At 36.3% G+C, this 144,179-nt stretch overlaps 1 protein-coding gene across 2 annotated transcripts; it reads left to right on the top strand.

The window, feature by feature from the left end:
- The first annotated feature begins 22,782 nt into the window (after positions 1-22,782).
- On the top strand, positions 22,783-119,708 carry LOC131074508 (U2 small nuclear ribonucleoprotein A'). 2 transcript variants are annotated; one of them, XM_058011142.2, is made up of 8 exons: positions 22,783-23,210; positions 54,747-54,787; positions 108,012-108,141; positions 108,277-108,482; positions 114,081-114,254; positions 114,957-115,007; positions 115,242-115,520; positions 119,302-119,708. In XM_058011142.2, exons 1-8 carry the CDS (start codon positions 23,129-23,131, stop codon positions 119,305-119,307), a joined length of 969 nt encoding a protein of 322 aa, XP_057867125.2. In that variant the 5' UTR covers positions 22,783-23,128; the 3' UTR covers positions 119,308-119,708. The 2 variants fall into 2 exon arrangements, with proteins under 2 accessions (XP_057867125.2, XP_057867124.2); XM_058011141.2 differs by lacking the exon at positions 119,302-119,708 and adding an exon at positions 117,035-117,772.
- Positions 119,709-144,179: the final 24,471 nt, after the last annotated feature.

The raw sequence follows: 144,179 nt of genomic DNA, 5'->3' as shown, positions 1-144,179 counted from the left end.
CCTCCTACCCCAACAAATAGAAGGTTTATAGTGGTTCGAAAGAGGTGGGTTTTTCTCACTACCACTTGGGTCTTTCTCTCCTCACTAGTAGTCCTGATGACCACACATGGAGACAAACCCTCTAGAGATTAAACAAAAAGAGCCTATTGCCCAAGACATAAAAGACACTGGTTCAATTTTAGTGCACCAATTGAAGTGTTTGGTAATCTATGAAAACAAGACACACAATGAAGATCAAAAACCCTTGCCAAAATTTTTCAACAAATTTTTGTTAGTAGTTTTTCAATAATACCCCTCCTGCAAGCACACTAGTTAGGTAAATTTTAGATCCAAAAGACTTTGTGAAATAGGGGCCTTCAACAATGCGTTTTTTGACAAATTCAAAGATCTGATTTTCCATGAGTTCTTTCGCATCATAAAAAAATAGAGAACTTGTAAAATTTCAAGACATTTCCAGAAATGTAAGAAAATCCAAAAAAATTTGCTAATTTGCTCCAAAAATTAATTTTTTATAAAAATTCATAAAAAAATCATATAAAATGCCCAATCGATCCAAAAAATCTGAAATTTTTACTGGACACTCCTGATAGCCTTCCAAACCTCATAATTTTTTTTTTGTAAACATTCAAAGCAGTTTGTGAGATATGAGCAAAATAATGCAAAACCCTAATTTTCAAAGATCTGACTTTATAGGAATGATTTTGCATCAAATTTAAAATCACAAAGAACAGATCATTGTATAATTTTGAGAGATTTCAAAAAATGTAATAAAATCCGAAAAATTCGCTCATTTGCTCTCAAAATTATTTTTTTATGAAAATAAATAAAAAAATTCATAGATAATCCAAATATGCTCCAAAAAATTAGAATTTTTTACTAAGCACCACTGATAATTTTGTGGACCTGCAAAAAAAATTGGATGCCAAAATGAAAAGCCATTTGTGAGATCTGATCGAAATAATTAAAAACCCTAATTTTTAGAGATTCAATTTTTTAGGAAATATTTTGCATCAAAATTAAAATCACAAAGAACAAATCCTGTGTATAATTCTAAAAGATTTCCAAAAATGTAAGAAAATCCGAAAAATTCTCTCATTTGCTCTCAAAATTATTTTTTTTAATGAAAATTCATAAAATATTCATGGAAAATGCAAATCTGCTCCAAAAATTCTGAATTTTTTATTGAGAGCTCTTGATACTATCTTCAACTTGCCAACAAAATTTGGTACAAAAATTCCAAGCCATTTGTGAGATCGGATCAAATCTCTCCAAGATCTTGATTTTGTATCCAAAACCCTAGCTGCACAAGGTTATTCTCCAAATTGTTTTACAAAACTGCAATATAGGGTTAGAAAAATCTGCAAAAAACATAGATCTAACAAAAATCCATGTCCCATCGGGCATGCCAAAATTTTTATGGTGAAAATGGAAACAATCAATATTGAAAGACTAAATGAATTCAACCACAAAACCCTAGCCTAACAATAACAAAGATCCACCATAACATATGAATATTACCTAAGACAATGCAAATCAAATGAAATGACAAATATTATACCATCACATGTCCAATAGGGTTTGAATCTCCATTCTTCCTATCTCCATTGATCTTGCTTGATATATTTGCTCTCGAATTTTATGTGTGCACAAGAGCTCAACAAAGAATGGAAATGTGGTTGCAAGTAGGCTTGATCGCATATGAAAGTTCGAATGTTCGAATATTTGATTAGGTGATTTAGAATGATTAGGGTTGATAATGAAGGAAGTATCTCCTTATATAGAAGACACTATAAGAAATGGAGGGATAAGATTGAGAGGTGTAAAAGAAAAATGGTCGGCTATGATTAGAGGGTAGGTAGAAGAAATAATAAAATAATGAGAAGGTATGTAGTGCAAGAATTAAGAGATGAATGAGATGTGTCATAGGTAGAAAAGGTTAATGAATTAATTAATTAAATAAATATTTATTTAATTAACAGAAGAAGGATCAATTAAATAAATAAAATATTTATTTAATTTAGGAAATGGAGAATTTAAATAAATAAATGTATTTATTTAAATGAGAAATAAGGCTAGAAGAGGATAAATGAATTAATTAATTAAATAAAGATTTATTTAATTAATAGAAAAATTAGGCTAAAATAATTAAATAAATAAAGATATTTGTTTAATTAGACAAGACAATTTTAGGTGTCTACAATATCCACCTGGCAAAATCATTAAACCAGGAAGAAAAGGACAAATTCATACATTTTTTCAAACAACATCCTATCAACTTCGCTTGGTCCTATGCGGATATTCCAAGCTTAGATCCTGAGTTGGTGTTACATCATTTACCTTTTCTACCAAGAGTTAAACCATACAAACAAAATTTAAGAAAAATGCATCCACAGATTGCATTACTGGTCAAAATAGAACTCCAAAAGTTGTTGGATGTAGGTTTCATTCGACCTATCGACTATGCGAAATGGATATCCAACCTGGTACCTGTGATTAAGCCCGCATGAGGCATAAAGAATATGTATTGACTTTCGAGATCTAAACAAATCTTGTCCTAAGGATGATTTCCCATTACCCAACATCGATATGATAGTTGACTTAACTGGTGGGAATGAGATGCTTTCATTAATGGATGGTTTCTCGGGATACAACCAGATCTAAATTGCATCGGAAGATCAACATAAAAAAACATTTACCTATCCATGGGGGACATACTACTAGAATGTGATGTTGTTTGGTCTTAAGAACGCAGGAGCAACATACCAAAGGGCCATGCCAACGCTATTTCATGACATGATCCATAACACAATGGAATATTATGTGGATGATCTACTGGCTAAATCATAGACAAGAGAAGGTCACCTTGAAATCCTTGCAAAGATATTCGATTGGTTAGAGCAGTACAATGTTAGGCTAAACCCAAAAAAGTGTTTGTTTGGTGTAACAACAGGCAAACTGTTAGGGTTTATTGTGTCTAACAGAGGAATTGAAGTAGACCCTGTGAAGGTCGAAGCAATCATAGATATGCAACCTCCATAAACACTTAAGCAATTAAGAGGGTTACAAGGAAGACTACAATCCATAAGGAGATTCATAGCACAACTAGCAGATAAATGTCATCCATTCCAGCATTTACTCAGGAAAGGAGTTACTTTTAAATGGACAGAACAATGCCAAGAAGCTTTCCAAGCTCTAAAAGATTATCTTCTGAACACTCTAGTGTTAGTTCCACCTACTCCAGGAAAAACCTCTATTACTATATATATCAATGACAAACTCATCTTTGGGAGCTTTGTTGGCACAACATGATGAAAAAGGAAAAGAAAGAGATATCTACTATATAAGTAGAACCTTGATCGGATATAAGCTTAATTACACTCCTATAGAACGAGCATGTCTAGCAATAATCTTCGCATCTCAAAAACTTAGACATTACATGCTGAGTCACAAGGTACAAGTCATAGCATGCTTTGATCCACTCAAATATCTGTTAAGTAGAGCAACATTGACTGGGAGATTGGCTAAGTGGGTCATGATTTTGAGTGAGTTTGATATAGAGTATGTGGACAAAAAGGCCATCAAAGGACAAATTATAGCAGATCAGTTAGCAGAGGCTCCTTTACAAGACAGTTACCCATTGCTCATAGATTTTTCAGACGAATCAATATTTAAATTGACAACATCTATAATGTGGAAATTATACTTTGATGGGTCATATACAAATCATGGATCTAGAGCTGAGATTCTTTTCATCACCCCTCCGGGTGATTATATCCCTAAGTCATTTAGGATAAATTTTCCCTGTACAAACAATATAGCCGAATATGAAGCTCTCCTCATAGGACTTCTTACAACTGTGCAATGGAGAATAAAAGAATTACAAGTCTATGGTGACTCACAACAAATTGTAAACCAAGTCAACGATGACTACAACACTAAAGATGATAAGATGCTACCTTATAAACAAATGGTAAAAGATTACAAAGAACATTTCAGTAAAATCACTTTTGAACAAATTCCAAGGATACAGAACAAGGCTGCTGACGCAATGGCTACAGTAGGGTCTCTTATAAATATGCCTAATAATGAAACTCAGTTTGAGTTTATTATAAAACAATTGATGATGTCGGCATATGAGATTCCCTCAACAGAATATGTATGTGCAATTATGGTTCCAGAATCCCCGTGGTACAATGAGATATACGCATATTTGCATACTCAGTAGATGTCTCTGGATTTGTCTAGAAATCAAAAGAAAACTCTTATTCATCAGGCATCCAGACACACTACTATTGCAGATACATTGTATAGAAAGGTCTTTGATGGAACACTTCTTCGATGTCTTGATGAAAAGGAAGCACAACTTTCCCTAAAGGAAGTCCATGATTAAATTTGTGGGGCGCATGTGGTCTGCCACTGTCAAAGAAATTGCTAAGAACTAGATATTGTTGGCCAACTAAGGAAAAGGGTGCCTATAAATATGTAAAAAAATGTAAACAATGTCAAATGCATGGAGACCTCATTCATGCACCTACACAAGACCTTCAACCTATTACATCACCATGGCCATTTTCATAATGGGGTTTAGATCTAGTTGGCAAAATCAACCCTACTTCTTCCAACGGGCACAAATTCATCTTAACAACTACTGAGTATTTTACTAAATGGGTCGAGGCACTTCCCCTTACATACACCACTGGAAAGCAAATAGCAAAGTTCATGCTTAATTACATTATCTGCCGATACGAGATTCCAATGTGCATAGTGATAGACAATAGATGTCCATTCAAAAATCAAGAAATGAAAGAATTGTGTGACAAATTTCAAATACAATAGAGATTTGCAACACCATATTATCCGCAAGGCAATGGACAAGCAAAGGCAACAAACAAGACAATATTGAAGATCCTTAAGAAAGTTACTGACATAGGACAAGACTGGCATCTCCAGTTAAATCCCACTCTTTGGGCTTACAAAATAGGAGTACGCACCCCTACAGGAGCAACACCATATTCCTTGGTCTATGGCATAGAAGCAATATTACCTATTGAAATAGAACTACAGTCTTTAAGAGTCTCCTTAAAAAACATCATATCAGAGGAAGACTATCGGGTTGCAAGGTTACAAGAGCTAGAAACACTCGAAGAAAAGAGACAAACTACTTTCAATCATCTGCAAGCTTATCAGAATAGATTGAGACAGAGTTACAATAAACAAGTACACCCAAGGAATTTTGAAGTGGGAGATCTATTTCTCAAAAAGAACCAAAGGAATCTAGCGAAACGAGAAAAGCTAGGGAAGTTTGAACCTAACTGGCTAGGTTCTTTTATCATAACAACGGTTATAGGCAATGGAGCATACAATTTGGCTACCATGGAGGGAGATCCACTCTCTGACCCTATGAACAACATGCACCTTAAAGGATATTATGTACCTAAGGGTTGGGTTAGTTTAGGTTTTACTTTCTGCATTGCATATCATTTTATTCAAAGCATTACATCGCATATAGTTTCTTTCCAAGCACCATCATATTCAAAAATCGCATTCGCAAAATTTCTGCATTTGGCATATAACAACATCAATGAAACAAGGCAACTATCCAAGTTTATCATTTGTTTGCATTCAAGAAAAACAAGGGTCATCTCCTTTCTTAGATATTTGGACATGAAATCTTTGAGGTCCTAAGGTCATTCATTTTCAACATTACCCTGTGACGACGCTTTACTTATGGTTGGGTAGTGATTTCACTATTTGAGACTTGTTAACCTAAAATCTATCAAATGCTATATCTCGAACATATTAAGAAAACCTTTAATTCATTCTAGACACCTAGATGATCATATGACTAGTGAAAAATCTAAAATTCCACTTCAGCGTCATTGTAATTTTCACACCCAAGTAGGTTTCATTACTTACAAGTCAAGGCAAGAAAATAATAAGAAAAAAAAAAGGAAAAAAAGTGTTATGCCAAATATTCATCTCAAGGCAAAAGAGCAATGATATATAACTGAAATATCATGCATACAAAGTGCGATAAAAATATTGACTATGGGAACATGCAAGTAACTCCATCAGGGCTACGAACGCCTGCTAGCAATGGAGCAATATTTGAGAAATTACAGTCTATAACCTCGTCGGAGCTCTAAAATCTTGTTGCCAGCGAGGCTCTATTCGGGATGCTTTTGAAGTTAGGATAATCCACGTAGCTAGTCATATAGGATGCTAAGGATATTTAGTGAACACAAGAGCAAGAATTAACTCATTTGCACCCACATGGGCAAAAGAAGATCAAAGATTCAAGAACTAATGGGGAAGTTTTTTCGCGTCTCCATTTGTAAATCTTAGTCACTAAATGTGATAATTTGGATGTTCCAAAGGACCTTAAAGATGGATTGATTGCTTATCTACTAAATGTTTTGTATCTCCAATTCAATGGGCGTATTACAAAATGCTAAACAAAAAAAAGTTATCCTTGTTCAAATAGGAAATGCATCTTCATCATGCATATTGCATTAACATAGGTCATATCGAAAATTCATTATCTCGACATGCATTCTGCAAATCATCATGTCATACAGGTCTACACACTAGGGGCATAACTGAAAAAACCTTATAACATCCTTCAAAAAACAACCAAAAACATTTGGAAAATGTCCTTCAAAAATCAACCAAAAACATTTGGAAAACGTCCTAAAAAAAATCTAAAAATCATATAAAGTCCTGAAAAAATCTAAAAATCGCAAAAAATCCTGAAAAAATCAATCTAAAACATTCAAATATGTGAAAAACTTAAAATCCAAAAACATTAAAAAATCCTTCAAAAAATAAAAAACATCTGGAAAATGTCCTTAAAAAATCAGTCAAAAACATTAAAATATTGATCCACATAATCCATAAACATTGAAAAAGCTCTTGGAAATGAACTAAAAATCGAAAATTAATCAATCAAAAAACTTGCAATAAAATGTCTCACAAGAATCAAACACCCTAGTAGATATCCGACAAACGTTTCGTACGAAGTTAACAAAGGCTACGACTATCCAGTCAAACATCTGCAATCAACTGATCAAATTGTCTTATCAATTGTATCATATCCATATCAAGTGATCATTATCTTGTCTTAAACATAAGAGGATACACTCAAAATCAGGCAGGTCAGTCTTAAACGGGGTCCACAACTTTACGAGATCAGACATTATCAACCATCACATCAAGCAACTGAGAACGAAGGCACGAGGTCAGTATAGCTGTTGAATTTTGTCTGGGTCAGTCTTTATCTTTTATCATTTGGCGATAGATCTTGTTCCTATGCTACTCAAGGATGTCCACAAGTGACTAGAGGAGCCATGATGGGCATTATCTTTTTCTTTGTTTGTTGTTTGTGGTGTGAATCGATGAAGTTTTAGCGAAATTGCTCTAGTGGGTGTCTGTGATAGGAGCATTCAGCTATTGAATGCCACACATACCTCGACCCCTAGTGTATTTCCCAGAATGGAGGGGTTCACTCCTTGTCTGCTACGTGTTTGTTTCTTCAATGAGATATCTTTACATCTTGGTTCCTTATACCCTAATGTGCTAAGCTTCATTGTTCAATAATAAGGCTCGGTGATGAATATATATTGTGTAATAAAATAAAGGACACAGGTTCGTGATTTATTCAATTTCATTCTTACCTCATCTGTTTATTGATAGTTTGTTCATTTCCCATCTTCTTTCTAAATCATATTCTTTTCTAACATTATTCTTTCAGCAATCTCTTCTTTCCTTTCATCTTACTAACATTTCTTCAAGGTATATCTGAGTTAAAATAATATTCTGGCATTAGCATACAAACAACAAAATGCATCCATATAGTTTCAAAGTGCATCCATATAATTCAAAATGCATCCATGTAATTTTAAATTGCATTAAACTATTGCATTCATAACATCATTCATAAATCATATAGAAACATATAGAAAACAATAAATCATTGCATTCACAACATCATTCATAAATCATATAGACATGCATCGCATAACTCATAGCATCATTCAACATACATGGAAAACAAAACATAAATCGTTGCCAAAAAACTGCATATCATATATATATAACTCAAAAATGATAATGTATACGAATATAATAATCATAAACAAGCACGAAGGCTCAGATAACATGATCAAAATGTCTCAACCAACACTGCCTTTGTTAGCAGGTGGATCCTGCCCCAGGATGTCGAGGTGGACCCATAACACCACCACTGTTGGTCCTCCGTGTAGAAGTCCTACTGGAACCGGAATGACCTCTAACCACACTAAAGCTAGGAGCTCTTTGTCCCTCAGGTACAGTGTCATAGTAAAGCTGTTGATAATAAAAAGCCTCCTGTGTAGCGTAATAAAGTTTGTCAGAATGACTCCATGCATCAGTACCTAGAGCAAAGTGTTGATCATAGGCAACCTGAATCATTTGCGACTATCTCACGACCTCATCTCTCTCCCTCTGGAGACGATCCCTCTCGATCTCTAGTGCACCGTAGTCTCTGCGGTATGCCTCTCGCTCTACGTCTCGTCTAGCAACCTCATCCTCTAGACTCTGAATCTGCGCTCTGACAATCTGCAGATCATTATCATCCCTATCACCCATCTGTCCTCCACCCTCTGCAGCAGGAACGTCCTCTAGCTTTGGCATATCATCATCATCGTCGTCCTCAGTGCTCGATGACTCTGAAGAATCATTGTCATCTCCGCTGCTCATAGACTCGGTGTCTCCACCAATGTTTACGTCCTCGTCTCCCCCCTCAACTCCTCCACCCCCTCATCTCCCCCCTCATCTCCTCCTCTCCCCTCAACTCCTCCACCCTCCTCTCCTCCTCCAACTCTCTCCCCCATGTCAATCCCCAGTCGTTGTCTAGGATGTCGTATCTGTTGTGCTGTAATTAGAACAGTAGGATCAGTCAGTGGAATAGGCCTATGTCTAGCCCACCATGCATCATACTTCGGAGTAGACCCTGGATTTGTTGGACCTGCACTCCAACCCCAAGTTAATGGCTTAAGAGAATCAAACTTGACAACAACAACATGTGGTTGTATGCATACACCCCAATCGGAAACCTCACAAGAAACACGAACAAAATGCGCGGTAATAATAGGTGTCACCTATACCTCCCCAAACTATCGGAGTACCCATCCTAGAAGAGACATCTCAATGATCCTCTGAGTCTCAACTATCCTGCCAATAAGATATCTCCGTTGTCTGCAGAAAGGCAAGTGTTGTGCATCATCTGCCCAATTGGGGCAATCTAAATATGCTCTCCAAATGAAATGCTGCAAAATATCAAACTGATGTCGCCAGTATAAGGTGTTACCTGAACCCTTGTGTCTAATACCAGTTGTGTACCTACAAGCATAAGGCTCACCAGGCTGAAAGTCAAAATGAATAACAGGTCTAGCGATAGATATGTGCTCCCATGCCCAATTCAGGAGCAATGTCACACCATAACTCATAGATCGGTATCCAAGGTAAACAATGTCGTGCATTTGATAATAAACCATGGCTAAGAGACACGGACCCCAAGCATATACTCGATGATGAACAATCATATCATGGAGCACTCTGCCCCACCCAACTGGAAATCCATGACCTCGTCTATTAGGAATCAACAAACCACCTACGATACTGCATAAAATGATAGTCAGATCATCATAGTCCAAGCGAGCCCAAGGGATATCATAAGGTCCACTAATCTGTAAGTCCTGCACCTCACACTCAAAAAGGGCACACAATCCTGCAACGCCATCGTCATGATTGTGGACAACTCTCTCACCATGAATAGGAATGCGTAGTATACACCATACATCCTCTAAGGTAATAGATGCTTCACCAGTAGGAAGATGGAAGGAACACGTCTCTGAATGTCATCTCTCTATCAACATTGTAATCAAGGCCCTGTTGGTCGTAACCTCTGGCAAATGTAAAACATAATATAATCCAAGATGTCGAATATGTTCGACCTCCTCCTCAAGTAAATCGACACGAAGATCAAGTCCGCTAGGTCTACTTTATTGGCAACATAACACTCCAATATTCTCCTGCACAGAGAAAATGTTGAAAATATCAGATATCAGATAATGAGAACCCAAGAAATTATCAAACACATGACAAAAAACTTCAATATACAACGAATGTGTAATGTTTTACACCTATGTGTGACGTTTAACACTTATGCAGTACAATAAAGGCTTATGCGTGACATTTACCATGAATGTGTCATATAATGAGCTAATGTGTAACAATTCCAGCAAATGCGTGACATTTAGCATGAATGTGGTACATTTAAAGCTAATGCGTAACAGTTTACATGCCTGAGTAATAGTTAAAGCAAATGCATAAAAAATGACATGCGAATGCGCAAGGGTTGCAGATTAGGTCTCTGGATTTTTTTTTGAAAAAATAGCAAAAATAGACAAAAAATAAAGCAAAAATTTAGAAAAATACCATGTCGCCAGTCCTTGGAGGTCTCTGATAAGAACGTACTCGGTCAGACAAATGCAATCGAGCTCTATAGCCAGCCATGATGATCAAATACTCAAAGGAAAGCACAAAATATTCAAAGAAAACCAAGAACTTACCACAATGCAAATGAGTAAATGAAAACCTAAAATCTCTATTTATAGCTCAAATTAGGGTTTTTTGACACATCGACGCCCATGGTCCCCGCCAACTTCAAACAACTCGTAGGCAACTCAAATGATCTCGAAATTGCACGAAACTTCACACGATTGCTCATTATACTGATATCGAAAATATGGTCTCAATTTTTGAATTTTTCGACCACCTTTTCTGAGGGGGCATATTTACACTATACAGTGGTACCAAGGCATACTAGGGCATAATTTTTCATTTCTTCGAAACAATATCGTTCCGACCTTGTCTCGAAGAGCGGCAAATGTAGACACCTAAAAATGTCTCATTGATCATGTACTGATTATTCGTCTAATTAGTTAAATAATTCTTTAATTATTTAATTAAGTTAATTAATCTTATTCTTCTAATTTCATATTTCCTCATCATCTTAATAATTATTCTTTTATTTTATTTTATCATTATTTAATCGTTTTAACCATTTTCTAATATTAATTAAATATTTATTATTTAATTAATTCTGATTAATTCCCCTATTTAAATAATCTTTATTATTTAATTAAATTCCATTTCTAAAATAATTAAATAGTTTCTTTAAATTATTTAATTAGCTAATCAATTCTTCTAATTCCATTTCCAAATCCCCAAATTCTAATTTCATTTAATTTCAAATTCTTCTAATTTCTTCTAAATTCAATCACATGTGCATGATTTCAAAAATCAAATTGAAAATCAAAGTCAAGTTCTAAATATATTCAAATACTAAATTGAATTTAAAATAAATTCAATCATTTGAATAAATCTCATGCAGAGATTAAAATTGAAAATCTAAGTTAAAGTGCAAGCACATGCTAAATTAATTAATTCAATCAATCTATTAATTAAATCATTTATCTATCCAATCTCTATTTTCATCTTCAAGTTAGCTTTTTCTAAATAAATCTTCCTTTGTTATCAATTAATTATCCTCCAATCATTCTTTTTCTTCCTTGAATTAGCTTTTTCTCAATCAGTTAACTCATTTAATCCATTCTGTTTCACCTCCAAATCAACAGTTCAACTATCAATCAACATGTGAGCTCACCTGAGTTCCACCTCTTGATCAATATGTTCTACCTTTCAATCAATCCTCTCCAATTATCTATAAATTGAGCATTCAATCTCCATTTTCAACAATCACGAACTTTGAATTTTTGTGTCATTTGCAGGTTGCCAGCGCGATATCTGAGAGTCACCATACCTGTAGTACCCCTGCCCTAATCAATCTCTAACCTTGGTTTAATCTTGATTAGTTATCTTAATATAATGATTATAGTCAGATGTTTGATTTACACATAGCTAATGATGTGGTTTTCACACTAGTTGTATGCAAGTTATTTAGTGTTCCTATTTCGTGATATTAGTATCGGACTAACGCTTTCATTAAATTTTATATATGTATCCATGTATGATCTTTGGTTGCAGGAGATTTCAGGTACGAAGTCGCATGAGTGCGAGGTTCATCTTCACCTGGATGTGCAGGTTTGAATGTACCTTTGTTAATCCTTAGAGTTGGATTAGGTGGTCGTAAGACCCTAGTTGACCTTAGTCATGCTCAAGTGAGCATCGTCAGTCGTCGTCGGTAATCCCTTGTTGGTTTGGGTTGCGAGTCGTCTGTTTGGTTGACTTTCTCGATTTGCATGCCTGGTGTGTTTGGTTAATTGATTAATTAGTCCTTGGTAATTATCTTGTTTAAATATGCGTTTGTGCAGTGAAGATTAATGGGTTAAATTAATCTGGTTTCCGTTATGCGATTTCCATTGTTATTGGATTGCTTATTTTATATTGGGAGTGAATTCGATTTAATGACTGATGTGGAATAGTAAATGCATTTTATATATGCTGTTGAAAAAAAAAGAAAGTTTTGTATTTAATTGCGATAGATTTAATTGCATTTTGTTGGATTATTGAATCAGAAAGGTTAAATCGTATTAATTGAGGAAATTGATTTTTAATCGAAAAACAAGTTATTTGTTGTTGTAATTAGAAAAGGGTTTAATTTTGTGTATTAGTTTTGGAAGATTATTTTTAAATAAAAAGTTTTAATTCCCAAAAATGGAATTTTTGGGTCAACTCTTCCATATAACCCAAATTTGGGGAAATTTGGAGAGGATGGACATATTTGGGAAATTTTGGATGGAGAAGGAGGATTTGGGGAGCTGGAGATTTGGACTCTTCAACCGATCTTGCCAGGAACGTGAGATCAGGTAGGAACTAATTCTCAAGTTTAGTTGTTGTATGAAATGGAAATGGGAGTTTGGATGTCTTCATGTTATTTGGTTTCAGATTCTTTTGGCTGGAAATGTTTTTGAGTTGGTGTTATTCCTTATTCCCTTTTGGGTGTTTGTAACCCCCCTGTTGTTTTGGAATGGATGAATACCTTCAAGAATCTTGATACCAAATCAAATTTCGTTGAAAACGGATTTCATTTTAAACCGAAATTTATAAACAATTTCGTTGTTGTTTCAAAAAAAAAAAAATAATAAAAATAAGAGAATTTCGAGCTGTGTTTTAATGTTTTCTTTTAGCAGCTGTGTTAAACGCTTTTTAACCAAACTGGGCATTTGTGTTATTTCGGACTGTGTTTTAAGAAAAAATTTTATTTATGTTCAAGCCGAACTGGGCGTTTTAATTTAATTCGGACTGGGCGTTTGGGGATTGGAGGCGGGGAGCGGAGCTCCACCCGCTCCCCCCTTCCCCCCCCGCGCGTCCCCCGCTTGCTCCCCGCACGCCCTTCCCTTTTGCTTGCAAACCGCGTGGCCTGCTGCTCACGGCGGTGGCCGCAGGGCGCCGCGGCACCTGCGGGCACCACCGCGAGCGCCGCCGCCCCTCTCCCTCGGCTAGGGTTAGGGCACGGCCGCCTCGCTTTCATTGTTTTGAACGCGTTTTTTTTTTAAAAGCAAATAACATAGTTTTGTTAAATGCGTTTTGTTTAAACGTAGATTATTAAATCGTTTTTTTTAATGTATTTTTTTTAGTATTTAAAAAAAAATGCATATGATAATATATCATTTTAATGAGAGTATTTTTAATGTTAAGTTTAATTAGTTTTTAATCTGGATTAAGGTGGCATATAGTGGTAAATGCTAATTAGATATGGATTAATCTTATAATGGGTTTATAAGTGAATTAATTATTCAATCCCATTTCTCGACCTATGCTCCTTTCCTGATTAAGTTCTAAAACTGTTGATTTTCGCAATTGAATATTGTTACTTATATTCTGACTGATCTTGGATTAATAAATCTAGATCCCACATTCTAGCTGATTAGAGCATTTGGCTAATTAAGGTAGTTTTGTTTAAAAATAATAGAGAATAATATGTTATTGGAAATCGTTGGAATACGATGTAAATTCTACTTAATGATGTTTTGTTGGAGATTAAATATCTTATTTATTTGATTCATGGTTGTCTGAATTTTATTAATATAAATTGGTTTAAAAACTCTTTATGGCTTTATATGTCTGTTCGATGCTTGAATCGTCAAGAGTTAGAAAACCAAGAACAACCTATCCCTAGGTGAGGTAGATATTGTAGAAAACTTGATTGACTTGTAATGATTAAATCAATTTGAGGAAATATTGTCTTTCCGGTTTACTGCCTTGTGAGTTTAATTTTTGTATTCGCCTTTAATTATGAGATGGCATGTTTTGCTTTGTTTAGTAGGACCCTGTCGTATGGATTGACTTGGGGTGCCTGTTTTAGTCCTCGATTCGGATTTGACTGTTGTATTGTGGTAGTGTCGTTTTGATCATATCCTCCTTGTGTGTGAGTCGAATGATGATTGTGGTTGACCGTTGTTGGTCGGGTCTCTAGTTAGAGTACCGTCAGTAAGTGATTACCCTTGAGTCGTGTTTGACCAGATGATTGTTTCTCTCTTCTTGAACTCCGTTCGTCTGACCATGTGTATTCCCTGGTTTTGAGTTCGTCTGAGTTAGTCTAGTGTCGTATGGGAAAGTGGCTTTCGATTGGGGGCCGCGCCCAAAGTGGCTGCTGGGTAACCCGTCGAAAGTGAGTCTAATAAGTGATAACCTAAGTAGATTAGGATGTAATCTCTAAGTAAGATATTGTGCCTCACACATGGGACGAGTGCTATCATAGGTTCGACATGTTGTGAGAAGGCCTAAAATGGCAAACCATCTTCCTTGTCTCCACGAGAGGATGTGTGGGTCCACATGAGGCTTGGATGGGCCGGAAGCTTTGATTAGGTTGCCAGGGTGACCCAGTGTATGGGGCCGGAACCTATGAAGACTTGCCATGGTATCCATACCAGGTTGTGTGATGACACTTGTCCCTACGTTTGCTAGTGTGTTGTCGTTTTATCCTGTTAAGAGTACCTTTGTGAGTCGTCCTTTTGTCTCTGCCCTTGTGAGTGTTGGTTTCATGTTAGACCTTGGGTGGTGATGGCTCAGTTTTATGGATGCTCTCATGGACCTCTTGTATTAGCTTTGATTTGTTCAGCTGGATCCTGTGCTTTTTAAGGATCGTTTTTGTATTAATTGATCGATGCGGTCGTTTGTATATTGTTTATATTTCGCCTTGATGGCTGGATCGTAATGGTGTAACCTCTTGTACTCTTAACTTTATTAATTATCAGAGGGGTCTTGCAGTTGCGCAAACCCGGAGATGTAGCCCTTTAGGGGTGAACTCCGAGATCATTATGGTGTTATGTGATGTATTCTCGTATGTTTCCTTTATTCAGCTTTATCATGTATGATTGGCTTATGTTAGAATGGTTAAGTGGATAAATGGAATTAACTTTAAATGCTTATATTCAGTTCTTTCTTGAATGCCATGTTGATCGAATGCGTAAGTGGTTTAGATGAGATTTATAGTAGATGCATGTTTGTAATCGTCTTTTGAAATGCAATAAGTTGGAATATGAAAGAAGGTAATTTAGAGTAATGAATTATACTCAGTTGTTGTTAAGAAATTTAAATATGCTTGGAAAGATCTCTTATGTTATGATGAAATCCTAGTGTATTAGAATGTTAGATGTATGATTTGTAATTTAAAATGAAAAGCTTGAATGAAGATTATGAATATATCTTAATGATGAATCTTTGCTTGTGGTTTATATTTCCATCTTTTAAAGAAATTATCCTGATTATGAATTATCTCGTTATTAAGATAGTTAGCTTATTGGATTAATTGTGTGAGTTAAGTGAATTGTGAAATTTAAGTAATCTCGTTGGGAAACTCTTTAGGTTTTAGTTGATGTCTTCCGCTATGTAATCTGAATCTTCGATATCTTGTTGCATCTTATGTGTTGTAACTAGAAAAAAAAAATAAATAAATAAAATTGCACTCTATTCTTGTAATTTTGGCTTATCCCTTCGGGGTTTCCTGGCAGGGCATTACAATACCACAAAGAGGAGAAGAACGATGGAAGCCATGATGCACAATATGGAGTTTTACATTGTTTAATTTTAGTCTATTTTGCATCTATTTCATTGGTTTGCGTTCGAATTGCTTAGATAGTTAAGGGATTCATGATTTTCCTTATTTCCTACTTAGCAATGATGAACTTGAGCATAGCACACTTATGACAAGAACCTCTTCTAGCATAGATTCTACAAGTAAAACCGAGTTTAACAATATTATCCATTTGATCTCCACAAATGAAAATGTTCATAATTGTAATAAGAAAATGTTATATTCATTGAAGCATCCTGTTGCACGTAGTGTTGCAACAAAAGTAGCAAGTGCACATCCAACGAAACATTACTTCAAATGATGAACTTGATCTAGAGATATTAATCGGTAAGAATTCAAGGGTCATGTTTACTTCAAATATTTGGATAAAAGCAAGAGTTGTAAATGGAGCTCTCAGATATATTCAAAATATTGTCTACAAACCAGGAAGTTCCCCACCCGAACCACCCATAAATGTGATGGTTGAGTTTGACAATTATTCAAGAATACCATTTGAAGATAACCATCCAAATACAATTCCAATAACAACCATGCAAAGGGGAAGAACATATCAATTACCATTAAGAATGGCATGGGCATTGACAATACATAAATCTCAATGATTGACTTTTTCAAAAGACACAATTGATATGACTCAGAGAAAGAACGAGATTGACATTTGTTGCAGTATCTCGCGTAAAATCTTTAGAAAGTTTGAGAATAATGTTGGAATTTGCATATGACCGTTATTAAAAAATAGAAAAGGGTAGACAACTTGCCAAGCACAAAGTTGAAGAAAACATATTGAAATGTTTAGAACATAATTTTTTTTTGGGTCAGTAAAAAAGTATATTTTATTAATATTATTTCAAAAGTGCAATAATGTGATTTCATCTTGACACCATACCTTTGTAAGACCAAAAAATACAGAGCCATAGTTTCCCAACTACCCTGTCAACCTAACATATGCAGTACCATGTCGATGTTGAGCAGAAGATCCCCGAACACCACCAATAATGGCAATCAACCATTATCAATTGTACACCCTTAACCCTTTATCCATTACACAAAAAAAATATTAATTACATGGCGACTTTGTGAAAGAAAAATTCAGAGCAATCACTAAATTACTATCCCTACTAACCCAAGAACCTTATACAAAGCATGCATTTGAATACCACATCAAAAAATCTCGGTTCAGACACCAACAATCATCCACCGTTACTCTCGAAACAAGTCTAAGCCCACAACAAAAATGTCACAAATGTGACCCTTGTAGCAACAAACCCTATACATCATCAAGAAAAAAGAAAAGCATAAGAAATTACATGCCCCATATTGTAAACAAAAAGGAAAATCTCATATGCCAGATGGAGAAAAACAAAAAAAAGGTACATTGTCATGTCCTCCCCCACCCATCTTGTTTCTCACTTCTTCCTTATCTTCCTTCATCATCGCTTCCTCTTCTGCCTCCTGCCATTACCACTAGTTGCTTAGTCCACAGCCACCAACTGACCACCTCCTAGTTCCTCCCTCTACCTGAGGAGATTCTTCAATGAATCTTGTGCTATGAGGGCCTCTAGACACCGTTCGTCATAGTTGAAACCAGTCAACCACCTCATGAAAAGGGACGAGCTTTTGCAATTCCGCCATCACAAGGTCCTCAAAACCCTATCTAACATCAAAGACCACACCAGGAACTGTCCATTCGAGCATAAAGTTTAAACCCACCAAGCAATCATCACCAATGATCGACCACACTACCCATAACACGTAGCTTGTAGTATCCCCCAATTCCAACCCCAAGCAACCACCATGGTGACAATATCCATGTTTGTTCGATACTTGTTCTTTGCATCTAGAAAAACCTCCCCTAGTAACATCTCCATCAACCTTATGAATTCGCCATCTCCTAATTTAAAGAGCCGCTTCATTCTTTGTGGCGTCACCAACCCGAAGAAAGTAGCTTGGGGTTTGAAAGTAATTAGGGGGAAATTTGGCTGCATAATGGCATCACCACCCAAGATTGTTGCAAAGAACTCTAAGAATGACATGGCCGCTTTCAGACCATTGATTTATTGCCAAGCTCCCACATGTCAAGTCACATCAAACAATCACCATCCTTACTACTCATTAATATTGTTATTATTGAACCGAGTGTCATCACAATTAATCATCAAAGGGAATGTTATGAAAATCTTTGAATCATACTTCCTCGATCACTGCAAAACTAACTGCCCATTTTGATAGGGTGTCTACAACATCATTCATTGAGTGCCTTACATGGCTGCTTTGATAACACCGTACCGATGCCAACTCATTTCTAATAGTCAATACCACTTTCTATAAATGTCACGCCTGAGTTGCACTCGAAATAATAGCATTCACAATGATTAATGAATCCCCTTCCGAGTACATTTTGGAAATACCTAGTCCCTTGCCAAATCAGATTGCATTTAATGTCGCCAATGCCTCCGCTACAATGTTCATCCCATCTTCAATCTGCTGAGCTCCAATAGCCAACACATTTCCTCCCCAATCTTGTGCTACGAACACTATTTTTGAAGGCCCAGAGTTTCCCTTCGAAGTCCCATCAAAATTTATTTTAACCCAACCTTCCTCTAGATTACACTAAACATCCTTTTCCAATCTATCAACATTTGGAAAATGTTTAGAACATAATTGATGTAATATATTTTTCTCCAAATTTCCTCCAATGAATTTTAAGTTCTTTGATATAAACATCATAGCTAATAACACTTTCTCAAAATATTATATATAAAAAAATCATCCATTACATTGTGTATAAAGAAAATGACAATTAAAAAATCTCAAAGATTAATGCAATATTCAAATGTGCTTCCATGACTTTTATGTTTTTTAATATCAACAAAATTAAAACTGATATGAAACAAATTATCATTAATAAATGTCTTATTTTTATCACAATAACAATTGAACTAACATTTAATATATAGTCATATGCTTTCACAATGTCTATGAAAGAAATTTTAACTGAAAATGGTTTAAAATTTGATTATCATTTCACAACTTGCTTCGTTTTTTTGGTTATGAAAGAGATAAATGCTACATATATGTTGTTCTATTCTATTTCCTATTTAATTGCATACATTTACTTCAAATGAAAATGTCTATAAATTTATCTTTTATATTAAGTTTAAAATATTTATCTTCTACTATTCAATATTGATTTAAAGTTAAAAAGATTTCCAAATATGTAGTATTTTCTAAAGATACTTATGTAACCTTGCATCATTTTTTTTGTTATGATAAAGAGAAATGCTACATACATGTTGCTCTATTCTATTTCCTATTTAACAACATATATTTAATTCAAATGAAGAAAAATTCTATAAATTTATCTAATTAACTCACCTTAACATATGTTGCGTTTAAGTTTAAAATACTCATATTCTACTATTCAATATTGATTCAAAAGCTAAAAATAATTTCCATGCAAGTGAGCAAGATGTCACCTAATGCATGTGCATGGGTGTCCAATTGGTTAACAAAGTACCATTACCATCTTCTATTCACAGTCATCCTTCGTATAGAGGAATTAAGTGTTCGCTATTGGTTGAGACAAAACATGGTCAATAGAATTGACAAAAATAGGCCAAAGAATAGTCAAATAAAATATAAAAATTATGCTTTATACTTTAACTTCCTCTATGGTTCCAAGGTCAAAATGAACTTAGATGTAAAATTTTATAATCTACAAATTGACATTATAGATTTATGTGATTGGTCAATTTCTCAATACCACGAGCTTCGAGACCTTTACCTTGCTAGATGTATCTAGAAGGTCATTCTTAGGCCAACAGTGACAATCAAAAAACACAACCTATTTGAACAACTTAGTTTGAAGTTCATGAGATTTCTTAAGGGACAATCACAGATAAGTTATCACACAGGACCACTTGAAGAATGGTTGCTTGCTACTCTTAAGTTTAATATTCAATCAGATTCACAGTGCATCAAGTCATGCCATCATTCAAGTTGTTACATGCACAATATGAGATACCTACATTATATGCCATGAAGTGCAACGTAACAATCAAAATTCAGGTTCTTCTTGACGATATTGAAACAAAGAGATATTGCAAGTGCATAAATGGTTAACAAAGTGAAAAATTCTTACAATTTTTTAAAAACAATTTACACATTGTATCTATGACTAAATTCAATGCTTATGATATAGTATAGATGTTGTTTAACATTTATTACCACTACCTGAATGATTAACCAACTAATTTTTACTCCCTTTTTAAAATATAATTTTGATAAATGATTCCAAATTTTTAATCTACATAATATTTTACAAATGTTGTTATCATAGCTCTAAAAAGTATGACATTGCTTTATCTCATTTTGATTATCACTAATTCAAATATTGTTGTCATAGCTCTAAAAAGTATTTTATTATGATTATCAATAATTCAAATGTAACCAAAATTAAATTAAAAAAATTATGTATCATTGAATTTATTTGCACCTCACACTTTATCATTTAATATATAAATATTGCATATTTCCAAATTTGATATCTCGCATACTTTACTTAGATATTTTAAAATATAGAAATGCTAGTAAATAATTACATAACTCTTTTTAACCAATTAAATGTAAAAAATAATAAAAATACAAATTAGAATGAAACAAATCTATATTAAGTTTTAATAAATATTTAAAATATCAAATAAATTATAATATAAGATTTTTATTTTTATCGGTAATATTTTTGTTTTATTGAGTAAAATTAAAACAATACATCATCCAAGATATATCTCTCAAATCACCCAAAAAGTCCCCACAAAAACCTCCAAACCACCCAAAAAAACACATCCATAAACCAGTGATCTGCACAAACCCTACCCCACAAAACAAGTACGAGAATGACGTATACATATTGCCAGACAAAAATTAGCATAAGCTATTCAAACTATTTTAACTGTAACTTAAGATTTTCAAGCAAATAAACAAAAAAGAGAAATGACACCAAGAGGTACATTGTCCTGCAAAATCTTTATTGACGTTTCTCCGCCTCTGCATTCGATGAGCTCGCACCACCCCCAACCATGTTCCCTTCGTCATTCGCTCTGTTAGCTCGCGACAGGCTCTGCTTAGCCATTTATGCCGAAAGGCGCCTGGTTATCGGTCGCCTCCTCTGCACCTCCTCCACCACCCTAGCTTCCTCCTTTGCTTGCCTAATAGTCTCCTCCAACTCCATGATTTGAATATATATTGTTAGGCCCTCCCAACCTCTCCTTGCATCATCCCAAAATCTAGCTTTTACCTCTTCACGACGTCTTAGAAAGGGAATTCGCAAATGTCAGCCTCTGAGCTTAGCGTGCTCCTCTGGGATGCCCTCTGAAATGTTAAATCCCCATCTCGGGACTACCCATTCTAGCAAAGGTTCCATGTTGAGCAAATAATCTCTTGGCACTATTGTCGTCATCACTTTTCTCACCTCTTCACAGGGATAACCAAAATTGAGCCCCCACGCTATAATTAACGCGTATATGTCCACCCTTGTTCTATATCTATGTCCAATAACAACCACCTCCTCACCAAGGACCAGTTGAACAACCCTCAAGAACAGGGGGTCGTTCAGAATGAACATATTTTGTAGCCGTTTTGCAGGAACTGGCCCCAAAAAAGCAGGCATGAGTTTATTTGTTTTAAGTGTGAAGTTGGCTTCCATATCGCACCCCCACAAAAACTGCCTAACTCTGCACCAAAAACCACAGTAACTACCACCAAATCCACTCGACTGCCTCAATGAATAAGTGAAAATTCCCATTCTCGCAATAAATGGAGCTCTCTCAACTCCCGCCGCCAATGAAGAGTAATTCAACATTAATTGCCTGTTATGCTCAAGCCAACCTAGGCACGAACAAAGAGAAAAGAAATGCATTTCGCACATTTCAAGTATGACAAGGTACTGTACTGGCAGAACATCTTAACTCCATTGAATGGTACTGTCGTTACCATCCCACCACCTCACTTCTCCCTTAGCAAGATCACATACCACGTTAGACAATTTTCGTCAGCATTGACATTTCCACTTCTCCTTACATGCGAGATGTAAAAATCTTGAAAAGATTTTAATTTTGAACAAATTTATTAGGATAAATTTATTTAGTCTCCAACTCGGGGTTACTCTTTTCACGATTGCATTAACCACAACTTGAGAATCTCCCTCAAAATGGACTTTCGAAATCTTCATATTTGCTGCAAAATCAGTTGCTAACAAAGCCGCTTGCACCTTTGCCTCATTATTAGTTCCATCTTGCAACTTTTTTGCTCCTTTAAAAAGAATCTTCCTTTCATCATCACAAGCCACACATCCTGCTCCAGAAGTGCATGGATTACCTCTTGAGACCCTGTCAAATTTGATCTTAACCCATCCTCTTTCAGATTTTGACCAAATCACCTCCTTATCTCCCAAGTTCTTACCAACACGATTAACCCTTTGAAACCCATGAACGAGTAATATAAGATTATTTTAGATACCATACAATTATAATAAAAATTAATATAAATAAAAAAATTAAAATATATGAAAAGAAATTATAATTACACTTTTCATCACTACAATATCTTTTTTGTATTAATTTGGTAGTTACTGTAGTGCCTTCTCTAATTCCCACCAACAAGTTGGGAGTTAAAAATGTTGTAGGACTCTTTGTATGGGTGGAAATGGGCTTAAAATATCTTGTGAACAAATAAGGGTTTAGGGGTTCCAATGTATTAATTTCTGAGGCGGCAAAAAACAGCGAGGCCCTGGATATTTTAACTCGAATAAAAACATTTCCCTCTTTCAAGCCTCTCAATATACATACACTGAAAACCTCATTTTACAGGCTCTTAGCCATTTTTGTGGGATTATCGTTCAGAGGCTTTGATAAGAAAGCAAGAAAATCTTGGATACAATGTGTTTAGGTTTTCGGGCGATTTGTTGATGGGATTACCCTGTTGAAAGCGAAGTTCCTTTCTTTTCGCTTGCAATAAGTAGGAGTTTAAAGAATGGTGAGGTTAACGGCAGATTTAATATCGAAGTGCCCTCAGTATTTCAATGCCGTTCGTGAACGAGAGCTTGACCTACGTGGTATGCAAATTTTCTTGTCACTTTATGAGAAAACTGTTTGTTTTCTATAATTTACAGAGCAATTATCAAACAATGATTATATTTTAAAACGAGTTAAAATTAAGTTGGTGTGGAGGTAACTAGAAAATTGAAGATACAATGGCATAACTGTTAAAGAGTAAGTTTTTGTTGCCGGGTACTTCAATATTTTTCTTTGACAATGTTGGGGAAGCTTGGGCCATATTTTTAAAGTCTGAACAACAAAAAGTCCCTTAAGCTGAACCGAAACTACGCTTTCTCAGTATTTGGTCAGTAAGGTTTCCCTTTTAAAGACTGTGACCTTAAGGTGCTAGGAAAGGAATGAAAGAGTCTTAAGAATGTACACGAATGAGAGTATGATGAATCGAGAAGGCCATGCTGGGTTTGGGTAGAGTTTTAAAATTCATTCAACTTATGTCCAGTAGCTTTCTTACGCCCAGACTTGTTGCCATAAGTCATGCTTTTCTATATGGTGGGAATTATTTATTGACAGTAGGCTTTGGCATATTTCTTGCAAAAAAATTCTATATGTCAACCTTTTTCTTGTTCTTCCTGATTTTTTTTTGTTTCTTTTTTGGTGCTCACGTGTTATCTATGTTTTTTTTGAAATTCTCGTATTTTGCAATTTTATAAACATGGCTGCAATGCACGTGCCTTATGGTTCTCTCCCATTACACTTACACCACAATCCCTTGATTAATGTTAAATTAAATCAGTAAACCCATAATAATAACCTTTGAATACTTTTGTTTGGCTCTTTGAGTGGGTCTCACCGTGTTCTCCTTTTCTGTGGCATCTTGATGCAAAATTTATGATATTATTTATCGCTGACACTTAAGGTAACATGTTATCTTTTGGTTAATTTTGAAATTCTTGAAGACCTTTGGTGAAAAACAAGAAGAAATTTAGCATTTCCTTTGCCCTAAGGCTAGATGCCCTTATGATTTGTTTCTTTCATTTGCCTTAAGGCTAAGGACCTTCATTAGGTCTTGTTTCATATGCATGTTAGTTGATGCTATTTTATGATAGGATTCTTTCAAGTGTTCCATAGAGTCTCAAAATGGGTTCGATGCAAGGGCAGCTTTTGGGGATGGCAATATTTTTCCTAAAAGTCGAGGGCAATGACTAAAATTCCGAATATACACAATTTCATGATTTAATCAAGTTTTTAATATCAATACCAATTGACAAGTACAATGGGCCAATGGCAATTCTAACTCATTCTCTGATGTAAATGTCATGGCATACACTTCATTTCTAGAATTTAGAATTGCTACACTTATCTAGCTTTTCCAATTGGACAGCAACTAGCCTTGTATTTGTAGCTTGATACTTATTAATTTGTTTCATCTTCACCGTGTCAACATCCCATCATGTTCTGTACTCTTCTTGTACTCAATTGTGTTGCTATTCATGAGATGCAAGGTACAATTTAGCCATGTACTACCACAAGCTTCTTTGTTCTGTTAGAGGTAAGAATGTTTCTCTTGATAGAGTGGATGAAGCTCTATGTAGACTAGGTCTTCTCAACAAAAAGGGAACTACAAATTTATTATAAGAGACGTATGCGTAGTGTACTTATCTGTGATATGTTTCTCTTGACAGAGTGGATGAAACTCTATGTTCGACTAGTTCCTCTCAACAAAAAATGAACTACAAACTTGTGATAAGAGATGGATGCATGATGTACTTATTGGTGATGGAGGCTCATGCTATTGCCATGTATTGGGTTGTTGTGTGCCAAAGTCTTCTTATCTAACTATGCCAAACTCACTTAGCCCTTGATTTTGACAGATGTAGTTCACTTATGTTAGACGAATGAAAGATGCTGAGTGCTGATTGGAGCAAACTGATCTAATTTTCTGATTCTGATTTCTTTGGCCAGCGGTTTGAAATTTGAATTTTTTGTGTGTTTTTGGAAGTTTTATGCTTTTTATTTTTTATTTTTGGAGATATGTGCTTCGAGAAATTGACAATGCAAATGAATAACAATGAAAATACATAAACAATTGACTGGAAACTAATTTTTCAGATTTTCTGATTTATTGACAACAACTATCAAATGACAAGAAATAATGAAATTCAACATTAACTTGCCAAATTGGCCTACTAGGAGTCCAACGCTTTGCCTAGAAGGCTTCCTTATTGACTTAATTGAATGCAGATGCTGCTACAGGATTTTCCAAGGTGTTCTAACTGCTCCCTGAAGTTTTATTCTCCTCAATAATAATTACCAAGAACAATTCTTGCACTAATGGACAAAACTGCTGCTGTTTCCCTCAGGCCTCTAGGAGACTTCACTGAAATTAGTCAACTTTTCCCACTGATTTGCTCATATCTCTCTCCAAAGTTGTCATAAGCCTGAAAGAATGATTAATTTCTTTATTCCTAATGCTGACAATGAATTTTGTACAAAACAATCAACTTCAGACCCTCTAATTTATTTTCTATGAATTCTCAGGCAAGCTAGGAGTGTACGGCCAGGCTGGGAGAAGCATGGCTGGCCATAAACTGCAATATTTTCTCCAAATTATGCCCTCTAACTGCTCAGATCTGATATTCGAACCCTTATGATGCTGCTGCTATCCTTCAAATGTCTGATTCAAACCCTTGAAGACCAAAATTAACCTTCTGTGCTAAAATCGGGTGATGAATGATGAAGGGGTTTCATCCTGTCATCAAGAGATTGAAGGATTTTGTCTCCAATCTTGCTCCAGCACTCTGCAAAAATTGTTGCAGACCTGCATTGTATATTTCCTTCAAATTTTCCAAAACAAATGATGCCCAAAATGAACGTACTATACCTTCTTAACTCTCCAAACCCCAATTCGAACCTCTTAAAGGTATCTTTTGAAGATTCTTTGGAATCTTTCTCCTCCAAAAAGTGGCGCCATCTTGAGGGGGTCTTCTTCATGAACATTTCACCGCTTTTTAAGTTATAGTCTCCTAGGGAAAAGTGCAAGGTGACATTTTAAAAATGAAGTTATGGATATAAGTTACTTTTTAATAACTTATATCCAAAATTAGAAAAGGTTACTTTATAACTTAACATTATAAAGTTTATTATAAATAGTTCACCAAAGCCAAAATTGATTAAGTGTTGGTCCTGTTTGGCTAACCAATCATCTCCATACTCTTGAACTTTACGTGTGGAGATGGGTGACAGGTGAATTTACACATCTGGATAGCAACTAGAGAAGTGGGGACATTACAATGAATGAGGCCTCCTCTCAATACGCATCTTCTCGATGGCCTTCATGAAGCCTGACTTCACCTCAATATAATTGATAGGGAGAACCCTATCAAGTCTATGCACATGCTACTTAGAGTTAAATGCATAGGCGGCCATGTTCAAATGTGTGTTGAGCTTCTGCCTTCTCTGGTGAAGTGTAGGTTGAATGTACTAATTGTAGAACAGCAAGGTGGGGTCTCTCTATCATGCAATGATTGCTTTTTAGACAAGATTGTCATAAATGCATTTATACATCTCCTCAAGGCTTGGAGTTTTAGAATCCCATATCTAATCAACAGAAAAATTGAGAATATAATGGAAGTGATGAATTTGGTACCTAAGTAAAAGGTGGCTCTCTTCATACCTTCCTTTAGTCTTATTCCCTTCTATGTCTTGGACTGAGCTCAACGATTCCAGCCTTTTGTCATGATCATTAGTTGTGGCTCTTGCAATTCAATCATCCTCTCCAAGAGAATGAAGTACAATGCATGTTTGGTCTCAACAGCCTTGCTAATTTTTTATTGGAGAACTGAAACAGGACATGCGATGGTGGTGATTGATGCAGATAAACATCTGCACATCTCTCGCATCAGCTAGACTTGTTTGATCTAGTCAATTTTGCTGATGTATTTAAGTGTATTCTTTATGTGTGCACACAAAAAGGGTCCAACATATATGTTTGTAGGTAGCTTCAACCAACTTCCCTGCTGCCCTGCATAGACATGCTTTAGCTAGCAGCCTAGCACCACCTATTCCTCATTCTCAGGGCCAGCTATCTAAATAGCATCTGTAAGGATGTGAAATTGAACTCGGCATCTTTCTGGTGTATCTTTGCCGTTTAATTTTCCCAGTACAGGTCTTGATTGTCAGTTTCTTTTTAATGACTGGAATAATGGATAGTTCACGGATGTCATGTCCCCATCTTTGACCCAAAAAGATAACAAACAAAGAACAATTGTGGGATCAAGACTGGCAGCCTTGATAACTAAAGTTGAGTAGGCCATGATAACTAAAGTTGAGTAGTTAAGAGTAGAAAATAATGAAGTGTACATAATATCAATAGTAGGTTATATAGTTGACAAGAATGATAAGGCATAAAGACTTGCAAGCATCCAAGTAAAGCATAGAGAAAAAGATAAAGTAGTTTGATATGCTATCTTAAACAAGGAGTGAAGGTATTAAGAGCATACGACATACTGAAGCTATAATCATCTCTTATGCATCAATCTAGCAAGGTATATGAAGAGACATGATATTGATAGACAATCAGCAAGGAAAAGGATTGAACAATTATCGATCACATAAGCATCAACAGTAAGCATCCGTTCATCCCATACATATTTTTGATGATGGTTTGAAAATATCAATCACGATGTGTTCAACAGATTGATAAAGGTAAGATCATTGAGAAAAGGTGACATGGTTGAGATTATCAAATGAGTAGTAGTATATGAGCGATTTGGGTAATATGGGAGCAATCTATATTACATCGGGTACATATTTCCATATTAAAATATCAAGCCATTGATAATATAAACAAAAAGAGTACAAGACGCTAAGCGATCAAGGTCAGACGTTTGGCAATAAGGAAGCTGTGATAAAAGATTATAAGAACGATTAATTACCCAGATCGACTAAGGCAAATGATGGAGGTGATTGATAAATAAGCATCGATTAATGACGTAAAGTGATTACACACATTCAGCCTATAGCATGAAGAGAGGAATAGTGGCAACTAGTCAAAGGCTAAGATTTGTCTCCAAAGGAATGCTTTAACCAAGACCAAGTATAATGATTAAGGGATATCGGTGTCCACTAAATCTTCTATTCACCGCCTATGAAGATAAAGATAACTAAGGCATTGATTAGACCTGAATAAAGATTACAAATAATAATAATTATTGTTAATTTTCAGATCAGAGATGTAAGCAAACATAAATGTTAACTGGGTGCTCGTTTAACCACAGGCAACAACTCAGATCTGTTGCCTTCCCAACCGTAGACGATATCTTGTTATCATCTCCCCTGAGCACATTTCCTATGTAAAGACCTACTTGTCTTGGTATGCTAACGGCTCTTCTATTATTCGATCTGCTCAGCTATTTACTTGGACTGCTCTTGTATTCAATGAATAATCGAATCGTAGAGTGAATGAGGTCGCACCTCATATATATACATGAGTTGTACCCTTTCACAAAGGGTTGGCCCTTAAGAACATGACTCATGCATTAATTAATTAAATACATTTCATATTTAATATATTAATTGCTTCATCAAGGTCGGCTCATCTAGCAAATATAAAACATAGTGTATTAATAGCTTTGGGATATCTCCCGCTGCTAACCACATACATCAACACTCCCTCTTTAGCTAGGGAGATATCCTTCTTGATATCTACAAGTCACATCACCTCATCGTAATGACTAACACAATGACTACACTCATCTGTATGAAAGAAGCTTATCATCTCATCGTGATGTTGTCATCTCATCATGACATTCACCATGGCTACTCCCAGAGGGTGAATAAACACAATTGCTAAGTCATGGAGTCTCTCACATGACATCCACCATGCCTACTCGCAGAGGGTGGAACAAGGGCTGGAACCTCAAACTTCTCTCACAGAGAAGAATGCACAACAAGGGTTGATATCTCAAACTTCTCTCATAGAGAAGAATGTACAACAAGGGCTGATACCTCAAACTTCTCTCACAGAGAAGAATGCATAACAAGGGTTGATACCTCAAACTTCTCTCACAGAGAAGAATGCATAACAAGGGCTAATACCTCAAATTTCTCCATCACAGAGAAAAATGCATTAACCAAAAGATGTGGCTCCCTTTGAAGCTGAAAAGTCAAGCTCCCTTTGAAGCTGAAATGTCAAGCTTCCTCTGAAGCAGATATCAACCTTCTGACCTCTTCGTCCAAGGTTACTTTTGATGAAGTGTTAGACTCCCTTTGAATCTGATATCAACCTTCTGACCTCCTCATCCAAGGTTGCCTCTGATGGATTGTCAAACTTTCTCTGAATGTTGATTTCTCCTCTTCGAAGAAACATCTTCAGCCACCAACTCAGTCTCATGGCAGCAAACATCAAGTTCTTCCTTCCTTGAATGCAATCTCTTATGCTTCTTGGTCCGTCCTGAAAGCATTTCAAAGAGATTAATAATAGTTCATCTATTAAGGCATACATGATTCATTATCAAAGTTATAGCATGAAATACTTATCTCATTTAAATCATAATCTCTTCAAGTGTTGTATTTAAGCGCTTTTCAGGTATGCACCAGACCCAGCGAACCTTCACTAGAGATGAATTGAAATGCTCGATACAGTATGAGCCAAGTCCCCGACTATGGCGAATGAGAGTTGACATTGTAATTGCATAATTACTATCACTTCCCCTTTTCCATGGTTCCTCTTAAGATCTCCCTTGCTCTTTTGTGGTTGTTCAATTTTCAACACAGAGATTCTTTGATTATTAAAGAAAAGATTCTGCTAAGCTTCCAAACCTGAGTTTAAGTTTGCAGGGAGTATATGTACAGTATATATATTCCACGAACAACCACACGTAAATGCACAACAGATCATTCACATGTATCGCATGTATAAGAACAACATATCATGCACCGATCGTATCATCCTTCTTCCTTTGGAACATTGAATAATTAACAAGAACTTATGTATCCTGCCACTGGAAGTGCTAATCTTAGCACCAAAAAAAATAAAAAAATCTGCTCAACTTAAATTTCTTAGACACATTATGCAGCCAGCATATTCAATATAGGACCAGGCCTCTCAAGGCACCATCACAATCCATGCACATAGAGAATGAAATCGATGTGACCAACCAATCACAATCGAGTTGTAGTTCTCCTTTCATTTTGAGACACTCTTGGAAATCTTCACAACTAGCATGAAACAATTCGTAATGACTCTTTATTGCAATGTAGCATGGATGTTTTCCATACACATGGTGCACTTGCATTGTATATCATTCTTGCAATGTGGATAGTAGCTGCCCCTACTTAGATACATCTCCATAGTTGTACTACCTTTACCCATACTCAACACCAGTTTCTTCATCGCAAAAATTATAGTGATCTTAGATTATTAGTTCCGTCACTACTACAGATGATCTCAGAAACCTTTGTAAACCGATGTTGATAAAGTGCCAAACCGAAAAATTGACACTTTCAATACCAATTGCTACAGTGATCTGCTTCCAAGATCAAGACACAAGCAATATACCAACCAGGGACACGGTTTAAGATCAATGTTCATAGCGAGTGTCACTTATTGATGGCCTAGAAGACCTATACTAGATGCCCAGATACCATGAATGTATATATCCCCTAAGCGAGTACAAAAATTTATGCGTCAATGCTCCCGGACAACTAATCTCATGCAGGTGGAAATCACTTTCAATGGATAAAACCAACATCTACACCATAAGCTGCATACTTAAATGCCCTAAGGATGTGCCCTAATGCACCAGGCACTTGTCAATAAATGAGTATCACAATATTCGGTTTTTGCACCTTTAAATGTAAATGCAGAGAAAACTGAGTGTTGTTCGGGCCAATCCTTTCTCTATTTTCAAATCCTTGAGAGGGTCTCCCGTGATGCCAACATCCTTGGCAAACCTATTGATGTTTTTCATCTCCTCAGATTGTAAATATGAGTGGATCTCTCTATCCACTTGGTTATTTCACATATCTTCAAAAATGTTGTTCGAAACCTTACACACAATTTTTCTGCATCAAATATGATTTCAAGCATACCATTTATGACTTTTGTACCAGCATTCGGATAAGCTTCTAAGAGTTAAGATCGTATGATACTTCCAAGACCTCATTAAGTGTGGTGGTTCCTTCTCCTTGCGCACCCACGAATGATGGGTTGGGTAAGGATGAATGCTATGTTTGAAGAAATGATCCTATTGTCACTTGGCCACGCCGTATAGACACTTTTGCAACTCACCTCAACTCGTCACCTCTATTCACGCCTTCCCTTTTCAAAGCATATTTATGGAGGATTGCAAGTCTATTACACTATGTGCGTCGTCCTGCATTCGTAGCTGCAAATTTCTTGAAGATTGGAGGGTGGTCATTCTTCCTTTATGGCATCGTCGCCCCTTCTTCCTTGTCGTAATTTAAGAGCAACTTTTTTTTTTCGCAGTCTTTCGAATTTCCGTCTGTGCTCTTTCGCGCTGCTTGTGGTGCACAATGATAGTTTTCCGCTTCAAAGCGGGCATTCTGCCATCAAACACAAACATGGGCTTAACGCACAAAAACAAAAGCTTGCAAATTCGTCTAAAGAATTCGTTTGAGCATTTCTTATTATTTCTCCCTTGTCGTCTTGCATTGCCTTCATAAATTGCACCATCCAAATGCTCGCATCTACTACCAGTTTTCTTCCAGCCAAGGTTTCGACGGATACACGCCTGCCAACAGGAGATAATAGCTCCCACAAACCCTGCACTCCCATGGCTTCTGTTTTGTTTGCTCTCTGCCGTTACTGTGAAGGAAACTTACAAATCTGATCAAATTTCGGAACCTGGCTTTGATACCATGTTAATTTTCAGATCAGAGATGTAAGCAAACATAAATGTTAACTGGGTGCTCGTTTAACCACAAGCGACTGTTGCCTTCCCAACCGTAGACGATATCTTGTTATCGTCTCCCCTGAGCATATTTCCTATGTAAAGACCTACTTGTCTTGGTATGCTAACGACTCTTCTATTATTCGATCTGCTCAGCTATTTACTTAGACTGCTCTTGTATTCAATGAATAATCGAATCGTAGAGTGAATGAGGTCGCACCTCATATATATACATGAGTGGTACCCTTTCACAAAGGGTTGGCCCTTAAGAACATGACTCATGCATTAATTAATTAAATTCATTTCATATTTAATATATGAATTGCTTCATCAAGGTCGGCTCATCTAGCAAATATAAATCATAGTGTATTAATAGCTTGGGGATATCTCCCGCTGCTAACCACATACATCAACAATTACGGAAGGGTGTGGTTTGAGTAATAAACCGATTTGTTTAAGTTGAAGAGAGGTGTCTCTTAACATCAAAATAATGTAACTATTCATTCAACAAGATATAAGATGGCAATCAAATCCCTTCCATCACATCATCAGGGATTAGGACGGGAAGATAGGATATATTAATAGTTAGCAAGATCGTCCAGATCAGATCAGAACTGTTATTAAGTTACAGGCAGAATGTTTTTTTTGGTGGCAGGCACGGTGATGTGCTCAATATGATGATTTAGATTTGAAGCCCGATAATGATTGTTTGCAGAATTTAATAATAATATAAATAATAGATATTAATGTAATTGTTATACTTATTATAATATCTTTTAGAAGCTGCTGTGCAGTAATACACAATAATTTATATAACTAGTAATTAATAAATATGTAAATAATTTAATAGAATAAGACTAATTATTTAGTACGGCAAATTAGCAAGTACTTGATAGACAAAAGAAAGATAGAATATCATAGATTTGATTCATGTTAAGATAAACTTGTCTCTTAATCAAGTTAGTTTAAGTCATAAGTACATAGAAATAGATTAATTATGGTTAAAACAGGTCTAAACCTAGTAGGGGACATTACAAGTGGTTTTAGACTTCAGAGCAACTTTCCTGCCATCCTGTGGAATATAAATTAATGCAGAGAAGGGGAGTAAGGAGAAGAGAATTTAAAAAAAAAAGAAGAGGCGAAGACTATATTCAGCCATCCAAAAAACAAAACCGCCACAGTCAACTTGTATACACGTCAGCACTCTATTCACCACGGACAGGGGTGTAATAGGGAAGTGGATACGCAGCCAAAGTGATCAGAAGGAATTCAGAAAGGAATAGGCCAGGTACGCCTCATCGAACTCTAAGAAAATAGAGTAATACTGGCACAATAGTATAATGAAATCTAAATATAGTAACAATCATATAAAGTAATAAGGCAATGAATTACATTATAATTCAGCATATAATTCTAATGAATCTGCATTCTGTATATCTGGTATGGCAGTCATAAATTACATATAATTATAATGAAATCTACGAACTGTTAATGATACAATAAGATGATAATACTACATATCCTTAATACATGTAATGTTATCAACTAATATAATGGATATTGAAATAAATGAATGAATGGCAATACAACCAATGGTATCAATTCTGTATAATTAATGTCTGATCCAATGTAACAAACTGCTAAAAAACGGATAGAAGGGTGGCTTAGATGGGTAAGAGGGTTAAGTTTTACCTCCTAAGTAGACCATCTATTGATGACAAAGTCTGCAATAGGCCAGGAGGACTAAGATACGCTCCTGGGCTTAGATTGGTGAAACTGATAACTCCACTATGCTACCCATACCGTTCCTACAGTAATATTAATTGGGGTAAGAGTATGATCAGGAGGATAAGACCCACACCATGTGAAGTAGGCCGAGAGGGGCTTAGCATAGGTTGGCTGGGCAACCCAATCATAACTCCATTTCCAAATCAATAATCTGCAATCAATTATTTATAATAAAATCAAACTATAAATACACAAACTCGATATGCAAATAAATTTTGTATACTTATTTGTTTCTGCAGGAAATCTTAAAGATAACGTGCATTAATCCTAATCTAACAATATAGTTCTCCAAATGTATGCTCGGTTTTTGTACAAGTGTATACTTTGTGTATGCTCGGTGTCTTCATGCATTCATATATGCTTCGTGTTTTCACATGCATGCTTCATGTTTTCATATGCATGCTTCGTGTTTTCACATGCATGCTAAATACTATCTGTAATCCTCTTATGGGAGAGGGTTTGAAGAGTAAGAGATATTAGAATATTTAATTATATTTTAGTCACCTATATTTAGTTCCTTGTTTAATGGTCATTTAGCTTTTAAGCTTTATTTAGCATTTAAGCTTTTTCTTTTTAGTTAATTAGCTTTTAGCTTTTTAGTAGTTCATTCATTCAATTTATTTTTCATGGTATCAATAGATTATCCGATTATTGAATCATTCATTCAATTTATTTTTCATGGTATCAGAGTGGAAATTAAATTTTTTGAAAGTTTTTGTTATTAAAATTTTTTCAAAGTTTTACTGAGCAAATTTTTTTTTTTCGAAGTTTTTATTGAAGAGATTTAAAAAAAAAAAACAGGTTCTTTTTCTCTTCTTGGGCAGATTTTTTTTTGTAGGTTGAAATTTTTCCTAGGGTTTCTGCAATTTTCAACTAGGGTTTTGACTCTTCAGTTCAAGTCGAAATTTTATTTTGGATGCAGATTCTTGGTGGGTTTTTCGAGACCTCAACTGGGTCGTCGTCAGATTTTTTTGGGTGCATCGATTTTTGTGCCTCGATTTTTGAGCCGTCGAATCTGCATTCTGATTTCATATTCTTGGTAGGTTTTTCGAGAGCTTTTTTGGGTTGGTCTCAGATTTTTTTGTGTGCCTCATTTTCCGTGCCTCTTTTTTTGTGCCAGTGAATTTGCCTTGGAATTTAAAAATAGTCCGTGATTTCTGCTAATTCTGTGGACGTTGGGAATTTTGGTGTCTTCTGGGCACTGTTTATGCTAAACATTTGACCTTGGGTTTTTGCCCCTATTTTTTTTTTTGCATTTTTTTTGAAACAAAAATCGTCTATATCTTTCTGTTTTTTTTACAAAAATAAATCAGAGGTATTTTTTTATTTTTTGCAAATTATTATTTTTTCTGATTATTTTCAAGAAAAATTTCAAGTTTTAAGTTTGCAGAAATTATTTAATTTCTGGGTTTCTTCCAAACCTCGAAATTGCACCCTATAATTCGTGCCAGAATTCTCCTCCAGGGTTTCAGATTTTTTGTGCAGCTGCTTCTATTCTGATTTTTGAATCAGATTCTTCTGTCTCATGCTTTCACTGGTTGACCTCGTTCAACCTCCATTTTTGTGATGGCATCTTTGACCAACATCATGTTTGAACACAGTCAAAAGTTCAACAGCTTCCACAACACCTGGAAACAGTGCATGTTCACGATATTTGAATATCGTTACCTTTATCAAATTGATTTAGGCTAGACCTCGTCTTACAGGTTCCAGGGTTTTCACGATTTTTTCCTAAAAAATTGTCTGTCGGTTTTCTGATTTTTTGTGGCCACAAAAAATCATGGGAGGGTTTTCACGATTTTTTCCTCAAAAATTGTTCACAGAGTTTATAATTTTCCCTTAAAAATTATCTCATTTGTAATTTGCGATATTCGCATAAGATTTTAATTATCTGGGTTTTACCTTTTTTTCCACAAAAACGATGATTTGTAACCTTCGATTTCTTGGTTTTTTGGTTTTCTCCTGAAAATCGTAAATTCTCTTTTCGAGGGTTCCTATTTCAGGGTTTGACGGTTTTTTCCTCCAAATCGTGCTTTGTTGTAGTTAGTTTGCGTCGCACTTGCCAGGGCGAACATCTGCAATCGTGGTATCTTGCAGTCAGTTTGGGAGTTGGTACTCTTCTGCAAAAGGGTTTGCCAATTTTTCCTCAAAATCATGGTTTTAGGTTTCAGGTTTCAGTTTGGTTACCCAACGTCAGGTTGGATGGATTTTGGTATTCTTGGTCATTAACACTTTTCAGATTTAGGGAGGGTCTCCACCGCAGCATAGTGTTCTTTTCATTTGTGATCAAAAGACCTGTAGTGTCTTCTGTAGGGTAGTTAGTAGATAGAATGACCATTAAGGGAGGGTATTAGAATATTTAATTATATTGTAGTCACCTATATTTAGTTCTTTGTTTAATGGTCATTTAGCTTTTTAGTTAATTAGCTTTTAAGCTTTATTTAGTGTTTAGCTTTTTAGTAGTTCACTTTAAACGACTTGTTCTTAATTTAGAATGTCGTCCTTGTAATCTCTTTATATACGTTTGTATATTGTTGAATAGATTATCCGATTATTGAATCATTCATTCAATTTATTTTTCAAGAGGGGTCACGAGGGGCTCGTAAGTAACCTAAAAGCAGGTACCGACAATTGAGGAGTCAAGTCACCCCTTACATCTTTCCCCCGATCCTGCAAGAGGGAATGCATAAAGATTGATTGTATAAAACTCATCTTGTGTGGTGGGCTTGAGATGCAGCAAGGAGGTTGTGAGGAGCTCATAAGTGGCCTTGAAGTGAGTCCTTACAATTGAAGAGTCAAGTAACCTGGTTACATTCTCCCCCCAACTTCACAAGATGGCAAGTGCTTTTAGGGAGATGAGGCCTTGATGGGACAGTGAGTAGGAGCCTCCAAATTGAGCAAGGGGGTTAGAAGCAACCTCCCTTGGTCTTAGTGTAGAAATGGCTCCAAGCAATCCCATCCAGTCTCTTCCTCCCAAAACTCTAACATGTTTGTGTGCTTTTCACCTTACCTATTACAAAGCAGAAAATGACATGACTCTATCCTATTCATTTGTATGGGTGAACTATTTAGTTTATTATGTCTTCGATTGGTTAGTCTCTCTTCTTGCCCTGTTTTCTGCCAATCTTTCTGTACTCAGATGATTGGCTTCCAGATCTCATGATTTGCCCCATTGGTTCATTTTACCCCAGTTGAATATTATTTGTTATTCACAATCAAAGGTATGTTCCAGTTCGAAGAGTGACCTGTCCACTAGATTCATATCTATGTTTCCGGCCTGTAGAGGTTTTGGATTAATTCATCTGCCCCAAACACTACATGATAACTTTGAATAATGAAAATCATCATGGCACATGTTTTAGCCACCTATAATGACAGTTTTGAGTTCTTGTTGGGCCATTTTTCTCCAATATTGTTGTCGTTTGCAACTCCCCAGCTACTCTTTTCGATGCCAGTTGAAAATATGATGAAGCTTTAATTATTACAAAGTGTTTGATGTCATGTCTATGAGAGAATAAACCAAGAAAAACCATGCAAAACCCACTCATAGCTGAAGGCTTGAAAGAGGTTGATTTGCGTAGAAGATGATCCCAAGTGTCCTTTGAGATCTCATATTACCAAACTCATCTTCGTCAACAGTCATCTGTGCCTTGCTGCTGAAGTCATTCCAGCTGGTTTCAAAGTATCTTGCCATTGGAGTCACACATAGGCTTGTTGCTTAAGATGACAGTTACTGTTGAACTTTGAAGTGACTTGTTATTGGAGTTACAGGCTTGTTGTCAAACATGTAATTGTGCTCTTAGATGCTGTTGAAGTCAGTTAGAAGTTGGAACATTCTTCTGATTTTCCAATTTATTTAAACATTCTAGTCTATTAAAACTCTCACGCACAAAATTAAAAAATCATCTTTAGCTTACTTCATTTTGTTTTTGCATGTTGCAAGATTGCTCATGACCCTAGATCCTTGGACATCAAGAAGTAGCTAATGGAAAATATGCCCAGGACATTTATTAGTTATGACACCAAAGTAAACATAATCCCAAGCTCTTTCATCACACCACATCTTGATAGATTGGTGAAATCCACCATTATGTAATCAATTGCACCAAAACTAAACACAAAGGCAAAGCAAACACCCTAGGCACCAATCTCTATGAATGCCTTCACTCATATTTCACCCTTCTGCTTCATACTGGGAGCGCATGTAACAAGAACACAACATGTGAGAGATAATTAGTGAACAAATGGTGGCCAATGAACATAATGCTTTCTTAAGGCAGATGATAAAATCACCATGAAGGTGTACGAAAGTAGGGGGAAGGCTTCCGAAAATAGTGAAAATCATCAACTTTGAGAAGATCTTCAATCAGCCATTCACTTGAAATTTCACTAAATGTGGCTGAGAAGGTATATTGCATAATCCTTGCATTGGCTAAATGGTCTGCTATGCCATTGTACTTTCTATAACATTGCCAATAATTTTCTCTTCGAAGCTGGCACCAATCAACTTAACTTCCTCCATTAAGCTCTTTAATTTCAATCTCTTAGGCACTCCTTAAGGCTCCTCTGAATTATAACAAAAGAATTTAATTTGACTTCCAAATGCTGGCAGCCCATGGATTTTGTGATTTTTGGACCTTTGTGAAGAGCTGAAGCTTCTGCCTCAGTGTTAGTCTTAGTGTTGAGAAAAAATAAAACCCTTCTTTGAAGGAACTTGAAGGAGAACAGATAACCACACGTTCACCTTCAGGTCCTAGATTGTCTTTGGCAGTCCATCAAAATTCAGCTTTAAACAACTATCATTAGGGATAACGAGGGCTTAGCAATATGATTATTATTCATCAAAATTACCCCACTGAGATGAGAAATGTCTTGGTGTTTTTTATTGTATCCGTACCTGTAATCTTATTACGATAGATTGATTTATCTATCCTTTGTCAAAATATATATTAATATATCTTAGAAACATAAGAGGAACACACTGATTAAAAGGAAAGGAATAAGGATGAAGTGCAGCTTGGGAATGTTTTGGTTGTTGCTAGATTTGCCTAGTTTAATTGAAACTATCCAAATTATACTAATTTTGAAGGTTGCTACTTGATGTTTACTCATATTTTTGAATAAATTCACCATAACTCTTTTGAGGTTCTTCCTCGTGGGATGAGGCGTTGAATATGTTTCAAATTGTTGAGGTACACAGTAAATGAACTGTCTTTAAATAAGTTCCTCAATTCACTTTTGATCTGCACATTGTTGGCATCGTGGGATGAAACAACGAATAATATTTTCATTTCTGTGTCCAGTTAGACAGCTTAGTTTCCTCTGAACCTTATTTTAGGTTTTGCTTGTGAATGGCCTGTGCGTTCATGAACATGTGTGTCCTGCGTTTCAGCTTTCCATCATCACGTGATGTGCAAAATTTTATTATTAATATTGTACAACGAGCATGTGGGGCATTGTGGGACGTCACTACCAATAATATATTCATTTGGGTCCTGTTAGTCAGCTTAGTTTGCCCTGAACTTTCTTTTAGCTTCCTAGTCATGAATGGCTTGTGTATTTGGTCCTGCATTTCAGCTTTCCATTATCAGATGGTGTGCAAAATTTTATTATTAATATCGTACAATGAGCATTTGGTGTCTTGAAATTTACTGAAGGGAAAGAGGTTGTATTTTTGTGAGCTATCTTGGACAAATGGGATCTTATTACAATCGAATCATGCATTCCATTTTGAGCTGAAATTGTGTGTGGAAGAAATGAAGTGGGAACAGTGTGAATATTAATAAAGGGGTTCTTAGCCACTGTCTGCCATTCCCATGAGGTTTTATGCCCAGAAAATGAATGTTATGAGTGATCGTCTCAAATTCAATTTGTAATATTCTGTAGGAGGCTGATAAGTGGGCCAAAAATATTGAACAAAACCTCCAATAGGATCTTATTAATTCTGATGAAAAATCAATCAAAATTCTGCAATAGGCAAGAATCACACATAAATGGTACTCAAATTTTTGTGGATAAACAAAGGGATTCATAGCAACCCTTAACTGATTACTATAATTAAATGAATTATGTACACCAAACTGGAGATCTTTAGCAGCTTTTGCATCCAATAATCCGTAAAGAGGGTGGATATTCCACTACTTGAGTTGTCAACTTGAATATTACTAGTGCTAATCGACAAATGAGAGATATAGCTGTTGATTTCTATGCAAAACTAGCATAAATTGGTCATCAAATCTTCTTTATTGTTAATTAAGTGTATACACATAAAGGAAGACTATAGCAGTTAAAAGAGAGCATAACCAAGCTTGAAAAGAGAACATCAAAGCTTTTGAATTGGAAAAACCCAATGTGGGAGAAAACTCTAGAGGCCTTAATAGACTCATATAATGTATGAATGGATGTCCAAACACCTGCATAGCAATGTGAAGTCTCTGAAACCACTTAAATTACACTCCAACAAAGCCCATTTGACTGATGTAACTATGCAGAATTACAGTGAATTACAACATGGAAGGAATCCTTTCTCATACAAACTAGGGAACTATAGCTCAACAGTACCGAAAGATGCTCATAGGGAAGTTCAAAAGCTTCTGATATCAAAAGATGGCACTTCAAATACTCTATCTCCTTCTTTGCTTGCAGGTACTGTGTTTGTTGTATCTGTGATGGTTTCAACTGTGGGCAAAATTGTCTGTAGCACCCTGAAGTTATCAGTAACAAGTTCAGCCATGGCCAAACTTGTATATGTGTTTGACCCTGGTCAAGAATGTCATTAATGCTCTTTTCTCATCATTATTGAAGCCTCCTGGATGTTTGGATCATCCAGGTAACTTCTGTTTCTGTTTTGAACTTTTTGGGGATCTCCAAAACTTTCTGTTTGAGTTTGGCACAGGGGAATCAGGTTTCATGTCTTATTTTAGTGCTTGGAAGTCTAAAAAATGAGACATAATGGCTAAGTTAGCCAATTCCTAACTTCACTAATCCAATTTTGGATCTGTCAAATGTTCAAGAGTACAACTGAATTATTTTAATTCAATGTTGTGTGTTAGAAGCTAGATATGAAATGGGTTGCATAACATTTCAATGATTCGAGATGTGTTTCTTATAAGAGCACAATGTATTAATATATCATTATATGCATATAATGATACACTGGAATTCTATGTACATCTTGAGTTACTCTTGTCATAAGGTTTTGAAACTGAATTTACCCTATTAGCAGTGATATCACTTCAAAGTTTTGAGCACCATTTGTGACCTAAGTAATATGAACTTTTGGTGGAGGATTAAATTGAATACGTGTGTATTTATTTGCTACCCTTCCCAAAATATGTTGCCATACCCTCCTTTAACTCCCCATTCAATGTGCACTATAGATGTTGTAGAATGATTGATAGTAGCATTCTATTTACATGATATTGACACGACATAAAAAAGTGTAAATGGAATTCAATGGGTTAAAAATAGGAAGAACTTGAGTAACTAAACAATGAATATTATATTTCCAAAACAGAGATAAGTTTGATTTTGTTATTTCATGTTAAATATATTCCTAGAGATTATAAATAAACATAATACATTAGGAAAATTCCAATCATAGAGAAACAACTAGCAATTCGAAAGCAATTATTTTACTTTCACCTAAGAGGGTTTATGTCAAAAATATATACTTGGTCCTATATGGCAGCCAATCTCTATAATCATTGAACATGGCCTACTCTTTTAGGGGTGACCTGATGTTTTATACCAAATGCTCATTTTGATATAACTAAAAGGAAAACCCTCATCAGCGTTTAAAATCTGAACTAAAAAAAAGTTAGAATGTCCTTTAGCTTTAACCCCAAACGAAACATTTCCAATTTTCGAATGCTTTTTTTTTTTTCTTCTCCCAAGTGTAAAAGTGAGAGAGAAAGGGAAGGAATGCATTGAAAAAACTTTTAGAACAACTTTTCGAAAAACTTGGGAAATGAAGCAACAAACAAGGCATGTTGTAATTACCTGGATATTGTGAGTATGCTACCATGGATATTTTTATGTTATCTGATTTTTATCATTGTTTTCTTTCCATTGATTTTATGTGCATTTTTACAATGGTTTATCTTGGGTTGTAAGGACCATTTTTAAATTCAGTCAAAATTCCTATATGAGCAACCTGTGGTTCCTTTTTGCATTTGACTACTGATTCTCCCGTGATTGTCTTTTCCTAAATTTTATTGCAGTTGTTATCCAGTTCACTAATTTCAAAAGAAGGTACGGTATGAATTTTGAAAGCTTGCCCCTCAAAAAACTTAAATTGTGAGAAAGAAATTTCATATTACGTTGATAACTCAGCTTAAAGATAATCCAAGATGAAATCTAATGCTATTTTGTTCTTTAGGGTACTCTTTTAGCCTTTTATAATTTCCAGGGCTTGCTTTGTTTGTCTTGCAGCATGGTGGGTCTCAAAATAAAAGATAAAGCAAAAACGGACAAAAAGCTATTTTTTAAGTGCCCTCCCATACATCCGGCATTTTGCAGTGTATGTCTAGCTTTGGATGCCATGTCATAAAAAGATGTGTTTGGCGTGACTCTTGTCTTATATAAAATTCTTGGTAATATGACAGCCATGTCTTTTTGTCACCACAATACAAACTTCATCGGAATAACTGTTAAATACACTTGCGAAAACTGAAAACTGGTTAAACAAACAATGGCCTAGTATCTCAGTCTAATAGAAACTTGACATTAAGGTCTGAAAGTAATACTCTAAACTGATATAAGACAAAAAATAACAAATGATGATAAGTAGGATTTATGATAGTTGCATATTAGGAATAGTTAAGTGTTTAAACTTTAAAACAAAACAAGATTCATAATACTTGAAAGCAATGCATAAAGTTGTCAGATTTTCTAGTGAAGAAAATCCTCATGGGTTGAAAACTTCATTGGTTATAGGAAAACCGCCAAAGCTTCAGGTTACAAGAAAGTGCCTGTACAATGAACAAAAATTCTTACAAAGGACGAACAGATCTAGGTATATTCATAATAATTGTTACCCAAGCCAGAGGAAGCAATATCAGAATGAAGCTGAAAGGAGCTGCGGTGCCAAGTGATAATATGAAATGGGTGGAAGGGAAGATCTCTCACAGATCAAAGGAAAAGATAAGAAGAAATCGGGTGTGTGAATGTTCCCTATTGTTAAAACTTGAACCAGAAAATCTGAGAATAGAAAATAAATGATGAAACACAAATGAACAAGCCCTTATCCTGGGAAAACCCTCCATCTGAGGGTGCAAAACCCAGCCCACTCAAAATTAACTTTATTATATCTCAGAAAAGAATACAACTGATTATAGTCTCAGAATACTATCAATCATAATAATAAGAGTTCGATTCTCTATGAATCAATCATAAAATGAACTCAGCTGATACAACTCGAATACATTTTAAAACCTACAAATATCTGAAACTCTGTATGCAGAAGAAATACACAATATTTCTGATCTGACAGACACAATTACAAGGAAGAAGAAGCCGATATATAAAACTGCCAAAGAAGAAGAAGAAATGGATACGAGACAAGGAAGAATAATAATATAGCACATCGGAATTCCTAGTGAAGAGTCACATGAAGGGAGAGGGAAAGGCATGGACAGTTACACCTGCACCGACAGCCTCATCATCTTCACCAACAGCCACATCACCTCCACCGTCAGCCCTAGCAACATGAAGGGTCAGCGATAACAACCAAGACAAGACGAGAACGGAAGCTAAAGAGTCAAAACTTAGACGAAATAAATCAGGACACTGCATAGATGATCTCTATCGCTGCTATATCTTCAACACTCCCTCTTAGCAAGAGAGAGATCTTTATTATATCAACATATGACTAGTGCACATACTTGCAACTCAGAAGATGTCAACAAAAAAACATCACAGTTTTTATTTCAATAAAGTTGTTATCTTAGTATAACAATATTCATCATAGCTACTCCTAGAGGATGAATAAAACCCAAAAAATAAAAATCATAAAGTCATACACATGACTTCCTCCATAGCTATTCCCAGAGGGTGGATTAAGGGATTTCACTTCGAACTTCTCTCGCAGAGAAGAACTCATTAATCAAGGGATTTCACCTCAAACTTCTCTCGTAGTGAAGGACTTATTAAACAAGGGATTTCACCTCGAACTTCTCGTAAGTGCATCATTCTCCATCATACCAAGCTTTTTTCGGAAGTAACAAAACTTCACTCTCGGAAGTGGCTTGGTGAGAATGTGTGCAGTCTGCTCCTCTGTAGAAATGTACTTGAGTTCAACTGCTTTTCGCTGAACCATGTCTCTCAAGTAATGATATTTAATTTCCACATGTTTGCTTCTATCATGAAATATTGGATTAACTGAAAGTTTCACACAACTCTGATTATCACACATAATCACAGTAGGTTCCAAAGGCTGCCAAACAAGCCTGCAAGTAATTTCCGAAGCCACACAGCTTCTCTTGCAGCCACACACACTGCAACATATTCTGTACTTTGTGCAACACAATATTGTTTCTTGCTGCACTAGGAAATCATAGCTAAACCTAGACTAAAACAACAACTTGAAGTGCTTTTTCTGTCATGTACACAGCCTGCCCAGTCTGAGTCAGAAAACCCTTGCAAGTTCAGTTCTACACACGAAGAAAATTTTAAGCTAAATCCAATTGTACCACGTACATATCTCAATATATGTTTGGCTGCCACGAGGTAAATATGTCTTGGTTCACACATGAACTGACTCAAGGTATTAACTGCATAGCATATATCAGGTCTTGTGTTAACCAAGTACATTAAGGAGCCAATTAGTTGTCTATACATAGTAGGCTCAACAAAATCTGAAGTAGCTGCACCTCATGAAATTTTTTCAGATTTACTTCCATAAGATTGACCATAGACTTACACTCTAACATGTCAAATCTTTTCAAAATATCAACTGCATATTTACCTTGAGTCAATATGATTTCATTTGGTCTTTGCCATACCTCAAGTCCAAGGAAATAATGTAACAAACCAAGATCCTTCATTTCAAATTTTGAAGCTAAATCCTTCTTACATTTGTCAATGAGATCATCATTACCAGTGAGGAATAAATCATCAACATATAGTACTAAAATCAGCACCTTATCATCACATACCTTGAAGTATAAGTTTGAACAGCATCATTCTTTAGAAAACCCAATCTCAAAAGATAGTGGTCTATCCTTTCATACCAAGCACGAGGAACTTGTTTAAGACCATATAAGGCCTTTTTCAGCCTGCATACATGAGAGTTTCTATTGTGAATAATAAAGCCCTCTGGCTTCTCAATGTAAACCTCCTCTTCAATTTTACCATTCAAGAAGGCTGTTTTCACATCCATTTGATGAGGTTTCCAACCCTTAATAGCTGCAACAGCTATGATAGTCCTGATAGAAGTGTAACGTGCTATAGGTGCAAAGGTTTCTTCAAAATCTATACCTTCCTTTTGGGAAAAACCTCCTACAAATTTGGCTTTTACTTTTCTATACTCCAATCAGCTGCATGTTTGATTTTGAACAGCCACTTAGAAGAAACCACTGATTTGTTTTTAGGCCTTGGAACAATGTCCCATACATCATTTTTCATAATAGATTGATATTCCTCTATCATGGCATCCTTCCACACTTGCTGATTTAAAGCCTCTTCAACATCTGAAGGCTCGGATGCTAAGATATGACTCATCAAAGATACATAAACAACAAACTTGTGAGGTCTTTTGCTTTCTCTGAAAGTACCATGAGGGGTTGGATATTTTTCAGCATCTTCCATAGTATGTCTAGCCCACAAAGGTATTTTCTTGTTAGCTGAACTAATATTGGGACCTGCTGATGTAACTATAGAGTCAACTGGATCAATTGGATCAGCTGAATCAACAGGATCTTCTAAATCTGTAAACTCTCTCTGAATGTCTTAAGATGGATTCGGATCAGCTGTATCTAAATCTTGAGGGTGCTCAAAATCTTCTTTATCAGCTTCTATGCTAGATTCTTTGAATTTCATGCAAGCTACATCTTCATCAAAAGAAACATCCCTGTTGATCTCAATCTGTTTTTGTCCAGGAATGTAGATTCTATATGCTTTTGAAGAATCACTATAACCAACAAAGATGCCTTTTTTCCTTGAAGGTTTTAATTTAGATCTTTTCTCTTTAGGAACATGAACTTTAACAGGGCATCCAAAATTTTTGAAATAACTTACATCTGGTTTGACACCTATAAAGGCTTCTTCTGGAGTCAAGTTGTTTAGAATCTGATGAGGACTACGATTCTGAATGTGAACCGCTGTCCTGCAAGCCTCGGCCCAAAGAAATGTTTGAAGACTTTGGTCATGAATCATAGCCTTTACTGCGTCAACAATTGTCCTATTCTTTCTTTTAGCCACATCGTTTTGTTGAGGATTATAAGGGACACACAATTCCCTCTTAATCGCAGCTTCAACACAAAAGTTATGAAAAACACCAGAAACATATTCTTCTCCATTATCAAATCTAAGAATTTTTGTTTTTTTGCTAGATAGATTTTCAACTAGAGTTTTGACCTCTTTAAATCTGGACAACACTTCATCAGACTCTTTAAACTTAAGAAAGTAAATCCAACACTTACGAGAAAAATCATCAATAAAGGTGACATAATACCAAAAGCCACTAAAAGAAGCAATTGACATAGGTCCGCATAAATTAGAATGAATTAATTCTAGAGCATTCTTTGCCCTACTTTCACTACTATGAAAGGTGCTCTTAATGTTCTTACCTAGAGCACACCCCTTGCAAACACCTTCATGGTTTTGATTCAGCTTAGGAAGACAAATGACAACCTTCTCCATTGAAGACAAAGTTTTGAAATTTAAATGACCAAATCTTTTATGCCACAACTCACTTGAATTTGAAGAATCATGAGCTAAGACTTGAATAGGATGAGCTGAAAGCTTGTAAAGACTATCATGATAGACACCAATAACATGAGCTGATTGAATACTAGAGTTCTTCTTCCATGCAAGTACTTTACCATCAGCAAAAGCAACATGATAACCTTTGTCTTCTAATGCAGAAATAGAAATCAGATTCCTCTTAATACCAGGAACAAATAGAACATCACTTAAATGAAAAGGAATACCAGAGTCCAACTGAAAAGAAGTATAACCAGCACCCTTCACGAAATAGCAAGCATCATCACCAATGATAACTTGAAGATGAGAGTCTTTTTCTTTCAAGTTTGAAAGGTGCTCACGAAAACTAGTGATATGACGAGTTGCTCTACTATCTATCAACCATGTATCACAGTTAGTAGGAACATTACTAGAAAGTGCAGAAACAAATAAGAATCCTTCAGAATTTTCACTTGACTCTCTTTGAGGAGAAGGATTCTCAACATTTGCAACAGCTGCTTGAGTCTTAGATTTTGAAACACAATCATAGGCAAAGTGACCAAATTTGTCACACCTAAAACATTGAATTCTAGAAAGGTCCTTCCACTTTTTCTTGGCAACAGGGGCTGACTCATCATTCTTGTCTTTGAATCTTTTGAAGTTACCTTTCTTTCCTTTCCCCTTAGATGCATGGTCAGCAAGTGAAACATAAATTGAATGAATGATTCAATAATCGGATGATTACATTGAAAGATATACACACGTATATATAGAGGTTACAAGACGATGTTCTATAATTAGAACATAATGTTAAAGTAAAAGATTAAAGAGCTAAAAGCTAAATTAAGCTTAATAGCTAATTAACTAAAAAGAAAAAGCTAAATGTTAAATAAAGCGTAAAAGCTAATTAATTAAAAAGAAAAAGCTAAATGCTAAATAAAGCTTAAAAGCTAAATGACCATTAAACAAAGAACTAAATATAGGTGACTAAAATATAATTAAATATTCTAATACCCTCCCTTAATGGTCATGCTATCTATCACACCAAGCTGCCCTCTAAATTTGAGAAACTTTGCCGGGCTCAAGGACTTGGTGAGGATATCTGCAGTCTGATCTTTCGTAGGAATGTATTGCAGTATCACTGATCCATCTTCAACATGCTGGTGGATGAAATGACAACGAAGCTCCACATGCTTCGTCCGCTCATGGAAGACTGGATTTTTGGCTAATTTTAGAACCCTTTGATTATCACAAAACAAGGGAGTAGGTCCTGGTTGAGACATTTGCATGTCTGCAAGCATCCTACATAGCCAAATTGCCTCACATGCTGCCTTAACAGTTCCTCGATACTCTGCTTCGGTCGAGGAAAGAGCTATTGCCTGTTGCTTCTTGCTGGTCCATGTGACTGCACCTGTACCCAAGCTGAAAACATACCCAGAAGTTGACTTTCTGTCATTAACACAACCTGCCCAATCTGAGTCTGTAAAACCAACCAGCCTAGGATCTTTGCTTCTACTGTACAGAATGCCAAAATCAGGAGTGCCCTTCACATATCGAAGCACGTGCTTCGCTGCAACCCAATGTTCAACTTTTGGGGCTGACATGAAGTGAGAAATATAGCTCACAGCATAACTGATGTCAGGTCTAGTGGCGGTGAGATAGATGAGGCTGCCCACTAGTTGCTTGAATGAAGACTCATCCACTACAGGTGAATCTGATTTGGCTGATAATTTGAGCCCTATCTCCATAGGTGTAGATGCAAGTTTACAATCTTGCATTCGAAACTTATCTAGTAGGCTCTTGGCATACTTTGACTGAGAAATGAATATGTGGCTATCAGTCTGCCAAACCTCTACACCGAGACAATAATGGAGAAGTCCCAAATCTGTCATATCAAAATGCTGACACAAATTCTGTTTGACCTGCATGATCAGATGTGCTGCATTGCCAGTAATGATGAGATCATCAACATAGACTACTAGAAATAGAATATCATCACTAGTATGTTTGACATACAAATTGGGATCTGAAGGACTCCTCTGAAAGCCTTGATCAATCAAGTACTTATCAATTTTGATGTACCATGCATGAGGAGCCTGTTTGAGGCCATAGAGTGCTTTGACTAGTCTACATACCTGGTGTTCCTTACCGACAACCTTGAAACCTGGAGGCTGCGTCATGTAGACTTCTTCCTGCAAATCACCATTGAGAAAGACACTCTTGACATCCATTTGATGGACTTTCCATCCAAATTGAGCTGAGAGAGCGAGGACAAGCCTAATGGTACTCATCTTGGCTGTGGGAGCAAATGTCTCTTCATAGTCGATGCCCTCCTTCTGTGAAAACCCTTTTGCCACCGACCGAGCCTTGTACTTATCAAGACTTCCATCAGCGTTATACTTGACTTTAAACACCCATTTGCAGCCAATGGGCTTCTTTCCTGGAGGAAGATCAGACAATACCCAAGTGTTGTTTTTCAGAAGACTATGTTGCTCCGTTGCCATAGCCTTTTCCCATTCAGGTACACCTTTAGCCTCTGTATATGTTTGAGGCTCATAAATACTGTGAATGTTGGCCATAAGAGCAAAATTAACCGTGTGTTGTTGGCTCTTACCTCTAACGGATCTACCCTCAATGAGCTCATCATCATGAAGATCACCAATGGTCTTGGCCCACCACTTAGGCCGGAGAGTAGAAGTTCCAACATCTGCTGCAGGATGAAGAGTGCCTGGAATATCTGGAGCAAGCTCCTCTGGATGTGGATCGAGAAGATCTTGAGGAAAGTCAGGGGGTGTAATGTCATGCCTGGGAGACCCCACAACTTCAGAGTCAACTAAATCCCTCCCATCAAGTGGAGCTAAGGGAAGACGAACACCCATACTTACAGCCTTTGGAGGGTGATCCTCGGTGCTCAAATCAGAAGAGGAAGGTTGAAAAGGCCCTCTTTCTTCATCAAATACTACATCTTGACTGAATATGAGGTGATTAGTGTCTATATCAACCAGCCGATATGCCTTGTGGTTGTCACTGTAGCCGATGAACATCAATTTCTGACTCTTTGGATCCAGTTTGGTGCACGTGGCATCTGGAATCCAAACATAAGCTATAGAGCCAAAAAATTTCAAATGACTGATTTTGGGCTTTCTGCCAGACCAAGCTTCCTCTGGAGTCATCTTCTTAACGGCGTTTGTGGGAGACCAGTTCAGAAGGTAGACTGCAGTGAAGACCGCTTCCGCCCAAAAGTATTTTGGAACATTTCTATGCTCCAACATAGACCGAGCCATCTCAGTGACTATACGGTTCCTGCGCTCAACAACACCGTTCTGCTGTGGGGTGTAAGGTGTGGTAAGCTGATGCTTAATGCCATGTGATGCACAAAAGTTGGTGAACTCTGTAGAACAAAATTCCCCTCCATTGTTGGACGGAAGAGTGACTATCTGACAGCTAGACTCTTTTTCCACTAAGGCCTTAAACGTTTGAAACATGGTGAACACCTCTGATTTCTGCTTAAGAAAATAAACCCACATGCATTTGCTGAAATCATCAACAAATAATAGAAAATACCTGCATCCAGTGACTGATGGAGTGTTCATGGGACCACAGATGTCTGCATGAACGAGTTGCAAGACCTTGGATGCTCTCCAAGCGTCTCCATCTGAAAACGGAGTCCTATGCTGCTTTCCAGCTTGACATGCTCCGCAAACTCCATGATTCTGAGTTTGAATCTCAGGTAATCCTACGACTAGATCCTCTCGAACCAACTGAGAGAGAGTGGAAATTGAGATGCCCATATCGTTGATGCCAAAGAGTGCTGATGGAAGTACTCCTAGCTGCCATGGCGAGCTCCTGAGAACCAGTAGAATCAACAAGTCTATAAAGACCATGATCCTTAATACCAACTGCAACTGTAGTGCGAGTCTCCCTGTCAACAATGCTGCACTTGTGCAACCCGAAGACGACATCCAGCTGTGGTGAATGCTGCATAATCTGACTGACTGATAGTAGATTGAGCTTCATACCAGGTACAAAGTATACATTGAGGAATATTAAATCCCTCCCACCAGATGAAATCTGAACGTTGCCCTTGCCGACAACAGTATACTCTTCACCTCCACCAAAGATCACTGAATCAGTGAAAGGCATGTACTCTGTAAACCAATCCCGACGATGTGTGAAATGTCGAGAGACTCTAGAGTCAATGTACCATGCTGATGATTGAACATCATCAGAGGAGGTTTGGGTCATGAACGCATAGAAGGCAGATTCCTTCTGATCAAGATGCGTGGCAGAATTGGATTTCTGCTTGGACCCTCCCTGTTTGGATTGCTGGGATGCTATCAATTTCCGACAATCTTTCACCAAATGGCCATATATATGACAGTAGGAAAATTGTAAGCTCTTCTTTCTGGAAGACTGCTGAGGTTGACCTTGACCTTGTCCTTTCTGCTGGAAGGACGGAGTTTTACCCTTGTACTTATGCGAAGCTGAGGCTGTGAAAGCCTGTTCAGTGGATGAACTAGTGCTGCTTCCAAACTGCTGCTTCCATCGATCCTGTTGGAGTAGCTTGTTGCAAAGATCAGGAAACTTCAAATCAACACTAGTAGAGGAGATATTGTGTGTATCAATGAAACGCTCGTAGGATCTGGGAAGGCTTTTCAGCGTGATCACTACCATATCCTCTTCCACCATGTGTCGGCCTATAGCTTCTAACTGATCATGGATGTCCTTGATCTTCGTAAGATGTGCCTGGATAGATGGCTTCTCATCCATCATGATAGAAAACAACATATTCTTCAGAAAGAAAGCTCGGCTCTTGTCGGACATTTCATGAAGATCCTTCAAAAGATCCCAGATTTCTCTTGTTGAGGGCACCTATGGGAGTTGATCATCTGTGATGGAGAGTTTGATAAGCATGACAACCTCTCGATTCTTCACATCATGTTTGTCTTGATCATCACCTGCTGTTGTAGGACGAGATTCCTTGCCCAAAACAAGCTGATCAAGGCAACGATACTCAAAGATGGTAAGCATACGCTGTTTCCAGGAGTTTTAGTTGCGGCCATTGAACTTTTGACTGTGTTCCAACATGATGTTGGTTGATGATGCCATCACGGAAATCGAGGTTGATCGAGGTCAACTAAGTGAAAGCAAGAGACAGAAGAATCTGATTTTAAAAAAAAATCAGAATAGAAACAGTTGCTGAAAAAACTGAAACTCTATAGGAGAATTCTGGCATGAATTCCAAGGCACGAATTTCGAGGTTTGGAAGAAACCCCAAAATTAAAATTTTCTGCACACTTAAAACAGCACAAACGGTGCCAAAAAAAAAGCAAAAATTCCAATGTCCACAGAAATAATTCCAAGGCATGAATTTCGAGGTTTGGAAGAAACCCAAAAACTAAAATTTTCTGCACACTTAAAACAGCATAAACGGTGCCAAAAAAACAGCAAAAATCCCAACGTCCACAGAAATAGCAAAAATTGTGAACTGTTTTTAAATTCCAAAGCAAATTTGTTGGCACAAAAATCGAGGCACCCAAAAAAATCTGAGACCAACCGAGAAAAGATCTCGAAAAACCCACCAAGAATCTGAAAACAGAATGCAGGTCCGACGGCTCAAAGATTGAGGCACAGAAAACGATGCACACAAAAAAATTTGACGACGACCCAGTTGAGCTCTCGAAAAACCCACCAAGAATCTGCAACCAAAATAAAATTTCGACTTGAACTGAAGGGTCAAAACCCTAGTTGAAAATTGCAGAAACCCTAGGAAAATTTTCAACCTGCAAAAAAAAAAAAACTGCCCAGGAAGAGAAAAAAATCTACTTTTAAAAAAAAAAAACAGTTTTATAAAAAATCTCTTCAATAAAAACTTCGAAATATTTTAATAACAAAAATTTTCGAAATTTTTAATTTCCATGCTCTGATACCATGAAAAATAAATTGAATGAATGATTCAATAATTGGATGATTACATTGAAAGATATACACACGTATATATAGAGGTTACAAGACGATGTTCTATAATTAGAACATAACGTTAAAGTAAAAGATTAAAGAGCTAAAAGCTAATTAACTAAAAAGAAAAAGCTAAATGCTAAATAAAGCTTAAAAGCTAATTAATTAAAAAACAAAAACTAAATGCTAAATAAAGCTTAAAAGCTAATTAACTAAAAAGCTAAATGACCATTAAACAAGGAACTAAATATAGGTGATTAAAATATAATTAAATATTCTAATAGCAAGCACATGATCATCTTCATGATGAGATTTGCGACCATAACCTCTTGCATCTTGTCTGGATTCTTCCTGAATGCAATCTGCCTTCAACCTATCAAATTTAGGAAGATCATCTCTTCCACTAATGCCTTGAATGAAGGATTCCCAGGAGATGGGAAGTCCATTCATAGCTAACATAACCAAGTCTTTATCAGCAAAAGTATCTCCAATTGCACTGAGCTGATCTTTTAACTCAAAAATCTTCATGAAATAAGAAGTAACAAATTCTCCTCTAGACATTTTCACATGCAGCAGTTGACGCCTAAGGGCTAAAGCTCTACTGGTATTGTTGAATTCATAAAGATCCTTTAGAGTCTGAAACATTTCCTTAGCTGACTCCAGCTTAGAGATGATAGGCACTAGATTATCCTTAACAGAATCAATCAGAATTTTCTTAGCCATGGTCTTGTTCTTTCTCCATTGAACTTTCTCTGCATCAGCAGAAGGTTCTTCTACATCTTTTGAGACATACTCAAGGAGATCATTCTTTTCTAGAGTGATCAAAATTCTAAATTTCCAAGAAGAGAAATTTGACGAACCATCTAGTCTATCTTCTACTTTCAATCCGTTCACCATAATAAATGACTTAGGCAAACAACTGAAAGGAATAAAGAACTTAAAATTTTGGTTCTGGATTGATCTTCTAGACCTACTCTGATACCATGTTAACACTTGAACCAGAAAATCTGAAAATCTGAGAACATAAAATAAATAATGAAACACAAATGAACAATCCCTTATCTTGGGAAAACCCTCCACCTGAGGGTGAAAAACCCAGCCCACTCAAAATTAACTTTATTATATCTCAGAAAAGAATACAATTGATGATAGTCTCAGAATACTATCATTCATAATAATAAGAGTTCGATTCTCTATGAATCAATCATAAAATGAACTCAGCTGATACAACTCGAATACAATCCAAAACCTACAAATATCTGAAACTCTGTATGCAGAAGAAATACACAATATTTCTGATCTGACAGACACAATTACAAGGAAGAAGAAGCCTATATATAATACTGCCAAAGAAGAAGAAGAAATGGATACGAGACAAGGAAGAATAATAATATAACACATCGGAATTCCTAGTGAAGAGTTACACAAAGGGAGAGGGAAAGGCACGGACGGTTACACCTGCACCGACAGCTCAAGAGTCAAAACTTAGACGAAATAAATCAGGACACTGCATAGATGATCTCTATCGCTGCTATATCTTCAACACCTATGAACCAGCAGTGGTACTAATCTTATTGAAAAGTTGCATTTGTGGGTCGCGTGAACCTTCACTGTTGTTCTGTTCACAAAAACTTAAGCTGCATGTGAGTGTGAGTTGTATGCAATACATGACTACGACAAAGAAGGCAAACACCGCCAGATGTATTAACATTATATTTGGTAATATAAATAATTGCTCCCGCCAATAGGCTTTGGGAATTGAAATAAAATCCAACTTTCATGTAATGATAAAACATTGACAGGCATCTTGAGAGCCATTTCTTTTGGAAGGAATGCATCTTATACTGCAGTAATGTAGTAATCATGTATTTTTGTGACTATGCTTTTATTATCGCTATTCTATTCAATATTTAAACTTTTAGAGGTCAACTTGAGTGGTTTGTTTGTACTGCAATATCATTATTCCAATTAATAACCACACCTATTTTGAATGTTTTCTTATGCATGCAATTGGTTTTTTTCTTCCTCCACCAGGCAATAAAATTGCTGTTATTGAGAACTTGGGAGCAACTGAGGTATGTTATAGTTACTCCTTTTTTGTATTTAAATGGAAATAATGCATTTTAATGGCATGAGTCTTCTATTCCTGTTTTATAGTTAAATGGGTTTTGTATGTTAAAAAATTTGTCGATCATGTAATGTGTTCAAGTCTAAATTTCTAAATATATCATTATGAGAACTACAGATGCAATCAGTACAATTTTCTTGTATTTAAAAAGATTTGATTGCCTGATACATTGAAAGGTTAAAAACTTTTTGATAGGAAAAGAATTCCACTACCTTTCATTTGTATACTGACTTATCCTGATCATTCTCCTAGGCCCGCCACCATCTTAGAGTGGTAGAGTCTTGCTGGGAATAAGCTTCCCTAGTGCTGAAGAGTTTGAAGCTTACTTGATGCTGGATACTAGGAAAACTACGTGGTCTGAAAACATATTTGGTAAAAATTGGACCTGTCAGCAAAAGGTGGAGGAAAGACCTATGGCTATTCTAGACATGCTTGATTGATGAAGTGCAGAGACATCCGGTCAATTGTGGTGAGAGCATTGATACAGAAATTCATGGGTCAATATAGTTGTAACCAAAAAGGCTCAAAGTCTAGATAAATGAAGATTGGAACAAGGTCAAGGGTAGAATGGAATCAATAGCTGACCAGAGGATATTGCTCCATAGGATTTGCCTGAAGATAACAAAAGTCTATTTGAATATTGCCCTATAGTATTTGTCGGAAGACAAACAAAATCGATTGCATTGTTCATGAATATGGTAGGAATGGTCATAAAACAGTTAGCAATAAGATTCAATCCAACTAGGGAATGGCCAAATTGATAGAAACCATCCCTCGTGACTACCACAATTTGTGCTTGTGCAAAAATCAAGCGTGAGAAGTATTTTGAACTGTGCAATATATGAAATCCATCTTGAATGATATGTTTGTTTTCCTGCCCATGACATAACATGCAATGGAAGCTGTCACTTATAATATTGCTGGACATTTGACCCAATTCATTGTCTCTTCGACCATCCTTCCACTCTTATCTTTTAACCAAACCGTCTTTTTACATGTAGATATATGTTGTTGCTCTATCACAGAATCAATCCTTCTAGTAGAGAAAAATATCAACTTTTGAAACATTGAACAGATCTCTTTGAGACATGTTGTATCAGTAATCACTTGTCAGGATGTTTTTCATTTTTCTTATATATGCATAACTATAATCTAAGTTGCCAGTCCCTGTTCGGATTTGGATTCAGTTTCAAGATTCGGGTCTTTTAACCAAACCGTCTTTTTACATGTAGATATATGTTGTTGCTCTATCACAGAATCAATCCTTCTAGTAGAGAAAAATATCAATTTTTGAAACATTGAACAGATCTCTTTGAGACATGTTGTATCAGTAATCACTTGTCAGGATGTTTTTCATTTTTCTTATATATGCATAACTATAATCTAAGTTGCCAGTCCCGGTTTGGCATCCCACAAGAGGGTGAAATAATTCGCCAAGTAGACTTAGGATAAAATTATTATTTCCTCCTTTACTAAGTCGTCAAAAATAATCAAATATTAAAACCACCTTGTGCCTAAGCTATTAATATATTAAAAATACCTTCTCTTTGGGTTCGTCCATACAAAAACATATAAAAATAAAAAATAAAAAATATATACATATATGTAGCAGCAAATAAGTTCATAATACACCACTATCAACTACGCTAATAGTAAAGTAAGATAGTAAAATACACTACCATTAATATTAATGTTTTAGTCAAAATAACATAGCAAAATGCAAAAATACACCACCATATCAATTTTTCAGTTCAAAAATAATAATGTCAACATTAACAATCAGCCATGACTGATCAAAATAGACCAAAAAAGAACTTTAATTAAATAAAAAGAATGTCTAAAACCCGTCAGGTTCTGCTGCTCACGTCAAATTTCGCTGCAAGTACAGCAAATTTCTCCCCCGGGTCCTTCACAGTGAACCCACAGTCAAAATGCGGGACCCTGGCTATATTTGGGTCGGACCGCATCTGGACTAGACTGGGACCCTGGGCTACCAGGGAAGAATCTGGCAATGTAGACTATAATTAGTTGTTTCATTTAATCAAATGTCTTACCAATAATAGTGAAGTGTTCATCTATTTTGTGTTCATTTTCTCATGTATGTCAGTGCTTAACTACCAACAGTGGTATTAGAGGCATGACACTAAGCTCCTGGAAGATCAGGTGATGAGGGCATAAGAAGAAAAGGTTGGTTAGTTCTAGAAGAAACAAGATACTGTTTTCAGAAATCAACACATACAACAACGGATATGTGGTGGAAAAAATTAGAGACACTCACAATTGTTTGGATCTTCATTGTTTATTTTGGATAATTTAGCTATGGGTTCTATAGGAGTTCACTCCCAAAAGAAAAACACTATTACATATAGCTTCCAGCTAAAATCAATAAACATATTTAAAATACGATGTCATATATTGTGATGTCTTGAAAACAATTTACTTTATGTTTTTCAAACCAACAATACAAACATAGATCAGAAAACTTATTGCATCAATTTTCTTATTAAAATGTATTTAATCTAAGGTGTTTAAGGTTTAAGATTTTATCATTAAAATGCATTTAAATGTATAAATTTGAAATGAAAATAGGGTGTAAATAGATCTTAAGAAATTGATTGGATTCAAATAATATGACAAATGGAAGTGTTGAATTTTAAATCATGTTGCAAATGGAATAAGGAATATGTTATTGATGTACTTGTGGGAATCTAAGTGGTTCAATTGCATTGATATATATTTGTTTACTTTATGTATGGTAAATATTCAATTTATGTTATATAGTTGGTTACTTATATTGAATTGGAATTTGTCTTATTATTAGTTCTATGGAATTGAAGGTAATAGGACTACTTATATTGTTGTCACTTAATTGATTTATAAGTTGTAATTTGTCTAAATAATGTTAGTCATTTGGGGATACGCCTATCAATTCTAAAAACAATCTTGCCATTCATATAGGCATGGTAAGATTTACATATAAATTTATACGTTTGAATCATTGAAGTTTTATTAGGAGTGATTCATAGAATAGTGAAGAACCTAGTAGGTAAATTTTTTTTTCCCTGTATCATGTTGTTCTGTTTAAATTATCTCATTATCAATTATAGCAGTTAAATGAAATGAGTAATCTTGTTGCTTATTTTAGTTGCAAAATCATTATTTTGAGTGTTATTAAATAGTGTTTGATGTTTCTTTTTAATCGTATAGGTTTTCATCTTGATAAGGCAAATTTGATAGTCACTCATATGAATGTTTTTGTCCAAAGTTTATATGTAGGATCCTTTAATGATAAGAAAGAAATAGGATTGATTTAGAGTTGAAAAGCATAGTTGTCATCACTGAAATTATCATGTGAATTTAAATAGGTATCAATTCTAATTTTGTCTTTCTTTACTCGACCATGTCATTGTTTTGTCTATATTCCCTGGTCTCCAATATATTCTCTATATTCCCAATATTCTCTGATATATTCTCTATAACTCTGAATAATCTGAGAGTGTGAATATAAAGAATATATTGGAGAATATACAGAGATTACCCATTTGTTGAACAGATTTAGAGTTTCTTCAATTATTTGAATTTTGTTTTGCAGGAGAGATTCAGTAGTTTAGAGTGTGTTTTGGGTTTCTGAGAATTCTGGGTGTTGCAGAAGTTCATGGCAGCCTTGAGGCTGTGGGTTTGCTGCTTTTTAGTTGCATTTCGCTATTATTTGTCAAATAAAACCCTTTTGTGGAGTTTATAGAAGTTTTTTGAATGCTAGTGTAGTCAGCTGTGTGATTTGGCTTCCGTTTGGCTCTTGGTTTTGTATGCAGCTGTAGTGGATGTAATGTCTTTTTGCAGTAATCTATGACAGCAAATATAATGAATTTTTATGGTGCATATAGATATTTATATATATCTTCTATGAAGATTTGCTGAAGTGAAGTGTGGTCAGTGTTGATTTCTTGAAGCTAGTTTGCATTGTTTCTGTATGTTTGGCAAAGTTTAATTAAAAGGTTCTAAGAGTTTTCCAGATCTGATTATTTTGATTAACAAGGGACATTACAATGAAAGACCTCATCTAGATCTTAATAAACAAAATCAATTATATTGAATTTTGCAAAAAAAAAATCATTAGCACTATTTTTTTTCAAATTATTTTAGTAATGTTGGTGTAATTATTTATTCATCTTGGATATAATTACACTTTACTTGAGTTTACTTAGGTACATGCATAACATCGTAGTTTGCATATGAGACACTTAGGGAGATGTGCATACATTGGGAGTGTGTATGTAGGAGAATTTCCACCTTTTATGCTTCCGTTTGGCTCTTGGTTTTGTATGCAGCTGTAGTGGATGTAATGTCTTTTTGCAGCAATTTATGACAGCAAATATAATGAATTTTTATGACGCAAATATATATTTATATATATCTTCTCTGAAGATTTGCTGAAGTAAAGTGTGTTCAGTGTTGATTTCTTGAATCCAGTTTGCATTGTTTCTGGATGTTTGGCAAAGTTTAATTAAAAGGTTGTAAGAGGTTTTCAGATCTGATTATTTTGATTAACAAGGGGCATTACAATGAAAGACCTCATCTAGATCTGTTGATGTGTCTTTTGTACATGACCAAACACAGAATAAAATACCTAAAGGTACTTTATCCTCTCTTGATTAAAGCTTCCCTGAATGCTGAAGATCTCGCAGAAGGATCAATCGGAGTAGCTCCAAGGTTCTGATTGTAGGTTCTCTACGTGTGGATAAGCTCTTTGCGGTACAAAGTGATTTTGTTGGAATCACAAGGGGACTTACTTTCGTCGACCTGAACGTCTGATTTGCTTTGGATATTACTGGAACGTGGAATTTCACTGGCCCTTGATTTTGAAAAAAAAGGAAAAAGGATAAGTGTTGGAATGAGATCTATTTCTAACACTAAGAACGTAAGAGCAATGAATGACCTTTGATGAAATTCTAACTAAGTCTTTCTTTGACATCCTAGGATCATCTCCACAAGATTAGTGCGATCTTCTGAGGAAAGCTTTATGATGTTTAGATCACCGCTACAAGCATGGACACCGTCAGGTTGATGCATATCAATGAAGAAGCGATAATTGAAGTTAAGCTTAAGCTGAATGATTCCAGTTGACTACGCAAGGCAAGTTTGCAATCAACAAACTGCTAGTAGTATGGATATACGAATTTCACCGTTGATCATACAAATTTCTTCCATTCACCTAATAACATGAAATCAAATTTGAGAAGTATAGAGACCATGCAAATTGTTGAATTGACCCGTAGAATTCACCATTTCTTCAATGAAGTTTACAAGTCTTTTGCAACAATATCTTGGCAACAATCTTTGCCTTCTCTTTCTACTCTACTCTAACTATTTCCTACTCTCTGACTATTAACTATTAACTGACTATCAACTATTAACTAACTATTAACCTTTACAAATGAGGAGCCAAGGCTTTATATAGGGAGCCCTTTACAAACAGACGACTTTGATTGACTTAGAACCAATGGCTAGGATTACAAGATAGAAACCCTAATTAGGGTTTGTTACAACAAACTTCCTCTAGCCAATGAGAAAATTACATTCCAAGAGTGAGGACCAATAGGAAGTAGGGGTCGGTGCCTCGAAGTTTGTGCCATCCTCGATGAGTCAGGTACATTGAATCTGGACACGCTGAGATGGACCAATCCGACCGGAGGAATGATGACTAGGATGCCACCTTGCCTAATGCTTGTGACTTGGTTGATCCTCCTCTGTCTTTGATATGATGAATGATGTACTTCCTTTGCTTGAGCAGGCTTCCTTATTGTCAAGTCTTCCTTCTCCAGTAGCATATCTCGCCTTGAAGTGTTGGCAAAGCCTTTCTTTGTCATCTTGTGGTAGAATGAGGTCTTGAGGCTAACTTGAACTCCTTGAACACCCCTAGTCTTCCAACGCTTCAAAGCACCTTGAGTCCTCCCTTTGTGCATGTGGAACGTCCTTGATGATGATGGATTGGAAGAGGTTGTCCTTGCCCTGGCCTGGTCTTCTTCCATTTGCAAAACCAACGAAAAGGTGATTAAGGACACATAATGAATTCATTCTAACATAGCATTTCCTACCTTAAATCATCAACAACAAGACATTAAAATGAAGTTTGCTCAAGATTCTCCCCAGGGATAGGCCCTATAAAAATTTCGCTTTGGACCTTTGGAAGGGTCAGGAGCGAATTTTGCATTCCTGGCCTAAATTCTTCTCGCTTTGTGACCATACTTGCTTAGATGCATGCCTAAGGATCCCTTTAATCTCAACCAATACCAAGTTTGAGGTAAAATTGGAGCAAGATGGAGTCTTTAAGAATTTCGCTCTGGACCCTTTGGAAGGGTCAGGAGCGAAATTCTAGTTTTGAGCACATTTTTTCATTTTTTCAACCCCAATCCACCTCAAAAGGTAAGGACACATCATCTCATTTCCATCCACGCCATAAAAACCAAGGATTTGACCTTCTCCAAGGGAAAAATAGGTGTTTTCAAGAATTTCGCTCTGGACTCTTTGGAAGGGTCAGGAGAGAAATTCAAGTTTTAGGCTAAAATTCTTCATCTCCTCCACCTTTAGTGACTCCCTAAGGCAAAAAACATGTCAAACACTTCCCAACATGCCTTAGAAACTAAGAACTTGGTCTAAACAAGGAAGAAATCGAGGTCTATGGGTGGGTATTTTCGCTCTGGACCCTTTGGAAGGGTCAGGGGCAAAATCCATGTTCTTGGTTGGTTTCCCACTTCTCCTTCAAACTTGATCAAATTCAAGCTCCTTTCTTCTCACTTAAGTGAATCTACCATCAAATTAGCTCAAGACAAGGTCATTTTCATCATTTTAGGCAAGATAGGGGGTCAAACTGAGGATTTTGCTCTGGACCCTTTGGAAGGGTCAGGAGCGAAATTCTCCTTTTAGGTTGATTTCCATCATTTTATTGCCTCAAACCTTCTCTCCAAGGCAAATATGCATCCAAGTCCTCCAAACCATTCCTTAGAAGCTCTAAACTTGGTCAAGCTAAAGAGCAAAGTAGAGGAAATATGAATTTCACTCTAGACCCTTTGGAAGGGTCAGGAGCGAAATCCATGTGTTAGGTCAAAATCTTCATTCCTCAATGCTTTCAATCACTTCCGGAGGCAAGAACATATCAATCTACACCCACCATGTCCAAGGAACAAGGATGTTGGCCCAAACAAGGGAGAAAATAGTGTCTAGGGAGAATTTCGCTCTGGACCCTTTGGAAGGGTCAGGAGCGAAATTCTAGTTTTGGGTTGATTTCACACTTCTTTTCTCCTTCTCATGCCTTGGACACACTTTGTTAGGCTCCCTTGCATCATGCCCATGTGAATTTGCTCTTCAAGTTGACATCTAGCTCAAGATTTTGTGAAAAATAGGGTCTTACAAGAATTTCGCTTTGGACCCTTTGGAAGGGTCAAGAGCGAAATTTACATTTAGGCTCAAATCTTGACTTCATTTCCCACATTTTTTCATCCAAACAAGTGTTTTGTCCTCAATAATGCTTGGGAATGAGTTAGTTCTAAGTTTGGGTCAAAGTAGAATGTCTTATGGAGAATTTCGCTCTGGACCCTTTCGAAGGGTCAGGAGTGAAATTGAAATTCGCTTTGGACCCTTTGGAAGGGTCAGGAGCGAAATTTGACATTTTGGTCTCTTCTTCAGGATTCATATATGGAATATAACATTTAAGTATCTTCTTTCTTATACTTTAAGTTATATTCCTTATATACTGTCAGGATGTTTGAGAGTGGTTTCGGACCTCCAGGAGTTATAATGCAAAATCTAGTTTTTGGAGGATTTTTCAATTTTCCAGAGAATCAAATTTCAGGATCAGGATGACATTCCAGACTTAGCCAAATTTTAGGACATTTGAAGATCAAGATGACATTCCAGACTTCATCACTCACCAACTTGACCTAACTCAGACCTTCAAAGAGGATATTCACTCACCAAGCTTCATTGACCTCCTGAAACTCAAACAAGACACAATTAGCAACAAGAGCAAAACCTAGGCCTAAAGAAGACTTTTAAAGATGACCCTATCCCGGAGCATCCACTGACTCACCTTTAGCTAAAACAGAGCCTGCTCTCTTAGTGATCCCTCTGGCAACACTCAACATGCAAAGGCTAATAGACAAAACCCTGAAAGACCTAGAAGCAAACCCCAGAAAGCAAAAAAGTATGGATCCCCATTTGCAATGGGGCGATGTGTGAATAGGTCACAACAAGATCCTAATAAACAAAATCAATTATATTGAATTTTGCAAAAAAAAAAATCATTAGCACTATTTTTTTTCAAATTATTTTAGTAATGTTGATGTAATTATTTATTCAGCTTGGATATAATTACACTTTACTTAAGTTTACTTAGGTACATGCATAACATCGCAGTTTGCATATGAGACACTTAGGGAGATGTGCATACAGTGGGAGTGTGTATGTAGGAGAATTTCCACCTTTTATTCTTCCTTTTGGCTCTTGGTTTTGTATGCAGCTGTAGTGGATGTAATGTCTTTTTGCAGCAATTTATGACAGCAAATATAATGAATTTTTATGACGCAAATATATATTTATATATAGCTTCTATGAAGATTTGCTGAAGTGAAGTGTGTTCAGTGTTGATTTCTTGAAGCTAGTTTGCATTGTTTCTGGATGTTTGGCAAAGTTTAATTAAAAGGTTCTAAGAGGTTTTCAGATCTGATTATTTTGATTAACAAGGGACATTACAATGAAAGACCTCATCTAGATCTTAATAAACAAAATCAATTATATTGAATTTTGCAAAAAAAAAAATCAGATCAAAACCAATTTAATTTGGCAATTTTTTTTCAAATTATTTTAGTACTGTTGGTGTAATTATTTATTCAATTTGGATATAATTACACTTTACTTAATTTTACTTAGGTAAATGCATAATATCGTAGTTTGCATATGAGACACTTGGAGAGATGTGCATACATTGGGAGTGTATATGTAGGAGAATTTCCACCTTTTATGGTGTGATTTTGTTGTTACTTTATCATATCCACTTATTGTGGAGTGATAATTCCACCTTCGGTGGGTGATCCACCTCATGTGGAATATTTTACTATTTCTCTTACTTACCCGTACCTACCCTTGCATCTCATTGAGCCACATGTCATCATTGTGTGCTCTCTTGTCTCTTAGCCTTGCCTTTATAAGCAAGCTCATCTACATTGTATGTAAGAGCTTTTGATGATCCAGTTGATCAGTATTTTCATCTTAATTAGAATATAGTTTATTCTTATCAATCTATTTTGTCTCTCTATTGTGCTATTCATTGTGCCTTAGATCTTGGCTATCTTCAACAAATTCTCACATGGTATCAGAGCTTATAGAGCTTCATTGATTAGCTTTTGGAGGCTTCAATTTTTCGGATTTGGGGAGCTACTCATTTTAGGTGTCCTATGGCGATTTAGACATCATGATTGTGTTCGGGAGGCCGTTTCCATGAATTTTGAGTATAATTTCGTCCTATTTTGGAGAAAAGTTATTTCGGGGCCTTTTAGCCTATTTGGCTAAGCGGTACAATTTTTCATTTTAAAAAAAAAAATATTTTATTTTCTGCGCTGTATTTTCAGAATAGTCTTTAATCTGCAGGTTTTTTGAAATTATTGTAAAAGTTGTATTGAAAATTTTATTTAAATAAAAAAAACAAAATACATATATATTTTTTATGGACATCGTACTGTGCATTGAATTTCTGCATTGATCGCCGAGAATCGTACTATGGCCAGCCGCCCCTGTCTTGACCTCTGGCTAGACCCGCCGTTGTCGCATCATCGCCTCCTGTGGATTCTGTTAGCCGTTTGCCTATTCCGTCAGTCGGTTGCCTGGGCCTCCGTTTCCGGCTTCTGGTGTTCCTTCCTGACAGGTGCTCCCCGTCCGCTGGCAACCTCCTACCAGAACCTCTGCTCCGTGTCCCAGTCGTGATACTCCCCACTGCCAACCACAGCTCATGACGGGCCCTCTTATGCCATCTGTGCCACGTGGTGCCATGTCTTTAGCTGCCAGCGCCACATCAGCCACCCACATGGCATTATTTAATTTGCCTATCCTATAGTCAGTAGCTCGGTCAGCGCATAATCAACGTACGATCTAACATGTCATTCGACACGCAAGAGCCTAGTCACTGCACAGTTGGTAGTCCACATCAGTAGGCCATACAGGCCACATCACCATGTCGTACGCCTAGTCAACAGTGCCACCTTGTTAGACGCGTCAGATTTTTGTTACGGACCATATTGCTACATTGGATTTTCGATATAGTACAAAACCAATCAAAAGTTGCCACATCACCGGTCCGTATAGTACGGATGCCATGCTAGTAGGGGAGGATAATTTTTTTTGACGGTCATACGAGCGTCAAATTTAAGTTCTTCATTTGCTGACGTCCGCATTTTTGAAAATTTTGGAGCCCCCTCTCATTGAGCTTTTTGATTTTGCAGTTCAACTTCAAGAGGCCGTATCTTGCTCATTTTTGCTCCTTTTTGGGTGATTTTTTTTTTGATTTGGGCTAATTTTTCGTGCTTTTTGCAGTGGTTGAGGAACTTTTTGATTTTGATGGACAAATTTTTCACAATTTGTAGTTTTTGATGACTGTACCTATCTAATCCTCAATTTTGCAACTTCAAAGGCTTCATTTGGGGTAATTTGGGGGGGTGTCTTGTGTGATTGTGCCTCTCTCTATCTTGTGTTTTTGCATTTTGGTGCTATGGAATCTCCTAAATTTCCACTTTTAACTCCACATAATTATGCATCATGGAAGATTAAGGCATGGAGTAAACTAATGGAAAAAGGTCTCATTCATTATGTAAATGGAACAATAACAACACCACCTGATCTTGAGGCTGATCCTAATGCTCAAGTTGAATGGCTCACTAAAAAGTCTATGGTACTTGGAGCATTGAAAAAGTATGTATCAGATGACCTCATTTTTCACATTGATAAGTGTACTACAATCAAAGAGGCTTGGGATATTTATGACAAATTGTATGGTCAAGTTGATGAGATTAAGGGATACAAGCTTGATAGTGAACTCACAACATTGGATCCCAAGGATTTTGATACAATTTATGTCACAAAAGCAAATGAGCTAAGAGTAAAGCTAAAGGATTGTGGCATTGACAAAAAGGATGCTCAATTGGTTTACAACTTGTTGGACAAACGTCCATTAAAGTATGCAACCTTTGTCTCTAGTTTTCACACCCATTGATTGGCTCAAGGTGACTCCTACACTCCACCATCCTTTGATGCATTCACGAAGATGTTGATACTTGAGCAATCTAAGTTGGCTAAGATGGGGATTCTCAAATCTTCAAAGTCACAAGCTTTGGTGGCTAATAAAGAGAAACCAAAAGAAACCTAAGCCTAAACAAGATGGAGCACAATCCTCCTCTCCACAAGGAGGTGATTCTACATCCTCACCTAAGAGGAAATCAAATAAGGACAATCTTTTTTGTGCATATTGCAAGAAGTCAGGACATGATGAACAGTTAACGTTGTTACAAGAAGGATATTGATGAATTGAAACATCTTCTTGAGAAAAACAAAATCAGTTTGCCTTCTAGAATGTCTACTTAGGCTTTTTCCAAAGAAAAGGATAAAGGAAAGGATCATTCTTTTGGGACAGATAAAGGAGAGGGACAAGCTCTTTGTGCTACTACAAGTCATGATTCAGGGAGATGGCTTCTAGATTCAAGGGCTTCTCATCATATGACATCTTCCTAGTCTATGTTCTCTTCATTTGAGCCTTGCCATATGACGCAAATTTTGATGGGCAATCATACATACGTGGATGTGATTTGGGAAAGGATCTATTGCCATTGGGGATAAATCCTTCAATGATGTGTTGTGTACCCCATTTGAAAAACAATATTCTTTCCATCTATCAAATCACACATGGGGCAACGAAGAAAACTGTGGAGTTCACACCTGATTCAGTTATCATTAGAGACTTGGAGACTAGAGCTATCATTGTGACTGGGGTGGTTGATCATGCATCTCGGTTGTACTCCTTTTCACATTTTGGTCCTATTGATGAGGTTGATTCTTCCTATATGATGATTCAGATTTTGAGAACTTTGGGTACTTGAACCTGGGGATTCTCATGTGTGACCTCGTTCTTGAGCCTTGCATTTCATCTCCCCCTATTGATATCACACCACCTATTGCACCTGATGATGCAGATAGTGCGACAATTTTGCCTTCTTGTGATTCAGTGTAGTAGGATATTCCTTGTGTTCCAGCTTCAGATCATTGGGATACCTACTTGACAGACATTGCAGGTTTGTTTGTGGAGTCCTACATTGCAGATTTGGGAGACATCATTGATGATATTCATCTTCTCTTTGATGAAGATGATCCTTTTTCGATTGTTGTGAGGGAACACTCTGACCCTCTTGTGCATTCTCTACATGATCATTCTTTCGAGGTTGACATGATTGTGGATACTTTTGTACAGCAGTTGGAGGAGGTCTCTTTATCCTTAGAGGAGACATGTGAGTCTTTGGATATTGTTCTACATTCATCTCCATTAGATCTTGGAGTGCCTTTTTCAGCAATGTGGATCAGTACACCACCTTTGGAGGGGTAACCTTTATCATCGACATGGAGACACTTGAGCAGTTTTTAGAGATTCCATACATTATGAGTTTTTTTCCTACATTTTCCCTTCATGATTGGGGAGACTCCATGGATACACCTTTGGTTTTGTTTCTTCCCAAGGGGAGGAACGTTGTTCGACGTTCGTGGAGCAGTTTCTTCATTCAGCTTCGAGCTTCTACCATTGGTGCAGATTGCACATTGAGGGGGGGCTACTTGGTCTCTCTTCTTCTCTCATATGGGGGGGACTTTATCCTCACATGGGGTTTTGTCCTTCTCATCCTTCTTTGAGAGTTCCTTTGTATATAGTTTTCATCTCTCTTTTGGGGGAGGGTTTTTTCCCTGTTTCTTCGCTTTATGGGAGATTGCATTTGCATTTGTACATGGGTACCTAACACGGCCTTGTAGTCGGGACCCATCTTGCATTACTTAGTTGCATAGTAGACTTAAGTGTATTCCCCTAAGTTGCACTTAAGGGGGGGTGTTGGTGTAATTATTTTTTCATCTTGGATATAATTACACTTAAGTTTACTTAGGTACATGCATAACATTGTAGTTTGCATATGAGACACTTAGGGAGATGTGCATATATTGGGAGTCTGTATGTAGGAGAATTTCCACCTTTTATGATGTGATCTTGTTGTTACTTTATCATATCCACTCATTGTGGAGTGATAATTCCACCTTCGGTGTGTGATCCACCTCATGCAGAATATTTTACTCTTTCTCCTACCTACCCCTACCTACCCTTGCATCTCATTGCGCCACATGTCATCATTGTGTGCTCTCTTGTCTCTTAGCCTTGCCTTTATAAGTAGGCTCATCTACATTGTATGTAAGAACTTTTGATGATCCAGTTGATCAATATTTTCATCTTGATTAGTATACAATTTATTCTGATCAATCTATTTTGTCACTCTATTGTGCTATTCATTGTGCCGTCGATCTTGGCTATCTTCAACAAATTCTCACAAGTAACTTATTTAAATATATTCTAGTCAATTATTTAAATATATTCTAGTCAATTTGAATACTCAAGAATTATGATTCACCATTCTAGGCTATCTTGTCCAATATGAGACAATTGCTTATACAAGAGACTTTTTTCTTCAATATGAGACAATATTTACACAACCAATTCGAGCTTTTCCATTCATTAAAATGAATTCTCTCATATTGGACATAGTAGCATAGAATGGTGAATTGCAATTCTTGAGTACTCAAATTGACTAGAATATTATAGATAAATAAGCTATTAAAAGAAATTGAAAAAAAATAGTAATATATTATTTAAAAAAAAAAATTTAGTATGATTGATTGTTTTGTTTTTGATTAAGGGTAAAACAGGTTTTGAAGGGACCCTAAACTCTATTTACAAAATGCTTCCATAAGGATAGTCAAGCCAGACACACCAACATAGGACAACAATAAACAGGAAGCAAACCCACAAGCCGCTAATGGAGGTTTTTGAGGGCTTTTGCAACTTTAGCCTCCAACTGATCAAAAGACTCAGACATATTTTTGATATCATTCAGATCAATCTTTTCCTGCTCTGTTGACTTCTTTAAGTTGCCTCAAGTTCTAGTGCACAGACCCTTCTCATCAATACCCTGTTTACCCTTATCAACATTATCTAGATCAATGTAAGTATTATTAGAAGACTTAGAAGCCTTAAGCTTCTGCCATTTCCATTTATTAACTAGGACCATTATGCTATTGGCATTACTGTGAATGGTCTTATAACTCATATTGACTAAATTAATCAGATTATAATTGATATTCTTCATCTTAGCCTCAAGTGTTCCAATATGCCCCTCATAATCAGTTTTTAAGATGTTGACATCCTTGGCAACATTTTTCAGAATTGCGATCATTTTCTTCTCATCCTCCTCAGGCTTGGAATTGCCTTCTCTTTTTTTAAGGGCTTCAATTTTGCTCTCCATGGGACATATGACATTCTAAATTGGTTAACAACCGCATCCTTGGAAACACCAAGCAGGCCCCATAGGTCCTCTCTTTCGAAATTCTGTAATGGGGAGTCCTTTTGCAAGTGTCTAGGAAAAGTTGGATGGGTTGCTCTTTCCTCACTAGCCCTTAGGAGGAGAGGGAAGAGAAGAGTGAGCCCCTAGACTACCTTTGCCGGTATTGTCTTGGCCCTTCATACTAGGGTCCTCTTCCTTTTCTTGCTCTTACCCTTCACAATCAAAGAAGGGGAGGCATCCTTCTTTTGGGAATAAGAAACACTCGCCTTTGTACTTCACTCCATATCCATTTCATCCCTAGTATTAGACCTCGAATCCTCATTATAAGTCGGAGGGGGGAAGCCATTCTTCCCGTATTTCACTTTCGAGGGAGAGGGAAGGGACTTAACATTCTCTAGGATTAGGAGGATTAAACTCTCATGCAAAATTGGTTTCCTTTCATTTTTTCTATGTTTCTTAATCCCTAGTTCCAGAGATGTTAACAGATAAAAAGGAAAAGAAACCTTTTGCTTGTGTTCCTTTCATTTTTTCTATGCTCCTTAATCCCTAGCTCCAGAGATGCTAACAAATAAAAAGGAAAAGAAACCTTCTGCTTGTGTCTGAAATGATTTAACAAAGTAAAATGGAAACTGAAAGCAGTCGTGAATCTCCCATCAAGGGTGAAGTATTGCATAATTACCTTTACTAGTGAAGCTCAAAGAGGTTTGAGCGACTTAACTTGGTATCCACCATTCGCCTTCTTCACCAACTTGTTTCCCTCCTTTCCTTTGAGAAAATTTTGGACGACCACTTCTGAGGACTTCCTATCTCTAAAGATTTTCCTTCCCTCCATGGGAAGCCCTGTAATCTTAGCAATAAACTCCTCTATGATCTCAACATGCTTGTCATAGATTGAAAGAGTACGGTCCTTTTAACTATGCAAGAAGATTTTTGTGGTTTTTCAGATCTGAGCCATTGAGATGCTCTGAATATGGAATCACGCCACCCTTCTTCAAAATTTTCCACACCTTTATATTCCTTATAACATCATCACAAGTTATAGGCTCTACCCTATTCCTCTCACCACCCATGATGTGAAAAAGCTAGTGTCATAGTTAGGAACTTACCCATATAATCACTGTCGATCTCCCTTTGAAAATTGCTTTCCAACTCATCCTCAAGAAAAACCAGGCACAAATAAAACCCAAAATTCATGTGACTGTCATGGAATGGCAGAGATAATCTTTATAATCATTGCTTAGACTCGCCACTAAAACTCCAATAAGGATCTTGGAAAAAGCAAGGCAAATAAAGATAATACATTACTAACCATGAAGCAAATCGTACTTAATAATGTCTTTAACATTATGTGTAAGGGGGTCATTCCTCTACCTAAATAAACTCATCTCTCCTAAGCAACCCCATATTGGCAAATGAGTCAACCAAGGCATTCCCTTCTCTAAAGATATGGGAAATGAAAACATTTTCAAAGGAGCTAATTAAAAGCAGCTAATAATGAATCAAGATCTCAATAGAGTAGCTAGGGTTTTGAATTTTCTTTAAAAAAGGTATTGGGTTGAGGGAATCATCTTCAACCTAGACTTTCTTAAATCCCTTAGAATGAGCAAGTTTAAGCACATGATATGCAACAGTTGTTTTAGGAAGGTGATTGGTTTGTTTTTTCGAACACAGTGCCATTATTGACAGAAACATGCCAAATTTATCTCTCAACACTCCTTCACAGTTAGCTGGCCCCAAATTTCCCTTGGGTACCCCACCAAAATTAATTTTTATCCAACTTAGAGGAGGTAGACACCAAGCAATATTATCTCTAAAAGATTTACCTTTCTTGATAGGACGAGAGATGTCAGAGTCCAAACCCCAACTTTTAACAACCTTCTTATTAAAATCAGCCAGCAACACATTAGAGAGGTTAGTGTCAGATTCAAAAACCCTAACTTGGAAGTTTTCCTTGATGGACCGGTAAAATTTAAAAGAAACAACTGAAAAGCATAACAAAGAATCTCTAAAGATTTAGTTGTACCTTTCCTTCCGCACACCCCAAGCCACATGAGGGATAATTAAGGACCAAAGGAAGGAGAGAGCAAGGTTATGAGAAGGGGCGGACCTTTGGACCCACAATTCACCCAAAAAAGAGGGGAAGACCCAACACAAGGTTCCAGAGACAAAAAACAAGAGTCCAAACTTGCCACATAAAGGAACAACACAAAAGGATATGATAAGCACTATTTGAGTCTTGAAAACAAAGAGGACATTTATTAGCCAAGGAAAAGATGCGTTTACATAGGTTATCTAGAGTAAGAACTTTGTTTTGAACAAGGAGCCAAAATAAATTATTAACCTTAGGGATCAAGATGGGATTTTACACCAAAAGCCAAAAACGGGGAGGGAAAATGGGTTGAGCAAGAAGAGAAAAAATAGAGGTGACTGAGAAATTCTTAAAAGGGGAAGAACACTAAACAACTTGATTGGGGGAAGGTGAAATAGAACTGTGTTTGATTCAATATAACTTGGAGGTCAAGGAGACCCTAATCCACAAAAGAAAGATCCTTCCATTTGCCATTGTTAATATAGTCAGCCACCCTTCCTCCAAAACGCCTTGTGCAGATATTCTTAAAGGGACTGAGATTAGGCAACTCAATGAGGGGGCAATGACCAAGCCACCAATCATCCTAGAACTGGATAAGGCTACCATTCCCAAGGGACCCTTTGAGACCTTTAGAGATCACAAAATTTGGATTTGAGCATGAAATTCCGCAAAGCCGAGTCAGCTGAATGACATTGGGAATCCAAAAACTGATTGAAGCAAGGAGGTCTCCAGATATATTTACTAATCAAAATCTTATTCCATTCCTAATTTTTCAGAGAAGAGCCTCCAAAGTTGTTTAGCTAAAAGAGCAAGATTAAACTCCCTTAATCTTTTGATACCTTGACCACCAAATTTGTAGGTTTGTAGACCTAATCCCATGCAAGAGTTTGCAATCTCTTTCTCTTCGGTACTTACCATAAAAAATGCTTCCAATGTTTTCAATTTTCTCCACAAATTTTGAAGAGATTTTAAATAAACTCATAGCATAAACCGGTAGATTCTAGAGAGTAGCCTTGGTGAGTTGAACTTTTCCAGCTTGGTTGAGAAGGGCCCCTTTCCACCTGTTGTGACCATTTCACACATCGCCCCATTTAAAATGGGGACCCCCTCTTTTTGCTCGTTTTTGCTTGCCTTTCGCTTTGCTTTTTAGGGTTTTGGTAGTTCGTCAGTTGTCTGGATTTAGGGTCAAGCCTTAGGGTTTCCGTTACCGTCTTTTCAGGCCAGAGTCCAGTCAGTCTTGAGAGCTTTTTGAGCTTCCTTTTGTAGGATGCAATTTTGAATGGAATGAATTCGCCAGAATGGTCTATTTTCAATTGGAATTTTGAGTGCAGAGTCTTAATTTGTCTAAGTGTTGATGATGAAAATGTGAATTTTATTCAATTGAGTAATTTTGACCTAAATTTTGAGTTTTTTGATATTTGATCCTGGGCATGGGGAATGATTTGTTTTTGCCTTGTGAAGTGATTAAACTTGTGAAATCATGATATTTTGGCCTGTAGGAGCAAAATCGCTCCTGTCCCTCAGTGGAGGACCGGAGCTCGTTTTCAAAAATCTTGCTGTCTCTGCAGGATCAAGATGATTTTTCAGTTGGAAGTAATAAAGGGAGGCATGATCTTTCCATTGAATATAAATTGAAGAAGTTCATAAGCACAGAAATGCCTCAGGAAGCAAAATCGCTCCTGTCCCTCAGTGAAGGACCGGAGCTCAAAATCAAATATTGCTTTGTCTTTGCAGGATTTTAACAACTTGACGATTTGAAGAGGTCCAAGGGAGTGCATTTTACCAGATGAATATAATTTGGAGGCACAAACATGAAGAAAAGTGGACCAGAATGCCAAAATCGCTCTTGTCCCTCAGTCAGGGACCAGGGCGAAATCCATTGTAGCTCCCGTCCCTCTCCCAGGGACCAGAGCGAAATTCTTCATAAGGCATGTTTTAAACAAAGATCAAGCAAATTTTAAGTTTGATGGCAAGAAAGAAGGTGAATTGAACTCGTTGAAGACAAATTGAAGATTACGAAACATCAACAAGGGACCCAAATGCCTAAGTTCGCTCCTGTCCCTCAGTCAGGGACCAGAGCGATTGTTACCTTAGACAAATTTCTTGCCAAGTAAGAGCAAACTCCAAGGCATGGATGAGTGAAACGGAGCATTACAAGACCATTGAAGATAATTTTTGAAGTTAGCAAAGTGAGATGAGGCCTACAAGAGCAAGATCGCTCCTGTCCCTCAGTCAGGGACCAGGGCGATATGATGGTTATATTGCCTTTTCCTCCAAGTTCAAGACACTCCAAGACGAAGTACAAGGTGGTGAGGACGTTTTAAGGCATCTCAATGAAGAACGAAGTACCAAAGGTCGCCAACATTGAAAGATTTGCACCAAATACCCTAGTTTGCTCCTGTCCCTCAGGCAGGGACCAGAGCGAAAGTATTCAAATGAGGGTAAATTTGGGTTGCTATTCACATTTTGAATGATTGAAAGAGAGTAAAGGATATTGTTTTGCACTTTGAAGATAATTGCAAGTTAGTATGATGAAGATTTTGCACTAAATACCCTAGTTCGCTCTTGTCCCTCAGGCAGGGACCAGAGCGAAATTTTCATGAGGGCTTAGATTTTGAAAGTTGATCGCGTATCAAGTACCCAAGAAGGACCAAAGGACTTCATCTTACACGATGAAAGTAATGGCAAGTTGTTAAAAGCAAGCATGAGCCCAGGACATTGAAGTTCGCTCCTGTCCCTCAGTCAGGGACCAGAGCGATATTTATCATATTGGCCAAATCCTTCCAAAATCACGTTAAGTCAAGATCATGCGAGGTGGTAAAGGGTCTAAGGCATCTTAAGAAGGTGATATACAAAGGTTTCAAACGTCAAACGACTATCAATTGAGCCAAGGAAGCTATATCGCTCCTGTCCTTCAGGCAAGGACCAGAGCGATTTTCATTAAATCATTCATTTTCCTTCAAAATCAAGACAAGGCAAGGATAGGCAAGATCAAAAACATCATTTAGGAAGCAATGAATGAAGAACAAAGGTTGAAAGACGACAAGTTTTGACTAGAACATGGAGATCGCTCCTGTCCCTCACCAAGGGACCAGGGCGATAATCCTCCAAACATCTATATGCCTTGTGGAAGTCAAGTGAAACAAGCGTGGAATGGAGAAACTATGTCATTGCTTGCCATATAAGGAGGATTGGTGATTAAAGAAGCGAGATCAAGGAGAGAAACACCAGGATCGCTCCTGTCCCTCACGAAGGGACCAGGGCGATATTTGCTAAAACACTTGTTATCCTTCGAAGATCATGTCAAAGCAAGGTCGCACAAGATCAAGATCGTCGTTTGGAAGGCAATGAACGAGGAGTTAAAATCAAGAACGAAGAATTTCAAGTAAGAACATAGGGATCGCTCCTGTCCCTCTCCAAGGGACCAGGGCGATATCACCTCAAGAGGTACTCATTTGCAAGGTCAAGTCACCCAAGTTTGAAATTCCTAGCAAAAAATGCCAATTCCAACGTAAGGATGGAGATTTTAAATGTCCAAAAAGCAAGAATCAAGACCAAGTTGATAGATCGCTCCTGTCCCTCAGTCAGGGACCAGGGCGATGAGGTTTGTATTTTTCATCTTCAAATTTTGGCGCCAAAGCAAACATTTTTTTAATTTATTTTAAATGCTAAATTCGATAAATTTAAAAATTCAATTAAATTAGCATTTAAAATTTGCGCTAAATATTAATTAATTATTTTTGCCTTGTAAAAAAATCGAATTTGTTAATTAAAAAACAAAGGCATTTAATTAATTAATTATTAATTAATAAAAAATCAAATGGAGCGCTTGGATTATAAGGTCGGCCTTTGTTATTTATTTAAAATCATCTTAAATTGCCTAATTTTATACAAGTCGGCCTCAAGGTAATTGTGGTATGAGCGCCTATAAAGGGAGGTGAAAGATTGCATTTTTACATCATCGTTTAATCATTTTATCGTGCGATTGGAGGAAGACAAGGGAGAGGTGCGAATTGTATTCAAGGTGGTGCGAATTTCATTTCAAGCAAGGAGGTGCGAACTTGAAGTTTGAATTAAGGCGAACTTGCCAAAGACCACATCAAAGACATCTCCAAGGGTGGCGAAATTGATAAGAAAGACGTTCACTTGAAGATCACGTGGAAAAGACTATCTAACGTTATTTTCTCCTAGGCGAATTCCTCTATTTTGCATTCTAGAGTTAGCTCTCTAGTGAGGTATGGCGATATGGTTTTATTGTTTTAATTTTGAGCGTTAATCGTCATGGCTTCAAGTTTTGAATTTTGAAATTTTGAATTCCAGTTGCTCAATCGTTTTTAGGAAATGATAACTCAAAGACTTATCATGAGGTTTCCTAAAATTAATCTAATCTATGTTATGCATTGCAATATCTAGTTTCTCATTATGAAATGTTGTGTAGGTATGGCAACCTCGAAGGCGGGAGCATCCACCAGTCGTCCAGCTCTCATGAAGGAAGATCAAAAGACCGAAGAAGTGGAGACCAAGATCGTGTCGAAGTGGAGCAACATTGGAGATACTAATTTGGGCAACTTCAGCACGAAGAAGTTTCGAGATGTCCCTTACATTGGCAAGCCATCACCTGTCGCCTGGAGGATAATTGAAAGTGGCATCATTAAGGCGGCTAGCTTCCCTCCAGCAGTTCAGTGTCATGAGTTGATGATCGAGTGTGCTCGTCATTATGATCCTCAATCCAGAACGATCGTGTCCAAGGAAGGAAACACTTTGGCGTATCTTTCAGAGGAAGCTATAAGTGAAGCTTTCCATCTTCCAGAGCACAGAGACATGATATACAAGAGCATAGAAGGAGCCAGGTCAATGTACGAAGATGATCCAGATGCTTGCCTAAACATCATTAACAAGAACTGGTTACTCAAGAGTCGTCCTCGCCTGAGTAAGGTACCGAACACACCACACAGGATTGATTTCCAGGAGGAGTACAGAGATTTGATTACAATGCTCAACCGAGTCACAGGAGCCCCTCAGGCTTTTTACTTTGAAAAGTGGATGTTCTACTTCATCCAGGTGATAGTTCAGGGTAAAGGAACAATTCATTGGGCTAGAATGATTAGCCATTGCTTGGACGTACAGTTGAGAAGACTCAAAGCTACCAAGTCCTTCCACATGAGTTCATACGTCATCTATGCCTTGATCAGGAGCTTCGAGTACGCAGGACTACCTCACAGAGGAGTGATTGGAAGAGGACCCGGCGAGGTCAGAGTTTGTGATTCCTATGTTCACTTGCATCATCCGCCAGGAAGTAACTACAAGTTAGTTAATGATACCTTCACGATGAACATCACAAGGACGTTGCAAGGCGGGATTCACAACAGATTATCTCAGGATGCACAGGAACTAGTAAAGAGGTACGGTGCTTGGTTTATCCAATTTCCGAAGTTTACTTATATCAGAGTTCATGGATGTCCCTCACCTCCATACATGTTGCCAAGATATCCGACAGACAGAATTGCGTTACTTGAGGTAACAAGACAGTTGGCAGCTTATGCGAAGGCATTCAGACACAGACATGGAAATGGAGTTCCGGTACCTATCATATTGGGCAATTCAGTTGAGGTATGTCCTAATGCTTTAGCCATGGATGACGCAGAGGAGGAGTTAGCTTTGTATTCTTTTTCATTCTTTGCTTTGAGGGAAAGCTTTGATCCACATGGATATATAGAGGATATAGTCGGTAGGAAGTTTAAGCATGAGTTTCAGATTGAAGATTTTATGATGAATCTCTTGGATGATCTTGAAGTAAAAAGAAAGATGCATTTTAGATTGCCTTTGGATTTCATCAGGAAATGCAAGATTTACAGAGTGGCCGACCAAGCACAGGACAGTGGCAGACATCTCCAGTCATCCTATGATCGAGAAAGCAAATCAGTAAGGTTAGATTGGAATGAGCCCGAGGTCGTGGATCTAGATGCTTTGATGGCTCCAGTCTTGTCTTGTACTCGCAGATGGGTTGATGTGCAGCATCAGAAGTTGAGAGAGCAAGGCATAGCTATGACTTTCACTTTGGAAGAGAAACCAGCCGAAGGTGGAGCTAGTGTAAGCGAAGGTAATCCTAATCCCAGAAATGCAAATGAAGGCAACCTTCGAAGTGCAAGTGAAGGCGATCTCCATCCAAGAGGCTCGAAGAGGAAAGAGAGACCTGGAAAGAGAGAATCTTCCAAGAAGAAACAAGAGGCCAACCGAGATCGTTCATCCGGTACATCTTCTCGACAAGAGAAAAGGACACTCGAAGTGGAAGAGTCTATGGAGTCGATGGTTCAGAATGATAAAGAAGGACAGGTACCTCAAGGGTCGCCAAGTGGATCTCTCCAAGATTATGAGTTACATGAAGACAAGAATAATGACGAAGTAACATCTCCTCACAGAGAAGAAGAAATATTGCATAAGGAAATTCAGGTTCAAGAGACAAGATCGGCCATCCCAGATTGGTTGAAGGAAAGATTAACCAAGGTGATTGTGATCGAGGACGAAGACAATGTGATTGATTTAGAGAGCCTTGTTGGACATTCCCAGGAAGTGACAGAAAAGAGAAAGGCTACCAAGATGTCCAAGATGATTAGAGATGAGACTGGATCCAGAAAATTGCAGATAGCTACACCGGCAATGGACAAATATGAAGGCGAGATCCTAGCAGAGGAATATGATGTAGAGACATTTGAGCTAGGTCCATCCACAGCTGAGCAGACACTAGATGATGCCACAGATTCCTTTGAAGCATTGAAGGACAAGCTTAGAGAAGAAATGGAGAAGAGTAGAAAGCTTGAGAGGGAGGTCGATGCATGGAGAACATATTTCAGCCATCTAAATCAGCCTTTAGGACGTCAGGATCCAGCAAGATCACCTATACAGGCACTTCCCCTTCAATCAATTGGTGAAGCAGAGAGATTCAGGAGTATGGTCCAGCGTATGAGTACTTGGATGGATAAATCTCATACAGTTGCCGTAGAATTTGCAACAAGGATGATGAAGACTATTCATAGGGCTATTCAGGTTCTTGAGATCATCCACAATTTGATGATAACGGTAGCCGCTTTTGCTCATACCAAGGATGTTACCATTCCTGTCTTGAAGGTAATTAGACAAACATCGAGGAAGGTCTTAGCGCAGGAAAAGATTATGGATGGAGGACCTCACAGTTTACTTCAGTGGTCAACCTTACTCCAGATGAAGGAAGTTCTCTTTGAGGACATCAGTACTAGGTGCAGTCATGTTGAGGAGGTGATCAACCCGATCCAGGACAGAGTATTTGAGGTACTTCGTACCATTCTTGGCAGGAGGATCGAAGTTGAGACATGTGGATTTGCAAGAATTGGAAGATAGAATCAAGGTCATCTTTTGCAAGGACGTCAATATCACAGATGAGCAACAGGACCAGATGTTTGCTACCATGCTCCTGATTGAAAAGACTAAGGAACTTGAACTTACATGGGACGCAGCTCTTCTAGATGCATTTGATCAGGTCATCCACTTGGAAGAAAGAATGAAGAATCTTCCCGAGATTCCAATTGCTGAGATCGAGGGAATCGTATCAAGATTCATTGCATATGCTAAAAAGGAGCATTGGAAAGGGAATAAGATTCTAGATGAGAGGTTGTTATAGATGACATGGCACCCTAATTGTCATTGGTCTATGTAGATTTTCGTGCCAAATTTATAATTGGCTATGCATTTAATGTTGTGCAATAAAAGGGGAACTTTTGTAACAAACCCTAATTAGGGTTTAGGTGTCATGATCTTGACCATTGATCTGCTTTCAATCTGGACCATTCATTGTAATTGAGGATGCTATTTATACCCTCATTTTCATTTCATTTGTAAGAGAGATAGTTAAGAGATTAGAGAGAAAGTTTGATGTATTAGAGAGATTAGAGTTAGAAGCAATTTTACTTTTGTAGCAAGATTGAGTTTTGAAGAAAGAATTCAAACAATTGTTGTATATGATGACTTTGAAATCAATGAAATATTGAAGTTATGGTGTTTTGTTGCAACTTTCTTGGTTATCTTCATGGTTGTTCAATTTACTTGAATCATGCTCAATCAAAGTAGTGTGTTAATTCGAAGGACATAGTGTGAGACTTGATCTTTGGTAGGATTCGCTTTCCATACCACTAGCTTCTTGCTGATTGTAGGAACGCCTTGCGTGGTCAACTGGAGATATTTGAATCACTTAACCTTCAATCATTATTATATCTTGGATATGTACCTTCGTGGTAGTGTCTTTGACCTTTGATGTATTGAAAATCATTTCGTTACCTTAGAAGATCGCACCAATTTCAATTAAGTTGTTATTTTATGGCGAAATTGAAGTTGGTAGAATCTTGCCAAGTCTTGTCCACATGAAGTCATTCTTAGGGTTAGATTAGATTAGACCTCTTGCAAACCCTATCCTTTTGTTATTTTTTTGAAAAGCTTCTTTAGTTTAGTGAGACTTTCGGAGTGTAAGGCCCCTTGAGGACACAGCAAATCACATCATACCGCTGGTGCTTATCCACACGTAGAGACCCTACTAACCAGAACATTGGAGTCATCCTAACTGATCCTTCATGCGAATCTTCAGCAATTAGAGACTTTATTCAAGAGAGGATAAGATGCCTTTAGGTATTTTATTCTGTGTATGATGGTGTACAAAATAAACGTCAACAGAATTGGCGCTAGAAGGAGGGCTGAGTTTCCGAAAGTCCTAAAATTTTGAAGAGGAATACATTGCAAACATGATCATAAAGTACGATGGTGTTGCCACATGAAGGATTGAACCAAGTAGTGCAACCAAATTTACAGATAGGCAATACTCAAGAAGATATCGTTTCAGGATTGAATCAAGTAGTGTGGAACGCAAGGAGAAGTCAAGTTGAGTATAACAGAGTAAGAATCATCTTGGAACAAAAAGAAGATAGAGCCGAAGAACATCAAAGGGTCATAGCTAGAGAACTTCGCAATCAAAGAAATCCACAATAAATCTTCGCAAGATTTTACGCTGGATCGCATTGGTTCTTTCTCACCCGAGAAACATCAAAGGTTATTGAGGTCGACACCAGGCATCAAGAATCTAGGCGAACTTCAGTTTACTTCAAAAGCGAAGCTAGTCAAAAGAGAGGACACTCCCAAAGAATTCGAACTAGGATTGGAAGGATCTCCTGAGTCATCACAAGTTCTTCAAGAACAAGTACAAGCAGCGATCCAATCCAGTATCCAGGCAATTTCTCAAACAAAAGGCCAAGCTAGTTCATCAAGTTCAGTTTCAAACTCTCAAGCTTCAAAGAATTAGGGACTGAATTATCACAAGTTTCGCCTAGAATTTATCGATCAGCCTAGCCCAAAAAGAATTAGGGACTGAATTATCACAAAGGGAGAGGCCAAGTAGTAGGAAAGTCTTCAACTTTACAACCCAGAATATTTGAAATTCTCCTTTGCTTGGACTTTGGAGTATTCAGAAAAAAGATATAACTTTTTGGATAGCTAATCTTTTGACTTGAAGGTACTTCCTACTTGGAAAGAAACAATTTCAAAGACCTGGTCTCCTTGATTGAATATTCCCCCATAATTAAGGTGTCATTAACAAATTGTTGATGACAACAAACCAGATTATTGGAAGAGGGAGAGAGATCCTTTAGAGAACCGTCATTCACCATCTTGCGAAGAAATCTGCCCAACACTTCTGCCATCATAATAAAGAGAAACAGGGATATGGTATCCCCTTGACTAATGCCATGAGAACTGTTAAAAAAGCCCGAGGGGGACCCATTGATGATCACAGAGAATTTAGGTGTTGAGATGAACTGGCAAAAAAGATTGAGGACTTTAGGGTTGAAACCAAAGGACTTGAGTACCTTAAAGAGGAATTGCCAACTAACACGATCATAGGCTTTTCACAGATCTTGCTTAAGAAAGAAACCAGCTTTCTTATTACAACCAAACAAGTGAATATTCTCATGAACAATAGCAATAGAATCTAGAATTTGACATCTTGGAACAAAACCATTTTTTTGTGGTGAGATAATCAATAGAAGAACGAATTGAAACCTTAGTGCCATGACTTTGGAATTTCTTTTATAAACAAAGTTACAAAGGTAATTAGTCTGAACTTATCAAAGGAATTGGCCCCAGGAATCTTAGTCACAAGCACAACAAAAGTAGAGTTTAGTGCTTTAAGAATGGTCCTACTACCAAAGAACTCCTTCATGGCATTAGTGATATCCTTAGGAACAATGTCCCAAAAATTCTGGAAGAGAAACATGGGGAAACCATCAGGGCCAAGAGATTTGGAAGAACATCAAGGAAAGCATTCCTCACTGCTAGCATCAAGATTGCCTTCAACTGAGAGTAATTAGGGCCAAGAGATTTTATTGCAATCTTCCCCAATAAGTTTTGGAATAACATTAAGGAAGTATTCCTCATTACTAGCATCACGATTACCCTCAGCTAAGAGTAAATTAGAATAGAAATCGGAGACAACTTCTATGATATCCTCTTCCTTCTCTAAAAGACTAACATCTCTAAGGATTTGGGTATTCCAATTCGAAGCTCCATGTTTCAAAGTGGAGAGATGGGCATACTTAGTGTTTTTATCCCTACATTGCAACCAAATAGCCATTGATCTTTGTTCTAGAATTCCTGCTTTGATATAATATTGTGCAGCCAAGTAGGAGAATATTTTCTTAAGATTGAATCTGAGCATTATATGCATTTGACTGAATAGAGATTTGCAAGATCTTTAACTCCCTATTAATTGTTTCTTTTTCAGAGAAAATGTGACCAAAAGATGATTTATTCCCATTCTTCACTTTGGATTTAACAAAGTTGAGTTTTTTGACCACTTTGTACATAGAAATACCATCAACATTGATGCTCCACCAATCCTTAATCATACTTCTAAAATCAGGATGCTTTAGTAACATTCTTTTAAAATGAAAAGGAAAGCGCTTTCTGCTTCCTAGAGAGTCCGTCGAGAGAACAATAGGAAAGTGATATGAATTAATCCTAGATAATGTCGAAAAAGAACGGATATATGACATAAGCCGTTCTAGGGATAACAAAGAATGATCGAGCTTTACTTGAATCAAATCGGCACCAAACTATCTATTAGACCACGCAAAAGTTGCTCCCTGAAGATCCAAAACCATAAGGGCTTAGTCTTGGATGAAGTCCATTAGATGAAGACGACTATCTAGTGGAATTTGAGATCCCCCCATTTTTTCATTTTCTTTAAGTAGGGTATTAAAATCTCCAATAACCATCCAACTAGATTCAAGATATGATGCTTTAAAATCAAAAAGATTAGACCAAAGTCTTCTTTTGGCAAGGAATATTTGGGGCAAAGTTCCCAAACTCGGACTCGGCTCGGACTCGGAAAGGCCGACTCGACACGTGACTCGGCTATAACTCGGCAACGACTCGGCAATGACTCAGCAAAATAAAAAACTCTTGAAATTTAGAGATTTTTAACGATTTAGAACTTGTTTCATGCACCCATTATTGAATAAAGCTTAAAGACACTATAACATCATTAAATAGAAGCTAATTTCATCAAGGATTTCAGTGTGAGGAAGTTTGAGGCAAACCTCGTGATACCAAGACAAGTCAACTCCTTTTGCCCCATGTATTGCCTCATAATGCTAAGGACCAATGCATGATTGTAGATAAACTTGCTGATATTTTTGGCCCTTTCAACTATTGATTTCACCCATTCAAGCTTACCAATATCCTCCAACATGAGGTCAAGGCAATGGGCCGTACATGGAGACCAAATTTTTTTCAGGTGCCTCTCCATCAAAAGTTTACTTGCAGCAATTTTAAATTAATTAGAAATTTTGATGTGTTAAGAAAATTTTAAATAATCATAGATGCCTCTCCATCAAGACTTGAAAAGTTCAAAGTTTACCCACAACAATGTAACTTAATGCATTATCTGTCACCACCTGCACCACATTTTCTTCCCCCACCTCTTGTATGACTTCCTCAATAGCCTCACATGAGTATGTGGCTTTTTTCACATGTGAGGAAGCATCAATAGACTTCAAGAACATGGTGGATTATGAAAATAGAGCAAAATAATTATCAATTATCATGTATCAATCAAGTTTCAACAAATCAAAATTTAATTTATTCAATGCATTTAGGGAAGTAGAAATTAGAATGATCAATCACCTCCACAGGAAACAAGAAAATTTAGGAGTGTTCTATTCCTCCTATCTATCCAACCATCTGTCATGATGGTGCAACCTTTTTGGCTCCAAGACTGTCAGTGGTCCTCTAGTTCAAATCTCATATCCTCAACCATTTCTAACAAGAGGGGGGCACTTAACTCAGAATCAGTAGGGGCTTTAAACCCCGCACCACAAATGCTTATGGCATCTACCATGCCTTGCCAATAAGGAGACTTATCACAAATAGATTATGATTAGACAAAGTAGAGTTCAACTTCAAACTATAAATTTACTTTTAAACTTAAAGCAATCAAATCAAAAAGAATTACCTGGCTGCAATAAATGGAATGTTGCAAAAGTACCAAAACTTACAAATTTGTTTTCTTGCAGCATCATGAACCTCCTTGTTCCAACCCATGCTCTCAAGCGAGGGTTGTGCCCCAGGAGTACTGCGTGGCACAAAATAACTATCCAACCTGGATTTCCAGACTCTAGGGCTAAAGGTAATAGTGCCACTAGGAGGAGTAGAAGTAGAAGCACTAGCACTAGCAGAAGCATTAGGACGAAAGGGAAGCATGGAAGAACCCTCTCCAACACAGCCTGCGGATGTGGATGCAGGTGCGGATGCGGGTGCATGGGAGCCAATAGCACTTAACTCTTCCAATTGCCTCTTCTTTGTTAACTTTTCTTGTTTGTGTGTTTCTAATTGGACATAACAGAAATATTTTGCCTCAACAGTTTGTAATTTGCATACCTCAATATCATGGCCAAGTATGCCGGCAATATGGTATTTAAATCTATTGATGCCACCAAAATTAGTTTCTTTACAAAAAAAAACATTTTGTTTGATTTTTTTGTCTGCCAGGAAACTTTTCAGTATATTTCCAAGCCTCATCCTTTTTAGGCATTGTGAAAAATGAATGTTTTTAAAACGTGAAGGCTGCTGCAATAAGAAAATTTAATAAAGTTATAAACTAATAGAAAAAATCAGCAAACCCTACTTTTTAAGAAAAAATTGTAAATACATGTTTACAAATTTTTTCTAAAAAAATGTAGGGTTTGCACTTTGCTATTATTCTACTTCTCTCATTGAAGTTAAACTAAAAAAATAAAAAACATTCAAGATTTGGAAAGTTAACTGTTAAACTAAAAAAAATTAACAAACAAATGAAAAAAATCCATTAACATACCTAAAAAAACCAACAAAATCTACAAAGTTTAACAATTACCTCTTTCAAATGAGTTGAGAAGTCTTGCTATGGACTCCTTGATGCTCTCAATGCAAAGCCTATGGCCTCCCCAATGTGATTTGTGGTCTCCTTGATGCTCTTCTTCCTTGCTGGTTGCAAACCTATGGCCTCTTGTTTTCCGTCCTCTCTCTCACTTTTCCTCTCTTTTTCTCACAACTAGCAATTAGAAGACCTTTTAGGGTTAAACGAAAAAGAAATAAATAAAAAAAAATGTCAAAAAGCTTTTATTTTTTTTGTTTTTGCAAGTCGAAATTTTTACATGATGCGACGCGAGTCCCGGAGCTCAGACTCGGCAAGTTTTGCCATAACTCACCTGACTTGTGAGTCAGGCAAGTTATGGGCAAAATTCGCCGAGTTCAAGTCTCGAGTTGGCAAAACTCGTCGAGCTTGGCTCAACTCGCCTACTCGGCAAACTTGCCAGACTCGCAGCGAGTCTGGGAAGTTTGATTTGGGGCATAACTATTAGATGTAATCCAAGAGGAACCATCACATAGATGAGTAGACAAAGTTGCCACATGATTAGCGTCTTCAAAGAGGGGAGATCCTTTGACCTATCTAGGATTTCAAAAAGTGGCAATCCCACCTGAAGCACCGTCAACATTAGAGCTATAGAGACCGCAAAGTTTGAATAAGGAATTCCTAAGTCTTTCCAACTTATCATTCTGCATCTTAGTTTCCTAGATCAATATTATATTTGGTTTATGACCTCTAATCAGATTTGATAAGAGATCATGCTTATGAGGGTGGTTTAACTCTTGTATATTCCACGATAGGACTTTCGTGTTTTCTTTTGAGTTGTGCTTTTCAAGAACATCTTTGGAAGAGTCTTTTGTAATCCTTCATCTATTTCCAACTTACTCTCGTTTTCCTTGCTTTGTTGAAGAGAGGGTCTACCTTTTCTCGTGGCTCACCATAATTAGCTTTTTACCTATTTCTAGTTGTTACCCCCTGAGAAGACAAAGGAGAAGAAGGCTTTATTCTTTGCTTGAATTTAATTGTAATAAAAGGAGTACCCACAGTTTCGTCACTGAGCACATCATCAACCAATTTGGGACTAGGCCTAGAAATTGACTTCGAAAATCCCTTGAAATCCGAAGAGGTAGGGGGTGCCTGCTCGACAACCATAGTTTCAATGAGATTATTCAACAACGATCCATCTTGACCAAGACTACCAATTGACTGAAGCCTATTAGAATCGAGATCAACAATCTTCCCAAGCTGACCACCAACCTTAGCCAATGACTCTGAATGAGGGGTGGGAGCTCCTCCTCCCATAACAAATCAGTAGTAGGCAACTCCGAAAGAGGGGAAACATAAAAAATATCCTCACGATCTAAATCACACCCCATAGAGATCTGGCCAGGCGAAGAGTTAAGAGCCACCATTCTAAAAGAGGAGATATCGGAGGCCAAAATCTCATAATCCCCATGAGATTAACATCAACAAGAGGGACAAAAGAACAAAGGACCAAAACACCCCTAGGAGGAGAAGCCTTCTGGACCTCCTTATTTATCTCATCATCCTTAGGCAAAGCCATCTTAGAATTTTTTTACTCTTTACCTCCATCCTTAGGCACCCCATTTTCTCTCCTTCCAAACCTTCTTTTGGGGTTGGGATTTAGGTTGGGGTTTAGAAGGGTAGTGTTGTGAGTTGTGACCTAATCACACATCACCCCATCCCAGATTGGGACCCCCTACTTTTTAGGCCCTTTCAGTCGTTTGGTTTTGGTTTGGGGTCTTTTGGTGGCAGTCTCGTCAGTCTCTCCGCTTTGTGAGTGTTCAGGGGTCAAATTGATCAAATTTGCTTTTCGTTTTAGTGATTCTGGTGAAGTCTAGGGCTCGTTTTGTCAGTTTTAGGGTTTCTGCCTTTAGTCCTAGATTTTAGGGGTTTTTGTTAGGGTTTTGGAAAAACTGAATGTGAAATTGGAATCAGGACCCTTCGAGGAACCTCCCAGTAAAATTTGAGCAAAAACGGAGCAACTTTCCATTTTTAGAAAGTTCTTGTCTTTTAGGGATTTTACTGTCTCGAAATGTCTTCATTTTGCCAAAAATCAAACTTACTATTTTTAGTAAGTTTCTATTTATAGTAAGTCATTCTTGTGTCCTGTTTTGGGGTCTAACGCTGACGTTCTGAAAAGTTTCTATTTTTGGAGAGTTTATTTCTGACAGGACCATTCAAGAAGGCGACGAAGATCAAGCATTCATGACTACTAATTCCGGAAAGTCAAAGAAGTAGACAGAGTGAGTCATAATGGCTAAGTTTCTATTCTTGGAGAGTTTATTTCTGACAGGACTATTCAAGAAGGCGACAAAGATCAAGCATTCATGACTACTAATTTCGGAAAGTCAAAGAAGCAGACAAAGTTAGTCATAATGGCTAAGTGTTGGCATCTATCCCTGAAGTGGAAAGCTCGAAAATATTTTAAGTCTGGTAAAATCCACTTCGTATCTGCAGGTGGCAACCTGAATCCGAGACATCAAAGATTGATCAAGTTTGAAAGACGAAATTATGCCGAAATCCATGGCATAGAGGATTTGACGCCCTGGAAGGAGATAGGGCGCTGAAGTGGGGCATTCATGGAAAGTCCAACTAACATCAAATTCCTCCCCAAATGCCAAATAGCGCCTATACTCAGGATAGGGCACTGAACTCAAGTAGCCGTGGAATTCATGGAAAATATGAATTCCTCCCTCATAAAGAAATTGCGCCCATGCTAGGTGAATGGCACCAAACAAGGATAGGAAAATTGCACCTAGCAGTGAAGGAGGGCGCTAGAATGAAGTGTTCAAGGAAAGTTTGAAAAAGAGTAAGTTCCACGCCTTGTGAAGAATTCCGTCCTAGTCAATGATAGGGCGCCAAATTGGCCCAAGCATGGAAAATCCAAGAAGGTTCAAAATTCTATCACCAAGTGAGATTTGTGCCTAGGCAAGATTGTAGAGCGCTAGGGAATAGTAGTCATGGAGAAGCCAAATAATGATGAATTCCTCCTTCACGAAGAAATAGCGCCTAAAGATATGATGAAGGGCACCAAAGTGGGGGTTGCATGGAAAATGAACACTTGATAAAATTCCTCCTCCAATTGAAAAATACGCCCTGGCCAAGGAAAAGATGATGAAACTACTTAGTCAAAGAAAATCAAAGGAATGAAGAAATTCCATGGCAGAATGAATTCCATGCCTAAGTTAGAAAACTCAAAAAATTGTCTATGGCGTGAAAATCCAAGGGTCAAGGAGGAATGAAAAGTAGAAATCCCCTTGGTTCTCTCTCTCTTGGGCTCGTGTCCTAAATTATAGGGAAATCCCTAAAAAATAGGAGATGGTGGAAAAGCATGGAAAATTCCCTTTGGAGCAAGAAAAGTCAAGCCGAGATGATATATCAGGTGAATCTTGAAGGATATTCCAATTTCCCTCCAAAATTTGAAAGAATGAAAGTTGGTGAGTTGACAAGAAATATTCTAAGTATCATGCATGACTTAGTGCATTGTGAGGCATTTCTAAATTTGAACTCAACAAGAAGCAAGATTCCATGTGCATGGCGAGATAAATGAGAAAGTATGACTCATAACGATGCAATTGCCAAAATTGATGCCTCCCAACTTAGCAACACGATTTGAGAAATTCTATATAAGCATGGAGACACTTCATTTTTCACGTGCGAGTTTCAAGCAAAAAGAGTTGGAGAAAAGGTAAAAGGTCACTTATTGGATTTTTCATCATTTTAAAGGAGCTTTTCAGGATGGTGGAATCAAGCAAGGCGGCTACCATCACTAGGCAGGTGTTGATAAAAGAAGAGATGAAAGGCTTTCTTCCGGTTTCCCAGATAAATTCCAGGTGGAAGGAGATTAGCGATACAAATTTGGGCACATTCATCCTGACTGCCTTCAAGATCAGAATGTTTGGAACAGTAGGGCATAATCCATCCCCAACAATTGTCAAGTTTGTCAAGAGCGGAAGTTTGTCAAGAGCGGAATTGTTGAGGCAGTTGGTTTTCCTCTTGCTTTTCAGTGTCCAAGTTTGATTCTGGAATGTGCAAAGCATTACAATCCGGAGCGGAAGACAATTTCATCGTAAGATGGCAGGCTGCTGGTGACATTGACTCCGGAGTCAATTGGTGAAGCTTTCAGAATTCCTTCACACCATTCCGTGACATATAGGACCATTAGCGGAGCTCAAACAGTGTATGATGCAGGTCTTGCTAGGTGTGCGGATATAATCAACAAACAATGGTTACTGAAGCCTAGGCCACATATCTCCAAAATGCCAAAGACTCACTATTTTCGAATTCAAACAAGAATATGTGGACCTGATAAAGATGTTGAGTAGGGTAATGGGATGTTCACATACTGTGAGTTTTGAAACATGGATGTTCTTTTACATTGGCGAGATCATGAATGCAAATGGGCTAATAGATTGGGCCAGATTGATCAGTCATTACTTGCACGAGCAACTGAGGGTTTCGAAAGAAAGGAAGTCCCAATCCTTCTTCATGAGCTCCTACGTGATTTATATGCTTGCAAGAAGGGGGGATTTGATGGTCTGCCAGCAAAAGGAATCATGGGTTGCGGACCAACACAGCTAAAAGTGCATGAGTGTTATCCTCGGTTGCACTTTCACAAAGTTAGTTCTTACAAGCTCGTGAATGACACCTTCACTATGTACCTGGCAAGACTTACGCAAAAGGAATTGCACACAAGGGTGTCGCCACATGCTAGGGCCTTGGTTTAGAAGTATGGAGCCACGTTCTTACAGTTTTCGAAATTCACCTATATCAGGACGCAGGGATTCTCATTCCAGTCCTACAAATTACCAAGGTATCCATCTGACAAATTGGTATTGCTTTAACTCATGAGGCAGTTAATAGCCTATGATCAACTACAGAAGAAGAAGAAGAACTAGTCTATTGAATTCCCAGTTGTCCTAGGTGATTCGTGGAAGTATGCCTAGGTTTGGAGGCAGTTGAGAAAGCAGTAGAGGAATTAGCATTCTATCGCTTGACATATTATACATCCAGAGCTTAGTATGATCCTTATCGCCAAATCAAAAAGGTTGCTGGAGTGAAATTCATACCAAATTTCACTTAAGAGGATTATTGGGCAAGTGCTAAGGATGACCTTGAAGTCTGGAAGAAAATGTATTCCAGATTGCCCCTTGACACCATCAGGATAACTTGAATTATCCAAGTGCTGGATCAAGTGAAATAAGATTCGGATTTGACGCAACTTGAATTCGAGAAAGTGAAAGATCAACCTATTCAGCTGCCAGAATGGTCAGAGCCCGAAATTGATGATTTGAATATCCTGGCTAGACCTATGTTGAAATTCACTAAACACTAGGTTTATCGACAAATAAGGAAGTTGAAGGAAGGAAATGTTTTCTTGACTTATTAGTTGATGGGAAGTCTAGATTCCCATAGTGAAACAACTGAAGGATCTTCGGAAGCCCAGTAGAAGGAGAAGTTCGACTTGATAAAGGGAAAAGTGCTCCAAAGAGGCCAATGATGGCAAGGAAGAAGGAATGATGGCAAGGAAGAAGGATGTCTAGCAGGGAGTTCAGCAGGAAGATCATCATGAAGCCCAATAGGAAATCCATCAAGAAGTTCAAGAAATGCAACAGGAAGAACCTTTGCAAAAGAGAGCAAGGGTAGAAAGGGTGCAGTCACCAACAAGTTCTTCTAGTGTATGGGAGGTAGAGATGTTTGCATAGGAAAATTCAGCGGATCCACCTCCAGGCAATACTCCAGCAGCGGATATACTTAGCATCAGTGCTTCACACAGGCCCGATCAACCAAGAAGTCAAAGACAGGAAAGTCCTCCACATCGGGAAGAAACTCATTAGGATAGCTTCATTGAAGCCATCCTTGGCGAAATGGAGGAAGAAGCACAGGAGCAGGAGTAGATTGAAATCCATAGTCACTCCATTCCCGCTCTTGATTGGCTGATGGATAGACTAAGAAGGGAGCCGGAAAAAGAAATTGATCCAGCCTGAGAATTAGAAGAGCTGTTGAAAAGGATGGATCAGTCGACATAATAGCAGGCCCCCTTGAAATTTTCCAAGGTTGTGAGGGATGAATTTGGATCTCGAACCTTGCACATAATTGAGCCTGCAGTAGATAAGGACATGAATGAAATTAGGTTGGAAGATTATGTTATCAGATAGGTTAATCTTGGTCATGCTTCCACAAGACAAGTAATTGAAGACTTCGAAGGATCTTCCTTAGCCTTGAAGGAAAGGATGTAGAAAACGAAGGCAAAATGTAAGAGGTTGAGGGAAGAAAACAAAGCCTTATGCGAATACATTAGAAGCTTTAAGCGTTCGCTTAGGGAAGCAAGTCCCTCATTCATTCCTCCTCTTTTCCTCCCTAAGGAAGTTGTTAATGACATGGAGGTAATCAGAGCGATGGCACAAAGTTCCAAGGAATGGGTAGAGGATGTCTACACTGCATCAGGAAAATTCATTGAGGACTTGGCTCAACTTCATTCTAGGTTTGTGGCCTTTCTGAACAGATTGGAGGTAGCAGAAGGTTTGTTGGAAGATGTTCACATATATCAGGACTTCACCATTCCGCGACTTAGGGCTTAAATGAAGATTCCGAAGCAAACACTGGTTAATGGGAAAGTAATTTAGGAGAACGAGGTTTATGATTTCCCCGGTTGTTTTGCGTTGTTTGTTCAGGAAAGAATACCTTTGACAAATTCAACATGGAGTCTTTGACTTTGAAAGACTCGATGAAAAGGGTGCAGGAAGAAGTCATCAATGCAATTGAAGCACTGTTTGCAAAGAAGCTCAACGATGATGGAGTAACAGTGAACTCCCTGAAATCCTAGTTACACGAGTTCTTCTTCATAGATTCATTCACTAAGGAACATTTTGCAAATGTCTTCATTTTCTAGTACGAGGAAGAAAACACAAGAGATCATGATGGAGTGGGAAAGCTTCTTTTCCAAGAGCGAGGAAGAAATCACCTTGATGGAGTTTGATATGGAAAGTGTGCCAAGTGTCTCCATCGAGGAATTGGAAGCCATCATCAGTAAATTCATCGCGTATGCAATTAATGAGCGAGATAATGGTCGTCCATTCTTGGACGAGAATCTTTTGATTGAGTAGTGCGGCACATTTATTGCTGGAATATTTTGACTTAGTGGCGGCCCGGTCAATGGATGTTGAATGCATGAAGAATCTTTTTGCATGCAGCCGTCTTATTAATGGTTTTATGACGGATTCTCTACGCATGTAGCCATCGCATGGGGGAATCATGGGCATTTATTTCTTGCATGGGAATATTTGTTGTATTATGGGCAAGTTTGATGTAATGGGATGCATTTAATGCACAAATGGATGCCATTTTTGGGCTTATTGAATTAATGGTATATGGGCATGATGGGTATTAATTGCTGATTCTCACCTTGTTGCATCTTGAGTGGAGAATCTTTTAGGGAAAACCCTAATTAGGGTTTGCATGTAGCTAAGGCTAGAAGCCTATATAAAGGGGTGACCCCCTTCATTTGTAACAAAGGAGAGATTGTCGTCAGAGATTGTTGCTAAGAGTTTTTGAAGTAAACACTTAATACATTGTTCTATTGTTGGTGTGTTTTTGTGTTGTTTTGAAGCTCACATGGTCTCACTCTCTTCATATAGATTAGATTTGCTTTCATGTTGTTAGATGAATTGGATTTGCTGCTTGTTGCAAAGTCCGCGCTCATACTTTTGGTGTGCCGCTGATTGTTGCATGCTGTGCAAAGTTAGCCCGAGCCTTTGTTATGTGTGTATGCTTGACTTCGATTATCAGTCGAGATTGTTCGATTTGATGGTTTCCATTGGTGATATTGAAAAACCTTTACACAACCTTTGAAGATTGCACCACCTTTGTGTAGTTGTGCTCTGTTGGTGAAGCGAAGCGTGGTTAGACTTTGCGTGAGTGATCCATCTCCTTGTTCGTAGGATTAGATTAGTCTTATCCTAGTTTTCTAAACCCTCCACTGATTTACTTTCCGCATATTTTGAACCCCCCAAAAATAAGAATAAAGCTTTATTGCAAATCGCTCCCGTAGAAATCCTTGAACCTGCAAGTTTGTTAAGATCTTCTGTGAGCATACGTAAGGCCCCTTGGGTTATCAACAAACCCATCAACTAACTGAGTCATGTCCACGCGCAAAAGGAACCTTGAGATTAACCATTTGATCTTTCTTTGCAATCTTAGCATTCGGTCTAATTTTAAACAAGAAAGAGTGAAGTGACTTTTGGAATCTTTATTTTGTGTTCAGCTTAGTCCTTAAAAACACATCAACAGGTAGTTCTTAGCTTAGTGGCCCACACACTTGCATAGAAAACGTGCCAAAGGAAGAGATTCAAACTCAACCTTTTGGATCTAGACTTCCAGCTTAGAGTTGATCTTTATAGAAGAAGGGAGATGACAAGACTGTTCAACATTTACACAAATACAAGCAAATACCAACCTCTTGCGGGAAGAGGTCATTTCATCAATAGTCAAAAGCTGACAAAAGGAACTTGCAGTACCTTTAAAACCCTTTTCAATCTAAAATTCCATGTGAAGACTTGACAATTTGACCCAAAGCGAAGCTGCATTAAGACAACAATCTGATAAGTTCAAACTAGGCTCCCATTTTTTAGAGCTAAGGTCGACTTGCCAATAATCCAGGACCACCACATAAGATGGACCATAAATCCTCATCACATGAAAAGGAGAATGATAAAAAGCCCCTAGCTATAGCAGAGACATCAACCTGGCCCTTTGTTTTCCATTTCTTTGTAAGCCAAACAAATGTTTGGGCAAGGGCCCAAAAATTTACTCACAAGTGACATATCTATTAACAAAACACTCTTATCAAATTGTCAGGAATAGATAAAAAAATTCACCAGCCACTGGGTTAGAAAGGTTTTGAATTCGAGGAAAGGAGCTCTTATCTTTAGGCTTAACTCCAAATAAGGCTAACCACTTGGAAGCAAACCCCATGCACCCAAACAAATCTTGATTGGAAGAGACCCCGTTGGGAATAGGAGCTTCATGATGAGAATCTCTTGGAGTACCACTTGGATGGAGATGGGCCCGCAAAGGACTTTTAGATCCACAAACTGTGTCATCACATGCAACATTTGGGGCCAGGGGATCAGAGTCCTTGAGAACTGAGGAGCCTCCTCCTTGGCAAGATCGTAGCATGATTAACACCACCTTGCTTGATGCCATCGGCAAGACCTTCGCCCACCCCAAAAACCGCACCTGAATGTGCACCATTACCACCACCATTCAGACCGCCCAAGTTCAATTTGGTATTTTCCGCTCCTACCTAGTTCAAACAATTCAATCCACTTGAAGGGACCTCCATTCAAACTCTTGATTGATTTTGTTTTGCTAATTGAAGATTATTTAGATACATTACAACTTATGAATCAATTCAAGTGACAACTATACACCTACCATAATAGAACAATATAATTAATTCTAGTATCTTCAATTCTATAGGTCTAACAATAAGACAATTTTCAATTTAGTGTAACTAATGAACTATATAACCCCAATTGATTATTTACCATACATAAAGGAAATATATATTCCTGCAAGGTACTTAAATAAAATTTTTCTTATTCCATTTTCTACATGATTTAAAGTTTGACACTTCCATTTATCACATCCTTTGGTGCCTATCAATATCAATTTCTTAAAATTTATTTACACTTTACGTTTTCCTTTCTAATATATATGCTTAGTGCATTTTGATAGTAATATCTTAACCCTTTCACTTTAGATTAGATGCATTTTAATCAGCATTACAAGAATTGGACTTGACTCAGAATTGGAAAGCTGATTTTGGACTCGGACTCAGACTCGGACTCAGTACCCAAAATCGACAAACGGCTTTTCAAATTAAAAAACCCAAGAAATTTAGAGATTTTTAAGGATTTAAAACTTGTTTGATACACCTTTTACTAAATAAACCTTAAAGACACAATAACTTGATCAAATAGAAGCTAATTTGATCACATACACAAGTATACATTGATCACATAAGTATAACTACAAATTTTAGTTGAAGGAAATATCACATTTAGCTATATACTAATTGTCAAATTTATACAAAACTCGTGGAATATGAAATCCATTGCCACCCACAACTGTTGATGCTATTTTTTGAATTTTTTGGAAGTTTGGTATTTTTTGATTTTTTTTTTTTAATGAGTTTTTCTGTTTTTTGGTGCTTTTGAAGTTTTTGGTGCTTTGCTAACAGGAAATAAATATAATAAAGGAAAACAACTGCTGGAATTGAAAAAATGAGGAACTATTGCAATTAGAGACCAATAAATCAATTTTCTTTATTAGATAATAGGCTGGTTACATGCCCTTCCAACATAATGAGCTGATCTGCAGTTTTGACAGCATATAGTGGCAATTTTGAGTTATGATCTGCATTTACAGTACTGAACAATTTCTGATCTGATCCTTATTTGATCATCAAATCCTCAACTTCAGATGGTAAGACTTGTTCTTTGCTGCAATAAAGGTAATTGCTGGCTAATTTGCTGTCATGGGTTGTTTGTAGTGTCTCCATTGATGTAGATCTGCTTTGGAACCCCTCTAATCTGCCCTTTAATCAGACTGATCCACTGTCTTATGCCCTCACCAATGCTGGAAATGAAGAATTTGTTTGATAGAATACCCATGGATGATCTTGCACACCTGTTGGCATTCAAACTTCTGAGAATTTTCACTCCCAAAAGCCCCAATTTCATGGCTGAAACCTTTCCATGGCTTCACACAAGCTGCTGCTCCAAAAAACAAACCATAATAATAAAAAATGACCCAACAAAACTTACTTTATTCTCTCCTTGGGTCGAACTTTCCAAGAGAAGCATCTTTTTGGTATATGGTTTACTTTATGCCATGAATTTACCTTCATGAAGAGGTTTGACTCTTCTTGAGAAAGTCTAATTTGTTAATGATATAAGTTGTTTTTAAAGAAACAAAGTTATGTCTCTAGGCATCATCACTTGCAAGGGGGTCCACTTTCCTTTAATTATTAATAATAATATAATAAGCTTATTTGGCCCTTTATTTAAATAAATGGAGACACTTAAGTCATTATTTAAATATTCAATTTATTCACTAAAATCTCACCCAATCACCTCCAAACTAAAAATGAGGGTGCCACTAGTCCTTGGGATAATGACTGGGCGTAGAACTCCCAACTGCCAGTCTCCCCTTAAAAATAGGGATCCCTCACAACCTACCAATCGTCCCGACCTCTTGGTGGGTCCACTGGTGATTGTCTATTTGCGCCTAAAAAATAGGAACCTCCCTAAAATCAAGGAGACAGTCCCAAAACAATTGTGGATGCCTCCAACGTTGCCAACTATGCTTCCCCGAGCTCTGGGGGAACTAACAGTCACTCTCTAAAAAATAGGAGCCCTTCCAAAAAAAATAGGAAACTGGCTCAAGACCCCCAAAATGACTCATATGACTCCCCAAAGTATCCTGTTCCACTGTATAAGTCCCCTGTCCACTATATTAGCCTTCGGGGACTCCTGTCAATAGGTTAATCTTGCTAGAGCTTAACTGTCTTAGGAAGGGGACATGACATCCGTGGCATCAAAAATTTCAAACAAATATCAAAATAAAAGCTAGAAGTCTATAGCTTAGAGGAGCTTGCATCATTCGACCCTCTACATGGGCATCTAAGATAGGTCGTGGATGATGTTACAACCATGATATTTGCCTTTGCCTAGTGACACCCACACCAACATCCAAGGTGTTTGCTTGTGCTCTATCCTCCTCTACCATGCTATTGTCTCAAGTTCTCTATCCACCTTGTTGACCCAATCGAGGTCCTCATCATGAATGATAGGATCCTCATCCTCAGTGGTCCAATTAGATTGTGGATCAACCTCCTCTAGTGTGATGGAGATAAGTCACTACCCAAAATCTGTTTGTGGTGAAGACGAAGGTTGTAATGAACACAGACTAGATCATTCAACCTTTGCTTTGATAGTCCATTGCATTTCTTAGAGTGTATGTGCTCAAACATACTCCAATTGTGCTCACAACTTGAAGCATTGCATGGTTGGCTCGATACTTAAACCACAACCCTTTGAAGGTTTGGTAACTTAGCACCAAATATTTCCCACCATTCATATGAGATGGGACAAAAAAATATAAATCTCATTAAGTTTCAATATTTAAGAATAATATGGAACGAGGAAAAGTATTAATTTCTAAACTCAAATAATGCCCTTAATATATTTTTTACTTGGGGTTCCAATGTCGATTGAGTTGCCTTGCATACATCATAAAGAGATCTCCTTGTGCAAGTCTAAAGATCTCAAACTTGTGGTTTATTTGTCCTCCAACACCAGAATCAGGCATCATCCATTCTATGACTGCCTAGAGCCCACTAAAAACCTCATTTGCCTTGAAATTAGGGCAGAATTGGAATGCCAGATTGAGGAAATAAGCAGTTGCTTGTGAGGTTGGAGGCGCCATTGCCTATCAATGCTTTTCCAAATGGGGTGATACTTATTGTCTACTCTCACAAATGGATCTATTGGCCACTTTGGCTCTTTCCATGCCCTCATTTATGTAGCCCATTGCGGGCTTCTCCCCATCAACAACTTGTAGAACCACCAAGGCTCCGTGAATTGCAATTATTGTGAAACATTAACATACGTAAGTGTGAACAAAAATAAGAAATTAAAAGAAAAATATGAATAAAAATATGTGGAATTAGATTTACCTTTACAATCACTATAGTAGGTACCCAAAAGCTTTGCTTATAAAAAATTCAATTTGCCATATCAACCCTTGCATTGCACTTAGTATACAATGAGGAAGTCCACTCCTCGCCAACTAGTATGCGCCTTAAATTTCCCTTTGCCTAAAGGAAGGATTGTAATGTGATGACGTTGGTTGCAAATCGAGTTGTTTTAAGATGAGCAACTCCTTTGGCCCTCTGAATTGTCTCATTGGATTGACGACCCATGTGTGGTTTGTATATGAATTTGCAATTTTTTTTGCTATCTCCACACATGCTTTGATTTATGGAATCTTGCCATGATCCTTCAATATGAGGTCAAGACAAGGAGCAACACATGGAGTCCAAAACAATGATGGGTGCCTACCCACTAGTAGTTTACCTACAACATAATTTGCTGCATTATCTGGAACCATTATAGATTAGATGAATATGGTGCCACTTGAGAAAGAAACAAAATCAATGATTCAATACAGCATAAATAAAAAATATTTATCACTAAATCAATGCATTTTGGGAAGTACAATAACTTGAGGAAGAAACTAGAAAATTTAGCAATGTTTCATTTCTTCTATCTGTCCAACCATCGCTCATGATGGTGCAACCCTTCTTACATATGAAAGATACTAGACAACACAATACCAAACAGCACAAGCTCTCACAACACGTAAACAAATTAAAGGAAAATTTCAAACAACTTCTTAGTGCTCTTTTATTGAGAAAATCAGCTATATTGTGATTGTTCAATTCAATTTCCAGATTTCATATATGTGACTTAATTACAAATGCCTTCCAGTGTATTGAGGGGTAAGCTTTCATACAAAATGTTACCCATGTCATTCAAAAAGTTTTCTTCACACTGAAGGCAATCGACTTTTTCCGTTTTGCTTAATCATTTGCCTTATTTTATAGGTGTCAGAGACACTGTGAAATAAGGGTTGCCAAACCCCTGCACACCTCTCGTCCTTCCTGGAAATCGAAATATTAAATTGAATGATAGCTACGATGATTGCTAACTGCCTGGGAGTCATGGAATGATGAGGGTGAGTGATGATTAGGGCGCTAGGAAGTGGCGTCGAATTCTATTGGCAAATGGAGAGGCGCTTTTGGAAACATTCGTAACTCCTCCCAAACACGTGTCCTCGTCTCTGGTAGTGGGAACCATAATCACTGGCTAAGGTCTCTAATAAATAATTTTGAGTCTCTTCGATTTTAAGTTCTCCTTTTGGCGATTCTGGAAGGCCATGCTTATTGACTTAAGACTTTAATATTCCTCCTTATATTGTGATAAATTACAACGCCACCCTCTTGGAGTCGATTTATATTATATGCTCTTCACTTTACACTAATATCCTTTTCCTCAAGTATATGCCTTGCTTTGTCTTTGTTCTCGGCGATATTGAATGGAAGTCGACTTAAATTCTAAATAATAGTTTCTCCCCAAATAAGACCCATAGATTCACACAATGCCAAGATATCGTTCCCTTTATTTAAGTTGCTGATTTCCAATATTAGCAAGCGTTCTAAATATCAATCCACAATAATCTTCGAAGTCCTTTTTACTATTCTACAATTGACATAAATAATCTTATTTTCCAAATTGTATACATAGATGAAATACCTCAATATGTGCAAGTTCCTTATTACTGCAAATTTGTCTCCAATGGAGACTTCACAAATTTGGCGCAGATGTAGACTCCATCACGAATCCATCACTTTGGAAGAGCTAGGTTTTCGTCCAACCCTTCTGTCAACTCCTGAAGGTTTTCATCCCTAGAAATCATTAATCGTTTATCAAATCCATGCATGCCCAATACATCACCAAGAACCCTCTTATAAAGATCTCTAGGAAGCATCTAGAAGATGGGTCGACTTGGAGAAATATATTTAATAAAATGACATAATAATATTAAATATTTTATTGTGAGATCTAACGCATGTTACATATAAATCAAATAAGTATTGTAAAATGGAGAGTTTAAATTTGAATTCAACATACCTCTAAATATAAAAATTCAAGATACAAAGAATTAGGCTATAAATTTTAAAACAAACAAAAAAGATTTGGCTGCATGGAATGGAATGGTGCAGTAGAACCAAAAGTCTCCAATTGCATGATTAGTTGCGTCATGTTGTCTTTGGTTCAATCCATGTTCTCAAGGACGGTTGGCAACCTGGAGTAGTTTGTACCAAAATATTTGAATCTAACTTGGATGCATGAACTCTTGCCACTAGCACTAGCACCAACACTATTAGCCCTTGAAGGTGGATGAAGTGGAGGAATGTAAGAAGACTATTCTCTTCCACCAATGCCTGCCATCTCTTCTCTTTGCCTTTTTTCAAACTAGTTTTGCTGCTCAAAGGTTTCTAACTGCACTTGCATTTAACACATAATCTCAAGAGGTGCAAGTGTGCATGGATTAGCATAATGGACTGGTATATTTGCCAGATGCTAGTTCAATCCATTAATGTCTTCCCCATGAAAAGTTATTTTGCAATGAGAACAAGTTACTTCTCCTTTCTTTTACCTAGGGATAATAATAGCATGTTTCCAACAAGGGTCCCTTCTAACTAGGGTTCGTGACATTGTGATAAAGACAATTTGTAAATCTCAAGAATTTTGCAATAACATACAAATAGAAAAAAATAACATTTATGATTTATAATTAAACTAATATAAAAATTGGTAGGGTTTGCAAGTATAAAACCAGATTTTTTTTTACAAAAGCATCTAGGGTTTGTTTAACAAAAATGTTAAAAACATTTAGGGTTTGTTAATTTTGTTCTTTGGTAGTCTCAAACAAAATAGAAAAATGAAAGAAGAAATATAATTTTTATTCTAAAAAAAAGAACCTTCAAAATACAATGTTACCTCTTAATCTTGTTTGAAATCAATAGTGAGCTTTTTCCAATCCTTAGTCGACACCTCTATATGCACCAAAAGTAGCTACAGACTTGCTCAAATGTGATTCAACCACTGATTTATGCTCAATTTCCTTGCTGCTTTCTGTAGCTGTTTTTTTATTTATTTTTGTTGCCTTTACATGTCCAACTTAGACTCGATGAGTTTGGTTATTCCACCTGACTCGTCGAGTTTGGCAAGACTGGGTTGCTGAGTCTCCTAGACTTTGTGAGGGTGGCTCACCTCAGGACTCATCAAGTCTAGGCAACTCCTAATGAGTTTGAGAAAACTGATTTTAATAGAAAATGGAATGTAATAAGTTTTCTAACCTATGATTCTATTGTTGGCTTGCAAAACATAAAGTAATTTGTTTTCAAAGAATCAAAACCTATAACCTTTTTAACCATTTAATTTGTTTCCCAACAAGGTAATCTAGTGGCTATGCTTGCGTCACCTAGCACTGGTTACTCGACTAGTTGAAATTCAGCCTGAGCTATGCACACATAGGCAAATTAATGAAGTCGATAGTAACAAAGACAGATTGAGAACCTATTCTTTCACCAAAATGTTTTTGCACAGATTAATAAAGCTAGACATTAATTAAAACTAGTTTATAACTTTATACATAAAAAACATTAGTAGCAGAGCGAAGGTAAATCAGAAGAACAAAGAGCTACAACACTACAAATAAGATTGCATATGTTGGAGATATCTACTTTCGATGTGTAAAATCAATGCAACATAGAATAGAGTCAAATCATTAACCTTGAAGAAGATGACTAACATCTAAAGGATTTGGAATAGTGTATAAAGCTTCCAGGTTAAACAAAGTAACATGCATAATCTATTGGTTGTGGGAGCAAGAATGAGCATCTATAGGTTGTGTAAACAAGAGAAAAGCTTGAGATAAGCAAATGTGGGTTGAAGGAACAAGACATAAACATTTGTAGGTTACAGATCAAGTTAGGAAACATTTGCAGGTCCTGATTCGTGATAAACTTCGACAGGTTGTGGGAACAAGAGATAAACATTTGCAAGCTGTGGGAACAAAATATAATGCAATGTAGGTCATGGATAAAGCATTATAGGTTGTGGGAACGTGATAGGAAACATTATATGTTGTGGAAATGTGGTAGGAGGCATTGCAGGTTGTGAAAGTGAGATTAGGAACATTGAAGGTTGCTAGAACATAATAGAAATCATTGCAGGTCATGGTGGAGAAAAAACCAAAGTTCATCATTGACATAGGCATGCCATCAATAGGATGTGTTATGAAACAAAATAGAACACAAATATATTATTAGATATAATCCACGATTACATTGACGAACATCTCCTTATATATTGTTCGGAGTGGAGATAAAAATAATGTTGACAAATACATGATAAATAATCTAAAAATAATAAATTAATAATAAAATAAAAAATACTAATCTAAATTAAGCTGGTAAAATGACTTTATTATGAAAATAAATCTTAATAATCTTTAATGTCCCCCCTCAATACTTACTGCACTAAAAGGAATCAAACTAACATATGATACTAAAAGCATTCAGAATCATGGATTCTTCAGAAGCTTTTCTTTGAAGACAATTCTTCAGCTATGTAGATCTTCATCAAGTTGCCAAATTTTTTTTGCAAAGGTGTAGCTTCTGAGCTGAATTCTCGAGTTCTCAAATTGCCATCTTCCTAAACTTTTGAATCACAGACCTCTTGAACCATTGGACAGTAGTTTATGCTGAGCTACACTCATAGAGCTCCATCAAGTTGTCTTATGACCCTCATAAGGTTTTGATTCCCAACATCCACAAACTCCCAAGCTAATTGAGCAGCCATCCATTTTGGGCTTTTTCTACATTGGCTTCCTACTTATTGTAATGGCAGCTTGTTGAAATAGGATTTATTAATAAATTAAAATATAAAAGAAAAAAAATAAAATTTCGTTAAGTTTAATGAATGGTCAAAAGGCATGAAATGAGAAGTTGACTCTTTCAAAGATGAGATATAGAAGGGAGAGAAGAGAACTTCATTTGGGGAGAAAAGGGACGAAGGAAGAAAGAAGGGAGCAAAGGAATTAAGGAAGCATTAATGGGAAGAAGATAAGGAAGTGATTCTTTCAAAGGGGCGGCAATGACGAAGGGTTGTGACCCTTTCAAAGGGTGGTAATTGTGAAAGGTTGTGACCATTATGAAGAGGTGTGACTCTCCCTCACATTGGAGGATATAAAGGGCAGAAGTTTTCATTTCGAGGAGATAAAAAAAGGGGAGATCAAGCTAGAGAATAATATATTATTCTCAAGGGCAACAATGAAAAGGGGTGATTCAATTTTTATGAAATGTTGTAACCCTTCCACCAATAAAGTATGAAGGAGAATTCATTCCAAGCATTGAAGGGGACTTATCAATCAATGGAGGAAATCAATACAATTAACATCAATTCTCCTAAGAAAGCAAAGAATCTTCAGAAACAGATTGAATCATTCAACAATAGAACTCATCCAAGAGAGCAGTGCTCAGCTTTCAAAGAGGGAAACATGTAATGTCCCCTAATAAATAAGTTGCCAAATGTTAAATTTGAAACAATATTAATTATTTTATATTAATATCCCATTCATTAATATAAATAATTAATATTACTTGTTCCTATTATTAAAGCATTTTAATAAACACCGTAACTATCTACTTAATAGTTGTTAACTATTATTTAGTTTCCTACGGGAAATAAAATCAACTTATTTGGTAAATAAAAGGATGGCGTCAGATGGAAGGAGTATGCCTGGAAGAAAAGATTTGAATCCTGTGTGTGTTAATACACATATCTAAGATAAATTGCCTTTTGTCAGTCATCGACAGGCCTATTGATTCTGGAGAAGAATCAATATTGATAGAAGCGGAGTGAAGTTCGACGGAGACCCTTTGGTGTATGATGCGGGAGTGCGTATGACTGCAAATACGAACAGCGGGAGCGTGGAGAATCATTCACGGCGTCACACACACTGTCATTCAGTGCCTCTGCAACCTGAAACACGGCAGCAACGAACGTTGTCTATGCGTGCCTCTGTAACCCGATATCGGGTTGTGACGTGAAGTTTGCCCTCAATGCATATGGAGTGGTACCGGCAGTTTTCGTGGATAGAAGAGTTGTTATTGCCACGGTGTGAAGGATATTGACATCGCGTGGAGGATGTGGAAGCATTCTTAGTGTTTGCATACCGTGAGAAAGCAGAATCGCAGACTTGATGCATATGCCTGTTCCGACAGTACAAGCTCGGGTCTGTTCCGACATTACAAGCTCGGGTAAATTGGCTGCAACCGGAAGTATATCCTCCTGGCTTACCATTGAAGAGTTATGAAGAACCTTGGGTAAACATTCAACAACAATTCTGACATCAATGTGAAGTCTAAACTGGCGGTCACAACTACCCAACCAAGTGCATTATGAAAAGAATTCTCTTCCCTGTTCTCTGATGGAATAAATTTATATTAATGTCTGTGAATAATGACTGTTCTAGTTTGCTATATTTATCAGTGATTACTACAATAGAATTAGACCCAACGCAAATAAGGAAGACTCCAAATAAAGAAAATACTGTATAAGATGTTTATTTCCACCATTGGCTGTGCTGTACAAACAATTTTCTGTTATGTCCTGGTTATACAACTGACTGCAATCAAATCCTAGCTAGGGAATTTAACAAAACAATATCGAATTGAATCTGTCCAAATTACCAACAACAGACTGAAAATTCGTAACCTGCAATCTGTGTCACAAGGTTCACTGAATTTTCGGCTTCAAGTTTGAAATTTGGCGAACCTGTAAAAAAATAATAAAATTTGTTGAAATTCGTCTAAAATTCATACATTTAAAAAAATAAATTTTGCAGCTAGGGCACAATAGATTCATGAAGGTTTGCAGATGTGATTCGGAGGAGGTCTGAAGGAACAAATCATGACTACAGAGAACTGAGGGCATTTGCGTTGGGAAGGAGGCACAAGTATTGCAGAGAACCTAAGCCATTCATGTTGGGAATCATCCGTGGCCCAAATCATTGAATTGATTTCCGTGCTAATGTCGGGGAGGTAGGGATTAGAGGGTGGATCATTCGATCTGATAGCAATTTCAGTATTGGCCATAACAACTGTGCTTGAAAAACAATCGAATAAAGGACACAAAAATATTTTAGAAAATGGCAAAAAATGGTTTTATATTTTTATAATGACAAGTAGTTAAAAATTATATGTTTTAATTTACTTATTAACCATGTGTTTTGTAAATAGAATAAAATTTAATATTGTTTATTCTATTTTAAAGTTAAAATAAAAATTAATCTAGTTTTTATTTTATGTTTTAGAAGAATAAAGTTTACTGTTTTAATTTTATTTTTCTGTTTCTAAAATAGAAATTAATACTTTAATTTATTTTTTTATATTTGTTTATTTTTAATAAATATAATTTAGTGATTCTTTTATTTTATTTCAAATCTATAACGATGTCATATCTATTGAGCAATATTAAACTATTTTGATAATTTTGTAGATATATTACTTATACTTAAAAAAATATTAAATTTATATAAGGCGAATTTAATGTCGATTTTTTTTTCGATTTTTTTACCTTGTCAAACTTCATCCAAATTTTATTCTTTGCCGAACTCGCACTTGAATTCAAACCTTGTGACATAGCCTGCAATAATTCTACAAGTATAGTGGGCAAGATTTAGTGTCTTCCCAAAAGGGGACATTATACTTACCTTCAAAGTGCGGACTTATTTAAAATGCATAAAAAGCGACTTCTTCACCATTGTCAGCATCCAAAGGATCTTTGATAATCTCTACATTAGCTTCCTTGATTTCTTCCTTGAGAACACATTTGCTTGATTTATATAGTTCCAAGTTATGTGACCCATTTTATTGAAACAATAGCATTCTATCCCCTTTTTTTCTTTGTTAGATCTTCTATGATTTGAGTATAGTGCTATGTTAGTTTGAAGATCATCTTCTGTATTTCTTGTAATAATTTTTTTTTTCCCTTAGCTAGGATAGCTAAATTCATAGCTTTCAATCTTTTAGAAGAAAGTTGACGAAGAGTAAAGATGGCTTTGCTGAATTTTGAAGGTAAATAGTTTAATAAAATGGCTTTAGCATCCTCATCATACACTGCAGCATTGACTGCTGCTAGTTATCGAAGAAGAGAACTTAGATTTTTCATGTGGCTTGACATAGTGATGCTATCAATTATGCTATCAATTAACGTGTCAATTTTTTTCCAAATTTGCTTAGATGGTTTTGCCAAATCTATTATAATGTGACTCAAAATTGGAGATGGCAAGACCAGTAATGGCTTTAGCTTTATCTGCTTTCTTATTCCAGCACTTTACCCACATTTATAGGTAGTTTTTCATCTCCATTTACTATTTGCCACAGGTTTGTCCATCAATTGCATCTGATTTTTTTACTTTCTAAGTGTGAAAGTTGAAGCTGGAATATTTATACAATGGACTTTCCATTTTCTTAAATTATACAAACTAAAAAAAATTGATTCAAAAAATTCAATTCCTAGCACCTGCTCTAAAAAACACAGCTGCCAAGAAAAAAAAAAGCACAGGAAGACATGTAAACCCAAGCTGCCAATTGCTTTGTCCCAGCTCCTCAAGTGGACTGCAAACCCTAGTTCCCAGGGCTGCACAAGTGCCCTGTGGTTTACTTGTTGCAATTTGTGGTTATTTTGGATAGTTCCTTGGCACCTCCAAAAACCCTTGTTAGGTTTTAAAAAAAAACTTGCGATTCAAAAAAAAAACAAAAAACATTTGGATTTTCTGTTTACAAACCTTTCCATGTGACCTGCCCTGGTACCCTGTTTTGAAATGAAGTAGAACACAAAAATATTCTACAAGATTCAATACCATAACATCGATGAACACCTCCTTATATAGACTTTGGAGTGGAGATAAAAAAACACTGCATGATAAAGATAAACAGTACAATAATAATAAAAATAAAGTAACCTAAATTAAGTCACTAAAGTGACTTTATTAAGAAGCAAGTCTTAATAATTTCTAATAGGATGCACTTATCATCTCTACATATTTTCATAGTAGTTCACTTGCAAGTCAAAGTGGGGGTGAAATTTAGAGCTGAAAGTGCATTCTTAGCACTTTTAACTCATTTGTTTTGGATACACTTCGGCACTTTTTCCCAAATCATTTCAGTGCAAGAGTTGACATTTCAGATTCTAACTGATCAGAACCTTAGTTCTTATTCGTTAGTGGTTGGGACCCAGCATTTCAATCTGTTGTTTTCAGTCCTGGACCAAGACTACTAGTGTGCGCTTGAATCTTGTTAACCAACTTAGGTTAACTTTTGGACGAAGAGTAACCTCATGAGTTCAGGAGTAGCTTTAAAGAGAACAAATCTGAATCATCTTGAAACAAATTAACCATATTAGGTTAAGTGTGAAGGAAGGCTAACCTCATGGGTTCAGTTGAATCTTTAAAGAGCATGAAAAGAATAATCTAGATCATCTTGAAGGGTTAGCATGCACGATTGCTCAAATAATGGTTCCATAAATCATTATTAAATACGTTAAAATGATTTCTTATGTAAATGCCTAATATGGATGGTATAACATCTATAACTGGTGAAGTTAATTATATTCCTCCATTAAGAATTGAGGTGAGAGTTGGAGGAAAGGTGATAAATGACTTCATAAAGAATTGAGATAAAGCAATATTTTAAATTTAGCTAAGGGTTCAACATCTCACTGACAAGTTAAATACCTAGTAAGATCAATGACCGAATGGTTTACTGGATGTTGCTACCAAAAGGAAATTGAGATTATTATTGGGTGTTGAAGTTCCTTTTTGCAGTGGCGTCTTCTTTGTAAATTTGATGCTTTTTTAACTGTTGTGGGTATTTCCACTCCTCATTGTTTTTGTTTTCTGTAGTTTATATTCTTTTCTTTTTCTCACAGCATTGTTAGATAGTTAATAAGTTATTGTGTGGCATCATTTTCATTGAAACTTCATTTTGCATAATCATATTCACCTCATGTAGTATTTAGAAATAAAATGAATAGATTTTGAACAGTTTGTTGACACGGGGGTTATAATAATGCCATGATATTCAATTATACTCAATCACTAATGTCTTTTTGATTTAAGTTGTTTGTTAGTTACATGCTTTCAGCCTTTCTATGGTAGGAGAGTTTCAATCATTTTGTTTATGATTCTTCCAAACATTTGATTGAATGTGTTGCATTTAGTTTGGACCTTTGCTTGATAATTTTTTCTCATTTTTCACTTTTGGAGTATCGAGATTTCTGAAGTTTTTGATGTATTTTATCACTTTCAGGACCAATTTGACAGCATAGATATTTCAGACAATGAAATTGTCAAGCTCGAAAATTTTCCATATCTGAAACGGCTGACAACATTATTAATAAACAACAACCGTATTGCTCGCATTAACCCCAATGTTGGAGGTAATGTATATTTTTTTCTTGCTAATATTATTTTTGTATTTATGTCAACGATCATTAGAGTTAGCTCAGTTCATAACACAGTTTTATGTCTTTCTTTTGTAAATACAAATGCATATATGTTGACCTGATGTGCAGAATTTTTGCCGAAACTTCACACGCTGATTCTTACAAATAACCGCCTTGTGAACTTGGTTGACCTTGATCCACTTGCAACACTTACGAATTTGCAGACACTTAGCCTTCTGGATAATATTGTTACAAAGAAACCAAACTATCGCTTTTATGCTATAAACAAGCTGAAGAAGCTGCGACTACTTGACTTCAGAAAAATAAAGCAAAAGGTGAGTTAAAGAAGTAGCTTCAGTTTAATGATTTTGAATTGTGGCATTCTAATTCCAACTATTGTCATATCTTATATTCATGTTCTAATTGTTGGAGTAGTTGAGTATCTGTATTGATTGTTTAAAATTAATTGGGTGGAGAACAGGATTAATAATTTAATACCCAGTTAATAAGTCTTGTAGGATGTTCAAAGTTTTAACTTGTTCTGATATATTTTTTTATTAATTGTGCTGATATAGATCTCTAAAATTGATTATTTTAAGCATATTACATATGGCATATGCACATCTTCAGGTTGATGCCAATATTTAAATTTCTATTCAGTTTTGTTATGTAAATTTTTTTCTGCTAGTCTTGGACACATTAATTTCACTTGCGAGATTGATCCCTGCACTAGGGTTTCTTATTCCATGTCTCTTTACAACATTCCTGATCAGCCTAGCATCCATGCCGCTGCTCCTCTACACTCTAGTTGTTTATTCTCTTTAGGTGATGTTACATGTGCCCTTTTGAAGCTGAGTGTCTTGAAAGCTGCTGATTCTGATCAGCTGCAGTCCTGAGTTACCCAAATAGGAAGAATCACTTGCCTCTCCTTCAAGGTTGTCACTTGGGTGTTCTGACAACCACCCCATCCATTAATTGGGTGATTGCTCAAACCTGAATGATTATAAGACTACCATGATTAGGCATTCCTCTGCCAAGCTTTATGCCACTGTTCTAGATGTGAAGCTTTTTCATAATTTGGAGGCAGGTAATCAGAAGGTTTTAGGAGAGATTTTAAGACTATTGATCACATTTTCACATTCCAAGTTAATGTGGAGCAGGCTTGCTGGTAGTCTTTTAAAGTTCTCTTTTGTTTTGTTGACTTTCAGAAGGCCTTTGACTTTGTTTTGAAATACCTGTTCTTTAGAGGTTATGTGATTGTCACATTTTGGGCTCCCTCAGTACTGCTATTAGGAGAAACAGGTAGTTTATTAAAGTTCTCTGTTGTTTTGTTGACTTTCAGAATGCCTTCGACTTTGTTTTGAAATACCTGTTCTTTAAAGGTTATGTGATTTTCACATTTTGGGCTCCCTCAGTACCACTATTAGGAGATTTTATTAGATGGTAGTTGGTTAGTTTTGGACTCCCCATTGTATCTCCGACTTTGTTAAGAGTAACTTCAGAGTCAAGCAGTGTACCCTCCCCTCTCTCGTTGACCCTCTTTGGTCTTTACATTGATGAACTCAAGGGTTTCTTTCAATACCACACTCATGTTGAAGATAGATGTTTATTACATATGTCTTGACTATTAAACTTATCTTTACCAATGATGTTGTCCTCTCCCCCCCTTGCAAGGGCTTGCAAAGACAACTTGATGTTCTTGCATGGTTATGTGAACTTAAGTAGCGTATGATGAATCTTAATAATACTAAGGTTATGGTCTTTAACACCACTAGGGATCACCTTTCCAAGTTTTAGTTTTGCAAAGGGGAGCCAATTGAGATAACAAAGATCTCAACATCATATATCTATTTGGATGTTAAGTTCATTGGACCTTACTTTAGTCTAAGATTTTCATCTTAGTTTCACCTTAGCAATGGCTATGGATCTCTGTCTTGGAGAGACAATGCTTATAGATACATTTACCCCTTAAAAAATGCACCTCTTTGGTTTATTCATTAAACACATTTCTTCATGGTTTTGAGGTTTGGGGCCTTAGTTTAGGGACAATTAAAGGACTTGGATTGTGAGGTCCAAATTCTCATGTTGTAATGACAATGTTTGTATATGCACTAATACAATATTCTTTGAAAGATATGCCTCTTTGATTTTGTCATCAAACCTTGAGTTTTCTATGGTTTTGATGTTTGGTGCCTTTAGCTTGATGACCATGATGGCGTGCAAATTAAGAGGGTCCAAACTCATGTTGCAACATATGATTTAATGCAAATAGATGGTCCCCTAGTGCATTCTTTGAATCTAGTCTAATGCATGTCCTCTATGGCTCAAATGCCTTTTTAGGCTCACTTTCCACATCGACAGACTCTTATCCTTGTGCGATTTGGCTTTTGGGCCTATGAGATACTCCCTACTTAGCACTTTGTACTTTTGAGAGGATTGCTTGTTTTGGGACCACTAGATGTCAATAACATTGTGGCTTTACTCTTTTGAGTACAAGGAATATTAATTAGCACCAAAACATGCAAGCACTCTTTATTGGGCATTCACATAGGGGTTAGGGTTACAAAATGTTACCAATGATGGTATCCGAGGTAATAATTTAACACAATACAGGGAATTGTACTCAAACTTAGTATGATGGTTTAGGGCTAACAGTTGTGGCCAATGTGACATCTCCCATATAACCACCGTTGGGGTATGCGTAGATTTGTGAGGCCAGGTGGAGTTGATACCTTGTACTTGTAATCACTCTACAAATGTCAATTGTACCTGTGCATGTATATAATAGCCAGAGCATTGTAAAATTACCCAATGGGGTCAAACATCACATAAATAACTTTATTGCATTTGACAGATCTTTATCATGTTACCATTTAATTTCAACATCAATATCAACATCTTAACACCTTAAGTCATAATCATATTTAATCCACATTTAAACAATATGTTGCACATCATTAAATTAAGTATGATAAAATTAGGCATAATACCATCTCACTTACATCACATGAAATATCATCACTAAAGAATACATCAAGTTTTCACAAGGAACTTGGCACAATATCATGCATACATCTCAATGCAAATAAGACCAAAGACTGTCATGTTGATGAACATCCTCTCAAACATGCAGGTGGTCCATACACATCATACATCAAAAGGGTACGAGACACAAAAAATCAAATGAAGCAGAAACATTCATCAATCATTCAAAGGTAAAACACAACCACCACCTATGCTTCCTTAGATACATAGTCAAATCAAAGCCGAGATCAATACACATCTCTTGGATGCAAACAGGAAGAGGGCATTGCACTAGCTTTGGATTGAGATGGATCATTACATCTCATGTGAGGACAAGATCTTTCCGCTTTGCTGAGTCCCTGAGGTAGGATGGATGCGTGCTTGCATGCTTTATTTTTAGTTGCCCTATACATTATGACATACAAGGGAAAGGTAGCTTTGCTTTCAAGAGAGGATCGGAATTCTCACCAACCACTTTCAAGTCTTAAATTAGTGGTGCTTTGTCTCTTTTTTGAGGGAGGTTATCAACCTTAATTGGAGGCTTTATAGGGGACCCCAAGGGACTCCGGTTGATCACCTCATTCTTTCAGCTTGTCTTTGGTATTGTAGGCACTAGACACCCTTGTGACTCCATAGTTTTTTTCACAGTTGATGACAGATCAATGACTGTGCACTTCCACTGCAATACCAGTACCCCTGTGTGCACTTATACTATGTCAATTACCTTTCTCTTTTGAGGCATCATTCAAGGCACAATGCTTCTGTAGTCTCACTTACAGGTGGGGTCTCATTTTTAGTTGCACTTAACCAAATCCTTTTCCTTCTCCAACACTAGCTCAGGTGGTGGAGGGTCATTTATCATCTTGTTAATGGAGCTTCAAACAAAATTTTACTGTGACACTTTTTGTGCGCCCTTGGGTCATCTAACCAAGGTCTCTTATCATAGAGCGTTCTATAGAGGACATCAATAGAACTTATATTGGTGCCTTAACAGTTATTTCAGAGTCTTTTTGTTCTTGGATATTTGGACTTCATATATACTGTTTTTAAACAGTTTCTTGGTCTCACTTCTTCTTTCCTTTCTCATTGCACTTTTTTTCCCCCACTTTGGGTTGAACCCCTCCTTTTTTGTTCACTGGAATGCCTTTCTGCCTTTCAGCTTTTGTTTTGTTTTAGTTATCTTTTAGTTTGTAGCATCTTTGGAGCCTCTTCTTGGCTTCCTCTTACTATTGTTTCCAGTTGTATTTCTGAGTCCCATTGACCCATTTTTGATCACCTGTAAACATGAATATTATTAGAGAGATTAATATAATTTCTTTCTTTCTGGCTAGTCTATGCTTTTTATTTTAAGTGATTTTGTAGTGAATTTCTAATGGTCATGGATGCATGGATCATATATATTAACATTTTAATTTTCATTGCACCTGCAATTAAGGAAAAGCATAGGGCTTTTTGAGCCAAATATTAATTGACTTGTCATTTGGCAAACATGGAAAATAAAATATTCAAAATTTCACAACAAAAATGGTGATTATTTTGTTCTGGGATGGATTCATGATGTAGGCATCAGGTTAGTTTCAACTTCGCCAGATTTTGAATGGTCAAATGATTTAAAAAAGGTAAACAAAATACAGAAATTTCAGATAGGATAAAATTAGTTGGACTCCTGTACTTCTGAACTCCAATCATAGCTTTCAAGTTCCTGAGTAGGGATGGGTTATTGCAGCCTTTGATGATATTATAGCCTTATGTTAATACTCAGCTTTGAATTCTAACCTAAATCTCCTCCAAGCTTTTCTACGTGCGACAGAATTTCTACTTTTCATGCTAACATGTTCCTTTTTACAGGTTATATATCCTTTCAGTTTGTTGAGTAGGAAGAAGTGGAGAGCATGTCTATTGTTTTGAATTTCCGAGTATAAAATCATAGTATAATCTTACAGAGATCTCATTTACTCTATTGGTGGATGTGGGAGTGCATGTATTGAGTGGGCTTAGTTAAAAGGAATGATAGGTCAGTTTTGGAATCCAAGACAAATTATTAACTTTTAGTTTGCCATCAAACCTGTAGGGTTGGCAGGAACAATAATACATCAGAGTCATGATCTGTAGCTACATGTCAATTGTTGTACATAACAATGTTCTAACCTTATTCCCTCATTTGCTGATGCTCAGCATCAGTGTCTAAATTTCTTCAAATATAATACTTTGGTCCAATCTAAATACATTTTATTTTTTTGTCGAAGATAGAATTAATAACATGGTGTTCAACATGGATTATTTGTACATTTCCCTGTTATGAATGGCGAGGGTTATTGAGCATCATTACTTTTTGTTTTTGATGATCCCAGTCTATAAGCAATTTGAAAATTAATGTTTGTGGGGCTTTCTAGTGAATCCATGTGTCACTACTTTTCCCAATTTTCTCTTCTTTTCCGGATTTTCCTTTGACTGCTCGTCAATGAGTTAGCCTGTCTCATTTTATTATGATTTTATTTTTCTGTAATTATTGAATAGATTTAGCTTACATTATTAAACACTTTTGTTTTTTTGGTTATATTTCTTTAGGAAGGAAAATAAACCACCTTTTCTCTTGTCTTTCATAGGATTAAATATTTGCTTGCTGTTTTATATAGAACTTTAAAAAAGCCTGAATGAAGCAAGGTTAGATTTCTCATGAGAGCTTCGTGAGAGAGCTTAATTGCAGCAACGAATGGAATCATTTGCAGGTATTGCACTACTGCCACAAGATGGTTTGAACTTTGACGTAGTGGAGCATTTGGCATGTGAAGGTCTGGGCCGTTATGTTCCGGCGGCCTCTGTTTTAGTCTTTTGATGAACCTCAAAACTATCAGAAATATTCTCTCCTTTTACTTCATTGGCTGACATTGATGGTCTGTTGAGAGCAGGAAAGGCTGGAAGCTGAAAAGTTCTTTGCATCAAAGGAAGCTGAGGAGGATGCTAAGAGAGAACCAGTAAAAACATTTACTCCTGGTGAGGTTCCCATGGTGACAGAGGCACCAAGTGAACAGCAGGCACCAAAAGCTGTTCCTCCTACACCAGAGCAAATCTTAGCTATCAAGGTACATTTCCAGACATGCTATACATTTTAGCAAGCTGTTGTATTTTTTTTGTCCTCATCTATATTTTTGAGCTACTAAAAGGTATTGAGCATTCAATAATTTTTTCGCATATTAGAGGCATCTTTAAAAATCATCAGTGGGCCATTTTCTAGTTGATGGTATTGTGCTGATTTCAATGTTGATTTATTATGGTTGTATCTTTGTTTAATGACACTCTTGACAATCTTAGTGGAATTTTGAGAGTCCCATGAAATATTTCCAATGATAAGTCACTTCTTGGCATCCTAGATGTATTTTATTTGTCTCATTGCTATTAAGGGTTCTGTTAACGTTTTAAGTGAATTTCTTATTTTCCTTGACGTTTGTGCTGCTTAACTTTTGGATGCATGTTTGCTCTTCAGCTTGTAGTAGCTATTACATTACTTTAACAGCTATAGAATTTAATTTTTAAAAGCATAGTTCAAAACATGCTGTAGAGCTCTTATGGTTTTTGAACATAGTATTTATGTTAATATCGATGCAAACCAACTGTATGTGAATGGTTGTGAGATTATAGTATAACTCAAACGTGCCATAGAGCTCTTGCTTATGGTGTTTATTGTTTTTGGAATAACAATAGCATAGACACAAGAAGAGTTGATGATAGTTGGTCATTGTATTAGATGTTTATCATTTCAAGCTATTGATGGGGTTTGATTGCAGGCTGCAATTGCAAACTCTCAAACGCTTCAAGAAGTTGCTACTCTTGAAAAGGTACTTAATTTACTTCCTTCTTTTGGATGAATAAGTAATGATTATTTTTCATTGAATAGTATTTTTGGGAGGTTGCTCTTTGTTTATAGGAGATTTTTTCCAAAAGATCTGTTAGTAGTTATCTGCCATCATCTAATGATGAGTATTGCATAGTATCTCTTTCTTAATCTTTTGACATATATATCCATTTTGATTTGCTGTTTTTCTATTCTTACATGTTTTTTCTACATACAGGCCTTGAAGTCCGGCCAGTTACCTGCAGATTTGAAAATCTCTGATGATGACATGAAAATAGAGCCCAGTAAGACTGAACCTGTTGAAAACACTGTGGAGGATCAAACAAAAATTCCCGAGATTCAAAATCAAAGTGCTGAGAAGGCAGTTGAGATCATTGAGAAGACTGATACTGATCATCCAATGCAGACTGCAGAAAAAACTACTGAGAGTACTGACAACCCAACAGAGAGTACTGACAACCCAGTGGAGAAAAATGAAGATACTGTAATGGAAGAGGTATTATTTACTATTCATTCTTTGCTTTTTTTGGTTATTAATTTACATTTTGTTTTGTAGGAAAGCAAGTTAAAGGTCTTTGTAGTATTGGGATGGTAGTCTCCAAGCGTTAGATTTTTTAGAAACTCTACTTTAAAGAATTTTCCCCAGATGGGCTTGCACTGCATACCAAGAATGCAGTCTTTTTCCTAATCTAATCTACCATGTCTTAGGAGAGTGTCTATTCGGCCAAAATTTGGCGAGTGACTTGCAACAAACCTCATTTTTTATTTGTCAAGGCATAGCAGTCCACAAGAATAAAATGCTGGTGAGTGACCTCAAATTCGCCAACTCAATGAGTCCACAACATCACTTAAACTGGTGGTGGTGAATTTGATCTTTTTGTTATGAGATGCCTATGCTGTGATTCTATCCCTTTTTATGGTTTATGCCTCATGAACTTGTTCTCTCGCTGTGTCAATCTAGGAGCTAGCCTACCCAGAAGGGAATCTTAGTAATGGGTATCTTAGTAAAACTTTTCATAGGAAGAATGTTATATGCCTCAAGGTTTCTAAGGAACATCCATGTTTAAGGTTTGGTTTTACTAATAATGCCAAGTGTTCTGAGTGGATGCAGTAAGTTTGTTATGGCATAATTCCTTTTTCTGCCTATACAGAGTTGCACAGGGATGCATTTGCTGCTCCATTTGTTTGCCATGTAGAGTATCTGGACTGTGCAACTAAAGATATTCCCCTGAAAACATTTTGCTTGTGTAGCTTGTATGTTCATATATAAATGTATGGTCTTTCTGAAACTGTAGTTAGTAAGAAATAACTACAACAAAGGGTTGAAGAATTAAGTGGCAGTCTTCAGGGTAATAATTGTTTTGTAAATGTGTTCAGTGCGATGGCTCCATTGATTACTGGTTTCATATATATATATGCGAACCCGTATGCAAGGGAAAAAAATGCTGTGCTTGCATATATATTCCTGTACCTAAACTTGTCCCTATAGTAGGACTGACTACTTGCATTATAAACTAAATATTACTTGCAAATATTTTCCTAGGATGTCAGTTTTAAATATAGGCTGGTCAGTAGAACAAATATAGTGTGTTATATAAATGCATGTTCTTTAAAAGAACAGTTAGAGAAGTAGAATAACAAGGATACTAAAGCTCTAACATTAATTGCTTTGAGGATGAAAACACATTTAATGAAAGTGAAACATAATAGGACACCTTAATATTAAAAAAAATTACGGTGTAAGATATCCATTGATGATAATGAGAGATATTTTTGTGAGGTGGAAGTAGGTGCCTAGTTGATAACAAAGATGCTAAAAGCTTTAATATTAATTCCTTTGAGAATCAAAACTCTTTTAATGGAAGAGAAACATAGTGGGACACCTTAAGATAAAAAAGATTATGGGGGCAAGATTTCCGTTGGTGATAATGAGATTCTTGAGAGTTGGGAGAGTACATCAGTGATAACAAATTGATTAATATTTTATTGTGATTGTTTATGCCTTCTCAGCTCGTGTTCAGAGAGGAGAATAATGGAGAAGTTGTCTTACAAGAAGGGTATTGTGGTGAAGCTGTTGTATTTGGCATAATTCTAGACCAAGAGGGTTGATGGCAGATTGTTGTAGTACCTCTAGATCTAGATCTATTGGAGCCAATAGTTACTTAAGGCGATTTTCAATGAATGAAGATGGAATTTGTATCCAGATTATCTATCTAGATAAATAGATAGCACTACAGCTCAAAGTTTCTTGGTTGATGTGGTGAAACTACTAATGGCATTGCAGCTGCTGCCAAAGTTTGTTGGTTGATTGTGGTGAACCCACTTGTGGACATGATTATCATTTACATGTGATAAAAGCACTTTATTATCATGTGGACAGGTGAACATTTGAAAGTTGTCTTTGAGGAGAGTGCTGATGGAACTCAACATTTTCATATTAAGGGTGCTACAATACGAATGCTTGATTTTAGATAAATAATCCAAGTGTTACTTTATGTTAATGATCCAACACCATGTGTTTACTGGTTTACACTATATGTTAGTAAATCAGGGTTGTTTTCAAGATATTGCCACTTTAGAACCATATGATTAAGTTGTATGTATTCATATGACTTCTGCTGAAATATACACTTGTGTTTTGGATATTTGAAAGTGATTTCATGACTCTCTTGTATCTTTGAATAAACAGCAGTACCTCCTCTGGATCTCATATCATGTTTTGGATATATGAAAAGTGATTCAATGACTCTTGTATGTTTGAATAAACAGCAGTACCTCCTCTGGATCTCATAGCAAATTGTATGCTGTGAGATAATATGTTTCTCTTCCTCCTGTAATGAGCAAAGCCTAGAATGGCACAACCTGTGGGATCTGGTGGTGTCTTTCAGCTCTCTTTGATTAGACCATACCACAAGATGGTATAAAGATATAAAACTTGATTGATTAGAAAAATGAATTTATAGATTTGTCAAGTGGTATGTAATCATTAGATAACATGCTCCAACCAAAAATCTTATGTTTGGTTTGAAATGGTTTTTGTAAGATTGATTTTCTGCAAAGACAAGGATTATTTGCTAGCAATGTAAGGCAATGATTGCAATGTAATGCCTCTTAAACACAGGAAGGCATAGGGATAAGGTTTTTGGGTTTAAATGTAGAAGGGCAATACTATTGAAGATTGTATTCATAATAATCTGATAGACATACATGATGATGAGACATTGCCTTTGAATCTTGATCACATGCATGCAGATTTCCGGTGTCATGAACATAAAACATAACCGTAGAACACCATTTTATTATGCTTACTTGTGGAGGGAAGACTTATATTACTTGTAGACCAGACAAGTTACAAAATAATGAACAGATAAAAGACATTTTGCAAATAAATTTGAGCATCATAACATATTCCACAACCATGACAAAAGAAGTCTTAAATTCTTTCTTGCATGCATACAAAATTATCTGATAGGCAGACCTCAAGCCAAACAATTATTTCAATTTGTAAATGAAGTTGAGAGGAAGAGAGGTAGGCTCCCAATAGTCTTGTAGACTGGGTTATTTATTCTACACACGCTCATGAAACATCTAGCCATTTTCCTTATAGTTTAAGTCAAGATTTTTTGTTTTTTGATATCCACGTTAGTGCATAAAATCTCCATACAAGTGCTTAGGACAGCATCTCAAGGATTGAGAATGGTGTTTTTAAAAATTCATTGATGAGTAAAATCCAATTAAAATTCCTGCCAGATTAAGACACTTAGAATGCTTTTCTCTATTATGAAATAAGGAGATACAGTAAATTCTGGAGATACCTCAATTGTTCCATGTTTTCAAAATATAAGGATCAGAGTGAATAAGAAAAATACATGGAAAAATTAATTATCTAACAAGTCAAAAAAGTCATTATACCAACTCTGAATAATGCGAAACTGGTGAATAAGTGAGCATGATGTATGACGACAAATGTGACTTTGGATGATGCTTATATCAATCTCAAGAATCTTTCTCATTAACCAGGTGCATGGACTCTCTTTTAGTTTCGTACTTTTGTGTTAATGATTTTAAGTTGGTAAGCTTGAAGTGGATATTTAATTAACTATTTGAGTTACTTAGTTTAGCTTTTTTGAAAGTTAGTCCTTATGGATAAGTAATACTTAATAAGTTATCTTTTTTTGTGGAAAAAGGCAATTAGGGCTTTTAGTGTCCTTTGACAAAAATTGGATTTGAATTAACTTCGCTGACATATGCTTCTTTGTTTGCTGATATTTGTTTAGGGTTAAGGGCAACCAAAATATACCATGCATGTGGTGCAGTTCAGGTTTTACTGGGGTGACCACTATTTTGACTCTAATGCAGTGCTTTCTTCAAATGTACTGGAGCAAGGATTACTTGCATGATTTCTGTTTGGCAGGCTGCCTAAATATTAGCTTCAAATTTTTAATTGGGAGACATGTTTGAATTTATATTTGCCATTTTCAGTAAAATTGAGTATGCAAGAGAGAGGTCTTTTAATATATCCCTCCAAGTGGGGTTGTGTAAATGGCATTTTGGTAAATTAGGTATATTTCACTTAATGCTGGAGATTAACTATTGTGGTGTTACTCGGGGTTCCACATTTTGCATGAAAATGAGGAATACATGCCATACCTTGAAAATATGATGTTTTCCTTTCCGACTTTCAGTTGAGCAAGTGGTTTAGTGATGTCCATATGTGGCCTGCTTTATAAGGCTGTTATGATTTTTCCATTTAAAAGAGCATGATGATGAAATCTCAATATTGTTTATCATTCATCCATTTGCGTGCTTACCCTGCCATTTAGTAGGGCATAATTTGAAATAAAAAGTACTTTTATGTTGTACTTCGGGTACCCTCATTGAATTCAGGAAATTGACTCTGCAAGAAAAGTTGCATATAATCACACAGATGAAAGAAACTTTTTTTCTGTACACGTTAGATGCCAAATCAAATGGTTCTTTGTAGGGTGAGAAGTGACGGGGGTTCAACTAGTAAATTTATGTGGCTCCACCAAGATTCTATTTTAGGCTACTGATAACGTGATAGTTTTTGTGTGAGTGTTATGGCTTATGCTAATGTTGCATTGGAATCACTGTCCCAAGTTGATGGAAAAGCATGCACCATGGAACTCAGGTGTGAAATCTGTACTTATATGCTAAATATATATTGATATGCATTGCTTGAAGTTGTATCTTAGATATTAGCTTATTTTGTGAAAAAAATACATTTTGATAACATGCCACTTTTCAACGGTTTATTAATTTTAATAAGCATGTAATGTTCACATGTCACAGCAAAATTTGTTCTCTTGCACGTTTGTTTCATAACCAGACTCTTTTACTATTAGCTTAAAAATAATAAAAATTAAAAGCAAAAAAAATGGTGATAAGTTAGATATCTTAATTTTTATTTATATATATTTTATTTGTATGTTTGTATACATAGACCAATTCATTTCATGTGGCATGTTCATCCTATTTCGAGAAACAGAGTTTGGTTCTTCATTTGCCTGCTTGGAGAATGTGGATCATGTACCCTTTTGATAGAAAATATTCGAATGTATGTTGATGGATATGAAATAAACGTGTTTTCAAACAAGTTATGATGGAGGACATGAAATAAACTTGTCTGCAAACAAGTTATCAATATTAAGTGACATGCATTTTCTTAGCTAAATAATAGAATTAGGTGACATTCCTATGTTCCTATGGCCTATATATGACATATTATAAGTCCCATATAGTGGCAAGTAGTGCCTTCATACTATTATAATAAAAATACTTCTTGTCATGCTTAATTATTATTATTTTTATTTAAAAAAAAAATTATATTATTTTCATTATATTTATGTGATATTAATTAGAACTCTCATTTGAATAAAATAGTAATAATTGTGATACATTATAAATAAAATATACATTTAAAAAAAATGTAATCTTAATTTGATTAAATAATTTATATTATTAAAGATAATAATAAAATTAATATAAAAAAGCTTCTAGTTTAAATCGGTTGTTTTTTGGTCTAACATTTCAAATCACATTTAGTGATCCATCATCAAGAAGAGGAACATGTATGACAAATGCAAAAATAAAGAAGATATGAGAGGTGGGAATGCATTTTTTTTTTTAAAGGATATCTCTTGGACGTTGAAGGTGTTTTATCTTTGATCTTCCTTGAAAACAAGTTAACATCTAAAGGGGGGCATATGAGGCCTCCTTGTTACTTGTAGTCGTTCATTGATGTACCCCCAAAGTGTCGTGTTGCATAACACCCTTTAGATGTGGTTATCAATCTATTTCTAGCAACTTTTACGAATAACTTTTTTTTTAATCATATAGCATAACACGACTTACTAATTTGATTCTTAAAAGCATCAATGATCTATGTATCACCTAGCATAACACAAATTGCTAGCCAGTGGCATTCATGTGATTCGTTCCGATCTTATAGCATAACACAATGTTCTAGTTTGATCCCTTTAGCAAACATTTTTACATCCCCAAAGCATTAGTCAACTACTATAGTGAGGCTTGCTAATTTGATCATTGTTCTTGTTTACACTTTGACATTGGTTATTTAACTTAACACAACTTGTTTGCATGATCATTGTTATCATCTACGCTTTCTTAAGCGTTGATTACGTAGTATAATATGGCTTTCTAGTGTGATCGTTTTTGTTGCACTACATGGATCACCTTAGATAACACAACTTGTTGGCTAGTGGAATTCATACCATCTTTGCGGACTTGTAGCATAACACAATGTGCTACTTGGAAGACCATGAATCCTCCTCTTTTTGTTGTATGCTCTCGCTCTTTTTAGAAGTCCACTTGTGCTGTTGCAATACATTATGAGAATAATATTAATGCTTGAGATAACCTTTACATTGGGGTCTCTTCACTTGGTTGACTTGGAACCTTTTGTTTGCTTTACCACTAGTGTTGTTTGCTTCTTAGATGTGTATATTTGAAAGTTTTGTGTGGATTAATAGGATCTTAATCTTAGGAGCTTGCTTCTCTCAACTTAGTATCATCCTATCCCTAGTTTGTCTTGCTCTTAGTTGTTCTATCTCTTATTGTGAGTATGAGTGTAAGTTCATACTCCCGCCAAAGTGGGGGTTAAATGTATTGTAGTAAATTGTAACTCTTTATAACTTAACACTTTAATTGGGTCTCTACTTTAGCGTGCCCTTTCTTGGGTCATTTCAGGCATATTTGGGCCTTATCCTATCCTATTGTTGTCATATGCTAATATTGAGACTAGATCCTATACCCAAGTTCTTGATACTTTGCCTAGATCCTATATCCAGGTTCCTGATAATCTGCCACTACCTTCTCTAGCACTTGATTGAGAAGATGCCCAACACCCTATTCCCTCCAAAAGGGGCCCAAATTCAAATGTACATACCAGTGTCAACTTCTGTGCGATTCTGATATTTTATTTGATCGTTAGGTGTCAGTCTAAATTTATAAATACTTTGAGAACCCTATATAAAGCAGTCTTTTATTATTTACAAACTCTAGTTCATTCTACTAAGATAACAATTCAAGAGTCCCAATTCAATCCAGTTAAGAGTACATCTAAGTACAAGGAGCAAAAAGTTACAATAACCTATCTTTAAGTATGATTTTGAGATGGGTTATGTTATGTTTTATCATGTTATTGCATCAACACTTGGATTTGTCTAAAGAGCATTGCATCACTACAATTATCAATTCGAAGGTATAATCTTGTCAATTCAACATTTCAATTATAATTTAGCCTTTCTCCTCCTTGGGGGTAAACTCTCTTTTACATCATCATTACTATTGTGGAGGTGGGAATACCAACACGTGATTTGACATAGGCAAGCCTCTATACAATACAAGCATTCTCTCCTTTCATGTCCGTATGTGTAGATCCAACTATAAACAAAATTATAGGAGCATAAAACAAATGACAACAAACAATCCCAAGCTTTGCACATGCAAAAACGCTTGAACTAGGGCGCTTTGCTCGTGTTCGACATTTTTTGGTTTATTTTTGGAGAGGTAGATCTCCTAGAATCTAGAACCTTCTATTGATGAAGATACCCTTAGAGTGAGGTGTTGTGTTCTCGTGTTTGACATATTCTATTCCAGATTACAACTACAAATTCCTCTCTGCATCTCATTTCCTAATATGAGCTTTTGTGTTGATTTCCATTTCTATATCTTACTATTCATGTTGAAAGTTATCAATTTCCTATCATTTGACCTAGTTCATTTATCCACTTCATAATCTTAATTTCATTGTAATAAAGGAATCATAAATCCCAAGTGTTCAACTCTTCTATTAAGACTATAGTTGAGCCTACTTTATGCTCCTATAAATGTGCCATAGGGATTTGAGATCTTAATTTACATTACTAGGCTAGGATCTCATTTCCTACATATCAATATGCATGTATGTATTTATGTTTATATATATATGTATATTTATACATACATACATTTGTGTATATGTATGTGCATTTCTATATGTAGATTAAAATACATACATACATACATACATACATACGTATGTACGCACGTACATACATACATACATACATGTGTGCGTGCACGTACACATGTGCTTATAGATACATATATTAAAATACATACATACATACATACATGTACACATATGCATACATAATATACGCACATATACATGTGTGCATGTATATATATGCAACCATACAAACATATACATATATACATGTGTACATATAGTAGCACAAAAAAAATGACATATAGTCCCATACTTTGAAGAAGCATAAACCCTTGGACTAAGATGCCTTGCTCCCATGTTCGACACTTTTTGGTTTATTTTTGGAGAAGCAAATCTACTAGAATCTAGAACCTTCTATTGATAAAGACACCCTTAGACTTGGGTGTCATGTTCTTGTGTTTAACATATTCTACTCCAGATTGCAACTACAACTTTCTCTATGTATATCATTTCCATATTTGAGCTTTTGTGTTGATTTGCAGTTCTATATCTTAGTATTTATGTTGAAAATTATTAATTTGCTATCATTTGACCTAGTTCATTTACACATACTTCACAATCTCAATTCCATTGCAACAAAGGAATCACAAACCCCAAGTGTTCAACTTTCCTTTTAGGTCTGTAGCTAAACCTAGTTTATGCTTCTAATGATATGCCATGGAGATTTGAGATCTTAATTTACATTACTAGGCTAGGATCTCATTTCTTGCATATATATATATATATATATATATATATATATATATATATATATATATATATATATATATATATATATATATATATATATATATATATATATATATATATATATATATATATGAACTTTATTTTTATATATATGTATATTTATACATACACGTTTGTTATATGTATGCACATTTCCATACATAGATTAAAAATAATATATACATACATTCAAACATACATGTGTGTATTTTCACACACACACATGTGATTATATATGCATAGATTGAAATGCATATATACATACATGAAAACATTCATACATACATACGTACATATATACATACATAAATACACACACACGTATACACTCATACATGTGTATATATATATACACACACGTATACACTCATACATGTGTGTGTGTGTGTGTGTGTGTGTGTGTGTGTGTCTCTCTCTCTCTCTCTCTCTCTCTCTCTCTCTCTCTCTCTCTCTCTCTCTCTCTCTATATATATATATATATATAAAACCATACATTTATACATGTACATGCAAACATATACATGTGTACATATATAGTTGTTCAAGGAATTTGAATGACATTTTGGAACTTTCAAAAATATGCATCACATGTGTGTTTGTGTGTCCATAATCATAAATATAAATGTCCATACACATGTCCGTGTACATGTGAAATATAAATGTCTATACACATGTCCATAAACATAAATATAAATGTATATTTTGAAACGCTCAAATATCAAATAGAAGTTCCCTAAATAACTATTTTAAAACCTTAAAATGTATGTACAAATGTGTAAATATATGTATTTATGTATGTATATGTATGCATATACATACATACATACATACATACATACATACATGTGCATATGGAGTACCCTTGGGTGTTAGTACACATACTATAGAGTTAAGTCTCATAACTCTCATTATGTGAAATATTCAATGGTGTTGGGAGGTGAAAAGGAGAGGAGGTTGCAAAAGGGCAATTTTTTATTATTATGATATTTTAAACTATGAATATGTAGAAAAATATTTGGAAGATCTTATATTTAAGGTGGCAGTAGGAGGAAATAGTGGACATGGATAACTGAAGGAAGAAGAAAACTTGTAATTTGATAAAATAGTATTGGTAGTCTTTAGGATTTTTGATTGGGGATACAATTGAGTTGTTAGAAAAAAAGAAAATAAGCTAAAAATGATAGCTATATTTCTTGCATGCATAGGAAAATATAACCTTCATACTAGTTTTCTTTTGATGAATTATTGTTAAATGTTTGGGGAAAATGTTAGATTTTTACATGTTTCATTTTGTATAATAATTCTTAAGGGATTGTTTATTATTTAAAAAAAAAATCATAAAATGTAGAAAAGAGTTCTTAACAAGCAAGTTTGGAATATTTGAAAATCAATACTTAACGTTGTTTCTTGGTCTCTAAAGGCCTCTTTAAAGGACGTGTAATTACATTCTATACCTTAATGGGTGAATATAAAAAATGTGACACCTCAAATGTGCTCCTTTTTACCTCGTTTGTTGAATTCTATAAGAAAAGTCTTGTACATTGAGGAAATAACCTCATATGAATTCAAGTACTTATCTCTATAAAATTAGGGACACAATTACCTAAGTTTGGTAAATTTCAATTGGATACAAATATGTATTTGTGTGAAATTAAGTACCTTGGAGGACACGATGCCTATTATACCTTGAAGAGGGATGGCAACATTAAAAAAGATTTTCCAGTATTTAGTAAATTGAAAAGAATTATAAAAAGGATATATTGTTTAAGTGTAATGAAGAGATGCTAAATATACAGACTATTATTAGGGATGAAATAACCAATGTTGAAAATAAGAAGGATGACTATATTATGTCAAATGAAGGAAAAATAAGTAATGCTAATGAGTGGGGTGAGAAATAAATATATGATACTTTGAAACCTATAATTGAACCTTAATGCATCACTATTAAAATAATGCTTAAAAAATTATACTCAACAAACTGAAAGAAAAAAATTGAAATAATAAAGTGATAAATGGGTCTAAGCTTCTAATGTCTCCTAATACCAAGAACACGGTAGAAGTTAAGAAAACAATTTAAAATATTATTGTAGAAAAAGATAATAAAGATTTTAGAAAAGGAATAATAAACTACCTCTTTTTAGGTTGAGGTAATGAAATGTTTAATATCTCAGACAACTAAGAGGGAAAGGGGTGGGGAGGGGGGTGAATCAGTTGTACACTAAAATTACTTTTACTTTTCCACATAAACAAATCCAGTAAACTAATCTCAGATTACTTAACCGTAAGCAGATATAAACATGAAATAATATACACATGGAACACTAGATATAATGTGGAAAGCCCAAGAAGGGAAACACCACAAAGAATGTTAGTTTTCAATATAAAAACACTTGTTAGGGTGACATCGATTAAGGTGATATTTACAAGATGGCTCACTGCCAGAAATGCTCACTACAAATGGGTTCACTGCTTGGCTAAAACCGCCAAAAAAAGAAAGAGGGATCATTGCCCAGAAGAAGAAGAAAGAAATAATCCACCACTGAAACACACATCTGACTTGCCGGATGAAACGTTAGGCTCACCACCACTAGTACCAAATAGCATCAACACACAATCATATTGATCATCCTCAACCAATTATAACTTCGCACAAGCCAACATGAGATAGATCTTCTTTTCAATCTTATTCCTCTATTTATTTCTATCCTCTTTCCATATATTCCTCTTTACAATCATTATTCATTTATACTAATCTCCAAAATAGAATTCTTAAGTCAACGAAGGAGAGAAAAAACACAATTCAAAAGAGGTCTTCACTAAGCACTCCCACGGTGGGAAGGAATGAGAAGTGGACCACACCACAATGCAACAACACGTTATCCAAATGCCGCAATCACCAGAGAAAAAGATAGATAATTCAGGGTTAACTGGACCCGAAATGATCATATCCAAAACCACAACTCCAGAGGACATCGACATGTGCCAATCAAAATAATAAAAATAGATATATAAATAACATAAATATGAAATCTCATCAACAAAACTGGAAATGCAGAGGAATGCAGAGCACTGCAACCTCTGCTAGAAAGCATCATCATTCCATAGACTTTCGGAGCACAACTCCCGGACCTCCAAAACACAAGAGAAATATCTCAAGGCAATACCCAGCCACATATCAACACATTATGAACACATCTACAACATATCAATAATGTAGAGCAAAACCAAACATAAAAACACAAAATCAGTACGTTGGCATCAATAACAACCATAATGACACATCAAACATCTTCACATTTACAACAAGAAAGATGAAAATATAAAAATGAAAAGGTAAAAAGGAAGCAATTAAGTAGGGATGAAAGCTCTTGAAAAATTGGTTAAAAAAGAAAGGAGAAGATTCCTATAAGAGAAGTCTTATTACCATAATATAGGTTTAATAAAACTATATTGCTACTTGAATCCTCCTTCATATCATTTTATTATAATAACACTGATTTTTTTAAGGAAACTAAAGATATTGAATTTCAATTTTATAATGTTAAAAAATTTATTTGAAATAATTTTAAGTTTTACTCTTTAAATATAAAAAAGGGTATCTAGGGGTTGCTATTTTTGTGAATAAAAAGTGAACCTTCTATAATATTGATTTTAGTTGTTCTTGTAATAGGAAGCATGGATAAGTATGATAAAATGGTTTTAAATTTGACATTTGTTTAATTTACATTGCAAATGACTATAAAACTAGCAATTGTGTCTCAGTGTGCAATGGGTATGTCGAAGAGGTGTGGAAGGTAAATTAGAGGAAAATATGGTTTTTTTAATTGGATACATTTGTGATATATGAAAATCAACTTGTTAAAATTAGACTAAGTAAGTTGTAAGAGTTAATTTTATTTTTTGATTTTGTTCAAACAACAAATTACTCAACATACCATTTAGCTTTGAAAGGCTCATTGGGCCAGGACCATTTTTCAGATTCAATATTGTTTTAATCAAGATATTCTATTGTTGCTTTCAATACAATATGCTTTGAAGAACAATGTAATGCCAATTAAAATGACAATCATTGAGATTCAGGAGGTAAAAATGCAAAAAATCTAGACCTGAATTAGATGTGGAACTATATGTGTGGAAAAATCACGATTGGTTAGAGACTTCAAGTCCACAAAATATTATCTTCACATCTAGTGTTATGTTGTTGAACCCATGACTAAACATGTCATTATCATATTAACCCACTGTATATGCATGTCTAGTATATTACCATTAATCTCTACCATATCATATTACCTACCAAAAACGTGATTTTTTTTTTGAAAAGGGGTAAATTTTTTAAAATTAGAAACACTTATTACTAAGCATAAAACTCAATACACCCAACAAGGGGCATGAATCCAAACAAGAGAACATCCAACAAGTCAATGAGCTCCTCGAGTCCCCAAATAGTTTTCCATATCCTCTACAACCAAATCTTCCAACATTTAAGAATACTCAAAGGACAAATTCTTCCAACTCTCAATTCTCCACATCCCCATTTGCTCAAAGCCCATTTTTCCAAAAAAATCTGCCACCTTATTCTACTATCGAGGAATGTGGGAGAATGTGACAGATCCATTGAATTATTAAAGAAACTTGCTCCTTGTCTTTAGGGTCTACACCTTCATTCGATTTATCAACCACTTCTACAAATTTCATTTTGTTTCCCTCTTTCGTACCTCCAACAAGACATGCTCTTTCAACCTCACTCTTCTTTTCATCATCCTTTTGCTCAAGGATCTTGTCAAGACTCAGTACTACAACTTTTACTTTTTCTTCAACATATTTGACACCCATCCAGACAAATTATTTTTGCACTCATCTTCCTTTCTATCACAACTGTACACTTCAATCTTCTCTCCATCATGCCATCACAAAGACTGTTTCACCGGTGAACTTTTTTGGATCTTCTATTTTATCCTTTTGAATGAGGACATCTTCTTCAATGTCATAGGCTTGACACCTTGTTGTAACTTTACACCTTGATGTAAATTTTCTCTTTCCTGAAAGCAAATCAGTATAAAAAATAATTATCAAAGTCAAGTTTTACCAATTGACCTTCTCCATTCTCTTTTCTTTATGGAACCAATTGTTTTTCTCCATCAACCTTTGAACTTCAACATCCAATTGATTTTGAATTCTCCTTATTGCTTCCTTAAAAAAAAAGGTTTCACCCTTGTCTTCCTCAACCTCATCATCAAACTTGGGACCATTGTTATCTATGAATTTGGTCTACAATCACTCTTCATCTGTTTCACGTAACCCATTTTGTTCACATGTTATAACTGCAACTTGTGCCTCATTATCTTCCCCACTTGTGTGGGCTACTCCACATGCTTATCCTTTCATTCAACCCCTACCAAAGGGCTTAAACACACCTTCTCTCAACTTTTCTTTTCATTGTCCTCTTAAAAGAGAAAATTCTTCTTCTTGATTCTCTCTATCCTACAAGAGAGATTCACTTCTTCACACTCATTCCAATCCTCATATCCTTCCATGAGATAGTACTGTATCCTCTCTATGTCATTCAACTCTACAATTCTCATATTTTGTCCAACCACCTATACGTAGTTCCTTCACATACAAATTTTCATCAATTTCAGCTCCTTTGTTTTGTCCACCCTCAAGGGCATCCAATCTTACCCAGAGTCTCAGTACTCATCATAAACAAATCCTAAATATCCTCTTTCTTTCCACTTGACAAACAATACTCTTACAAACTTCTTAATGACTAATGTCCTCTTCTTGGAAGACATCTTCTCACTTTTCAATTTGCACTTCTAAAATTTGCACACAAACTTCTTAGATTCAATGCCCTGTGTAATTACAACTACTCCCTGCAAAAAAAATCACCTACTATCCTTTACCCATCCCAAACTCTCAAGAATTCCACTACCCACTTTCCTTCCACGGAGGAAGTATGCACATCTTCTCCCAAACTTTATCTTTACTGGAAGATAGCCAACACACCTCTCCCACAACTCAAATCTACAGTTGTAATTTTTTTTTTCACACTTCACCAATGAGTAGCCTGCTTTAGTTTTATTCACTTTTCTTTCTTTCACAAGAAGATTTTCTTTATTTTACCTCCTAAATGAGCCTTTTAACCTAGCTTTCATACCATTTGATGAATTCAAGTAGGAGAATAAGCCCAGACTTCAGCCACAAGCTCACAAGAGAACAACTCATACAATTATATAAATTCCAATATGCATTTTATGAACATCTCATATCCCAGATAAGAAAAACAATTTTATCTTATTTCAATTCACCATGAATGAATTGTTTTATACAAGCTCAATTTTCTTACACATTTGAGATTAATACAATAAAGACTCTTTTCTATCACAATCACACAAATACTTTTGTCTTTCCTGTGTTCTATTCTCCTCTTCAAATATGCAAACATCTCACTACTTTACTTCCACACGCACTCTTTTACTTATAGACGTTCATTTGCCTATACTCTGTTCTTTGAAATCCAACTCTTCCCAAAATTTACCAAACATCCATTGTCCTTTCTTGCAATCTGTTCTCTTTCTATTCCATAGATTCAATTTCTTTCTCTTGGTATTTTCTCCTCTTTAACTCCCATACCTTATGCTCTATTTTACCATATCTTTAATCTGAAATTTAAAGCTTTTACACCTGCAAATTACCTAAGCTCTCAACTTTATTACTGTGTGCCCATTCTACACATTCTTCCTCATTCCCTTGCGTGCTCTCCTCTACTTCTCCCTTCCATCCATTCCTTGTCTCACTATGATCCCCCTTTGTTAAGCATTCATTGATCTCTCTTGTTTTTGCGTTGTCTCTTCTAGTTTCCGACTAGTTTTAAAACCACACATTAAGCAACATATTAAGTCTAGAGAATGTCAGTCAACTTTAATATTTAACACTTTGAAACCTCAAAATTAAAACTTATTCTGTGTTTTTTAAACTATCTAGTTCCCTACACATGCTCCTCTTTTTCTTTTTACAATGTTTTTTCTTATACCTATGCTGCTTCTCTTATTTTCACCCTCCTTTACTTTTGTTTGGGTGTTTTTCCCTCTATTCTCTATGCAACCACAATGAGTGATTTTGTCTTTTATTCTAGAGCTCCCTCTGTGTATGCTACCCCCAATCAAAATGTATTTTCCTTATCTTTAAATCTGCCATCAAATTTTGCAACGCCACTGAGGAAGACCCTCCAGTGCACCCCTGAATCTTCTCTTGGTCTTTTATTCTCCCCCTATCTATTCCCGACTTCTCAATTTTCCAACTCAGATGTTGCTGGCAATGATGTCCAACTCAGATGGGTTTATAGATCAAGAGAGAGGGAGACCGAAAATCATAGCATATCATTCCCAGAAAAAAAACATTACATGCTTGGTGGAGATATTTTGGAAGAATTTTCTTGGTAAGGGGAAGATTCAATATGAAGAAGAAAGTTTGTATTGTGAATTCATATTATAGAATAAGAATTTTTCTTGCAATGAACACATATTTGTAGATTGCTCTCTTCTACACGTGGGAAAGTTTTATCGGCATCTTTGAGCAGTCTGAGCAGATGGAGGAATTTTATTTTTGCAAGAAACTCCAAGGCATCTCTGAGCAGTTTGACCGTAGCATTGTTCATAAGGCTGGTTTGTGTAGACACCGAAAAATGTCTCATTGATCATGTACTAATTATTCGTTTAATTGATTAAAGAATTCTTTAATTCTTTAATTAAGTTAATTAATTTTATTCTTCTAATTTCATATTTCCTCATCATCTTACTAATTATTTCTATCTCAATCCTATCATTATTTAATCATTTAAACCATTTTCTAATATTAATTAAATATTTATTATTTAATTAATTCTGATTAATTCCCCAATTTAAATAATCTTTATTATTTAAATAAATTCAATTTCAATTTCTATATCTAATCATCTAATCATTAACTCTTTTCTAAATATTAATTAAATATTTATTATTTAATTAATTATGATTTAATTCATTTAATTTAAATAATTTTTATTATTTAATTAAAGTCCATTTCTAAATAATTAAATAGTTTCTTTAAATTATTTAATTAACCAATTCTTCTAATTCTTCTAACTTCATTTTAATTAATTCTTCAAATTCAAATACATGTGCATGATTTCAAAATTGAAATTGAAAATCAAAGTTAAGTTCTAAATATATTCAAATACTAAATTGAATTAATTCAATTATTTGAATAAATCTCATGCAAAGATTAAATTGAAAATCTAAGTCAAAGTGCAAGCACATGCTAAATTAATTAATTCGATCAATTAATTAATTAATTCAATTATCTCTCCAGTCTCTATTTCTATCTTTTAGTTAGCTTTTTCTAAATAAAGCTTTCTTTGTCATCCTCTTAATTTTCCTCCAATCATCCCTTTTCTTCCCCCAGTTAGCTTTTTCTCAATCAGTTAACTCAATTAATCTATTCAATCTATTCTGTTTCACCTCTAAATCAACAGTTCAACTATCAATTTTCATGTGAGCTCACCTGAGTTCCACCTCTTGATCAATCTGTTTTACCTTTCAATCAATTCTATCCAATTATCTATAAATTGAGCATTCAATGTCCATTTTCAACAATCACGAACTTTGAATCTTTGTGTCACTTGAAGGTTGCCAACGCAATATCTGAGAACCATCATACCATTGAGAAGAGAAGAGCAATGGAAGTTATACACAGTCAGAGAATAGGGAGTTTTGATTGATTTAATTTATAATTCCTATTTTGATTGATTGTGTTATTTCATTGTTAGTTTGTTTGGAATTCTTTGATTAGATAGGGATTCATGATTTCCCTTTACTTCTAATTGAATTTAAAGATAAATTTTGCATGCGACATTTTGGTGAACCCGACGTGAACAACATCTAATTAACCTTCTCTGTTTTCTGTGTTGTTTTTGCAGATCGTATGATTTTTTTCCTTTTTTTGCAGGTTTTGCATAGATTTCAAGCAGACCTCTTCGTCATGCATTCGCAGTTCCATCATCACACAATCACATAGACAGGGCTACACAATCGAGCAGACAGGGTTATGCATTCGTGCGGAGCCCATCACGCATTCGCCCTTACAAGATCACAAAATCGCCCTTACAGGATCACACGATCGCTCTAACATTGTCACACATTCATTTTGAATCTTTCTGTTTTGATAATTTTGTTTTTATTCCTTTTTTGTTATCTGATCTGTGTAATTCTGCATGAAATTGAGTAAATTTGGAAACAAATTATTTTTATCGCATGTTTTTGTTTTAATAGTTTATGGCACGTAAGGTACAATTCAGGATTTCAGGTGCTAGAAGGACAAAGGAACAAAGAAGACAGGCCAGACGCTATCAAAGGATTCTCAAAGCAAAAAAAATAAAATACAAGATTGGGAAGACCAACCAGCGGTTGATAGATACAACAAATTAGTTCTCTCATATAGGGTTAAATATGATTAAATTAACAATGAATGGATGATGAGAGATCTAGCTAGTGTTTCACAATTTGTTTTGCAGGTTTCTGATCAAGTTTAATTTCAATTTTCATTTTTTTGGTTATATGCTTGTGTGTCACACAATCGTCATGTTATCATCACGCAATCAACTTGTCAGGGTCATGCAATCGCTCTGTTAAAATCACACACTCGACCTGGCAGAATTACGCAGAGTCACACAATCGCGTAGGTATCATCACGCATTCGTTTATGTCAATTTTTGATTCTTTGTTTTCTGTTGATTTGATTTTACTGCTAATCATCTATTTGCAGCCTGTGGCAAATTTATAGAAAGGATCAGATTAGTATTAGATCAATTGAACTCATAATCTCACACTTCATCTTTTGGTGCTTAAAATCAACAATGGTTAAAATGGACATGCATGCATAATCTCACACTTCATATTTTGGTGCTTAAAATTGACATGCATGTATAACACTTCAATTTGGGCTTTAAATCAACAATGGTTAAAATGGACATGCATGCCTTCATATTTCAATTTGGTGTTTAAAATGGACATGCATATGCATATTCAACACTTCAATTTGGGATTTAAAATGAACATGAATCAGGCTGCATTAGATTAAATCACATTTGATTTTCTTAAGGGAAAGAACTTTTATCATGTTTGGGGTGGACCTACTGTTGCATTAACTAACTTTCCACCCGCCTTCGAGGTCTTGGGAGAATGGAAGGAGGTGATAGCGACACCCAATTTTATTTTATTCCACATAGTGAGGGGTATCTTTGACTGGGGATTTCATCACCCCATAGAGGTACTTCAAATTGGGATGCGTTGGGGATATCATCTCTCCCACCATACTCTTGAGCGGGTTTTTTGAGCCACTATATAAATATACTAGTCCGGTGACTAAAGTACTGAGTGAATTCGACATATGTGGGGGCCTTCCCTACACCGATAAGTTCAACTAAAGTCTTAAGTGGCTTGCTCTGAGAATCCGTTGTTAGATCGGGACCCCTCAAAATTTTTACAATAAGAACCAACTTAGTTGCCCAAAATCCCACATTCAGTGATTCTGGGAGTATGGATCGTACCCAATAGATACCCCTCATGTACCTTGCATTATGAGACATAAATCCCTCGGTGATAAGATCTTTGGATCTTCGGGGTAAGAGAGACTGGCATGTCCGAGAAGTGTGTGCCATGGAGTGGAGCCAGTGCTGCTAGACTCTCTATCTGTCCATCTTGTTTCAATATTTTACTATGAGGGCCTCATTGAATGGTGTCCACTTTCCAGCCTAAGATTGTTTTCTGTGCATTTTTATGTATTGTTGTATCAGACCAGTATTGAGTTAGTCATTTGGGCTATTTTAGGCCCTATCCTACGTATCTCTGAATTCTCTGAGATTGTTTGAAAAACCAGTTGAGTCTGCTATATTTACCTCCAAGCAATTGTTCTCAGACTTGAAGAAACCAGGAAACTTGTCCTATACACATAATTATTGAAAACAAAGTCCATTTTTGAAACGTCAAAATTAAAAGCTTTACATACTTGTGACCATAAGAAGTCCTTGCATAGTCCTCATTTACGTCCTTATTATCGTCCCAAGTCTTTGCATAGTCCTCATTTACATCCTTATTATTGTCCTGAGACCTTGCATAGTCCTTATTTACGTCCTTAGTCCCTGCATAGTCCTCATTTACGTCTTTATTATCATCCCAAGTCCTTGCATAGTCCTCATTTACGTCCTTATTATTGTTCCGAGTCCTTGCATAGTCCTCATTTACGTCCTTATTATTGTTGTTAGTCCCTGCATAGTCATCATTTACATCCTTATTATCATCCTTAGAAGTTGCATAATATCTATTTACGTCCTCATTAGCATCCTCATATACGTCCTCATCTAGACCTCATATACATCTGTCTTAGTTTGTTGTCATTTGCATAATCATCCTACAAAGTCATAACATGTGTCTTAATGGGTATACCAGGTGATGGTTTGCTCCCCTTCGAGCAACCTAATCTAGTGCCAAACGGTGGTCAGTGAGAAATTATTGAAGGTCTAGCTAACTTAGCCTGGAACTCAAAGAGAAACACACTCCAGTATATAGGAGTTGAGTATGAGATAAATACTGAGTATAAAATTGTCCGTAGGATTGATAGAGAAATTTTTGCAGAACGTCTAAGAGAAGACAAAAAAAAAACTTACACTACAAAAATCTCAAAATACTCAACAAGTCTCGAGTCAAAATCCCCAATAGAGAGTCTAGTCTAGTTTTTGCATACCTCATACCTATGTCTAGAGTCTAGCATCAATCGTCGTCTTGCATAAAACCACCCTCATATAGTAGTCTTAAATGCTCGTCACAAGGTCACAAAAGGCAAAAAGTACAATGAATCCAAACCATGACTTATCAGTGAATCCAACTTGGAACATGGACATATCAACTAGTCAACAATCAGGTTCTCAGGCCATGCCTACACTAAATGAATTACAACAACATTTAACAAAAGAAGAAATTGAGTCATCTCAACAAGATCCACATGTCCTTATGATCTTAGATGCACTTATACATAGTGATAGGGACAAATATATCTCGTTGTTATTACAAAATGGGGCAAAATTACCTAAGGATTTTGATGTCACAAAGATCCTACCACCAGGAAAAACTTTAGGTCAAGATAACAGTCAACCACCGCATATAAACAAATACAAGCAATGACCTCTAGTTTTCCTCCGAATGCACCTACGAAAACAAATGTCAGTACAAATGCAAACTCTCAATCAAGTGCATCATCTTCAATGATAAATGTTAGCGTACCAACACAGAGCATACCAATAATATCAAGTGCCTCAGCACCTATGTCAACACAGAGTCTTCATACAACAAGTACGACCCAACCTCTAGTTTCATATTCTATAGGATCGATATATAGTCACCAAAATGCAAATCTAGGTATTGCAAATACAACAACTACAACTCAACCTAACATGGGTTCACATATCAACTATTTTACAATACCTATTGGAACGCACAACACAAGGAATTACAATCATGGCACCTTCCAACAACCTCCTATTTATGCTACCACGAATCCTTTTGTGGGACATACATAGACACAAGGTGTACCTTTGACGCAAATGGATATGTTGACACAACAATTACAAAATTTGCAACAACAGGTGACTACTATGCAAACAGGTAACGATAAAAAAGAGCTACACATTGCAGGACTTATGTCCTTATCCTTTTGATCACACTTTGTACATGCCACCTTTCCCACCACATTTTGAAACACCAAAATTTGATAGATACCGAGGGAAAGGTGATCCTAGAGATCACATCAGAGAATTTTTCACGGCATGCATAGAGGTTGCAACAGAGGACACTTAGTTAATGAGACTATTTCCTAAAAGTCTAGGGGGCCCAACCTTAGAGTGGTTTTCACATTTACCACCAACCATCACATCATGGGGAGAATTAGCTGAACACTTTATTGCAAATTTCTCGCATAACATTGAAACCCCGGTTACTTTGATGGAATTGTGTGTTGTGAAACAATACGAGAATGAAACAATTGCATCCTTCATACAACGATGGAGGGCTCTCTATAGGAGGTGTAAGACAATTATCCCAGAAATAGAGCAAGTAGATATGTTCACTGAAAACTTGATCCCAAAGATTAAATATCCCTTACAAATGCAATGTTTAACCACGTTCAAACAAATCATAGAAAAAGCTCTAAAATGTGAGAAGGGACTAGTGGAACAAGGTATTATTAAGTATGAGAACACCACCAACAATGACAAATCCAAGTTTTGGGCTTCAACAAATGTAAACGCTACACAAAACATGAACACAAGGTAACCCAGGGTAAATGCTCCAAGAAGGAATTACACACCTCTAGGAGAACCTATTGAGTCGGCACTCAAAAAGTTAATCTAGACAAACATGATCACTTTACCGGAAATTAGAGTATACAAACCAGGTCCTTTAAAACCCGCATGGTGGAATGATAATAATTTCTGTGATTATCATCAGACTAAAGGTCACAAAACGACAAGTTGCTATAAGTTGAAAAACTTGGTCCAAGATATGACAGACCAAGGGGACATCACGATCGATATCGATAAAACCTCAACTAACACAAATCATACAATCTTTAAGGATCCATTTGTTAAGCATGACAAAGGGAAAGATACCACATCAGGTACTCAAGACAAAACATCCAACTACACAAAAGTCTCATATGACTACACTATTGATGCCATTAGCTCAGGTGATGTAGTAGACAATGATTCACATGAAACACTTGATCAAGATGAACAATATCTAGAAACTCACACAGATGATAACCAAATTTGCATGCTGTCAGAGGCACCAAAATACGATGATGATAGAAATATTTGTGTCAGAGACTGGGGGCATGACAGACCATCTCATTCAGGATGGTTTGATGATGAACTCATAGAACAAATCATGGATGTCAAACATACATATGGAGACTATAAAGAGGGATTTGACATAAACCTTGATAACACAACATATGACACCGACAATACCTACAAAAGAGATGATACAGTGGCTACAATCACAATAACTCTTAGAGACAGATATTGTGTAGTAGTTACTCATAGATCAAAGGTAACCTTACAAGGAGTACCACCAAATCATCCACCAATAGTAGGGACTTACAATGTTTTTGAAAAACTTAAGAAAACCCCGACACAGATATCATTATTTGAATTACTACGTATTTCACCCACTCATAGAGCTATTCTAGACAAATCACTTCAAGATTTGGTAGTGGACAAAGATATAGATGAAAATGCCTTCCAGTCCATGGTAGGAAATTTGACACAAGGCACTCACATTGCATTCACAGAACGAGACATTCCTAGTGACATATTGCTCCATAATGACCCGCTACATCTAGAAGCTTACATACATAAAAAAAGGATCCAAAGAGTACTCATAGATGGAGGATCCGGCCTCAACATTTGTACTTTCAAACTGGTTAAGGCACTAGGATATTCTGAACTTCACATTGATTCATCCAAGAGAATAAATATCAAGACATACGATGATGAAGAACGTCCCTCAAAAGGTATTGTAACATTACCCGTACAAGTGGGACCTAAAGCAACAGAGGTCGCTTTTCAAGTCTTGGACATGGAACTGGGATATAACATGTTATTGGGCCGCCCATGGATCCATACCATTCAAGCAGTACCATCCACATTTCATCAGTGTGTCAAATTCCCATATAATGGTATTGAAATCACCATAAAAGGTGATCCAAATCCCTTCCAACATTGCAATTACTTGAAAGCAAGTGTAGATAATCAAGTACCGATTATTCAAGCAACACCTCTCACTACACAACTGGAGGCATTAACGATCACAACAACAAAAAAAAAAATGCCTACAACGTCCTCCTTACAGATACACAATATGGGTTGTGGAGAGTATTCTATTGCAAATACTTTAACTAGAAAACAATTGTCTCTATCTCCTAAATCTTTTGGGAAGCCCAAAATGCAGTACAAAAACAAGACAAAGGTAAAGAAATTGTCAGATACACAGACTCATGCTCTTTCATTAGATGGGGTGACATACAAGAAGAATCCCTAAATGAAGATGTCAACCATTGGGTATATAGAGAAGAGGATCATGTGATAATACCTAGAATACCCATAGAACAATATGGCAACGGATTCAAAATGCTCCAAAGACATGGATATGATGGTACCACAAGCCTAGGGTTACAAAAACAAGGAAGACTAGAACCTATTGTTCCTAATGACAATCCAGGGAATCAAGGATTAGGGTATAAGCATGTACCACATATCACAGAAGTAAGACAACATACCCTTGATATACTAAATAGACCAATGAAACCGTTAGACTACATACCACAAAGGGATTTGTCCACGCAGGTGCTTCCCTTTTCATCTCAAACAAGTAATCAAGTACCCACATCACCTAGCGCAAAATGAGTTGGGGAAGACATGAGACAACTCCTGCAAGAGCCTAGCACTGAGTCATAAATGATGCAGTTGTTGACACAATAATACAAGCTAATGTTGCAACAGACGTAGGTTTACCACTAGCAGATGAATCTAATCCATGGTTATTATCAATACTTCTGCCATGATAAATGACTCAAGCTCAACCTAACAAATCAGATGAAGAAAGATTGCAAAGGCTTATACCAAGCTTAAGAAGGGTAACTACTGTCCAAAGAAGACCATTCAATCTACAATAGGATCAACAACAGAAACAAGAAGAGATAAGTGATGATAGCTCAGATGATGAAATATACAATGAAAGTGAGACAAACTCTCATGACTATGAGTTCTTATCACTCCATGATTCTAGCCCACAAATAAGTGTCATACTTAGGTATCATATAAATCCTATACAAGATAAAAATATATCAAGTCATTCAAACAATCAAGTCTTCATTTTATAAAAATCTATCATAGAAGGGAGTAATCACTTACCCCTTGTACATTCACACTTTATTGATTGGGGGAAAGAAGGAAAACCAACTCTGGATTGGTTTGAAAATGATGAAGCAATTGTAGAATTCCTCGGAGTCAGAGAGGGATTTCCACAAGGTGACCACAAAGCAGGATTTGCTGTAGACCTGGATAGAACAACATAGTTTGGAGAGGAAAGTACCCCTACAACAAAATATATAGATCAAAACACCCATAATGGAAAGAGCGAGTTGGGTAACCTTCCTATCAAAAGAGAAAGTTAGGCATTACTTATAGAATAAACTGAAGAGGTAAACATAGCAGAAGGAAAGGTTGTACATAACATCCACCTGGAAAAATCACTAAACAAAGAAGAAAAAGACAGATTCATTTATTTTTTCAAGCAACAACCTATCAAATTTGCTTGGTCCTATGGAGATATGGCAGGCTTAGAGCCTGAATTAGTGTTGCATCATTTACCTTTGATACCAGGAGTTAAACCTTACAAGAAAAAAATGAGAAAAATGCATCCAAGTATTGCATTATTGGTTAAAATAGAACTACAAAAGCTGCTAGATGTAGGTTTCATATGACCTATTGACTATGCGGAATGGATATCCAACCTGGTAGATGTGACTAAGCCCATACGAGGCATAAGAATCTGTACTGATTTCCGAGATCTAAATAAAGCTTGTCCTCAAGATGACTTCCCACTACCCAACATCGATATGATAGTTGATCTGATAGCTGGAAATGAAATGCTATCACTAATGGATGGTTTTTCAGGATACAACTAGATTAAGATTGCACCAAAAGATCAACATAAAATGACATTTACCTGCCCATGGGGAACATACTGTTGGAATGTGATACCATTTGGTCTCAAAAATATCAGAGAGACATACCAAAGAGCCATGACAATGTTGTTTCATGACATGATCCACAACATAATGGAAGATTATGTGGATGACTTATTGGCTAAATCATAGACAAGAGAAGGTCACCTTATGGTCCTTGCACATATATTTGATCGGTTCGAGCAGTATAATGTCAGACTAAACCCGAAGAAGTGTGTGTTCGGTGTAACAACGGGTAAACTATTAGGGTTTATTGTGTCCAACAGAGGAACTGAAGTAGACCCTGCCAAGGTCAAGGCAATCATAGATATGCAACTGCCATCAACACTTAAACAACTAAGAGGGTTACAAGGAAGATTGCAATCCATAAGGAGACTCATAGCGTAGTTGGCAGATAAGTGTCACCCATTCCAACATTTACTCAGGAAAGGAGTTACTTTTAAATGGACAGAACAATGCCAGGAAGCTTTCCAATCTCTAAAAGATTATCTCCTAAACAAACCAGTGTTAGTACCACCTACTCCTGGAAAACCTTTGCTACTATATATATCAACAACAAACTCAGCTCTAGGGGCTCTATTAGCACAACATGATGAACAAGGAAAAGAAAGAGCCATTTACTATATAAGTAGAAATCTGATTGGTTATGAACTTAATTATACTCCTATAGAATGAGCATGCTTAGCATTAATCTTTGCATCTCAAAAGCTTAGACATTACATGCTGAGTCATAAGGTACAACTAATTGCATGCTTTGATCCACTCAAGTACCTATTGAGTAGAGAAACATTGACTGAGAGATTGGATAAGTGGGTAATGATCCTGAGAGAGTTTGATATAGAGTACATAGACAGAAAGGCCATCAAGGGACAAATTATAGCAGATTAGTTAGCAAAAGTTCCTTTACAAGACAATCACCTGTTACTCATAGACTTTCTAGATGAATCAGTATTTACATTGATATCATCTATAATATGGAAATTATACTTCGATGGGTCATATACAAGTCATGGATCTGGAGCATGGATTCTTTTTATTACCCCTCAAGGGGATTCTATACCTAAGTCATTTAGGATAAATTTTCCATGCACGAACAATATAGCTAAATATGAAGCTCTCCTCATAGGGCTTCGTACAACTATATAGTGGAGAATAAAAGAATTACAGGTCTATGGTGATTCACAATTGATTGTAAACCAGGTCAATAATGAATACAAAATGAAAGATGAAAAAATCATGCCGTATAAGCAAATGGTAGAAGATTACAAGGAGCACTTCAACAAAATTACTTTCGAACAGATTCCAAGGATACAGAACAAAGCAATAGATGCCATGGCTACCATAGGGTCTCTTCTAAATATGCCTGCTAATAAAACTCAGTTTGAGTTTATTATAGAATAATCGATGATACCGACATATGAGAATCCCTCAATAGAATATGTATGTGCAACTGTGGGTCCAAAATCCCCATGGTACAACGAAATATATGCATATTTACACACTCAATACATGTCACTAGATCTGTCCAGAAATCAAAAGAAGACTCTTATTCGTCAGGCATCTAGACGCACCATTATAGCCAATACATTGTATAGAAAGGGCTTCGATGGAGCTCTGCTCCGATGTCTTGATGAAAATGAAGCACAACTTGCTTTAAAGGAAGTCCATGATGGAATCTGTGGTGTGCACCAAAGTGGTCCACCATTGTCAAAGAAGTTGCTAAGAACATGTTATTATTGGCCAACTATGGAAAAAGATGCTTATAAATATGTGCAAAAATGCAAGCAATGCCAGATGCATGGAGATCACATTCATGCACCAGCACAAGTTCTTCAACCCATTACGTCACCATGGCCATTTTCACAATGGGGATTAGATCTTGTGGGTAAAATCAACCCTACTTCTTCCAATGGGCACAAGTTCATCTTAATTGCTATTGAGTACTTTACCAAATGGGTTGAGGCAATTCCTCTTACATACACTACTAGAAAGCAAATAGAAAAATTCATGCTCAACTACATTATCTGTAGATACAGGATTCCAATGTGTTTCGTGATAGATAATGGACGACCATTCAAAAATCAAGAAGTGAAAGAGCTGTGTGACAAATTTCAAATACAACAGAGATTTGCAACACCATATTATCTACAAAGCAATGGACAAGCACAGGCAAAAAATAAGACAATATTGAAAATCCTTAAGAAAGTTGTCACTGACATAGGATGAGACTAGCATCTCCAGTTAAATCCTGCTCTTTGGGCTTACAAAACAGGAGTACGCACCCCTACAGGAGCAACACCATATTCCTTGGTCTATGGAACAAAAGCAATACTCCGTACTGAAATGAACTACCGTCTCTAAGAGTCTCCTTATAGAACATCATATCAGAAGAGGACTATAGTGTGGCAAGATTACAAGAGCTTGAAACACTTGATGAAAAGAGACAAACAAATTTCAATCATCTACAAGGTTATCAGAATAGACTAAGACAAAGTTATAATAAACGAGTTCGCCCAAGAAAGTTTGAAGTGGGAGATCTAGTGCTCAAAGAGAACCAAAGGAATCTAGTGGAACGAGAAAAGCCAAGGAAATTTGAACCTAATTGGCTAGGTCCTTTCATCATAACAAGGGTTATAGGCAATGGAGCATACAATCTGGCTACTATGGAAGGAGATCCACTCTCTAACCCTATGAACAACATGCAGGGTGAACTCACAATACTGGTTCCCACTTTTTGACCAACTTTGACACTTAGATGAATATTTTGAAAACAAACTGCACTTTCCGACACCTATAACTTTTAAACTGTTAAGAATTTGAAGATGATATAAACTAGTGATTTTTAACATCTTGTTTGTAGATTCTAAATATATTTTTTTCAAATTTGTTTGAATAAAATTTTATTGATTTTTCCATCTCCCTCAAAAAGTAGTTTTTTACAGCAAACACCATCTTTTAAGAGTGATGTGTATCCCGAAACGCATAATTTTTTTTCTATAAATGATAAAAACTTAATTCTTTTTAATTTTGGTTTGTAACATCAATACC

This window comes from Cryptomeria japonica, chromosome 9 (genome assembly GCF_030272615.1).
Source record: "Cryptomeria japonica chromosome 9, Sugi_1.0, whole genome shotgun sequence".
Lineage (NCBI taxonomy): Eukaryota > Viridiplantae > Streptophyta > Pinopsida > Cupressales > Cupressaceae > Cryptomeria > Cryptomeria japonica.
The sequence above is the reverse complement of the archived record's forward strand: the minus strand, read 5'-3'. Positions and strand labels throughout refer to the sequence as shown.

Bases quoted from the DNA above. Each gene is read 5' to 3' on its own strand.
- LOC131074508 (XM_058011141.2), top strand. From the start codon at position 23,129: ATGGTGAGGTTAACGGCAGATTTAATATCGAAGTGCCCTCAGTATTTC. The intron at 108,483-114,080 runs GTGAGTTAAAGA...TGTTGAGAGCAG, and splicing joins TCAGAAAAATAAAGCAAAAG to GAAAGGCTGGAAGCTGAAAA. The intron at 115,521-117,034 runs GTATTATTTACT...ATGCCTTCTCAG, and splicing joins AAGATACTGTAATGGAAGAG to CTCGTGTTCAGAGAGGAGAA.